This window comes from Neoarius graeffei, chromosome 5, assembly GCF_027579695.1.
Source record: "Neoarius graeffei isolate fNeoGra1 chromosome 5, fNeoGra1.pri, whole genome shotgun sequence".
Lineage (NCBI taxonomy): Eukaryota > Metazoa > Chordata > Actinopteri > Siluriformes > Ariidae > Neoarius > Neoarius graeffei.
Window position 1 is genome coordinate 10449936 of NC_083573.1, and position 118395 is coordinate 10568330.

Consider the following 118395-nt stretch of genomic DNA (forward strand, 5'->3'; position numbering starts at 1 on the left):
GTGCATAATATCATCAAAAGAGTCAGAGAATCTGGAAGAATCTCTGTGCGTAAGGGTCAAGGCCGGAAAACCATACTGGGTTCCCGTGATCTTCGGGCCCTTAGATGGCATTGCATCACATACAGGCATGCTTCTGTATTGGAAATCACAAAATGGGCTCAGGAATATTTCCAGAGAACATTATCTGTGAACACAATTCACCGTGCCATCCGCCGTTGCCAGCTCAAACTCTATAGTTCAAAGAAGAAGCCGTATCTAAACATGATCCAGAAGCGCAGACGTCTTCTCTGGGCCAAGGCTCATTTAAAATGGACTGTGGCAAAGTGGAAAACTGTTCTGTGGTCAGACGAATCACGTATTTTCAGAGAGCTATAACTTGAAAACGGTCGATGGTAGACAGATGTTTACCATTATCAACTTCCAGGAAGTGCCATATGGGCTTTCATTTGCCACCATGACCTATGACCTTGAATGACTTTGAAATGTCAAGGTCAAGGTCATGGATTTTCAAGTTTTCGGATATTTTTGGAATTGCATGTACATGTTTTTTTCTCACATGGATGTGTTAAAATTAGCTGAAGTACTTTCACCATTATGGACTTCACTGTTCTTTCAGCAGATCAAAGCCCCACCTCAGAAATGTCATGACATCATAGCTCAGCTTCTTGTCATGTACTAATACACGCAGTCTTCTTTCACAATCACTTTTGGAGTGAGGAAACGTTGCCATGAATTACTCCAGCAAGCCAACCAGTAGGTGAACCTTTTTCTTTTTACATTATTGTAAAATCCAGCAACTGCTTGGTAACCATTTGTGATCATTGCTCCAATGAGTAAAGTGTGTTTAAAATTTATCGATAATTGTATTAAAACTGACAGTGTGCAGCTGAAGAGTGGCTGTCCTCTTCTTTGATCTGAATTTAATATTGAGTCTCCAAAACTTGCTGACTGCACATTTTCTTTTACTTGCCTTATTTTGCAGTGTAAAAGATGACTGAAAATAGAAACTATCAGTACTTTACAAGAAAACACACAAATATATTAATAATATGAAGTAAAGGAATACTTTAGCACTTGAGTAATGCTTTTGTAATGATGAATGTATACATACTCTCATCCTTTGTACATCAGGGAAATGAAAATCATTAAGTTAACATCTTTTTAACTCTTTCTGTTAATGATTCTGATTTGTAAAATTTCAGGGAAGATTTAATATATGCTTTTGTGAGGAACTTATGGTACAGTAGGGTTGCAGTGGTATGAAATTGTCATGGTATGATAACTGTCTTGGTAAATATCAAGGTTTCAAAGCATCAGATCTTACAGCATTTCACTGTGATTATTATTTTTATTACTGGGGAGGCACAGTGGTGTAGTGGTTAGCACTGTCACCTGACAGCAAGAAGGTTCTGGGTTTGAGCCCAGCAGCCGACGAGGGCCTTTCTGTGTGGAGTTTGCATGTTCTCCTCGTGTCTGCGTGGGTTTCCTCCAGGTGTTCTGGTTTCCCCTCACAGTTCAAAGATATACAGGTTAGGTTAATTGGTGGCTCTAAATTGACCCTAGGTGTAAATGTGAATGGTTGTTTGTCTCTGTGTCAGCCCTGTGATGATCTGGTGACTTGTCCAGGGTGTACCCCGCCTCTCACCCATAGTCCGCTGGGACAGGCTCCAGCTCACCTGCGACCCTGTACAGGATAAGCAGCTACAGATAATGGATGGTTTCATTATTATTATTATTATTATTTTTTTTTTTTATGAACATAATTATCAGAATTCTAAACATTAAAAATAGCATCTAACTTGTCATTGCAAAGAACCAAAACTCCAATTCAAAGAAAATCCCAGGTACAACATGGAAGCAAAATGAATAGATTTATTGATGTTCCAGCAAATCATGCAATAAATGAATTGGTCTTGAGAGCAACTGAGTGACCGAGAGCGTCATTCCCATTTTTATATTCTGTTTGGGGTTTAACTCATAAAAGCACATTACTGTCATCAGTTTGCATACCTTCATTGTTGGACAGTGCAATACCATTGTTTTTGTCCTTCCACCCTTGTCCCAATTTTTAGTTTATGTTTTATTCTCTTATTTTTGTCATCCTTGGGTGCATTCCATCCCACATGAGGATCTTCTTTGGGCACTGTATTTAAATGTACAAACAGCAGTACACGGAGTGAATGAGAAAAGACAGGAGGGGTATATATACACACAACGGAAAGCCATAGTGTCAAAATATGAGCAAAGTGGCACGAATGACTTGAATTAAACGAATAATTATGAAAGTAAAGTTCATCCAATCAAAAATAGCTAAAAAATTTTTACAATAGGAAACTGACCAATAAAGAACAACGAGCCAAAGGCCAATCAGAAAAGGGTTAAGAACGAGTGGCACGTGGGCCTCTAAGCTGACTACAGAACCCGTCATTAACATTTAGACCTGAAGGGTGCACTGGTTTTAGTTTCCAGATCCAATCTCTTACTGCCTCCAGTAGATCCTGAATTTTGGAACACACCTGTACAATGGTGAAGGACAAATTAGATTGAGAATGTACATTTGATGTAAAATGCTCATACAACTGTGTACAATCGTTACCCAAATTTACTCTCGTGTCTCTAATTGCACGTTTATAATTATTCACACGAAGTCTAAATGTTTTTATGATTCTCTTAAAATGAAGTGAGACTCTTACCAAATAAATGCAAACAGACCCAAAATCATTCAACATTTTGTACAATGATCATGAAAGCCAAATTAAAAAGAGATAAGAAGAGGTGCAGGCTTGCTCTCAAACATTAGTGCCAAGTGCCATTCTGTCTTGCGAATACTAACTGTACCTTATAAGCCCTTAGGGCTTTTCTTAACGTAATGACAACAAATCAAGCTAAATCTTCAAATGCGGCCTGATGCAAATATGACCAGCAGCGTGCTTTTTTCTTTTGTTTTGGTTTTATTTCATTTAATTTATCAAAAAGCTTTTCATGTTTAATATGATGAATATAAACGAATTAATAAAAACCTAATTATGATGCCAAAGGCTTGATCTGCAGTTGTTGGGGTAGCTCCCATGACACCAATCCTGAGTGCAGGTGAAATTCTCTGTTGTATTTCATTTCCCCCAAAATAACAGGCATAAGTAAATGTACATGGTATGATAGCAATCAATTTTTAGACCATGATATAGTTTGAAACCCAAGAGAACAGTGTTAAAAGAGTCTGTTTCTGCCGATAGATTGTCTCCCCTCATTATCTGTAGCCGCTTTATCCTTCTACAGGGTCGCAGGCAAGCTGGAGCCTATCCCAGCTGACTATGGGCAAAAGGCGGGGTACACCCTGGATAAGTCTCCAGGTCATCACAGGGCTGACACATAGACACAGACAACCATTCACACTCACACCTACGGTCAATTTAGAGTCACCAGTTTACCTAACCTGCACGTCTTTGGACTGTGGGGGAAACCGGAGCACCCAGAGGAAACCCACGCGGAGAACATGCAAACTCCACACAGAAAGGCCCTCACCTTTCACAGGGCTCAAACCCAGGACCTTCTTGCTGTGAGGCGACAGCGCTAACCACTACACCACCATGCCACCTGCCGATAGATTGTGTTCCAGCATAATCCAAGTGTAAAACTCATTACTGCTCTTTCCTGTTCAACTCTTTAAATGTTCAACAACTGGTTAAGAAGCCAAACTATGGTTTACTATTCCCACTACGTGTTATATACGTCCAGTATGTTAAGGTAGATAAACAGCCAGCCAAACTTGGTTTTCACGAGCCAGGAAGCGAGCACCTTTCTCCTTTATTTACAGTTTCCATGTGTGACAGGTGAAAGACTGAGTAAAACTGTTACAGAAACAAAAGGAGAGAGAAAATCTCTATTAGCATAAAACTGTTACTGAATGACAAAACATAGCAGGGATGAGAGTGGGTCCTGATGAAAAAAGCAGAAAATCTGTAAAATGTCCCGAGGGCACTGAAGGCGCCCGAAGTAATAAAGGGGGTCCGGGGGGACACACCCCCGTGAAATATTTTTAAAAATGAGACCTTACACACCCTATTTCCTGCAATCTGAGCTGTAGTTAATTAAAACACCTGATGCCTATTTTCATACTTATTGAAATAAAAACACGATTATATAGAACAATATGTATCAAAATCAATATGTGTATTGCATTAATTCAAAATAATATGTACATTTTATGGGGACTGGTTATTACTCATTGTCAACATCACTTGTTTTTCTAAAAAATGTCCATTAAAATCCATAGTTATTTACAGTTCCATTAATAATTCAAATTTTCATATATTCAATATATTGAATTAAATAAATAAATAAATAAATAAATAAATAAATATCTTAGAGCCTGACCTTTTCCTAATGTCCACATTACTTGTATATGATTTCTTCACAATGTCTATTTAAACTTTAAAGTTATACAGTTATCAACACTGTCAGCTATAATTCAATTTATCATATATTCAATGTATTGAATCAAACAAATGCATATTTTATGGGGACTGTCTTTATCTTATCGTCCACATCACTTGTATGTTTTCTTCAAAAGGAAGAGCATATGTCTATTCACACTTTTTACAGTTGTTTACAGTTCCCAGTTATTTTTTAAACAAATTTTCATTTGATCATTTAGACTTCTTCAGCTTCTTGGCCAAAGCCAAAAGCTCATCAGTCCTCTCCTTTTTCCTTTTTCTTTCATTAGCCAGCTCCTCCTGTGTATTTACATGCTCTAACCTGGCTCTCTTCTGCGCTCTCTCACACTCCTCTCTTGCTTTCCTTTTGCTTTGCTAAACTTGTTTTTTATACCAGCATCAATTTCACATACCTTCGCTTTATCTCGCTTGTCAATGGTATTCGGCATCTTGAGAAAACACGCCGATTAGAGGAGTGTATTTTTGATATGCAGCTCACAAACGTGTAAGTTTTGATAAAAGAAAGCGGATGTGGGTGTCTTTGTAAAAACTGTTTTGATTGGCTATTATGGTCTCGACATCGATGTTTTGACCAAAAACAATGTAGATAACACAAATTTTACATCACATTCAACGAGATTTAAACGAGACTAAAGATGGTGACTTACAAATAATGTGTAAACATCTTTGGAGTTAATTAGAGTAGAATGGGGGAAAAGCCCCCCTTAAGGAAAATTCAGTTTTTCTCCAAGTTGAAATGAACCATGTGTTTAGTTTTAATCATAGTTTTTGACAACAGTGACATGAACAATAATGCCACCTAAAGTTTGCCTAAAGTTAATACTTAATTTTTTTTTTTTAACAAAAACAAACATTGTGCCAAGGGGGCCTTTTACCCCCCCCAGTGGGGTAAAAGGCCCCCTGAGGTGGAGCAATAGGCCCCCTCACTCAAAAAAAGCTGTTTGGATAGCAAAAGTGTTTACTTAAGCCTTTAATGTGAAAGAAACAAGAAAATATCCTTGAATTAATGAATAGATGCATTATTTTATTATTTTTCGCATTTTAATTTCAATGTTTTTTTAAATTTCAATTATTTTTAATATTAAGTTCAAATTACTTGCTTTACTCAACCAGGTAAGTGAGATGTTATTAAAAACTATGTATCTGCTATTCAGAAATGTATGAAATACAGTAATTATGATAAAAGGAAACGATGCCCCCTGGGGGCCATTTACCCCGCCATTAAGGGGGCATTTTACCCCACAGACTACACTTTTACAAAAAAGGGTAAAATGTGTTTCAACTTTCTATACCTAATGTATTTTTTTAACGTACTGACTTGTCTACTCATACCACATACACAGCTGTGATATCTGACGAAATAGCAGCTATCTAAATACAGTTTTACTGATATCTGAAAATTATATCACTTACCATGAAATTTGATTTCTCTCTGCTGTGTTGCTGATATGCAATCCACAGTGGATATTTGTATATCCCCGTTGTCAAGCCAGTCCACAGCAACAATAGAAATGTAACTTTGCGCCATCTGGTGGTTATTTTGGGTAAAACTGGCCGGGGGCATATTACCCCACGGGGGCGTATTACCCCACTCTACTCTGAGTTTGAACAGCATGAAGGAACATAACCCCAAGCCCCCAAAATTAATAAAAAAAAATTCTCAATGGATTTGGCATAATATAAAAAGGTTGTTTTTTATTCAAAAAGCGGAAATCCGCCAAAAAGCGGAAAACTCTCATCCCTGACATAGGTAGCTTTAAATGCTAATGTTAGCCATTAAAGGTGCCCTTCCACCAAAAACATTTAATACTGGCTCTTTTTGAAATACCATAGTTCACTCCGAGTTGCATATGCATGCTGCATGTGAAAATGTAATTCTACTCCCATTCCCTGTATTAGCTTATGAAAGAAAATAGTCAGAAAAACGAGCGGATCAGAAAAAGCCATACGAAGTTACGTCACTTTGAAAATTAGTATTCATGGCCTCGCCCACCTTGGCTTGCGACCGCCCATGGGAAGAAAGTTCGGATTTAAGCGCGAGGAGAGATAGCAGAGCCCATCTCGTCAGTAGCTCACGAAGAGGACCTAACAGCAAGTTGAAAACATGTCTGAACAAGTTCGTGCCTGTGTTATTTAACAAAGAGGACCTAACAGCAATTTGAAAACATGTCTGAACAAGTTCGTGCCTGTGTTATTTGTGGCAATAACATATCAACGTTGCATTTCTTGCCCAAGATAGAAGAGCTGAACAAGAAATGGTTGGAATTTATCTTTGGAACACCACCAGCGAAGTATAATGTAACATTAGTACTGTGTTCTGATCATTTCAACCACAGTGACTTCTCAAACTTTGGTGCCTTCAGCAGTGGTTTTGCTTCAAGGTTGTTTTTAATCTATACTGTCAAGACGATCGACCACCAGCTCACAAGCTGTAAGTAAAACATGAACTTTTTGTTCGAAGGTTTTTGTTACAAAATAGCATGTTCATATTCTCCATGTTAGCATGCATGACATGGTCACAAGCTAGGCAGGGATGAGAGTTTTCTGCTTTTCGGCGGATTTCTGATTTTTCTGAGTAAAAAACGACCTTTTTATATTATGCCAAATCCGTTGAGAATTTTTTAAATTAATTTCGGGGGGTTGGGGTATGTTCCTTCATGCTATTCAAACTTTATTAACTCCAACGATGTTTACACATTATTTGTAAGTTGCCATCTTTCGTCTCATTTAAATCTCGTTGAATGTGATGTAAAATTCGTGTTATCTACATTGTTATTGGTCAAAACATCGATGTCGAGACCATAATAGCCAATCAAAACAGTTTTTACAAAGACACCCACATCCGCTTGTTCTGACTCACTGGAGGTAGCGTCACAGTGCTGTTAGCCAATCAGAGGTAACACGTTTACATGTCATGAATATTCATGAGTAAGAGCTGAAATCCTGTCGTTCTCCCGCCACCCACTCCTCCACCAAACTAGAACAGCCTGAAACAGGAGAACCACAGCATTTTTTTCACCAAAACCGGCTCACAGGGCATTCATTCATACTAGAGACCACTGCACAATTAATGAAAAAACGATGCAAGGAGACCTTTAAGATAACAACAGACACTAACGTCATATGCAAATATGAAGGGTAAACATAGTTGATATGCTAATGTAGTGACAAAAGGCTTGAAACACTATTAGCATGCTAACACAGTAAAACAATAGGCTAAAATGCTTCTTGATTAGCATTAATACGAGCAAAGTCAGTTAGCTACTATCAAAACCAATATGCAAAAAACGAACTTTTCCTCTATGCAAAAAAAACATCTAACACACTTAAACTTGTGCTTTAAGGTACTAAACAACGAAAACTTACAGCTGTTGCTTTGAAAAGCCAAACTATGAATAGGCTTTCTTCTTTCAGTGTTTCGTCACCGAAAAACATGCATTAGCATTTTGAAATTTTTTTACTATTTTTTTGCATTGTATTATTTTTAGAAACAGATGATTGATGGAAAAATCTACTGAGTAATGTACTGTATGTAAATATTATTTACATTATTTAATGATGCATGATAACAAAGGCATTTTATTTTCTTAAACAGCGGACAACTTCTCTGAATACGACAGCCTAGTTCCAGGTGTTTACGAGCCCCTCATCTGCAACAACAGCAATGTAATGGATTTTAGCCAAGTCTTCCTCCCTACAGTCTACAGCATTGTCTTCATTGTGGGGTTCATTGGCAATGGCCTGGTGTTGTGTGTCCTGGTCAAGTATCACAAACCATTCAACATGTCAGATCTGTGCCTCTTCAACCTGGCCATTTCAGACCTCCTCTTCCTTATCTCATTGCCTTTCTGGGCCGACTACGCTGCCAAATCTTATTGGGCATTCCCAGAGTTCATGTGCCATGCAGTGACAGCACTCTACATGCTGGGCTTCTATGGAAGTATCTTCTTCATGATCCTCATGACGGTGGACCGCTACGCTGTCATTGTCCACACTTATACCTCCCTCATCTCCAAGTTCCGATCTGTCAGAGCTAGCATAGCGCTAGCTTTGTTTGTGTGGACACTGAGCTTGGGAGCCTCTCTGCCAAACATAATTATCTCAAATGTGAGTAATGTATCAAATGTATCAGTATGCAGTGTGACAGATCCAGGGAACATATGGAAGCCATTCCATTACATTGAGCTGAACATCCTTGGTTTTATTATTCCTCTCTCAGTGATGCTGTTCTGCTACTTGCGTATCATCCCCATCTTAATGACCATGAATTCTCAGAAGAAACACAAAGCTGTCAGGCTCATGGTGGTCATAGTCACGGTTTTCTTCCTCTTCTGGACACCCTACAACATCGTCATCTTCCTGAAGCTCCTGCAAGCACTGGGCTACATGACCCATTGCAATCAGGACCTGCACATGGCTGTACAGTGGGTGGAATCCATAGCGTTCTGTCACTGCTGCCTCAACCCCATAATCTATGCCTTTGTGGGGCAGAAATTCAGGAATTTATTTTTAAAGATCCTGAAAGAGTGGTTTCCTCTTTGCTTTGGCCATTGCACAACAGTTGAAAGCAAGTCCTCAGAGAGAACAACCTCCATGTACTCACGCGCCTCAATGATTTCCAGCACAAAGACAAAATTAAAAGTGTAACTGTTATCGCTTGTTATCCCCAAAGCCTATTTCAGTTTGTAAAAAGACCATAATACTTTGAGTTTCCCAATTTTTTTTACAGTAGGTTGGTGATTGTTTTATATGGTTTATACTTGCTTTCTATAATTAGTTCATTTTCATCTAATTGTGCACATATTGCCTACAACAAGGAACAAGCCCATTTGAAGAATAATCGAAGAATGTCACCAATTATATGAGCATTAAATCTTAATTTATAAATAAAATGTTAAACAAACATTTATTGACAGAAAACTTCAGCATATCAATAATTAGACACATTCGTCTTTGTAAAATAACATGAATACCCTGAGATTATGTACATTTTCCTGCAAACAAGTCTATGTATAAATTGTTACAGAAAACCACTTCTGACCAATTAGATTAATTCAGGAGCACTCTGGAATGAATCATGACAAAGGATGATTCCTTTTTTTTTTTTTATTTGGTGGGTGCTTTATTGTCCTGACTTATCATTCTGTGCTGAAAAAAGTCAAGTGAATAAATAAACCCAAGGTGTTCAAAAATTGTATTTCACAAGACATGATTAAAAATGGCTACTTTATTTACGTGTCGTCTTTGTTTTAAACTGTCCTGATTTTAAGCAAATAAGGCTTGATTAAAAGAAAAAAAAAGAGCTGCTGATATTTTTCTATGTTCAGACAGCAATTTGGATACATATTGTTGTAAACCTTTATCTTGGTCATGGACATGTATGGTCAATACAAGATGTTATGAAAAAAAATTGATTGATGCTGATGATTTGTGCATAGTATGACATTTGGTCTTCAAGAACAATACTCTATATCTCATTCTCATCTCATTATCTCAAGCCGCTTCATCCTTCTACAGGGTCGCAGGCAAGCTGGAGCCTATCCCAGCTGACTACGGGCGAAAGGCGGGGTACACCCTGGACAAGTCGCCAGGTCATCACAGGGCTGACACATAGACACAGACAACCATTCACACTCACATTCACACCTACGGTCAATTTAGAGTCACCAGTTAACCTAAGCTGCATGTCTTTGGACTGTGGGGGAAACCGGAGCACCCGGAGGAAACCCACGCGGACACGGGGAGAACATGCAAACTCCACACAGAAAGGCCCTCGCTGGCCCCGGGGCTCGAACCCAGGACCTTCTTGCTGTGAGGCGACAGCGCTAACCACTACACCACCGTGCCACCCTTTACTTTTCACTGTCATGATATAATATCTAGTATGATCACAGCATGCAACTGATGTATGAGAGTGGCTGTGATAACTGTGATAAATTGTCTGCTCATCCCATATAGGCATGGTGTTTTCTGCAAGGGTGACACTATTTTTCCCGAATGTGTTGGACAATGTTATGCACCTTCTCTAAATTATATCGCACCTCTTAATTTGAACTCTCTGAATTTTTTTTTGTTCCGATATGTGGTGTAATCAAAAAGTTCTGAGACTTATAGCAGGAGCAATAACTAACTTCAACATCAGGCCCTGTCAACATCGGAAACCGTGTTACACACAGTTTTGTGACAAGGTGCAGGTGCACATTTTCGGTTTTACTATAGACCTCAAACAGAGACCAGGGAGCAAACATCAAATTGTGTGTCAAACTCAGAAAATTGGCACCGGAGACCCTTGAAATGCTTCATGAGCACAACCCTCAAAAATATCCAAAAAATTGAGTGTATTGTGCCTCAGGATTGCTGGATCACCCCGACATCTCATCAGAAGACTTTTCGGGTCGAGGAGCCATCAGGGCTGCACTGGTGGAGGATGAGGGGCATGTCAGGATGACCTGCAAAACAGCCATTAACTGCGACATTCTGGTGTTAAGTTCATTTATCATTTGCTGATGTTCTAACAATCACCCCTGAGCACTGAGGCCAAGTTTACATTAGACCGTATCTGTCTCGTTTTCTTCGCGGATGCACTGTCCGTTTACATTAAAACGCCTGGAAACGCCGGGAAACGGGAATCCGCCAGGGTCCATGTATTCAATCCAGATCGTGTCTGGTCCAGTGCTGTGTAAACATTGAGAATACGCGGATACGCTGTGCTGAGCTCTAGCTGGCGTCGTCATTGGACAACGTCATTGTGACATCCACCTTCCTGATTCGCTGGCGTTGGTCATGTGACGCGACTGCTGAAAAACGGCGCGGACTTCCGCCTTGTATCACCTTTCATTAAAGAGTATAAAAGTATGAAAATACTGCAAATACTGATGCAAATACTGCCCATTGTGTACTTATGATTGTCTTTAGGCTTGCCATCCTTCCACTTGCAAGTGGTAAGTGATATGCGCTGGGATCACACACACAGCGGCTCAGTCCCGAATTACTGCTTGTGCACTTCACTCGCGCGCTCTGTGAGCTGCGCAGGGCCGGAGTGCGCACCCTCCAGAGGGCACTCGCTGTTCAGGGCAGAGTGATTTGGAGCGCAGGATGCCTGTGGAGCCGAGCGTATCCGTGTATTGGTGTTGCTGTGTGCACGCGAATCATGTATTGGTGTTGCTGTGTGCACACTAATCGTTTTAAAAACATTAATCTGATGATCCGCTGATATGGTCTAATGTAAACCCCACCTCAGAGCAGTTTACTTCACTTCCTCTGCTGCATTCATTGCTGGCGAAGTATCCTGTCAGGGTGCAGGCACTTACGGATGCAAGCGCAGGGGAGAGCGGGTGCATCGCAAACTCATAACCAAATCCAATACAGCAACCTGAAGACATAGTCTGGCATGGGCAAAGGTCGGTCGAGTCACAAACAGAATGGCAAAGGGCAGGCGAGTAAATGAAGTCAGAAATAAACATAACGTCAAAAGCACGAAAAGTCAGGCAGACTGTCAGAAGGCTCAGAACGATCAGGCATGGGGACACAGAACGATACTTTGCGGTGAGCATTTGTGAATGCTGGGCTTACAACCCCGATTCCAATAAAGTTGGGACAAAGTACAAATTGTAAATCAAAACAGAATGCAATAATTTACAAATCTCAAAAACTGATATTGTATTCACAATAGAACATAGACAACATATCCAATGTCGGAAGTGAGACATTTTGAAATTTCATGCCAAATATTGGCTCATTTGAAATTTCATGACAGCAACACATCTCAAAAACATTGGGACAGGGGCAATAAGAGGCTGGAAAAGTGAAAGGTACAAAAAAGGAACATCTGGAGGACCAAATTGCAACTCATTAGGTCAATTGGCAATAGGTCATTAACATGACTGGGTATAAAAAGAGCATCTTGGAGTGGCAGCGGCTCTCAGAAGTAAAGATGGGAACAGGATCACCAATCCCCCTAATTCTGCGCCGACAAATAGTGGAGCAATATCAGAAAGGAGTTCGACAGTGTAAAATTGCAAAGAGTTTGAAGATATCATTATCTACAATGCATAATATCATCAAAAGATTCAGAGAATCCCATCCAGATGACGTCTCTTTCAGGGAAGACCTTGCATTTTCCAACATGACAATGCCAAACCACATACTCCATCAATTACAGCATCATGGCTGCGTAGAAGAAGGGTCCGGGTACTGAACTGGCCAGCCTGCAGTCCAGATCTTTCACCCATAGAAAACATTTGGCGCATCATAAAACGGAAGATACGATAAAAAACACCTAAGACAGTTGAGCAACTAGAATCCTACATTAGACAAGAATGGGTTAACATTCCTATCCCTAAACTTGAGCAACTTGTCTCCTCAGTCCCCAGACGTTTACAGACTGTTGTAAAGAGAAAAGGGGATGTCTCACAGTGGTAAGCATGGCCTTGTCCCAACTTTTTTGAGATGTGTTGTTGTCATGAAATTTAAAATCACCTAATTTTTCTCTTTAAATGATCCATTTTCTCAGTTTAAACATTTGATATGTCATCTATGTTCTATTCTGAATAAAATATGGAATTTTGAAACTTCCACATCATTGCATTCTGTTTTTATTTACAATTTGTACTTTGTCCCAACTTTTTTGGAATCGGGGTTGTAAACAAGCATGGAAAAAATAAGTTTTTCATAATACTTTCAAGCATCTGTCTCAATTTAAAAATCTTTAAATCTTTGTATTGAAGGACTTCAAAGTATCTTTAAAAGAATCCACTTTCAGCATCAACTTTTCATTTCAATAGTTTTATTTCCAAAAAGTTCATCATGTTTTGCACCTTGCTCCTATTATGTGTGAATCATTAAAAGACTGTGACACAACTGCCAAAATTTCTTGCTTGACAGGTTGACTTCAGAGGAGCACGTTGGCAGGTATTTTTATCTTTATTCTCGTCTGGAGGGTACCTGCCACAACATGTAGTATATTCTGGTTCGGAGGAACTTACTCATCTGAAATAACATCTAGATTTACACCCAGTGCACTTGAAGTACATTATAGACAGAATGACAGACCGCACTTGTACTGGCTTGTTCTGTCACAAAAACCCAAAATTGATTTAAGCATTGGATGTTCCTGACAATTGTTCATGACAACTGCATTCTGAAAATGATGATGGCAGTTGTGGTCTTAAGCCATCGTACCGTAGCAAAACTGTAAGTGTCCAGAGGCATCTTCTAAGTGTATTTTTTGACTGTGCATCTGGGGCCATCCTCCACAGGAGCAACATGATGAGAACTTCAGGCATTCAGATGGATCAGGCAGGTCCGAAGAGCATCCATTCATCCCAGTTTATCAAAACACTCTATGCTTGGGAACCCTCCAGATCTGCGCCTTGACCTCATAAAAAGTAATTCACAAAAGGCTTGACTCAACAAATATGTTTTCTTTTTTTCTTTATATTTCTTTTTGGCCTGCTAGAATATGACCAAAGTAGTCTGTTAGGTCTTGTTTCAACTTCTAAATTTTCAACACTTTTAAACACTATTTCGAGGTGCATAAAATGCTATTTTGAAGTGAGTACACACATTTTAAAAGTGTAGGAGTCGCGTAAATGCCATTTACTTGCATTTAACCTCCACTACAACCCTGTTTCCATGTTGATGAACTTTTGAAGATTTGCAAATCATGAAAACCCTATATTTCATTGAAAATAGTACCAAGACAACATATCAAATGTTGAAGCTGAGAAATTTTATTGTTTTTTGAAAAATGTATGCTCATTTTGAATTTGATGTCAGCAACACGTTTCAAAAAAGTTGGGACAGGGGCATGTTTGCCACTGTGTTGCACCACCTCTACTTTTAACGACATTCTCTAAACTTTTGGGAACTGAGGAGACCAAGTACTATAGTTTTGACAGTGAACTGTCCCATTCTTTCCTGATATACAATTTCAGTTGCTCAACAGTTTGGGGTCTCCTTTGTCATATTTTGCGTTTCATAATGGACCAAATGTTTTCAATGGGAGATCGGTCTAGACTATAGACAGGCTAGTTTAGCACCCAGGCTCTCTTATTACAGAGCCATGCAGTTGTAATACATGCAGAATGCTGTTTGTCATTGTCTTGCTGAAATAAACAAGGCCTTCCCTGAAAAACATGTCATCTGGATGGCAGCATGTTGCTCCAAATCCTGTACTGTATATATCATTCAGCATTACTGGAGCCTTCCCAGATGTGCAAGCTACCCATGCAATATGCTTTACCCAGAGGTGGAAAAAGTACTGAAAATTTGTAATTAAGTAAAAGTATCTTTACTTTGCTTAAATTCTACTCAAGTAAAAGTAAAAGTACCCATCTAAAAATCTACTCGAGTAAAAGTAAAAAAAAGTACTCAATTTAAAATGTACTTTGAGTAAAAGTTACTTAGTTACTTTCAATTATTTGATGTAAAAAAAGAAAGGACAAGTCATAAATCAAATTGTTTTTAATGAACTAATTGTCCACATAATAAACTATCAGGCAGTATAATGTATAAAGCTTGTTTGGACTACCCCATAAAACATTTTCAAGTCCAAGTGGCATAACTTGTAAATTCTATCATTCATTTTTTTTCTTTACTGACAAATACTAGCTATTAAAGCCACTAAAGCAGACTTACTAAATGACACATATGAAACGTAAACCAACCAAACTCAAAGTGTCCAGGACTCTCACGATTTAAAGGCAGCTAAGCGATTCCTTAGTAACACTGTGCTCTTCCTTATATAGAAAATATAATTGACAAATTAACTGCATAATGTTTACAACCTGTTGAGAGGTAATGTGCAAACTATTTTGAGACCACCCCATAAAACATTTTTAAGCAAAGTGCCAAATTCTGAATTGTATGGTCCAACTCAAACACCACAATAAAAAAAGAAAATAAAACCAAAATCAAAGTATCCAAGACAGCGAAAATGTTGAGCAATTCCTTATTAACAAATTGTGCTCTCTTTTTCTTTCTATAGCAAACATAAATTATATCAATTGTCTTAATTGAAAAATGAACACACTGACTGCTGATAAAAGACATGAAATAAAGTGCCCTGCCCACTCTGCCCACTGAATACTAAAACATTAAACCGAAAAGCTCTTGTTGAGTTTCAGCAGGAGCTGATTCGCAAAGTTTGTTGCACTAATCCGTGCTCTCTTTGCAGTAAACAATAAACCAGCCGAGCTGAAAAGGCGCTCACAGGCAGCTGAGACCGGAAGGCCTGTGTTGAATTTCAGGGAAAGGTTTTTTATTTTTGGAAAGGAGTTAAGAAGGTCCATACTCTCTGAAACACAGGCAAGGTAGCCCTCTAACTCCCCTCTGACCTTCTGGTCTTCATGGAGGCGAAGAAATCCTCTTCATCAGATGAATGTTGTCCTGGTCCTTGTCCCTGTTTCATCCCTGTCTCAGCCATTGGGTCGAGGTGATGTCTGACATAGAGTAGACCTGTTGAATGACAAACAACATCTGGCAATTAAGCAATGATTTATCGGTCATTAGATAGTACTAGTACAAACAGCTACAACTTCAGATGACAGACTTAGTATTATTCTGTATTGTAATGGTATTACTATGTATTTGCTGGTAGAAGTCAAATGAACAAGACTAAAACTATTGATCAGTATGATATTCTCATCTCATTCTCATTATCTCTAGCCGCTTTATCCTTCTACAGGGTCGCAGGCAAGCTGGAGCCTATCCCAGCTGACTACGGGCGAAAGGCGGGGTACACCCTGGACAAGTCGCCAGGTCATCACAGGGCTGACACATAGACACAGACAACCATTCACACTCACATTCACACCTACGGTCAATTTAGAGTCACCAGTTAACCTAACCTGCATGTCTTTGGACTATGGGGGAAACCGGAGCAAACCCACGCGGACACGGGGAGAACATGCAAACTCCACACAGAAAGGCCCTCGCCGGCCCCGGGGCTCGAACCCAGGACCTTCTTGCTGTGAGGTGTAGTCTCACTACACCACCGTGCCACCCCAGTATGATATTAAACAATTAAATCACACCTTCTTCTATGGTATCAGCTTTCTCAGTCCATCCAGTCTTAAATTTTGGTAGAAGGATTGCTGCAGAGATCAGTTCAGGGTCCTCCATCATCACTCCAAAGCGCTTTTGGACACCTTGCTGAATTGCTCTGATGAGTGGCAGACACATCTTGGTGGACGCTTCCTGCCTTCTCAGTTTTGACTGTAATTCAAAGATCACTGGGAGCAGCCACCCCAAGTGTGTGTTGGTCTCGGACTGAAGAATGTTTAAGGCCTTTACCGCTGGTCTCATCACAGAGCAAAACTCTCTCAGGAAAGTAATTTCTGCTTGACTAAACCTGTGCAAGATAAATAAAACGCATAAAACTGTTAAGTTTCTTACAAGAATGATTTGGATTATTCAGCCATGTAGAACAAAATATACTGTATCAGCACTGTTTTCTATTGATCATGAATTATGACAAATGTTATGTTACAAATGCTAATTAATTACATATCATACTTTTCAAATGCAAAGAAAAACTCACATTTTTAGTTTGAATTCTTCACAAACACTCCTGATGGCATCTTCCCCTTGTTCTTGTATGATTCGAATGATTCTCTCCACAGCCATGTATGTTGAGTTCCATTGTGCCTTGTTGGGTCAGATGAGCTGAAGACTACATTTATCTTCCACAATTTCTGCTGCAGTGTGTGAGCGGCCTGACTTATTCCACATTGGCATTTCCCAAAGGCGGCTCGTGACAACCTCTTGTAGGTGTCGTTCTTCTGTTCTGCAATGTCAGCATCTGTTGTGGCAACTAAGTTCAATAAGTGGCACGCACATCTTTGATGTGTGGGAAGTTGGTACTCAAGGGCGCTATCTTGCTCTAGGATGCTGAATGTGTCTTGGTATTCGACATCAAACTCGTCATCTGGACAGTCTTCGTCTGTATCTGACTCTGCATCCTCAGACTGGCTATGCTCACCAAAAATACTGAATGCTTTCACAGAGTTTGAACCACTATCTGTGGTAGTTCTAACCACTTTCCCCCGTATTCTATAGTGGCAGTGGACATCATCCAGGGCACCTGCAAGCACATCAAAGGTGTGTGACCCTCTTAACCTCTTGCATGCCAACGCAGCAGATCTCCTCTCGAAGGTCTCCTCATCAATTCAGTGGCATGTGACACCTATATAGCTTTTTTGGTGTGCAGACCAACAATCTGTGGTAGTGCTGACATAGTTGACATTACTAAGGTGCGATATTATTTTTGTCTTCATTTGACCGGCAGCCTCTGCAATTCTATTCTTAAGTGTGGGTCTGGAGAGCACTTTGCATTGAGGATTCAGTGCTGCAGTGAAGTCTTTAAATGCTGGTAGTTCAACCAAGGAGAAGGGTTGGTGACCTTCGCAAATAAGACTGATAAGGAGCCTGTCAACTGTCACTTGAGACACACGGACCGCACCACCCACCTCAAATTTGGCTTGCTTGTCTGGTTGCATGTTCTGCTTTCTTATGCCTCCTTGCTCCTGTGCCTTCCGTGCACATGCATTAAAATCAGTAAGTTTTGATGGATGCTTTCTCTGTGAAGGATAAAGGTGCACAATAGTTAGTTAATAGTAGGCACACTCATATTTAAGAAATAACATTTAAGAGCTACATTTCCCATGGGGACGTAGGCCTATTCTAGAGCCAGCTTATTGCTGGACATAAGTCTGCTAGTGAATAGAAAGGGAAACAAACTAGTGTATTCTCTTAAATTAAATGACTCTTGTTGATGCTGTGCACAGTCTAGCATAACAGTGTAGACCAGGGATCTCCAACCTTTTTTTCTCCGAGAGATAGGCTGTACTCGAGTTGAGGGGGGATGGGGGGGATGCCATCCCCCCTGGAATAAAAAATAGTCAAAATCATTCCCCCTCTAAAACAGGCAACCCCCCTCCCTTCCCTTGAGCAATTTTATCAATAAATGTGGACATTACTTCTATTTAACATTGGAATTAGAAATGCCATTCCACGTAGCTTTGCTGAAATTGAGCATACAATAAGCTACCGCGAGAGAGGGCACGCGCAAGCGAAGCGTTTGAGCAGGTGACATTCAGTTGGGGTTCCGTTATTTTTTATTTCATTCAGCGTCAGTGACAGCAGCGGATTGCAGCATCATGGCCAAGCGGAGTGGACAGCAAGACCTAAGCAAGTTCGGATTTAAGATCGCAAGAAAAAACATTTCAGGAGGTAAGTCAAGATTTACTCAGTCACACTTTCTGTGAGCCCACTATCATGCTGTAAAGTTACTGATATGCAGCCTAATTTGTGGGTGATGGATAACAACACAGAATGTTAGTTTGGAGTCTAGCCAGCTATCGATAGCTTACTCAGGTTCATGTTAGCTTTGATTTGAAAAACAAGAAATCCATGATAAACTACAGTATTTTTCCTCATCAATGCGGATAATGAACTATTTAAGGCCAACTAAAAAAGAAGTACTTAACATGTAGCATTATCTAACATAGGCTATGTTACATAATGCTACATGTTAAGTACTTCTTTTTTAGTTGGCCTTAAACAGTTCATTATCAGCATAGATGAGGAAAAATACCAAGTGACTAACCCTAGTCACTGAGGTGGTTTGCAAGCTCCTCGGTGGCAAGGCACCGGGGGTGGATGAGATCCGCCCTGAGTATCTCAAGTCTCTGGATGTTGTGGGGCTGTCTTGGTTGACATGCCTCTGCAACATCGCGTGGCGGTCAGGGACAGTGCCTCTGGAGTGGCAGACTGGGGTGGTGGTCCCTCTTTTTAAGAAATGGGACCGGAGAGTGTGCTCCAATTATAGGGGAATCACACTTCTCAGCCTCCCAGGGAAAGTTTATTCCAGGGTACTGGAGAGGAGAATTCGACCAATAGTCGAACCTCGGATCCAGGAGGAACAATGCGGTTTTTGTCCTGGTCACGGAACACTGGACCAGCTCTATACCCTTCATAGGGTGCTCGAGGGTTCATGGGAGTTTGCCCAACCAGTCCACATGTGCTTTGTGGATCTGGAGAAGGCATTCGACCGTGTCCCCCGTGGTATTCTGTGGGGGGTGCTTCGGGAGTATGGGGTTCGGGGCTCTTTGCTAAGGGCTGTCCGGTCCCTGTACGAACGGAGCAGGAGCCTGGTTCGCATTGCCGGCAGTAAGTCAAACCTGTTCCCAGTGCATGTTGGACTCCGGCAGGGCTGCCCTTTGTCACCGGTTCTGTTCATAATTTTTATGGACAGAATTTCTAGGCGCAGCCAGGGGCCGGAAGGAATCCTGTTTGGGAACCACTGGATTTCATCTCTGCTTTTTGCGGATGATGTTGTCCTGTTGGCTTCTTCAAACCGGGACCTTCAGCATGCACTGGGGCGGTTTGCAGTCGAGTGTGAAGCGGCTGGGATGAGAATCAGCACCTCCAAGTCCGAGGCCATGGTTCTCGACCGGAAAAGGGTGGCTTGCCCTCTCCAGGTTGGTGGAGAAGTCCTGCCTCAAGTGGAGGAGTTTAAGTATCTCGGGATCTTGTTCACGAGTGAGGGAAGGATGGAGCGTGAGATCGACAGGCGGATCGGTGCAGCCTCCGCAGTGATGCGGTCGCTTTACCGGTCCGTCGTGGTGAAGAAGGAGCTGAGCCAAAAGGCGAAGCTCTCAATTTACCGGTCGATCTACGTTCCGACTCTCACCTATGGTCATGAGCTTTGGGTAATGACAGAAAGAACAAGATCGCGGATACAAGCGGCTGAAATGAGTTTCCTTCGCAGGGTGGCTGGGCACTCCCTTAGAGATAGGGTGAGAAGCACAGTCACTCGGGAGGAGCTCGGAGTAGAGCCGCTGCTCCTCCACATCGAGAGGAACCAGCTGAAGTGGCTTGGGCATCTTTTTCGGATGCCTCCTGGACGCCTCCCTGGGGAGGTGTTCCAGGCATGTCCCCCCGGGAGGAGGCCCCGGGGAAGACCCAGGACACGCTGGAGGGACTATGTCTCTCGGCTGGCCTGGGAACGCCTCGGTGTTCTTCCCGAGGAGCTGGCCGAGGTGTCTGGGGAAAGGGAAGTTTGGGCTTCCATGCTTAGACTGCTGCCTCCGCGACCCGGTCCCGGATAAGCGGAAGAAGACGAGACGAGACGAGGCTATGTTACATAATGCTACATGTTAAGTACTTCTTTTTTAGTTGGCCTTAAACAGTTCATTATCAGCATAGATGAGGAAAAATACTGTAGTTTATCATGGATTTCTTGTTTTTATAGTGGAAGGAGGAAGAGAGGAGGAAGCAGAAGCAGGGCAAGACAGTGATGCAGATGAGAGCCCAAGTTGTCAGGAAGATGAGCAAGATATCCCTGATTGCTGGACATCCGATCTTTTCAGGCAGAAGAAACAACAATATCCATGGTTAATATGCCAAAGCAAAAAACTTGGCTGCCCAACCTGTCAGAAAGTTAAATCAGTTGGGCCAAATGCAGGTGGGAGCCAGACGCATGTTGTTAATGAGTGGTCCAAAGTTAAAGTTACAGTCTATGGTGCAACGAGAACAGCACAGCTTTATCAGCACAAAATACTGTATGTCTGGTAAATGAACAAGGTACACAGACCTACGTTGTGTGCAAACCCTCCTAAAAGCAAACCAGTTTCCCACCGACGGACCGACCGATGGGTCGACACGCGACTAAAAATTTCACCATCCCCCCTGGTTTGATTTTACAACTCAACCACTGGAGATAGGCCTACTTTGACAAAAGAGCTACTCTCAGCTATTATACATTGGCGTTACTGATAGGCCTGGAGAAATTCTGTAAGTTAGCATCCTTTACATTTTATACACTTACAGCACAGTGCAAACACAGAAACACTCATCGAAAGTGTCATCTAAATTTGTAGTGCCTCTATTTTCCATAGTTATTGCCAAATCTGGTGTGCACTACCAACATCAATTCTCATAAGAGAGCAGCAAAGGTGGGATCATTTACCAGACAGGGCAGGATGTTTGAATTTGATTACATACACTACTGTTCAAAAGTTTGGGGTCACCCAGACAATTTTGTGTTTTCCATGAAAAGTCACACTTTTATTTACCACCATAAGTTGTAAAATCTGGGAGGAGTTCGGGGAGGCCATGGAGAAGGACTATCGGTCGGCCTCAAAGAAATTCTGGCAAACCATCCGGCGCCTCAGGAGGGGGAAGCAGTACTCTGCCAACACTGTTTACAGTGCGGGTGGGGAGCTGTTGACCTCGACTGGGGACATTGTCGGGCGGTGGAAGGAATACTTTGAGGATCTCCTCAATCCCACCGTCATATCTTCCACTGAGGAGACTGAGGCTGATGACTCAGAGGTGGACTCGTCCATTACCCAAGCCAAAGTCACTGAGGTGGTTTGCAAGCTCCTCGGTGGCAAGGCACCGGGGGTGGATGAGATCCGCCCTGAGTATCTCAAGTCTCTGGATGTTGTGGGGCTGTCTTGGTTGACACGCCTCTGCAACATCGCGTGGCGGTCGGGGACAGTGCCTCTGGAGTGGCAGACTGGGGTGGTGGTCCCTCTTTTTAAGAAAGGGGACTGGAGAGTGTGCTCCAATTATAGGGGAATCACACTTCTCAGCCTCCCAGGGAAAGTTTATTCCAGGGTACTGGAGAGGAGAATTCGACCAATAGTCGAACCTCAGATCCAGGAGGAACAATGCGGTTTTTGTCCTGGTCGCGGAACACTGGACCAGCTCTATACCCTTCATAGGGTGCTCGAGGGTTCATGGGAGTTTGCCCAACCAGTCCACATGTGCTTTGTGGATCTGGAGAAGGCATTCGACCGTGTCCCCCGTGGTATTCTGTGGGGGGTGCTTCGGGAGTATGGGGTTCGGGGCTCTTTGCTAAGGGCTGTCCGGTCCCTGTACGAACGGAGCAGGAGCCTGGTTCGCATTGCCGGCAGTAAGTCAAACCTGTTCCCAGTGCATGTTGGACTCCGGCAGGGCTGCCCTTTGTCACCGGTTCTGTTCATAATTTTTATGGACAGAATTTCTAGGTGCAGCCAGGGGCTGGAAGGAATCCTGTTTGGGAACCACAGGATTTCATCTCTGCTTTTTGCGGACGATGTTGTCCTGTTGGCTTCTCTCAAACCGGGACCTTCAGCATGCACTGGGGCGGTTTGCAGTCAAGTGTGAAGCAGCTGGGATGAGAATCAGCACCTCCAAGTCCGAGGCCATGGTTCTTGACCGGAAAAGGGTGGCTTGCCCTTTCCAGGTTGGTGGAGAAGTCCTGCCTCAAGTGGAGGAGTTTAAGTATCTCGGGATCTTGTTCACGAGTGAGGGAAGGATGGAGCGTGAGATCGACAGGCGGATCGGTGCAGCCTCCGCAGTGATGCGGTCGCTTTACCGGTCCGTCGTGGTGAAGAAGGAGCTGAGCCAAAAGGCGAAGCTCTCAATTTACCGGTCGATCTACGTTCCGACTCTCACCTATGGTCATGAGCTTTGGGTAATGACAGAAAGAACAAGATCGCGGATACAAGTGGCTGAAATGAGTTTCCTTCGCAGGGTGGCTGGGCGCTCCCTTAGAGATAGGGTGAGAAGCACAGTCACTCGGGAGGAGCTCGGAGTAGAGCCGCTGCTCCTCCACATCGAGAGGAACCAGCTGAAGTGGCTCGGGCATCTTTTTCGGATGCCTCCTGGACGCCTCCCTGGGGAGGTGTTCCAGGCATGTCCCCCCGGGAGGAGGCCCCAGGGAAGACCCAGGACACGCTGGAGGGACTATGTCTCTCGGCTGGCCTGGGAACGCCTCGGTGTTCTTCCCGAGGAGCTGGCCGAGGTGTCTGGGGAAAGGGAAATTTGGGCTTCCATGCTTAGACTGCTGCCTCCGCGACCCGGTCCCGGATAAGCGGAAGAAGACGAGACGAGATGAGACGAGGCTATGTTACATAATGCTACATGTTAAGTACTTCTTTTTTAGTTGGCCTTAAACAGTTCATTATCAGCATAGATGAGGAAAAATACTGTAGTTTATCATGGATTTCTTGTTTTTATAGTGGAAGGAGGAAGAGAGGAGGAAGCAGAAGCAGGGCAAGACAGTGATGCAGATGAGGGCCCAAGTTGTCAGGAAGATGAGCAAGATATCCCTGATTGCTGGACATCCGATATTTTCAGGCAGAAGAAACAACAATATCCATGGTTAATATGCCAAAGCAAAAAACTTGGCTGCCTAACCTGTCAGAAAGTTAAATCAGTTGGGCCAAATGCAGGTGGGAGCCAGACGCATGTTGTTAATGAGTGGTCCAAAGTTAAAGTTACAGTCTATGGTGCAACGAGAACAGCACAGCTTTATCAGCACAAAATACTGTATGTCTGGTAAATGAACAAGGTACACAGAACTACGTTGTGTGCAAACCCTCCTAAAAGCAAACCAGTTTCCCACCGACGGACCGACCGATGGGTCGACACGCGACTAAAAATTTCACCATTCCCCCTGGTTTGATTTTACAACTCAACCACTGGAGATAGGCCTACTTTGACAAAAGAGCTACTCTCAGCTATTATACATTGGCATTACTGATAGGACTGGAGAAATTCTGTAAGTTAGCATCCTTTACATTTTATACACTTACAGCACAGTGCAAACACAGAAACACTCATCTAAAGTGTCATCTAAATTTGTAGTGCCTTTATTTTCCATAGTTATTGCCAAATCTGGTGTGCACTACCAACATCAATTCTCATAAGAGAGCAGCAAAGGTGGGATCATTTACCAGACAGGGCAGGATGTTTGAATTTGATTACATACACTACTGTTCAAAAGTTTGGGGTCACCCAGACAATTTTGTGTTTTCCATGAAAAGTCACACTTTTATTTACCACCATAAGTTGTAAAATGAATAGAAAATATAGTCAAGACATTTTTCTGGCCATTTTGAGCATTTAATCGACCCCACAAATGTGATGCTCCAGAAACTCAATCTGCTCAAAGGAAGGTCAGTTTTATAGCTTCTCTAAAGAGCTAAACTGTTTTCAGCTGTGCTAACATGATTGTACAAGGGTTTTTTAATCATCCATTAGCTTTCTGAGGCAATGAGCAAACACATTGTACCATTAGAACACTGGAGTGATAGTTGCTAGAAATGGGCCTCTATACACCTATGTAGATATTGCACCAAAAACCAGACATTTGCAGCTAGAATAGTCATTTACCACATTAGCAATGTATAGAGTGTATTTCTGTTTAGTTTAAAGTGATCTTCATTGAAAAGAACAGTGCTTTTCTTTCAAAAATAAGGAAATTTCAAAGTGACCCCAAACTTTTGAACGGTAGTGTAGATATTTTAACAGGTTTAATACCTTTTGTGACTATGTTATGAGATTTACTTTTCATTTCCTTTCACCCTTTGGAGAGCTACTCTTAAGCAGGTGGAGAGCTACTGGGAGCTCCCGAGCTAGATGAAGACCCCTGGTGTAGACTACAGTAGCCTACTTGCTTCTGGAGCCTACTTCATGCACTCCACTCTGTGACAGCTAACTGAGAATGTTGGATGCTGTTTAGCTAGGCTACAATATGAAGTGCCTCCCTCTCCATAAAACCATAGCACCCTTTTATCATTTTAACATCACATTTAGTGAACATTCTCAAAGGCCTGCATTCCCAATCTAGCTGTTATTTTGATGGCCTATCAGTGACCTCTAGTCTAGGCTACAGCTAACAACCCAGGAGCTAGTCTATACATGAATTCGGATTTTTTCATAAGAGACCAATTGCAACTAAAACCATGCACTCGTATTATTTCTGACTGTCGTTCTGATAAAACAAATTTGTAAACGTGAGGTGATTCATTTCATTTAGGCTACTGCACTTGAAACATTAGTGATCAGTATGGATGCTAGGCGGCCAAAATAATTGATAATAAAGGCACATTTTACTCAACAGTGGAAGGTTTTAACCAAACAATAAATATAACGTTTGGGATACACAGGTAAATGCACATATCTACTTACCACCACATGCTTCCGCAGATTTGATGTGGAAGTTTTGTAAACTGATAGCTGTGTATGGCGGGGCAGGCACATTTTGCATTGCATTATTATTGCCTTGTTTGCATTTGAATGCAAAGTACTGGCTGAGATACGGCCAAGGATTTCCCTCGCTGTCCGGCGCATCTGTTCCACGGGAATTCTCTTCTTGGCAATCCTCAACCTTCTCCATGACCTCGTCTATCTCTTGCTCGGCTACCTCAGCACCAGCCATCATCCAACGACACATGTAGGCTAATAGGGATATTCCGCGCACCTGTGCCAGTTTCCTTTCAGTTCAGGCCAATTGTTTTTTTTCCCTGCATTTAATTTTTTTACTCAGTAACGGGCGGTTTTTGAATGTAGTGAAGTAAAATACTTGGTTCAAAATGTACTTGAGTAAAAGTAAAACTACCCATTTCAAAAACTACTTAAAAAATTACAAATTACACAAAAAATCTACTTAATTACAGTAACGTGAGTAAATATAATTCATTACTTTCCACCTCTGGCTTTACCTAATAAAAAGTAATTAACAAAAGGCTTGATTCAACAAATATGTTTTCTTTCTTCTTTATATTTCTTTTTGGTCCTTCCAAAAAGTAAGCAAATTACTGTTATCAGATTGAACTCTTCTTCATTTTTGGACACTGCTTACCATTGTTTTTGGCTTCCTGAGAAGCCTTCAACGGCTTCTATGGAAGTATCTTCTTCATAAATGGTCGCTAACTAGTAAAATTAGCCTGTAAGAATATGGAGGAAATAGTTTAAGTTAGGTCTTGTTTCAGCTTCCAAGCATACAAGTGTGAGGAGCACCTTCATCTTGTCTCTGAGGTTTGTTAAAAAAAACTATGTTCCATCTTGTACATATGACAAAAAAAGGCTGAAATCTCATCTCATTATCTCTAGCCGCTTTATCCTTCTACAGGGTCGCAGGCAAGCTGGAGCCTATCCCAGCTGACTATGGGCGAAAGGCGGGGTACACCCTGGACAAGTCGCCAGGTCATCACAGGGCTGACACATAGACACAGACAACCATTCACACTCACATTCACACCTACGGTCAATTTAGAGTCACCAGTTAACCTAACCTGCATGTCTTTGGACTGTGGGGGAAACCGGAGCACCCGGAGGAAACCCACACGGACAACATGCAAACTCCACACAGAAAGGCCCTCACCGGCCCCGGGGCTCAAACCCAGGACCTTCTTGCTGTGAGGCGACAGCGCTAACCACTACACCACCGTGCCGCCCCAAAGGCTGAAATAAATCCCCAAATTAGTTTCTAAAATGCTGCCATCATCCAATACCCCAAGATACCCATGGATGGCAGTGCAGCACAGTGGTAAAATTTCCCACAAGAAAAGAGGAAAGATTGAGAACTTTTGTTATTTATTCCCTGACGAAGAGGTCAAATAATTTATTTTAGGTTCAGTTATATTTTAAGTGCATAGAAAAATAAAGTATTCCATAAGAAATTGAGAAGACACTTGTCAAAAGTGGATGTTGTTAATGTGGGTAATGTTGTAGTTGCCGTGATGTTTTAAAGGGATCCTCCAGTGGATTTACTCTTAAACTCATCTCATCTCATTATCTCTAGCCGCTTTATCCTTCTACAGGGTCGCAGGCAAGCTGGAGCCTATCCCAACTGACTACGGGCGAAAGGCGGGGTACACCCTGGACAAGTCGCCAGGTCATCACAGGGCTGACACTTATGGCCCTTTTCCACTACCCTTTTTCAGCTCACTTCAGCTTGCTTCAGCTCACTTCAGCCCAACATGGCTCACGTTTCGACTACCTCAGAGCAGCACGACTCAGCTCACTTCAGCCCTGCTTAGCACCCAGAACTCGCACGGTTTTGGAGTAGGGCTGAAGCGAGCCAAACCGAGCCAAGTGGGGCTAGGGGCATGAGGAGACACTCCCCTGTGCACTGATTGGTGAGGAGGAGTGTCCTCACATGCCCACACACGCCCCGCGAGCACGCTGGGATCTGTAAACACCGTAAACCCGGAAGAAGAAGAATTACGAGAATTTCTGAAGCCTTATGCACCTCGCCTCATCTATACGCTCTTGCCAGTATCTGTTGGCGTTGTCGGTGACAACAAGCCACTGCATCAAGACCAGCAACACTAACGACTCCATGTTTATTGTTTACTATCCGGGTCGTGAGACTACCGCTTAAAAGGTCACTGATGTCACTGTTTGCGCTGCCTAACGACATCACGTGACGTCCACTCACTTTCGCTAACTCCACCCAATGTGTCCACCCACTTCCAGCCAGCATGGTTGTAGTCGAAATGCAACTCCAACAGCCTCACTCAGCTCGACTCAGCCCAACTCAGCATGGCATGGCTCAGCCCAACTCAGCCACGTTGGTAGTGGAAAAGCGGCAATAGACACAGACAACCATTCATGCTCACATTCACACCTATGGTCAATTTAGAGTCACCAGTTAACCTAACCTGCATGTCTTTGGGGGAAACCGGAGCACCTGGAGGAAACCCACACAGACAACATGCAAACTCCACACAGAAAGGCCCTCGCCGGCCACGGGGCTCGAACCTTCTTTCTGTGAGGCTACAGCGCTAACCACTACACCACCGTGCCGCCCACTCTTAAACTCATGTTAAGTAAAAGTATTCATAGATTTCAACAGTCAAACATTCATTTTTGGAGATCAAATAGTGTTCTAGAAAAATACATTTTTATTAAAATACCAGATGGGTGGCTGACGAGGGCCTTTCTGTGTGGAGTTTGCATGTTATCCCCGTGTCTGCATGGGTTTCCACTGGGTGCTCCGGTTTCCCCCACAGTCTAAAGACATGCAGGTTAGGCTAATTGGTGGCTTGAATTGATTGTAGGTGTGATTGTGAATGGTTGTTTGTCTCTATGTGTCAGCCCTGCAATGATTTGGCCTGAGGTGCCCTACTTATGCTCCGAACATTTTGAATCATTCTGTTTCTATGAATCAACAGAATTAAATGCAAGATTAATGGGGGCTTCCAGAATAAAAAGAAAGATAGAAGACGATACCATGCCAACAATATTTGCCCATATTTCAGCTCCAAATGTCTGTTGATGCAGTGCTGAGCAGGACAGCAATACTGGGAGGTTAATTTCGACTTTGTTCTATCATGATTGATTGTAGTATACAGGGACGGATCCAGCCCAAGAATCTGACAGACGCACATTTGCAGAAATCTTTTCGCTAGTTTTACCAGATTGTTATGGATTTTCACAGGGGTGTAGAGCATGCTGAGCCCTTTCCGAAGAGGGCATCAACAGCCTGCTATTTGACCCAAAGCCTTGGGTGAGCACAACTCGATGAAAACTTTAATATAAGCCCTGGCTCCAGCTGTGCATGCGTGTGGGGATTTATAAATTCATATAACGCGGCCACCCAGAGTCATAGCCCCACCTAACTTTACAAGCACCTCCCTCTCTCCTACACCTTTTGCTATCATCCAGGCATGGCCCACTACCACCGCAGCTCAGCCCATTATTCATGGCAAATTTCGAATTTCGACCTCTTTCTGGAGCATTTTACTGGTTTGACCTAGATTCTTTATCTCAGGTCACATCAAAGCATCATGAGAATACAGGTAATTAGCTCAGGTAAGCATCACCATTTGCCACAGGTGGTTGGACCCTGAACCACTGGTGTGTTGATTGAGCGTGGCTATAGCCCATGTAGCTGGCTAGCGGTAAAGTAAACAAACACTCCGTGACTGATGCCAAGTGGTGCACATATATTTCTGACCAATGCACGTACATCGGTTGCATTGGACTGGATCCATCCCTGGTATATTATTGGTGTCTTACCTGGTGAACTGTAATCAGTACTCTGATGCCTTGTAGGTTCTTCAGTGTATACTGGAAGAAAATACAGTTAAACAAAGAAAACACCAGTGTTAAAGAACAATCACCAATGAATCAAGAGATGGAGCATTCAATTGATCTTCAAATACGCTCAACTACACTCCAGATAAGAGAATTACTCAGAACATTTTGCATGAAACTCACTCATTTGAAATTTCTGAAAGTTTTATTTCATGGTAGTTTCTGTTTCATTTTCATTTATGTGCTAGGAATGTGAATTGACCAGAAAGAGGGATATTGCTGTGCAAACAGATGAACCAGTCAGTGTTAAACTCCAGACAGAGACAATTGTCTTCAAAGACAAGATTATCCAGCGTTCTTTGTTGGGAGATGAAAACGTCTCATTAGGTGTTTCATTTGACCTCTATGAGCAAAACCATGATGTAAGCAGAGGATGTAAACAAACAGCTGAGTTGTTCCATGCTTCCACTATGTCACGTCATTGCACCCGTCACTTCCATGGGTATACCCATCTGGTATTTTAATAAAAATTAATTTTTATAGAACACTATTTGGTTTCCGAAAATGAATGTTTGACTGTTGAAATCTAAGAATACTTTTAAGTAACATAAGTTTAAGAGTAAATCCACTGGAGGATCCCATACAATTTTGTACAATATACCCAGTACTTGGAACTAATTAAGAAAAAAACGTTAAACAAGTGATTCATGGCACACTAAATCTTTATATTTATGGACTTCATCATCCATGCTCAGATTCTAATGGGACTCTGTATGAGTGCTCACTTAAAGGTGAGTCTCAAGTTTGGTAGAGCAGTTACTCTCATACTAATTACTGTAAATTGATTAAAAATGGGGCAGCAAGGTAATGTAGTGGTTAGCACTGTCGCCTCACAGCAAGAAGGTTCTGGGTTCGAGCCCAGTGGCTGATGGGGGCCTTTCTGTGCGGAGTTTGCATGTTCTCCCCATGTCTGCGTGGGTTTCCTCTGGGTGCTCTGGTTTCCCCCACAGTCCAAAGACATGCAGGTTAGGTAAATTGGTGGCTGTAAATTGACCGTAGGTGTGAACGTGAGTGTGAATGGTTGTTTGTCTCTGTGTGTCAGCCCTGTGATGATCTGGCAACTTGTCCAGGGTGTACCCCGTGTCTCACCCATAGTCACCTGGGATAGGCTCCAGCTTGCCTGCGACCCTGAAGAACAGCATAAGCGGCTACAGATAATGGATGGATGTTTAAAAATAATGAAAGTCTTGAACCCATTTCCTGTACTTTAACCAAAATATTAATACACAGTCTTCAAAAACTCCTAACTGATAGTGCTTCTCAGTTGAAGAAATAGCTACTATGAATGTACACTGTAAAAAATGTCCGTAGAATTAACAGGGAATTTATGTAAAATCATGACATAAAAAAACTGTAAATACAAAAACAATGAAGCAGTGTGTAATTTACATCAATATACTGTAAAACTCCTCACCAAATACCACTGTTAATTTAACAGTAAGAATATGTTGAATTGATCATATTTTTTTGTAGAATTTACAAATTGTTGTAGTTTAAACACAGACAAACTGTAATACTAAAACAGAATGTGATAGTTAAAATTACATAATTGCCCTGTTAAAAAAAATACAAACACGGCCACTGTCGTGGCTCAGTCGACTAAGGCGCCATACCATGAATCTGGGGACCCGGGTTCGATTCTGACCCAAGGTCATTTCCCAGTCTCTCTCTAGCTCATTTCCTGTCTCTACACTGTCCTATTCAATAAAGGTGAAAAAAGCCCCCCCAAAAAAATATCTGTCTAGTAGATCATTGAAACCAGCATACAAAAATCCCGTTGTTCTTACGGAAAAAAACTGGCAGCTGGAGTCACCAGAAAAAAACCGTAAAATATACAGCAAAACGGTAATTGCTTTTACGGTACAGCTTGTACATTTTACAGTTAAATCCAGCATATAAAACACTGGACTTCTGTTATATTTGCTACTTTAAACTGTAAAATGTACATGCTGTGCTGTAAAAGCAATTACCGTTTTGCTGTATATTTTACGGATTTTTTCTGGTGACTCCAGCTGCCAGTTTTTTTCCGTAAAAACAACGGGATTTTTTTTACAGTGTAACAAAACAACCACCTGAGGTGCCGGATAAAGCGGAAGAAGATGAGATGAGACGAGACTCACACTTGCATAGTTTCTGTGCAATAAAAGCATTTAAGGCAACGTCTTTCATGTTAATATAATTTTTGGCTACTTGTGAGGTACAGACTGACTGACACATACTGAGTCAATATTATGTGTCAGTCAGTAAAAGACTGTGAAACAACAAGAAACCTGTTGCTCACAGGTATATTATCTTAATTCTTTTTTGGATGGTAGGGGAGAATGCAGAGACTTGGGACAACTTTTCACCTTTTGTTGATGGTGTGAAATTCTTTGCAGGTATTGTCATTCACGTTGTAGTAGAGAGTATTTACTATACTCTCTTGCCACAACATTAGTTTCTCAGCTTGTCACATATACTGGCCTTCAGGCTTCACTTTTTCTGTCATTATTTTGTGCAGGGAGACATGAGACATTGAGGGCAGAAATGGGACAGTATGTTGGGGGACTTGGGACAAAGTGGGGAGACATGAAACAAAAATGAAACACCTAGGCCTACAACGTACAGCCCTGCACTCCCGCAGGACTCGCGGGACCCGCCGCAAAGCAGTGCAACGCGGGACAAATTTTGAAAGCTCATTGCGGGCGCGGGCGGGACCGGAAGTGCACATATGCGCGCGCGGGTGGGAGCAGTGATAAGCTGCAGTCCCGCTAACTAAAAATGTGCTTGAAATAAAATTTATAAATTATTAATTTATGTTTATCATATATAACTTGTGCTAGATATTTTATTCAGCATTAATAAAAACATTTTAAGTTGCCTAAATTTGCAGAGAAAGTCAGATTGCCAGATTGAGTGAAAAATGGCATCTTAAACTTGCCATTGATCACTCTAATGACTCGCAATTCACACCCAGCTAGCAAGAGAACCATAAGTGAATTGATTTACTTGTTGCGTTAGTCTACAACTTTAATCAGAGAGACAGGTTACACAGTGACGGTAGGCTTGACTCAATGCTATCCCAGAAATCCTTCCTGTAATATGCAAATTTGGCTGTCCAATCAGAGGCGGTCAAATTTGCATATTACAGGAAGGATTTCTGGGATAGCATTGAGTCAAGCCTACCATCACTGTGTAACATGTCTCTCTGATTAAAGTTGTAGACTAAAGCAAGCAGTAAATCAATTCACTTCTTTTACTAGCTCTACTTTGCAATAAAAAAAAAAAATATTGGTACAAAGCAAGCCCATTTACTTTTTTATGCTGATCTGAGAATTACACTGGTTTCTAATGTGATAAAAATTTGCAATTAAATATTTTAACCGTTTGACAGCACTAATTATTATTATTAGAGATACTACATGCTGAATTCAGAAACAAGGTAAACAATAACAAACGTGAGCTGTAGATATTTATGCTCAAATCCATTCAAAGTAGGGGGCGGGGCACCATCACACTGTGTCAAGACAAGAACTTTCCTGAGAAATAACGCAAACATCTGCTTCATGCGGGATTTGCGGGCGGGAGCGGGACAAAATATGGCAGGCGCGGGCGGGACTGAAAATCATAATTTTTTTGTGGGCGCGGGCAGGAGCGGGACTGAAAATCATAATTCTTTGCGGGCACGGGCGGGAGTGGGACTGCACAATGCGGGCGCGAGCGGGACTGAAAAATCTGACCCGCGCAGACCTCTACTACAACGTACATGTTTAATTTTTATTTATTATCAAAACTTGTAACATCTAAAATGTATGAACACAGTGCTGGTACAGCGATAGAAAAATGTCAGTTTACCAAACCCTGACAATACAAAAGAGTTCTGTTCTCAAGAAAGAATGAAATAAGCTTAATCTTCATCCAGGTTCACTCCCATATTTTTAACACAACATGTTTAAGCTATTTTGTTTGTAAACCACAAGAAAAAAAAAAAACTGTAACATGAATTCTCTGGACTTGCCCCATCTGGCCATTTAAAAAATAAATAAATAAATATATAAATAAATCCTTCAATGTTTTCCCCAGAATTTCAGTTTAATAAATGATACTATATATGGTAACTCTAGATTCACCAGCATAAATTATAACATAGGCTGGAGGTGAATTGTGACAGAGAAAATACAAGTTTTGGTTGAAACAAATATTTCACGGCAAATACATTGCTGCAGTGTCCGGCTTCATGGCTGCAAAGGATGTAGGTTACTCTAAGGGGCAACACTTCACTTCTGATGAAATCTAAAACCCAACTGTTTGAAAATACTTTTTGGGAATACAAACTGTTCCAAATCTCCATGCTCTCTGCTACCTGCCCCAACATGTACAGACCAGTGAGGTGGAAATTATTAATCTGAATGACCCTGTGGCAGCGGTGGCGTGGCCAAGCGTCGGTCTGTGAATGGAGGGCGGAGTCAGGGAAGGTAAGTGGTGGAATCATTGCACCTGATGGGGATTAACCTGTGTTTGTGTGTCTTCCCCAGTGACCGCACCCTTTAAAAGGAGAGGAGAGCAGAGAAAGGGGGCTCTTCCCAACCAGAACATGTGTGTGTGTGTGTGTGCGCGCGCACATGTGGCTGGGAAATGAGTGAATGAGCTGAAAAGCCACACATATTGTTAAAAATAAATAGCTCATTGAGAACTCAGTTCTGGCCTGCCGTGCTTCTGTGCTCCACCCAACTGGTCCATTACCACAGTGGTGCCGAAACCCAGGAAAGTGCAGAAGGGAATGGCCACATGGAGTCCTCCACCTTCCAGGACCTGGTCCATGCCCTCGCCACGGCCCAACAGAGCCAGCACCAGGCGCTGATCGCCCTCCGGAAGGAGCAAGAATAACGCTTCGAAGCCCTGGTGCTTGCGCAACAGGAAGATCGCCAGGCATTCCGGCACCTGCTCATGTCGGCGGGGGCCCTGATCACTACCGCCGCGGACCCTCCCCACCTCACCCTAACGAAGATGGGTCCACAGGATGACCCCGAAGCCTTCCTTGCTCTTTTCGAGCAGGCAGCCGAGGCGTGGGGTTGGCCGGTGGAACAGCGCGTGGAGCGCCTCCTCCCCCTGCTAATGGGCAAGGCGCAGCTGGCTGCACTACAGCTCCCCATCGACAGCCGGCTGGTCTACGTGGACCTCTGCAGGGCCGTCCTCCAGCGCGTGGGTCACACCCTGGAGCAGCAGCGGCAGCGCTTCCGTGCGCTGCGCCTGGAAGAGGTTGGCCGGCCGTTCGCGTTTGGCCAGCAACTCTGGGCCGCCTGCCAGTGGCGGCTGAGGGCCGACAACCACGACGCCAAGGGAATCATCGATCTGGTGGCGCTGGAGCAATTCGTCGCCCGACTTCCGGAAGAAACCATGGAGTGGGTCCAGTGCCATCGCCCGGCGTCACTGGATCAGGCCATCGAGCTGGTGGAGGACCATATGGTGGCCGTTCCGATGGCAGGACAGCATGTCTCCCCTTCTCCCCTCTCCTCTCTCTCTCTCTCTCTCCCCCCTTCTGTTCCTCGCCCTCCGCCCATTCCCCCACCACGGAGGCGGGGGCCAGCTCCACCCCAGCCGGCCCGCCACACCCGAGGTGTCCTACCGTTTCCTACTTCCATGTCTGTGTCTTCCCCCCTCAGGTGAGTGATCTCCGGAACACCAGTGCAGAGAGACAGCCTGGGCCGGTATGGGGTCATTTCACTGAGAAATCTTCCTGGAAGACCGAGCTGCGATCTCAGAGCATGGCTTGGTTGCTGCAGGTCGTGCACAGTCAACAGTTGACCGAGGGTTGGTCACGCCTTGGTCTTCTGTGGTTGCATGTGGTCGAGGATTGGTCTCCCCGACAAAGAGATTGCAGCTCGGTTTTTTGACATGTCAAAAAACTGAGCCTTGACCTAAAAGTCGCACAGAGAGCATCGAAAGAGTGAACAAGGTTGAGGAAAGGATGCATTGGTCGAGAGACAATCAAAGCTAGAACGGGGATGAGCGATGCTCAGTCTTCTCGAGCGAAAACTGATTGCACGCATGGTTGTGCTGCTCGGCCCGTCCTCGACACTCACTCAATCTGTGCGATCTTGCTTCACTCTTTTGCGATCAAGCCTAGCTCCACGCAACCTGTCCCAGACCTTCCCTAGACCTGTACGCTCCCTATTCTTCCCATGGGCACGATTGGATTCTAAAGAGGATTAAGGTGTGACCGACTTCAACCAATAAAGATCGACCATCGCTTAAGTTGTGACCTATCTTTGCCTAATCTGATTAAGCTACGCCTACTGAACGTCATATAAATAGGGCACAATAGCATGATGCAGAGCGATTGGGTCCATGTTGTCCCTTCGGAGGCTGGTCAAAAACTGATGGTCCGCTACCGATCACCGGGCCTTTTTATACGGTCACAGTGGGTCGCATGCAAATCCGGGCGACCGTGACAAATTTGCGCGTAGCTCAGGCAAGAATCTGTCTCGAAAAGAACGAGAATTGAGCATACAGAGCAAGGCTAGAACGTTTATATCGCAGGCTAAATCGTATTGATCGAGGGTATGTTGCAACTCGTACGTAGCTAGATTGGCCAAGATTGAGCCTTGATCGGCCGAGGTCGTGCACTTGCGAGGATAGATCACTGAGAGATAGACACTATGTCACAGACTGGTCGAACAGAACGAGCCTTGGTCGTGTTAAGATTGCATCAGTTCGAGTGGATAGACGCAAGTAGAGCGTATGTAAAGCATCTACAGAGCATATAGGATGCAGGTAGAGCATACACATTGAAGGTTGAACGAGATAACATCGAACATAGAGCATACACAGAAAATAATGGGTTTAGGTTGCACGGATTTTGATCGCGACTATGGGAAAAAATAGCTGCGATCATAGTCGCACGTGGTCACATGCAATTTTTCCAGATCGTACTCAGTGAAATGAGGGGCTATGCTGGCAGTGTGGGGAACTGGAGCACCTCCAGCATCAATGCTCGGCGATGGAGGTGGACGCGGTGGTCTGGATCCCCAACGCGCCGGAGACCGCCCTCGATCGGGCCGGAGCGTATCACATACCGGTGAGAGTATCGAAGGGGATACGCATCAGGCTTTGGTGGACTCCAGCTGTAATCAGACCTCAATCCACCAAAGCCTGGTGCAAGACGAGGCACTGGGAAGAGCGCAGTTGGTGAAGGTGTTGTGTGTGCACGGGGATGTTCACAACTACCCTTTAGTGTTGGTCCACATTCTGTTTCAAGGGGAGAAATTTAGAGTACAGGCGGTGGTTAATCCTCGCCTTACCCACTCGATCATTTTGGGGACTGATTGGCCGGGATTTCAGGAATTAATGATGCACTTAGTGAAGAGTGGGGCTTGCCATAGTTCAGCAGGGGGAGGTCCCGGAGTGGCATTGGTGGGAGCAGCTGTCACAGAGCCATCTACGTCATCACCGCGTCAGAGTGAGGAGCAACAGGCTCCTCCTCCCTCTCTCGGGGATCCCCTCATGGATTTTCCATTAGAGCAGTCGCGAGACGAGACTCTGTGGCATGCATTTGACCAAGTGAGAGTAATCGATGGTCAAACGCTCCAGCCAAACGCCACCCCGTCCTTCCCCTATTTTTCCATTCTTAAGGATAGATTATACCAAGTGACACAGGACACTCAGACTAAGGAACAAATAACCCAACTTTTAATCCCAAAGAGCCGCCGGGAATTTATATTCCAGGTGGCTCACTTTAATCCCATGGCTGGACACTTAGGGCAGGAAAAGACACTAGCCCGAATAATGGCCCGGTTCTATTGGCCAGGGATTCGCGGTGATGTCCGTAGGTGGTGTACGGCATGCCGCGAATGCCAGTTAGTAAATCCCACAGCCATTCCAAAAGCGCCTTTGCACCCTCTGCCCTTAATCGAGACCCCGTTCGAAAGAATTGGGATGGATCTCGTCGGGCCATTAGATCGGTCAACATGAGGATATCGCTTTATTTTAGTTCTGGTAGACTATGCAACGTGATATCCAGAAGCAGTGCCTCTTTGCAATATCTCAGCACGTATTATTGATGAAGCACTCTTCTGTGTCATCTCCCGGGTCAGAATCCCCAAAGAGATTCTGACTGATCAAGGCACTACGTTTATGTCACGTACACTGCGCAAACTGTATGGGTTACTGGGAATTAAACTTATCCGCACCAGCGTTTATCACCCACAAACAGATGGCTTAGTTGAACAGTTTAATTGCACCCTCAAAAACATAAATAGAAAATTCGTAAGCGAGGACACACGCAACTGGGATAAATGGCTCGAGCCCCTGTTATTCACAGTGCGAGAGGTGCCACAAGCCTCCACGAGGTTCTCACCCGTTCGAATTACTATACGGGCGTAAGCCGCGTGGCATTCTGGATGTGCTACGGGAAAATTGGGAGGAGGGACCTTCAACCAGTAAAAACGAAATTCAATACATTATTGACCTGCGTGCCAAACTCCACACACTCATGCACCTAACCCTGGAGAATTTGCGGCAGGCCCAAGAACATCAAGTCCGGCTGTACGACAGGGGTATGCACCTTAGGGAATTCAACCCAGGAGATAAAGTATTCGTGTTGCTGCCCATGTCGGGCTCCAAATTGATCGCCAGGTGGCAAGGACCCTTTGAGGTCAAACAGTGAGTCGGGGACGTGGACTATGAGGTGAGGCGAACGGACAGGGGTGGGGCATTACAGATATACCACCTCAACCTACTAAAACTTTGGAATGAGGAGGTCCCCGTGGCATTGGTGTCGGTGGTTCCAGAGAAGGCGGAGCTGGGGCTGGAGGTTCAAAAAGGGAAATTGACATCGCCCACCGCTCCGGTCCCCTGTGGAGACCACCTCTCCCCAACCCAGCTCATGGAGGTCGCCCAGTTGAAAACAGAATTTTCTGACATGTTCTCACCCGGCCGCACCCACCTCATAGAACACCACATTGAGATGCCCCCGGGGTTAGTAGTGCACAGCCACCCTTACAGACTGCCCGAACACAAAAAAAAGGTGGTTCGGGAAGAGCTCGAGGCCATGCTCGAAATGGGCATTGTCGAGGAGTCCCACAGTGACTGGAGCAGCCCGGTGGTCTTGGTTCCCAAGGCCGACGGGTCGGTCCGGTTCTGCGTGGACTATAGGAAAGTCAACATGGTGTCTAAGTTTGATGCGTACCCAATGCCTCGTATTGACGAGTTGCTCGATCAACGAGGCACGGCTCGTTTTTATTCGACACTGGATTTGACAAAGGGATACGGGCAGATCCCCTTGACTCCACTATCCCGAGAGAAAACGGCTTTTTCCACACCGTTTGGCGAACACCAGTTTGTCACACTTCCTTTTGGGCTGTTTGGGGTGCCCGCTACGTTCCAGCGGCTTATGGATAGGGTCCTCTGCCCCCATGCCGCCTACGTGGCCGCCTACTTGGACGACATTATTATTTATAGTAATGATTGGTCAGGCCACGGCATGTGGAACACCTAAAGCCTAGGTCACAACTGGATGTACAATTTTTTGGCCATGCGATAGTTGGCGTTTTCCAAATTGCTGCGTTTTTTTTTGTTCATGGAAAAAGACGCACGTTGGCCGTAAGTTTGTCTTGCAACCTGAAAAAAACATAAGCGCCCGTAGACTTTGTTTGACATGACAAAGAACCTCTGCGGCCAGTCTGCGGCCAGTCTACGGCTCGAAAATCAGCACATCACACGCGCGCCCTCCGTGCGTTTCTTGATTTTTGTGCACGTAGACCGGCCATAGGAGCACGTACGGCCGGTTGTGACCGAGGCTTAAGGGCAGTCCTTAGGTTGCTGGTCTCACAGCCAACCTGAAGAAGTGTGCGATTGGGCGGGTGGAAGTACAGTTTCTGGGTTTCCACTTGGGCAATGGGCAGGTGCGTCCCCAAATTAATAAGACAGCAGTGATTGCGGCCTGCCTGAGGTCCAAGACCAAAAAGGGGGTGAGACAGTTCCTGGGGCTGGCTGGCTACTATTGTAGGTTTATACCTAATTATTCAGACGTCACCAGCCTGCTGACTGATCTCACTAAAAAGGGAGCACCAGATCCGGTCCAGTGGATGGAGCAATGCCAGCAGGCTTTCTTGGAGGTAAAGGCTGCACTGTGTGGGGGGCCACTGTTACACTCCCCTGACTTTTCTCTCCCCTTTATTTTGCAGACGGACGCGTCGGACAGGGGGCTGGGGGCTGTTTTGTCCCAAGAAGTGGGGGGGGAGGACCACCCAGTGCTGTACATCAGCCGGAAGCTGTTGGTCCGTGAGGGCAGGTACAGCACGATTGAAAAGGAGTGCCTTGCCATCAAATGGGCGGTCCTTGCCCTCTGCTACTACCTGCTGGGGCACCCTTTCACCCTCTGTTCAGACCACGCGCCCCTGCAGTGGCTCCACCACATGAAGGATGCCAATGCGCAGATGTGGCACTCCAGCTGTTTAAGTTCAAGGTGGTCCACAGGCCGGGGGCACAGATGGTCGTGGCGGATTTCCTCTCCTGTCGGGGGGGGGAGTCGGCTACAGGCCGGACGGCACCCCGGCCTGAGTCGGGCACTGGGGGTATGTGGCAGCGGGGGCATGGCCAAGCGTTGGTCTGTGAATGGAGGGCGGAGTAAGGGAAGGTAAGTGGTGGAATCATTGCACCTGATGGGGATTAACCTGTGTTTGTATGTCTTCCCCAGTGACTGTGCCCTTTAAAAGGAGAGGAGAGCAGAGAAAGGGGGCTCTCCCCAACCAGAACACTTGTGTGTGTGTGTGCGCATGGCTGGGAAATGAGTGAATGAGCTGAAAAGCCACACATATTGTTAAAAATAAATAGTTCATTGAGAACTCAGTTCTGGCCTGCCATGCTCTACCCACCTGGTTCATTACCACAGGCCCTCACCCATAACTCCATCATTGGTTGTTTACTGAAATACATTATGGGTGATATTTGGAGTCAGCTCTGCGATATTGTTTATTATCACCTTTGTTAAACACCTCTTTGCTCTGTCAAACTGGTTTTAACCATGCCTAAAGTGAATTGCTGCGTGCCTAACTACAACCCCGATTCCAAAAAAGTTGGGACAAAGTACAAATTGTAAATAAAAACGGAATGTAATGATGTGGAAGTTTCAAAATTCCATATTTTATTCAGAATAGACCATAGGTGACATATCAAATGTTTAAACTGAGAAAATGGATAATTTAAAGAGAAAAATTAGGTAATTTTAAATTTCATGACAACAGCACTTCTCAAAAAAGTTGGGACAAGGCCATGTTTACCACTGTGAGACATCCCCTTTTCTCTTTACAACAGTCTGTAAACGTCTGGGGACTGAGGAGACAAGTTGCTCAAGTTTAGGGATAGGAATGTTAACCCATTCTTGTCTAATGTAGGATTCTAGTTGCTCAACTGTCTTAGGTCTTTTTTGTCATATCTTCCGTTTTATGATGTGCCAAATGTTTTCTATGGGTGAAAGATCTGGACTGCAGGCTGGCCAGTTCAGTACCCGAACCCTTCTTCTATGCAGCCATGATGCTGTAATTGATGCAGTATGTGGTTTGGCATTGTCATATTGGAAAATGCAAGGTCTTCCCTGAAAGAGACGTCGTCTGGACGGGAGCATATGTTGCTCTAGAACCTGGATATACCTTTCAGCATTGATGGTGTCTTTCCAGATGTGTAAGCTGCCCATGCCACACGCACTAATGCAACCCCATACCATCAGAGATGCAGGCTTCTGAACTGAGTGCTGATAACAACTTGGGTCGTCCTTCTCCTCTTTAGTCCGAATGACACGGCGTCCCTGATTTCCAAAAAGAACTTTAAATTTTGATTCGTCTAACCACAGAACAGTTTTCCACTTTGCCACAGTCCATTTTAAATGAGCCTTGGCCCAGAGAAGTCGTCTGCACTTCTGGATCATGCTTAGATACGGCTTCTTCTTTGAACTATAGAGTTTTAGCTGGCAACGGCGGATGGCACGGTGAATTGTGTTCACAGATAATGTTCTTTGGAAATATTACTAAACCCATTTTGTGATTTCCAATACAGAAGCATGCCTGTATGTGATGCAGTGCCGTCTAAGGGCCCGAAGATCACGGGCACCCGGTATGGTTTTCCGGCCTTGACCCTTATGCACAGAGATTCTTCCAGATTCTCTGAATCTTTTGATGATATTATGCACTGTAGGTGATATGTTCAAACTCTTTGCAATTTGACATTGTCGAACTCCTTTCTGATATTGCTCCACTATTTGTCGGCGCAGAATTAGGGGGATTGGTGATCCTCTTCCCATCTTTACTTCTGAGAGTTGCTGCCACTCCAAGATGCTCTTTTTATACCCAGTCATGTTAATGACCTATTGCCAATTGACCTAATGAGTTGCAATTTGGTCCTCCAGCTGCCTCAAAAATATCCTAAAAATTTAGTGTATTGTTCATCAGGATTGCTGGATCACCCTGACATCTCATCAGAATACTTTTCGTGTCGAGGAACCATCAGGGCTGCACCGGCAGAGGATGAGGGGCATGTCAGGATGACCTGCAAAACAGCCATTAACTGCGACATTCTGGGGTTATGTTCCTTTATCATTTGCTGATGTTCTTCTAACAGTCGCCCCTGAGCATTGAGAGCAGTTTACTTCACTTCCTCTGCTGCATTCATTGCTGGCAAAGTATCCTGTCAGGGTGCAGGCACTTACGGATGCAAGCACAGGGGAGAGTGGGTGCAAACTCATAACCAAACCCAATACAGCAACCTGAAGACATAATCTGGCATGGGCAAGGGTCAGTCGATTCACAAACGGAATGGCAAAGGGCAGGCCATTTGAATGGCAACAGAATGGCAAATGAAGTCAGAAATAAACAACGTCGAAAGCATGAGAAGTCAGGCAGACTGTCAGAAGGCTCAGTATGATCAGGCATGGGGACACAGAACGATACTTTGCGGTGAGCGTTTGTGAATGCTGGGCTTATATAGGGAAGTAATTCTAGGGAAATGGGAAACAGGTGTACTTCCTAGAATTCTGGAGAATAAGGGTGCTGTGGTGCTTGGGAATTGTAGTGCGGAGTGGCCATGTTTGGAGGCTACTCTGAACTCAGGTTTTCAGTGCTATTACTGACTGTCAGATAAATACAAACAGGGTTTTGCTGACAGGTAAATTTCAACAGTTTGTTGAAACACGTTTTCTGAAATAAGCAGCCCAAAATAATCTGACTTGAGTTGTATTATTTCAGAGTTTGTGGGTTGGTAGGCACTCCAGATACAAAATTGTTGTAAACAAGCATGGAAAAAGTAAGTTTTTCATAATACTTTCAAGCATCTATCTCAATTTAAAAATCTTTAAATCTTTATGTTGAAGGACTTCAAAGTATCTTTAAATAATCCACTTTCAGCATCAAATTTTCATATCAATAGTTTTATTTCCAAAAAGTTCATCATGTTTTGCACCTTGTTCCTATTATATGTTCAGGTTCAGGTTTATTATAAAGCCCTTTAAAAACAACAACAGTTGACCGAAGTGCTGAACAGTCCAACTAAATAAAGAGTCATACATGTGGCCTAAAAGCAGATCAAGGACATAAAAAGGGATACACACTACACAGAACAACACAACAAAACACCACTTATACAGCGTCAAAAGCCAGGGAGAAAAAATGTGTCTTCAGGAGGGATTTGAAAATAGGCACTGAAGGGGCAAACCTTACATGTAAGGGGAGTTCATTCCACAGTTTAGGACCAATGACTGCAAAGGCACGATCCCCCCTACTCTTTAATCTTGAGGGAGGGATGGTTAACAGTAGTTGATCAGAAGACCTCAGTAATCTCGTGGATGTGTGCGGATGTAAGAGATCTGCTATGTAGGGTGGAGCCAGTCCTTTCAGAGATTTAAAAACAAATAACAGAATTTTAAAATGTATCCTAAAGTGCACAGGGAGCCAATGAAGAGACTTAAGAACAGGAGTGATGTGCTCTCGCTTGCATGTTCTGGTCAGGAACCGTGCCACAGCATTTTGAACTAGTCTGTGTGCTCTCAATTAACAATCCTAATTGAGGCCAGGTCATGTGACTGCATTTAAGCCTCACCTGTGACTAATAAACAGATTCTGCTCTTTTTCACCCAAACTTGTGTTGGTGCCTGTTCATTTTCCTTTTTGTTGCCAGCTAGTAGTTCAGTTTGCAACAGGGACCCTGGTCACTGACAATGTCCTCTGGGATTCCTGAATAATGGAAAATATGGTTGAACAGTAGTCCGGTGGTTTCTAATGCTGTAGGGAAAACTGGTAGTGGGATGAGTTTGAAGGTTTTGGAGAACCTGTCAATTATGACCAAGATGACCATGTGACCTTGGAACTGAGGGAGGTCGGTGAGAAAGTCCAGGGCAATGTGTGACCAGGGTTGTTGAGGTACTGGGAGAGGACATAGTTTCCCAGCCGGAGGAACTCTGGGGATCTTGGCTTGGGCACAGGCTGAGCAAGATGAGACATACTGGTTAAGATCTGATGTCATATTCTCTCACTAGTACCTGTGTTGGAGGAGTTGGTAGGTGCATTGGCTGCTGGGATGTCTGGTGGCAGGAGAGGAGTGTGGCCAGGTGATCAGTTTGCCTCCAAGTTTGGATGGAACGTGCAAACGACCCGGAGGGCAGTTTTCAGGTGGGCTCGTGGGTTGAGCTTGTCTGATCGCTCTGTCAACATCCCAAGTGATGGCTTGCAGAAAACATTCGGGGCAGAAGATCATTAGTTGGTTTAAACAGGTTGGGTGAGGATGTGCGAATTCTGGAGAGTGCGTCAGCCTTGAGGTTACTGGAACCTGGACGATAGGAAATGGTGAATTGAAACCTGGTGAAGAATAGGGCCCATCTGGCCTGACAGGTGTTTAGCTTGCTCAGATATTCCAGGTTTTTATGGTCTGTCAGGATTGTGAATGGGTGTGCTACGCCCTCCAACCAGTGTCTCCACTCCTCCAGGGCCAGCTTGACAGCCAGGAGCTCTTGATTCCCAATATCAGTTTCGCTTGGCAAGTGTGACTTTCTTTGAGTAGAAAGTGATTGGATGCAACTTGGGCCATTCTCCAAGGCACTGTGATAGAACCCCTCCAAATCCTGTTTCAGATGTATCCACCTCCACTACAAGTGGCTGAGAAGGATCAGGGTGTTGAAGGATAGGGGCTGTGGTGAAAGCATCCTTCAGCTGGCTGAAAGCCTGATCAGCCACTTGACTCCAGTGGAGGTGACGGGGTCCCTTCTTCAAAAGACTAATGAGAGGAACTGCGACAGAGCTGAATGGATGAAGTGGTGGTAGAAGTTGGTGAACCCTAGAAAGCATTGAAGCTCCTTGATGGAGGTGGGAGTGGGCCATGATGTTACTGCAGCGATCTTGGTTTGATCCATACTCACTCACTCCAAGCTGATGACGTATCCTAGGAATGAGATTTGGTGGACATGGAACTTGCATTTCTCAGCTTTAACATATAGATGGTGTTGGAGCAGGTGAGAGAGGATGAACCTGACATGCTCATGGTGGGTGCTTTCGTCTGGGGAGTAGATCAGGAGGTCATTGGTGTAGCTGATTACAAACCTCCCGATCATGTCCCTGAGCACGTCATTGATGAGACACTGAAAGACACTGGGCATGCAAGAGAGGCCATAAGGCATGACCAAATATTCGAAGTGACCCACCATGGTGCTAAAAGCAGTCTTCCACTCATCACCCTCACAGATCCTGACCAGATTGTAAGCACTGTGAAGGTTGAGCTTGGAGAATATTTTAGCTGATCAGAGTTGTTCTAGAGCTGAAGGTACGAAAGGAAGAAGATAGGGATACTTTACTGTGATCTGGTCCAGGCCGTGATAGTCTATACATGGCTGGAGACCCCCTCCTTTCTTCTAGATGAAGAAAAACCCTGCTGAGGCTGGAGATGTTGAACATTGGATGTACCCCTGCTGCAGAGCTTCTTGCATGTACTCCATCGCTGCTTGTTCCACTAATGACAAAGGGTAGGTGCGGTTTTGTGGACGAGTCATGCCTGGGAGGAGGTCGATAGCACAGTCACAGGAGCAGTGAGGAAGCAGACTACAGGCTTTCCCTTTGCTGAACACCTTCTTTAAATCCAGGTAACAGGCTGGGACATTGTCAAGGGAATCAGGCTGTGGGCTCTTTACTGAGGTGGAGGAAAGTGTGATCTGGGGAAGTTTCAGGCAGTTTTGCTGACAGGAGGCTGACCACTGAAGGACATCCTGTTGTTGGCATGAGATCAGAGGGTCGTGTAGTTGTCACCATGGATATCCTCGTATTATGTCATGATTGGAAGTTCAGGTGACAAGGAGAGTTACTGTATGTGGTCTGTATGGATCGCTCCTGCTTGAATCTCGAGGGGAGTTGTTTGTGTTGAGACTAGTCCTTCCCCCATGGGTCTCCCATCAATGGCTTTTAGCTTGATAGGTTGTAGGGGAGGGTGAGTGGAGAGTTGATTCCTCTGTACAAGCACACTGTTTATGAAGTTTCTCTCAGTCCCTGAGTCAATGAAGGCAGAAAGTACATGGGTCGAGTCTGGTAGCTTTAATAACACTGGTATTTGGAAAGATTGTGAGCTGCAAGACATTTCTGGACTCACCAGGTTAACAGAGCTTGCTTGGCTGACGATCCCGTGGGGGCCAAGTAGGGCACCTTGAGATCTGATGACCTGTCTCTTCACAGTAGTAGCAGAGGCCCTCTTTTCTTCTTCTTCTTCTTCTTCTTCTTCTCTCCCTCTCTGGCTTCTGTAGTCATGTGCAGGAGATCTACATGGGAGTTCCCAAGTTTGTGCTGGGAGAGGAGGTTGGAGGCAGTTGGAATGAGGGTTGTTTGCAGAGGAGGCAATCCAAATGGATGGCCAGATCAATGAGAGAGTCTAGTGAGAGTCATGGCAGTCTAGTCATGGCAGGCTAGCTCACTGAGCACTTCTGGATGCAACCCTTGTTGAAACGTGGCTTTTAAGGCAGGCTCGTCCCACCCGCTACCGGTGGCTAGGGTGTGGAAATCCAGTGTATATTTGGCAAAGCTCCTTTCTCCCTGTCAGTTTGTCAGTAGGCTCTCTCTGACATCTATACCCTCAGGTTGATGATCAAACCCTCTCGTGAACAACTCCAGAAAATGGTCATAGGATGTAGTGTGTTCACCCCTGTGCATCCATACAGTGTTTGCCCACTGAAGAGCCTTACCGGTGAGAAGACTGATGAACTGGGAGATCTTGTGCTCATCAGCGACTCCAGTGAGTGCAGAGACACACAGGGCATGTGAGGACGGCCTGCGACATCACAGCAGTGAGTTGCGACATCCTGGTGTTGAGATCGCTGATCATCTGCTGGTGCTCTCCTCACAGATGGCCCTGCGTGTGAATTGCAGTCTGCTTTGCTTCCTCTGCTGCATCCATGACGGTGAAGTATCCTGTCAGATCGCAGACACTTACAGATGCAAATGCAAGGGAGAGCAGGTGCGGCGCAAATTGCAGACAAAATGTGAATCAGGAATCGTAGTCAGGAAACAGGCGTGGGTTGATTGATCAGCCAACAGCGCAGTGCAGGGCAGAAGAGAAGACAATGTTGGGAGAAAACAGGAACAGAGGTCTTAACAGGAAGTCGGTCAGATAAACAGAAGGCTTGGTAAAGTCAGGTATGAGACATAGAACAATACCTCACGAGAAGTGCTTGTGACTGCTGAGCTTATATGGAATTGGTGATTGTGGAGTAATTGGCTACAGGTGAAGTGATTAGAATTCCAGTGATGGGGGGGTGCTGTTGCTCTTGGGAAGTGTAGTCCAGAGCAGCCATGTTTGGGGGCTGCTCTGAGCTCTGGTTTTCAGCACTGTTACTGACAGGTTGTTTATATCCTCTGCTTACATTGTGGTTTTGCTAGTAGAGTTCGAACGAATCATCTAATGAGACGCTTTCATCTCCCAACAAAGAACAATGGATAATCTTGTTTTCGAAGACAAACTGCCTCTGTTTGGATTTCAACACTAACTGGTTCATCTGATTGCACAGCAATATCCCTCTTTCCAGTCAATTCTTGTTCCTAGCACATAAATAAAAATGAAAATGAAACTACCATGAAATAAAACTGAGGAAATTTTGAATGAGTGAGTTTCATGGAAAATGTTTGTGGAAGAAAAGTGAATAAATTGACACCTGCAGACCAGAAGAAAGCAGACAGAAATCTGACTTTATTATACTTTTGTGACAGCAGGCTTCTAAGCAGTGAATACCAGCATTTTACCCACGAAAGAAGTGCTTCCTGTTTACACGTGCACACTTTTAATACAGTCTCGGCATGCCAGATGTTTTTCCTTCTTCCCTTCATGGATGGTGGTCGGAGCATTTTGCTCTGCGGTTGTTGTCCTGCAGCTGCTTCTTTGGGGGTGTGTCAATAATAACAAGACTATCTCTACACACACGTACTTGTAATAACATTCCTTACCTTATATAGACTGTGTTTTCCTAAAACTTGCTTCTCTAAAAATCATTACTTTGCAAATTTCCTCTACATGTTCTGAGGAATTCTCTTAATTGGAGTATTAAGAGAATACTCCAATACCTGACCATACCTGAAGCTCAATCAAATGTGCCATCTCTTGATCCGTCAGGAATTATTCTTTAACATCAGTGATTTCTTTTTTCCCATATTTTCTTCCAGTATATGCTAAAGAGTCTGCAACGAATCAGAATACCAATTCCAATTCACCAGGTAAGACACCAATAATATACCAGGGATGGATCCAGACCGATGCAATCAATACACATGCATTGGTCAGAAATATATGTGCACCACTTAGCATTGGTCACGGGGCATTTGTTTACTGCTAGCCAGCTACATGGGCTATAGCCATGCTCAACCAACACACCAATGGTTCAGGATCTGACCACCTTTGGCAAGCAGTGATGCTTACCTGATGTAATTACCTGTATTCTCACAATGCTTTGTATAGCGTGACCTGAGACAAAGAATCTAAGTCAAACCAATAAAATGCTCCAGAAAGAGGTCAAAATTCAAAATTTGCCATGAAGAATGGGCAGAGCCACAGTCATAGCGGGCCGTGCCTGGGCTATTTCGAAAGGTCTCGGGGAGAGGGAGGTGCTTGTAAAGTTTGGCAGGGCTGGGACTTTCGGTGGCCAAGTTATGGATTTTTAAACCCCCTGTGCAAGAGTGGCTGGAACCAGGGCTCATATTAAAGTTTTCGGCAAGTCGCACTTGCGCGGGGGTTTCAGGGGCAAATAATGGGCCAGGCTGCCCTCTTTGTAAAGGGCACAGCATGCGCCTGTGAAAATCCATGTTGATCTGGTAAAATGAATGAAAATATTTCTGCAAATGTGCATTTGTCAGATTCTTGGGCTGGATCTGTCCCTGTGTACTACAAACAATCATGGTAGAACAAAGTCGAAACTAACTTTGTTTGTGTTGTTGTCTCTGTTGCTGCTCAACACTGCATCAGTGGACTTTTGGAGTGGAACGATGGGCAAATATTGTTGGCATGGTGTCGTCTTTTATCTTTCTTTTTTATTCTGGAAGCACCCATTAATCTTGCTTTTAATTCTGTCGATTCATCGAAACAGGATGATTCAAAATGTTCGGAGCATAAGTAGGGCCCCGCAGGCAGATTGTTTTGAGGTCTTCCGAAGGCGTGAATCAATTTCTTGTGAATCGTCAGATGATTCCGGCCAGGCAAATGGTGAAAAGATATCTTCTCGTCCTTCTTTTTAGCATCATTTTGGCATTTATATGCTGCGCAATGAGGCACAACTTTACTTATTTAAAAACCTATAAATTCAGTAAAAATACTTGTAAAACTAGCAAAATCATATTGTAAGCAGAGGATATAAACAGCCGAGTTGCTACAAGCTTCCACTATGCCACCTCATCACACACGTCACTTCCGCGGGAGGCCCATCTGGCATTTTATTAAAAATTAATTTTTCTGGAAGACTATTTGGTCACCAAAAATGAATGTTTGACTGTTGAAATCTACAAATACTTTTACTTAACATGAGCTTAAGAGTAAATCCGCTGGAGGATCCCATTAAAACAACACAGCAACGACAACATCACCAACAGTAACAACCTCCACTTTTGACTCATGTCTTCTCAATTTCTTATTGAATAATTTTTTTTTTCTGTTCACTTAAAATAGAACTGAACCTAAAAGAAATTATTTGACTCCTTAGTCTGGGAATAGCCCTCGAAGACTTCTCAGGAAGTCAAAAACAATGGTAAGCAGTGTCCAGAAATGAAGAAGAGTGCAATCTGATAACAGTAACTTGCTTACTTTTTGGAATGACCAAAAATAAATATAAAGAAGAAAGAAAACATAATTGTTGACTCAAGCCTTTTGTTAATTACTTTTTATTAGGTCAAGCACATTACACAGGTAGCTTGCACATCTGGGAAGGCTCCAGTAATGATGAATGATATATACGGTACAGGTCTTGGAGCAACATGCTGCCATCCAGATGATGCGTTTTTCAGGGAAGGCAAGGCAAGGCAAGGCAAGGCAAGTTTATTTATATAGCACATTTCATACACAATGGCAGTTCAATGTGCTTTACAGAAGTAAAAACAAAAGCAGTAAACAATAGAGAAATAAAATTACATAAAATAATTTTATCTTTATTCTAAAATAATTAATTAAAAGAATTAAAAGAATTAAAAGAAAATAATAAGAATTAAACAATAGTAGAAATAAAATATTAAAATGCCAAAAAGAAAAAGGAGAAAAAGAAAGAGAAAGGGAAAAAAAAACTAGCAGAATAAAATAGAATAAAGTTAAAATAAATTTAAAACATGCAGAGAAAATAAAGATTATAAAAAATGTAAAAATATTAATTATTTAACAGAAAGCATCTGAAAACAGCTTGGTCTTTAACCTAGATTTGAAGCTGCCAACAGCAGGAGCATTTTTAATGTCCTCTGGCAGTTGGTTCCATAGCTGTACTGCATAGTAGCTAAAAGCTGCTTCACCACACTTTGTTTTAACAACTGGTTTTAATAGTAAATTTTTCTGTTGCGATCTGGTAGATCTGATTGGGTTAGGCCGCTGCAACATATCAGAGAGGTAATTGGGCCCTGTACCATTTAGAGATTTGTACACCAGCAGCAATGCTTTAAAGTCAATTCTGTAGCTTACTGGAAGCCAGTGAAGGGACCTTAGAATTGGAGTAATGTGCTCTGTTCTTTTTGTTCGTGTGAGAACCCTAGCTGCTGCATTTTGAACCAGCTGAAGTCGTTTGATGGTCTTTTTTGGCAGGCCTGTGAAAAGGCCATTGCAGTAATCAACCCTACTAGAGATGAAGGCATGTATTAGTTTTTCCAGATCATGTTTTGACATAAGTCCTCTTAGTTTGGAAATGTTTTTAGGTGATAAAATGCCGTTTTAGTGATTGCTTTCATGTGACTGTCAAAGTTTAGCTCGCTGTCAATGAAAACACCAAGATTTTTAACCATTTCTTTAGTTTTAATCCCTTTTGTGTCAAGAATAGTGGTAATCCTGAGTCTTTCATCTTTTTTTCCAAATAGAATTATTTCTGTTTTATCTGTGTTCAGCTGAAGAAAATTTTGTGACATCCAGCTATTGATTTGATCGATACACTGGTAGAGACATTCAAGGGGGGCATAATCATTTGGTGATAGAGCAAAATAAATTTGGGTATCATCTGCATAGCAGTGATACAAAATTGAATTTTTATTGATAATTTGCCCAAGTGGGAGCATATAAAGGTTGAAAAGTAATGGTCCAAGAATCGACCCCTGGGGGACACCACAGGTCAAGGGCATTGACGTTGAGGAACAATTTCCCAGGGTAACAAAGAAGCTTCTATCTTTTAAGTATGATTTTAACCAATTGATAACTTTACCAGTCAATCCAACCCAGTGTTCAAGTCGATATAGCAGTATGTTGTGATCAACAGTATCAAAAGCTGCACTGAGGTCCAGTAATACCAGGACCGATGTTTTGCCTGCATCAGTATTAAGACGTATGTCATTTATAACTTTAATCAGCACTGTTTCAGTGCTATGATTGGCACGAAATCCTGACTGAAAATTATCAAAACGGCTGTTTGATATTAAGAAGGCAGTTAATTGATTGAAGACAATTTTTTCCAGGATTTTCCCGATAAATGGTAGATTTGATATTGGCCTGTAATTATTTAACACTGAAGGATCCAGATTATTTTTTTTAAGAAGGGGCTTTACAACAGCTTTTTTTAGGGACACAGGAACAACACCAGTCTCCAAGGATGTATTTATAATTTGAAGCACATCTGTAATTATAAGATGAAGAACAGACTTAAAAAAGTTGGTGGGCAGAATGTCCAGTTCAGATGTTGAAGAACTGAGATTTTGTACAGTTTTTTCAAGAGTCTCATAATCAATTAAACAAAATTCTGACATTGTGTTAAAGTTATCTATCTGTGTCATTGGTGATTGCAGTTTTTCAATTTTTTGCAACTGAGATATATTATGAGAAATATTCTGCCGTATTTTATCAATTTTACCTTTGAAGAAGGATGCAAACTCATTGCATTTATTAACTGAGAGAAGTTCAGGTGCTAATTGTGGTGGGGGATTAGTTAGCTTCTCTACTGTTGAAAATAGCACACGGGCATTGTTCATATTCCTGCTGATGATATTGGAGAAGAAAGACTGTCTTGCTTTACGAATTTCATAATTATAATTACAAAGCATCTCTTTATGGATTTGATAATGGATGTGAAGTTTAGATTTGCGCCATTTTCTTTCAGTCTTTCTACATTCTCTCTTTAGCAGTTTAACAGCCGGGTACTGCTTCCATGGTGCTTTCTGCTTATCATTGACTCTTTTTATTTTGAATGGAGCAATATCATCCATAATTTGGGTCATATTTAAATTAAAAAATTCCAGTAAATCATCTACAGAGTCTGACATTTTGGTTGAGTTCTGAGAGAGAGCTTGCTTAAAAAGAGCACATGTGTTGTCTTTTATGACTCTCCTGCCTATAGTCGTTGAGCTATTCTGAATGTGAGGAGACATAGAAACTTCAAAGAAAACACAGAAATGATCAGATAAGGCCAGGTCAACAACAGTATAAGAAACAGTAAGACCCTTTGTGATGACGAGGTCAAGAGTATGACCACGAGAGTGGGTCGGTCCCTGTACATGTTGTACTAGGTTAAAGTTATCAATAATTGCAAATAGTTCTTTGGCATAAATGTTATCAGTATTATCTACATGCAAGTTAAAATCCCCAGATATAATAAGACAATCAAACTCTAAGCAAATGACTGATAACAATTCACCAAACTCTTCAAGAAAGACTTTGGCTGAATGTCTCGGAGGCCTGTAAATAGTTAATAATAATATGTTAGGAGAGCATGTAACAAGTGCACATAAGTGTTCAAAGGACATAAAATCACCAAGTGAGGATTGTTTACATTGAAAAGAGACTTTGAATATATTTGCGATCCCTCCACCTTTCCCTTGTCGGGTAACATTCAAAAAATTAAAATTTGGGGGAGCTGCTTCGATAAGGGTGGTAGCACTATTTGCTTGATCCAGCCAGGTTTCAGTTAGAAGCAAAAAATCAAGATTGTGTTTACAAATAAGATCATTAATTAAAAATGACTTGTTTAAAAGTGATCTAATGTTCAGAAGGGCTAGTTTTACAGTAATATTTGGTTGTGCACTCTGATGCTGTTTTAAAACAGGAAGGAGATTAGATTGGTTCACCCCCAGGGTTAAATGTGCTCTATGTTTTCTGTTTCTTATCAACACAGGAATAGTGTCAACATCGGATCCCTGCTTTTTTCTACATCCATTTGCAGGGACCCAGAGTACATCAAACAAGACTTTCTAAATGTTCCATTTGGTTTGAGGGTGAAAGGACTGGAGATGACATGTATCTTTTGGATGGTGAAAAAGATTTGTAGCCAGCTGAAAGTCCTGGACGAACACAATTTTGATGAACTGGGTACACTGCTTGTCGCGACAAATTTGGACTGGAAAAAGAGAGTGTAGCCATAGGAAGCAATTTTTTCATGCTATTTGGGAAATCCATCCGAGGAGAAGTGGAGTCGTCTGACCTTGAATGTTGGGAGGCCTGCAAGTCAGATGTTTGTGTGTCCTTGATGACGACTTGCAAAGATGATTGTTTAGGCTTTGTAACTATGTCAGTCTGCGACATCTTATCAACTGTTTTCCTCAGTGCTGGCTGAGAAAAGATTGCAAGTTTGTAGTGGTCTGCTAAGACTTTGGCTCCAATCCAGCTGAGTTCAGTGCTATTTGGCTTGTAGAATTCTTTGCGATTCCAAAAAAGATTAAAATTGTCTATGAAATTCATACCAAATGAAGAACAAGTTTTTCCAAGCCAGGTGTTAAGACTGAAGAGTCGAGAAAAAGCAAAACTTCCTCTCGCTGGGAGTGGGCCACTGATAAAAGATTGAATTCCAGTCTTATAGAGCTCAGAAAAAAGTTTTCTGAAATCATCTTGGACAAACAGCTGTTCTCTGAAAACATCGTTTGCTCCCACATGTACAACGATACGCTTAATCGTTTTATGCTCGGACATGAGTTTCAAAATGCTGTCTTTGGTGTCAGAGATGGATGCATTTGGAAGACAACAAATAATCATCTCATAACCTTTTAATTGTCTTACAGTGGAATCACCAAGAACAAGGGTTGTGGGATCAGGTGGTGTTACGAGCTGCTTTTTGCCTCTTCTCACAGCTCTTGGATCTTGGTGCGATCTCTTTTTACTATGTGTTTGTCCACTTGACAAATCCTCTTCCACATCCCTGAGGCATTCAAATTTGTTCTGAAGCTTTATGGGCTGTGGATTTTCCATAGGATTGTAGATCCTATTGTAATTTGTAGAACGAGCTGGTGTTGAAGTAATTACTCTTCTGTTTTTGTTTTTGGGCTTAGCACCCATTATTTGCCAGTTTTCAGTACTCACATTTTGTACAGCTTGAGTTATGAATTCTTCCACTTGGTCTGCAATGTCCTCAGTCTGTCGGAGCGCAATCTCTGCATTCTCAGCCACTGTTTCTGTACTCCTTTCCTGAGATATCGCTTTTAATTCGTCCGTCTTTGGCAGAGCATTAATCTTTGATTCCAGAATAGAAATCCTCTGTTCTAATTCCATGCATTTTCTGCAGGATTTTTTGCTTCCTGGCATTTAAAAAAAAAAAGTGGAAATTAAAATTAAATTTAAAAGCTTATAAAGATGAAGAAAAGAGAAGAAAAAAAAGTGGAAATTCAATGAGAAAGTAAAGTATAGAAATAAAGATTAAGAAAGCAGGAGCAAAGCAAAGAAGCATCCTACTCGCTTGTTTAAGGCCTTTTTTATTTCAGCAAGACAATGACGAACAGCATTCTGCACGTAGCACAACTGCATTGCTCCATAATAAGAGAGCCTGGGTGCTAAACTGGCCTGCCTATAGTCCAGACCTATCTCCCATTGAAAATATTTGGTCCATTATGAAACGCAAAATATGACAAAGGAGACCCCAAACTGTTGAGCAACTGAAACTGTATATCAGGAAAGAATGGGACATTTCACTCTCAAAACGATAGTACTTGGTCTCCTCAGTTCCCACTTTAGTGTGTTGTTAAAAGTCGAGGTGGTGCAACACAGTGGTAAACATGCCCCTGTCCCAACTTTTTTTTTGAAACGTGTTGCTGAGATCAAATTCAAAATAAGCATATATTTTTCAAAAAACAATAAAATTTCTCAGTTACAATATTTGATATGTTGTCTTTGTATTATTTTCAATTAAATATAGGGTTTCCATGATTTGCAAATCTTCACATTCTATTTTTATTTACAACCCCGATTCCAAAAAAGTTGGGACAAAGTACAAATTGTAAATAAAAACGGAATGCAATGATGTGGAAGTTTCAAAATTCCATATTTTATTCAGAATAGAACATGGATGACATATCAAATGTTTAAACTGAGAAAATGTATCATTTAAAGAGAAAAAATAGGTGATTTTAAATTTCATGACAACACCACATCTCAAAAAAGTTGGGACAAGGCCATGTTTACCACTGTGAGACATCCCCTTTTCTATTTAAAACAGTCTGTCTCCTGGGGACTGAGGAGACAGACTTTACAACAGTCAGTCTCCTGGGGACTGAGGAGACAAGGTGCTCAAGTTTAGGGATAGGAATGTTAACCTAGTCTTGTCTAATGTAGGATTCTAGTTGCTCAACTGTCTTAGGTCTTTTTTGTCGTATCTTCCGTTTTATGATGCGCCAAATGTTTTCTATGGGTGAAAGATCTGGACTGCAGGCTGGCCAGTTCAGTACCCAGACCCTTCTTCTACACAGCCATCATGCTGTAATTGATGCAGTACGTGGTTTGGCATTGTCACGTTGGAAAATGCAAGGTCTTCTCTGAAAGAGATGTCATCTGGATGGGAGCATATGTTGCTCTAGAACCTGGATATACCTTTCAGCATTGATGGTGTCTTTCCAGATGTGCAAGCTGCCCATGCCACACACACTAATGCAACCCCATACCATCAGAGATACAGGCTTCTGAACTGAGCACTGATAACAACTTGGGTCGTCCTTCTCCTCTTTAGTCTGAATGACACGGCGTCCCTGATTTCCATAAAGAACTTCAAATTTTGATTCGTCTGACCACAGAACAGTTTTCCACTTTTCCACAGTCCATTTTAAATGAGCCTTGGCCCAGAGAAGATGTCTGCGCTTCTGGATCATGTTTAGTTACGGCTTCTTCTTTGAACTATAGAGTTTTATCTGGCAACGGCGGATGGCACGGTGAATTGTGTTCACAGATAATGTTCTCTGGAAATATTCCTGAGCCCATTTTGTGATTTCCAATGCAGAAGCATGCCTGTATGTGATGCAGTGCCGTCTAAGGGCCCAAAGATCACGGGCACCCAGTATGGTTTTCCGGCCTTGACCCTTACGCACAGAGATTCTTCCAGATTCCAGGTTAGGTTAACTGGTGACTCTAAATTGACTGTAGGTGTGAATGGTTGTCTGTGTCTATGTGTCAGCCCTGTGATGACCTGGTGACTTGTCCAGCATGTACCCCACCTTTCGCCTGTAGTCAGCAGGGATAGGCTCCAGCTTGCCTGCGACCCTGTAGAAGGATAAAGCGGCTAGAGATAATGAGATGAGATGAGATGAGAAGTTTTACCTTTCAGACAATGTATTTCTGAGTCAGTTCAGCAACATGAAAACAGGGCTGTCGTGGAGGCTAAATGCAGGTAAATGGCATTTACCCAAATCACATTTTTAAAATAGCGTGTACTCGCTTATAAATAACATTTTACACACCTTTAAATAGTGTTTAAAATTTAGAAGTCGAAACAAGACCTAACTTAGACTACTTTTGCCATATTCTAGCAGGCCAGAAAGAAATATAAAGAAAAAAAAGAAAATATATTTGTTGAGTCAATGGACTCCTGAGTCAAGGGACACCCCAGCTGAGCTAAAGAAGGGTGGAAGATGGCCTCATATGCACAGTCGAAAAATTCACTTCGAAGATGCCTCTGGACATTTATCGTTTTGCTACGATGGCTTCAGACTACAATTGCCATGATAATTTTCAGACTGCAGTTGTCATGAACAGTCTTGCACTCATGTCTCCATCAATGAACAGCTGATAACTTCAACAAAACAGACTTAATGTTAAAACTGTAATAAATTTCCTGGTTACACAATTGCACTTTTTGACCATATGAACACCCACAGAAGTGAGTTATTTATTATCACATTATCTGTTGTCACCCAAATGAGGCTGGGTTCCCTTTTGATTCTGGCTCCTCTCAAGGTTTCTTCCTCATGACGTCTCAGGGAGTTTTTCTTTTCCACCGTCACCTCAGGCTTGCTCATTCGGAATAAATATATTCAGGATAAATTTATTAATTCAAATGTTTAAATATTTATTTTTCTGTCAAGCTTCTTTGTGACAATGTTTCTTGTTAAAAACACTATACAAATAAATTTACTTCATATGTTTCCCCCCAGATGGCACGGTGGTGTAGTGGTTAGCACTGTTGCCTCACAGCAAGAAGGTTCTGGGTTCGAACCCAGCGGCTTACGGGGGACTTTCTGTGTGGAGTTTGCATGTTCTCCCCGTGTCTGCATGGATTTGCTCTGGGTGCTCCGGTTTCCCCCACAGTCCAAAGAACTGCAAGTTATGTTAATTGGTGGCTCAAAATTGACCGTGGGTGTGAATGGTTGTTTGTCTCTATGTGTCAGCCCTGCGATGATCTGGTGACTTGTCCAGGGTGTACCCTCCTCTTGCCCATAGTCAGCTGGGATAGGCTCCAGCTTGCCCATGACCCTGTGCAAGATAACCATGTCTTTGGATATGGGAAGAACCTGGAGCACCTGGAAGAAACCCACATAGGAACGGGGAAAACATGTAAACTCCACACATTGAGGCCCCAGTCAGCCAGGAGTTTTGAACCCAGAACTTTCGTCCTGTGAGACAACAGTGCTAACCACTGCATCACAACCCATCCTTCATGACAATTAGTTCGGTAATATGAAAAGACCATGTGACTGGACCTGCATTCCCTCCCACTGTCAAAGCTTGTTCCATAAAACACAAAACAAATAAGATAGACATGCAAATAAAGAAATCAAAGCATTGTGACAGTGTGACAAGTAATAATCTAAAAAGAACACTGAAATAGCACAATCTGATCCCAGCTTTTACGAATAAGTCTTTATCGCAGCTGGACACTGAGACTTGTTGTTTTGACATTTTAGTTGGATCAACTGATTCATTTCCTTTGCACATGTTCCTCCTTTCCTAGACTACCTTCTTCCTCTTCCCATAGCCAATAAGGACTGTACGGGCCTCACTGATGACATTTAACAGTCCATCATCTGTGTCTCTTGGGCATTTAAACTTGGTGGAGCCCATCCCTCTCCAAGCTTGATGAATGGACAGTTTAGAGTAGCCATTTAGCCTAACTGCATGTCTTTGGACTGTGGAGAAACCGGAGCACCTGGAGGAAACCCACAGCGACACAAGGAGAACATGCCAACTCCATGCAGAAAGGCCCCTCTTCAGCCATGAGGTTTGAACCCAAAAACCTCTTGTTGTGATTCAACAGTGCTACCTACTGCACCACCATGCGGCCCCACCTATAGGACTATTAGTTTTATGTGAGCAAAGTGATTTGTGCAATATTACTCCAAAATAAACAGTGTCATTGATTTTTTTTTTTCCTGGCAAGATTTGATTCCAGACTCATGATTCTAAAAGCCTTCACCGTGGCAGGTTTGGAGAACATCCAATGCTTAAATCAGTTTTGGGTTTTTGTGAGAGAACAAGCCTGTACAAGTGCTGTCTGTTATTCTGTCTATAACATACTTCAAGTGTACTGGGTGTGAAATCTAGATGGTATTTCAGATTAGTAAGTTCCTCCGAACTCTAATGTACTCCATGTTGGAGCAGGTACACGCCAAACAAGAATAAATATAATAATACCTGCCAACATTGTCCTTTGAGGTGAACCTGTCAAGCAATAATTTTTTTCCGTTGTGTCAGTCTTTCTTCCGTTGTGTCACATATATGAATCATACGACAAAAAAATGCAGCCAAAGAATAAAACTGAGCCATGGTTGAATGATGTCACTCGAGCATATACGTAGGCGTGAATGCAGAAGTGCTGAATGCAAGTGGAAGAAAGATAAACTGCAAATTTCTGTTGATATCTTAAAAGACTGCTGGGTCAAATATCAAAAAATGTTAAAAATGAAAAAAACTAAATATTTTCTAATGTTGTCCAACAGAACTGCAACAATCCACACATATTATTTAACACCATTGATACTGCCCTAAATGCACCCCAGTCTACCTGGAGTGATGCTACTCCCTCTAGCTGTGAAAATTTTTTACTGTTTTTTGTGGATACAATTTCAAGCATTAGAGCTCTTATATCTCCCCCTTGGATGATCCATCCATCTCTGTTATGTGCCCCACAGTGTTGAGCAACTTTGAGCCTGTGTCCCTGTCTCTCCTCTTGGAAACCATTGGGCAGCTGAAACCTTCAACTGGGCTTACAGACACCATCCCTCCTCATCTCATTCAAGACAATATTCATGCCATTGGAGCCAGTATTTTAGCCATCATAAACAGCAGTCTTACATCAGACATTGTGCCCAGGCATTTTAAGCATGCTATTGTCCAGCCTTTAATTAAGAAGCTTAACCTGGACACTTCAGTCTACTCTAATCATTGGCCTATATCCAAACTCCCATTTTTGTCTAAATTGTTGGAGAAAATTGTATTTAAACAGCTTCAGTCTTATTTAGACACAAATAATCTCCTTGAGCCATTTCAATCTGGTTTTAAAGCTAGTCATAGTACCGAGTCGGCACTCCTTAAAGTTTTTAATGACATGCTTCAAATCACTGATAGTGGTGACTGTGTGATCCTGGTTCTTCTTGACCTTACAGCAGCATTTGACACAGTAGATCAAAACATCTTTATATACCGCCTAGAACAGTGGGTTGGCATCAAGGGAATGGCTCTTGAGTGGTTCAAGTCTTAAATTGCTGACAGAAGTTTTTCTGTCAGCATTGGAGAATACACCTCCTCCTCAGCACCCCTCCCCTATGGGGTCCCCCAGGGGTCAATTCTTGGCCCTATCCTGTTTTCCCTTTACCTTCTGCCATTGGGTTCCAGACGATACCCAGATCTACATGCCACTGAAGCTCACAGACTCCCAGTCAGTTATAAAGCTCTTAGACTGTCTTGAGGACATTAAAGCCTGGATGTCTTTAAATTTTTTAAATCGAAATGAAAATAAAACAGAGGTTTTACTCTGCAAACCTAGTAAGGCATGTAAAAATAGTTTGGACCTGGGCCCTCTGAGTTCTTTTGTTAAAGACTCTGTAAGAAATCTAGGTGTGATTTTTGACTCAGATTTCAAACTGGAGAAACAAATAAATAATGTAGTCAAATCTAGTTTTTTCCATTTAAGACTCTTATCAAGGGTCAAACCTTTTTTATCACCAGGTAATCTAGAGACTGCCATACATGCTTTTATTACATCTCGCCTTGATTTATTGCAATGCACTTTATGCTGGTCTTAGCTGCTCCTCTTTGTCAAGGCTTCAACTAGTTCAAAACGCTGCAGCACAGTTCCTGACCAGAACATGCAAGTGAGAGCACATCACTCCCGTTCTTAAGTCTCTTCATTGGCTCACTGTGCACTTTAGGATAAATTTTAAAATTCTGTTATTTGTTTTTAAATCTCTGAAAGGACTGGCTCCACCCTACATAGCAGATCTCTTACATCTGCACACATCCACGAGATTACTGAGGTCTTCTGATCAGCTACTGTTTACCATCCCTCCCTCAAGATTAAAGAGTAGGGGGGATCATGCCTTTGCAGTCATTGGTCCTAAACTGTGGAATGAACTCCCCTTACATGTAAGGTTTGCCCCTTCAGTGCCTATTTTCAAATCCCTCCTGAAAACACATTTTTTCTCCCTGGCTTTTGATGCTGTATTTTGATCCATCAGCGGCTGATGGATAGGGTCCGCCGCCCCCATGCCACCTATGTGGCCGCATACCTCAACGACATCATTATTTATAGTAATGACTGGCCGCGGCACCCCTTAGGTTGCTGAGGCGGGCGGGTCTCACAGCTAACCTGAAGAAGTGTGCGATTGGGTGGGTGGAAGTATGGTATCTGGGTTTCCACTTGGGCAATGGGCAGGTGCGTCCCCAAATTAACAATTTGCAATTGCGGCCTGCCCAAGGCCCAAGACCAAAAAGGGGGTGAGACCGTTCCTGGGGCTGGCTGGCTACTATCGTAGGTTTATACATAATTATTCGGACGTCACCAGCCCGCTGACTGATCTCACTAAAAAGGGAGCACCAGATCCGGTCCAGTGGATGGAGCAATGCCAGCGGGCTTTCTCTGAGGTCAAGGCTGCACTGTGCATGGGGCCACTTTTACACTCCCCCGACTTTTCTCTCCCCTTTACGTTGCAGACGGATGCGTCGGACAGAGGGCTGGGGGCCGTTCTGTCCCAGGAGGTGGAGGGGGAGGACCGCCCCATGCTGTACATAAGTAGGAAGCTGTCAGTGCGTGAGGGGCACGACAGCACCATTGAAAAGGAGTACCTGGCGACCAAGTGGGCTGTCCTCACCCTCCGCTACTACCTCCTGGGATGCCCTTTCACTCTCTGTTCGGACCACGCGCCCCTCCAGTGGCTCCACTGCATGAAGGATGCCAATGCGCAGATCACCTGTGGGTATCTGGCACTCCAGCCCTTTAATTTCAAGGTGGTCCACAGGCCGGGGGCACAGATGGTCGTGGCGGACTTCTTCTCCCATCAAGGGGGGGGGGGGGGAGTCGGCTGCAGGCCGGACGGCTGCCCGACCTGAGTTGGGCGGTGGTGGTATGTTGCAGCGGGGGCATGGTCAAGCGTCGGTCTGTGACCGGAGGGTGGAGTCAGGGAAGGTAAGTGGCAGAATCACTACAACTGATGTCAATTAACCTGTGTTTGTGTGTCTTCCCAGCGACCACGCCCTATATAAGGAGAGAGAGAGAGCAGAGGTAGTGAGCTCCTTCCCCAACCAGACGACTTGTGTGTGTGTGTGTGTGTGCGTGTGCGCGCGCGTGTGTGCGTGCATGGCTGGGAGAGTGGATATTTGCATCTGAAAAGAACAAAATAAAAACAGTTTGGAACTTTATTCTGGCCTGCCGTCTTTCTGTGCTCCTCCCCGTCCTATGAATGGCTACACAAATCTTCATGTGGCAGCGGGGGCGTGGTCAAGCGCCGGTCTGTGACAGGAGGGCGGAGTCAGGGAAGGTAAGTGGCAGAATCACTACACCTGACTGCAATTAAACTGTTTGTGTGTGTCTTCCCAGTGACCGTGCCCTATTTAGGGAGGGAGAGCAGAGAGCAGGGGAGCTCTTCCTGAACCAGACGCTGAGTGTGTGTGTGTGTCTGAAAAGTGCATACCTAATTGTTATGCTGAAAAGTGTGGCAATAAAACGTTCTGTCAAACCTGATCTCTGTCCTGCCATCCTCTGTGCTCCACTCACAAACACAGAACCGTTACAGTGGTGCCAAAACCCGGGACCTGGAGCACAGCAGCCTAACAGCCCCATGGAGTCCTCCCTGTTTGCTGAACTGGTCCACACCCTCGCCACGGCCCAGCAAAGCCAGCACCAGGCGCTACTCACCCTCCGAAAGGAGCAAGAACAGCGGTTTGAGGCCCTGGTGTTGGCCCAACAAGAAGATCGAGAGGCGTTCCGGCACCTCCTCGCGTCGGCGGGGTCCACCAGCGCTCCTACCGCGGGCCCGTCTCCCCTCACCATCACCAAGATGAGCCCACAGGATGACCCCGAGGCGTTCATCACACTCTTTGAGCAAGTTGCCAAAGCCTCGGGGTGGCTGATGGAGCAGTGCGTGGCATGCCTCCTCCCCCTGCTAACGGGAGAGGCACAGCTGGCCACGCTACAGCTCCACACCGACCGCCAGCTGGCCTACGCAGACCTCCGCCGGGCCGTCCTCCAGCGCGTGGGGCGCACCCCAGAACGCTTCCGCGCATTGCGCTTGGAGGAAGTCGGCCGGCCGTTCGCGTTTGGCCAGCAGCTCCGGGACGCCTGCTGGCGGTGGCTGAGGGCCGACAACCGCGACGCCGAGGGAATCATCGACCAGGTGGTGCTGGAACAGTTCATCGCTCACTTGCCAGCAGGAACTGCGGAGTGGGTCCAGTGCCACCGCCCGGCGTCACTGGATCAGGCAGTCGAGCTGGTGGAGGACCATTTGGCGGCTGTCCTGGCGGCAGGACAGCAGATGGCATCTTCTCTTCTCTCCTCTTCTCTCTCTCTCTCTCTCCCCCTCCTCCTGTGTCCTGTCCTCGCCCCATTCCCCCACCGCGGAGGCGGGGGCCGGCACCACCCCAGCCAGCCCGCCGCACCCGCGGTGCCCTCCCGTTTCTCCCTTCTGTGTCTGTCTCTCCCCCCCTCAGGTAAGTGAGCCCCAGATCACCGGTGCAGAGGGAAAGCCCGGGCTGGTTTGCTGGCGCTGCGGGGACCCAGGCCACTTTCAACAGTAGTGCACGGCGATGGAGGTGGGCGCGGTGGTTCAGATTCCCGATGTGCCAGAGGCCGCCCTCGATCGGGCTGGAGCGTATCGCATACCGGTGAGTATCCAAGGGGATACATATCAGGCGTTGGTGGATTCTGGCTGTAATCAGACCTCAATTCACCAAAGTCTGGTGCAGAACGAGGCATTGGGGGGAGCACAGGGGGTGAAGGTGTTGTGTATGCACGGGGATGTTCACAGCTACCCTTTGGTGTCAGTCCACATTTTTTCCGAGGGGAAAAATTTATAATGAAGGCGGCGGTTAATCCTCGCCTTACCCACTCTCTGATTTTGGGGACAGATTGGCCAGGATTTTGGGGTTTGTTGACGCACTTAGTTTGAGAGTGGGTCCTGCCATTTAGCAGGGGGAGGTCCTGGTGTCGCTTTGGCGGGAGCAGCTGTCACAGAGCCGTCTACGTCATCTCCGCGTCAGAGTGAGGAGACCCAGGCTCCTCCTCACTCTCTCGGGGAATCCCTCGTGGATTTCCCGTTAGAACAATCGCGAGATGAGATTCTGTGACATGCGTTTGACCAAGTGAGAGTAATCGATGGTCAAACGCTCCCGCCAAACGCCACACCGTCCTTCCCCTATTTCTCTATTATGAGGGATAGATTATACTGAGTGACGCAGGACACTCAGACAAAAGAGCAAATCAAGCAGCTTTTAATTCTGAAGAGCCGCCAGGAATTGGTATTCCAGGCGGCTCACTTTAATCCCATGGCTGGACACCAAGAGCAGGATAAGACACTAGCCCGAATAATGGCCCAATTATATTGGCCGGGGATTCACGGCGATGTCCGTAGGTGGTGTACGGCGTGCCGCGAATGCCAGTTAGTAAATCCAGCGGCCATTCCAAAAGCGCCTTTCGCCCTCTTCCATTGATCGAGACCCTGTTTGAGAGAATTGGGATGGATCTCGGCGGGCCATTAGATCGGTCAGCACGAGGGTACCGCTTTATATTAGTTCTGGTGGACTATGCAACGCGATACCCGGAAGCAGTGCCTCTGTGCAATATCTCAGCACGCAGTATTGCAGAGACACTCTTCCGCGTCATCTCCCGAGTCGGAATCCCGAAAGAGATTCTGACTGATCAAGGCACTACATTTATGTCACGGACACTGCGCGAACTGTATGGGTTATTGGGGATTAAACCGATCCGCACCAGTGTGTATCACCCACAAATGGACGGTTTAGTGGAACGGTTCAATCGCACCCTCAAAAATATCATTAAAAAATTCGTAAGTGAGGGCGCACGTAATTGGGATAAGTGGCTCGAACCCTTGTTGTTCTCAGTGCGAGAGGTTCCCCAAGCCTCCACGGGGTTCTCCCCATTCGAATTATTATATAGGCGTAAGCCGCGTGGCATCCTAGACATGCTGCAGGAAAATTGGGAGGAGGGACCTTCACAAAGCAAGAATGAAATTCAATACGTTATGGACCTGCGCGCAAAACTCCATACGCTCACCCACCTAACCCAGGAGATTTTGCGGTACGCCCAGGAACGGCAAGCCCGCCTGTACAACAAGGGCCTTAGGGAGTTCATCCAGGGAGATAAAGTACTCGTACTGTTGCCCACTTCGAGCTCCAAATTGATCGCCAAGTGGCAAGGTCCCTTTGAGGTCACACGGTGAGTCGGGGACGTCGACTATGAGGTGAGGCGAACGGACAGGGGTGGGGCGCTACAAATTTACCACCTCAATCTCCTTAAACTCTGGAAGGAGGAGGTCCCCGTGGCATTGGTGTCGGTGGTTCCGGAGAAGGCGGAGCTGGGGCGGGAGGTTCAAAAAGGGGCATTGACATCACGTACCCCCCTGGTCCCCTGTGGAGACCACCTCTCCCCGACCCAGCTCACGGAGGTCGCCCAGTTGCAGGCCGAGTTTTCGGATGTGTTCTCGCCCCTGCCCGGTCGCACTAACCTCATAGAGCACCACATAGAGTAGTGCGTAGCCACCCTTACAGACTACCCGAACACAAAAAAAAGGTGGTTCGGGAAGAACTTGAGACCATGCTCGAAATGGGCATCGTCAAGGAGTCCCACAGTGACTGGAGCAGCCCGGTGGTCTTGGTACCCAAGGCCGACGGGTCAGTCCGGTTCTGTGTGGACTACAGAAAAGTCAACGCGGTGTCTAAATTCAACGCGTACCCAATGCCTCGTATTGATGAGCTGCTCGATCGACTCGGCACTGCTCGCTTTTATTCGACGCTGGATTTGACGAAGGGATATTGGCAGATCCCCTTGACTCCACTATCCCGAGAAAAAACGGCCTTTTCCACACTGTTTGGTTTACAACAATTCGTCACCCTTCCGTTTGGGCTGTTTGGGGCGCCCGCTACGTTTCAGCGGCTGATGGACAGAGTCCTCTGCCCTCATGCCACTTATGCGGCCGCTTATCTAGATGATATCACCATCTATAGTAATGACTGGCAGCGGCACCTCGAACATCTGAGGGCTGTCCTTAGGTCGCTGAGGCGAGCGGGGCTCACAGCCAACCCAAAGAAGTGTGCGATTGGGTGGGTGGAAGTACGGTATCTGGGCTTCCACTTGGGCAACGGGCAGGTGCGTCCCCAAATTAATAAGATGGCAGCAACTGCGGCCTGCCCGAGGCCCAAGACCAAAAAGGGGGTGAGACAGTTCCTGGGGCTGGCTGGCTATTACCGTAGGTTTATACCTAATTATTCGGACGTCACCAGCCCGCTGACTGATCTCACTAAAAAGGGGGCACCAGATCCAGTCCAGTGGACAGAGCAATGCCAGCGGGCTTTTTCGGAGGTAAAGGCTGCACTGTGAGGGGGGCCACTTTTACACTCCCTTGACTTTTCTCTCCCCTTTGTGTTGCAGACTGATGCGTCGGACAGAGGGCTGGGGGCGGTTTTGTCCCAGGAGGTGGATGGGGAGGACCGCCCTGTGCTGTACATCAGCAGGAAGCTGTCAGTGCGTGAGGGGCGCTACAGCACGATAGAGAAAGAGTGTCTGGCGATCAGGTGGGCGGTCCTCGCCCTCCGTTACTACCTGCTGGGGCACACTTTCACCCTCTGTTTGGACCACGCGCCCCTCCAGTGGCTCCACCGCATGAAAGATGCCAACGCGCGGATCACCCGTTGGTATCTGGCACTCCAACCCTTCAATTTTAAGGTGGTCCAAAGGCCGGGGATGCAGATGGTCGTGGCGGACTTCCTCTCCCATCGGGGGGGGGGAGTCGGCTGCAGGCCGGACGGCCGCCCGGCCTGAGTCGGGCGGTGGGGGTATGTGGCAGCGGGGGCGTGGTCAAGCGCCAGTCTGTGACAGGAGGGCAGAGTCAGGGAAGGTAAATGGCAGAATCATTACACCTGACTGCAATTAACCTGTTTGTGTGTGTCTTCCCAGTGACCGCGCCCTATTTAGGGAGGGACAGCAGGGGAGCTCTTCCTGAACCAGACGCTGAGTGTGTGTGTGTCTGAAAAGTGCATACCTAATTGTTATGCTGAAAAGTGTGGCAATAAAATGTTCTGTCAAACCTGATCTCTGTCCTGCCATCCTCTGTGCTCCACCCACGAACACAGAACCGTTACAGTCATCAGCTTGGAGTGAGTGCGTATGGATCAAACCAAGGTCACTGCAGTAACATCACGGCCCACTCCCGCCTCCATCAAGGAGCTTCAACGCTTTCTAGGGTTCACCAACTTCTACCACCACTTCATCCGTTCAGCTCTGTCGCAGTTCCTCTCATTAGTCTTTTGAAGAAGGGACCACGTCACCTCCACTGGAGTCAAGTGGCTGATCAGGCTTTCAGCCAGCTGAAGGATGCTTTCACCACAGCCCCTATCCTTCAACACCCTGATCCTTCTCAGCCGCTTGTAGTGGAGGTGGATACATCTGAAACAGGATTCAGAGGGGTTCTATCACAGTGCCTTGGAGAATGTTATAACTGTAATAAATTTCCTGGTTACACAATTGCACTTTTTGACCATAGGAACACCCACACAAGTGAGTTATTTATAATCACATTATCTGTTGTCACCCAAATGAGGATGGGTTCCCTTTTGATTCTGGCTCCTCTCAAGGAATCTTCCTCATGACATCTCAGGGAGTTTTTCTTTTCCACCGTCGTCTCAGGCTTGCTCATTTGGAATAAATATATTCAGGATAAATTTATTAATTCAGATGTTTAAACATTTATTTTTCTGTCAAGCTGCTTTGTGACAATGTTTCTTGTTAAAAACACTATACAAATAAATTTACTTCATATGTTTTCCCCCAGATGGCACGGTGATGTAGTGGTTAGCACTGTTGCCTCACAGCAAGAAGGTTCTGGGTTCGAGCCCAGCGGCTTACGGGGGACCTCCTGTGTGGAGTTTGCATGTTCTCCCTGTGTCTGCATGGATTTCCTCTGGGTGCTCCGGTTTCCCCCACAGTCCAAAGAACTGCAAGTTATGTTAATTGGTGGCTCAAAATTGACCGTGGGTGTGAATGGATGTTTGTCTCTATGTGTCAGCCCTGCGATGATCTGGCGACTTGTCCAGGGTGTACCCTGCCTCTTGCCCATAGTCAGCTGGGATAGGCTCCAGCTTGCCCATGACCCTGTGCAAGATAACCATGTCTTTGGACATGGGAAGAAGCTGGAGCACCTGGAAGAAACCCACATAGGAATGGGGAAAACATGTAAACTCCACATATTGAGGCCCCAGTCAGCCAGGAGTTTTGAACCCAGAACTTTCTTCCTGTGAGACAACAGTGCTAACCACTGCATCACAACCCATCCTTCATGACAATTAGTTCGGTAATATGACAAGACCATGTGACTGGACCTGCATTCCCTCCCACTGTCAAAGCTTGTTCCTTAAAACACAAAACAAATAAGATAGACATGCAAATAAAGAAATCAAAGCATTGTGACAGTGTGACAAGTAATAATCTAAAAAGAACACTGAAATAGCACAATCTGATCCCAGCTTTTAGAAATAAGTCTTTATCGCAGCTGGACACTGAGACTTGTTGTTTTGACATTTTAGTTGGATCAACTAATTCATTTCCTTTGCACATGTTCCTCCTTTCCTAGACTATCTTCTTCCTCTTCCCATAGCCAATAAGGACTGTACGGGCCCCACTGATGACATGTAACAGTCCATCATCTGTGTCTCTTGGTCATTTAAACTTGGCGGAGCCCATCCCTCTCCAAGCTTGATGAATGGACAGTTTAGAGTAGCCATTTAGCCTAACTGCATGTCTTTGAGTAGGAGGATCCTGCTCCTCCTACTCAAGCGAGTAGGACGCTTCTTTGCTTTGCTCCTGCTTTCTTGATCTTTATTTCTATACTTTCCTTTCTCATTGAATTTTCACTATTTTTTTCTCTTTTTCTCATTTTATTTTTCATCTTTATAAGCTTTTAATTTAATTTTAATTTAATTTCCACTTTTTTTTCTTCATTTTTATAAGATAAGTTAGTTTTTAATACAAAATGCCAAGAAGCAAAAAATCCTGCAGAAAATGCATGGAACTAGAACAGAGAATTTCTATTCTGGAATCAAAGATTAATGCTCTGCCAAAGACAGACGAATTAAAAGCGATATCTCAGGAAAGGAGTACAGAAACAGTGGCTGAGAATGCAGAGATTGCACTCCGACAGACCGAGGACATTGTGGATGAATTCACCAATCAAGCTGGGCAAAATGTGAGTACAGAAAACTGGCAAATGATGGGTGGTAAGCCCAAAAATAAAAACAGAAGAGTGATTACTTCAACACCAGCTCGTTCTACAAATTACAATAGGATCTACAATCCTATGGAAAATCCACAGCCCATAAGGATTCAGAACAAATTTGAATGCCTCAGGGATGTTGAAGAGGATTTTTCAAGTGGACAAACACATAGTAAAAAGAGATCGCACCAAGATCCAAGAGCTGTGAGAAGAGGCAAAAAGCAGCTCGTAATACCACCTGATCCCACAACCCTTGTTATTGGTGATTCCACTGTAAGACAATTAAAAGGTTATGGGATGATTATTTGTTGTCTTCCAAATGCATCCATCTCTGACACCAAAGACAGCATTTTGAAGCTCATGTCCGAGCATAAAACTATTAAATGTATTGTTGTGCATGTGGGAGCAAATGATGTTTTCAGAGAACAGCTGTTTGTCCAAGATGATTTCAGAAAACTTTTTTCTGAGCTCTATAAGACTGGAATTCAATCTTTTATCAGTGGCCCACTCCCAGCGAGAGGAAGTTTTGCTTTTTCTCGACTCTTCAGTCTTAACACCTGGCTTGGAAAAACTTGTTCTTCATTTGGTATGAACTTCATAGACAATTTTAACCTTTTCTGTAATCGCAGAGAATTTTACAAGCCAAATAGCACTGAACTCAGCTGGATTGGAGCCAAAGTCTTAGTAGACCATTACAAACTTGCAATCTTTTCTCAGCCAGCACTGAGGAAAACAGTTGATAAGATGTCGCAGACTGACATAGCCCATGTTTACATTAGACCGTATCAGTGGATCATCAGATTAACATTTTTAAAACGATTTGCATGCACACAGCAACACCAATACACGGATACGCTCGGCTCCGCAGGCATCCTGCGCTCCAAATCACTCCGCCCTGAACAGCGAGTGCCCTCTGGAGGGTGCGCACTCCGGCCCTGCGCAGCTCACACAGCGCGCGAGTGAAGTGCACAAGCCGTGATTCGGGACTGAGCCGCTGTGTGTGTGATCCCAGCGCATATCACTTACCACTTGCAAGTGGAAGGATGGCAAGCCTAAAGACAATCATAAGTACACAATGGGCAGTATTTGCATCAGTATTTGCAGTATTTTCATACTTTTATACTCTTTAATGAAAGGTGATACAAGGCGGAAGTCCGCGCCGTTTTTCAGCAGTCGCGTCACATGACCAACGCCAGCGAATCAGGAAGGTGGATGTCACAGTGACGTTGTCCAATGACGACGCCAGCTAGAGCTCAGCACAGCGTATCTGCGTATCTCAATGTTTACACAGCACTGGAGCTGACACGATCTGGATTGAATACGTGGACCCTGGCGGATTCCCGTTTCCCGGCGTTTCCAGGCGGTTTAATGTAAACGGACAGTGCATCCGTGAAGAAAACGAGACAGATACGGTCTAATGTAAACTTGGCCATAGTTACAAAGCCTAAACAATCATCTTTGCAGGTCGTCATCAAGGACACACAAACATCTGACTTGCAAGACTCCCAACATTCAAGGACAGATGACTCCACTTCCCCTCGGATGGATTTCCCAAATAGCATGAAAAAAATTCTCCCAATGGCTACACTCTCTTTTTCCAGCCCAAATCTGTCGCAACAAGCAGTGCACCCAGTTCGCCCAGGACTTTCAGCTGGCTACAAATCTTTTTCACCATCCAAAAGATACATGTCATCTCCAATCCTTTCACCCTCAAACCAAATGGAACATTTAGAAAGTCTTGTTTGATGTACTCTGGGTCCCTGCAAATGGGTGTAGTATTGAAAACCAGCTGGGACCCAATGTGCCTATGCCATCCAGCTCTATTCCTGTGTTGATAAGAAACAGAACACATAGAGCACATTTAACCCTGGGGGTGAACCAATCTAATCTCCTTCCTGTTTTAAAACAACATCAGAGTGCAAAAGCAGATACTACTTCTAGACTTTCTGTAAAGCTAGCTCTTCTGAATGTTAGATCACTTTTAAACAAGTCATTTTTAATTAATGATCATATTTGCAAACACAATCTTGATTTTTTGCTTCTAACTGAAACCTGGCTGGATCAAGCAAATAGTGCTTCCACCCTTATTGAAGCAGCTCCCCCAAATTTTAATTTTTTGAATGTTACCCGACAAGGGAAAGGTGGAGGGATCGCAAATATATTCAAAGTCTCTTTTCAATGTAAACAATCCTCACTTGGTGATTTTATGTCCTTTGAACACTTATGTGCACTTGTTACATGCTCTCCTAACATATTATTATTAACTATTTATAGGCCTCTGAGACATTCAGCCAAAGTCTTTCTTGAAGAGTTTGGTGAACTGTTATCAGTCATTTGCTTAGAGTTTGATTGTCTTATTATATCTGGGAATTTTAACTTGCATGTAGATAATACTGATAACATTTATGCCAAAGAACTACTTGCAATTATTGACAACTTCAACCTAGTACAACATGTACAGGGGCCGACCCACTCTCGTGGTCATACTCTTGACCTCGTCATCACAAAGGGTCTTACTGTTTCTAATACTGTTGTTGACCTGGCCTTATCCGATCATTTCTGTGTTTTCTTTGATGTTTCTATGTCTCCTCACATTCAGAATAGCTCAACGACTATAGGTAGGAGAGTCATAAAAGACAACACATGTGCTCTCTTTGAGCAAGCTCTCTCGCAGAAATCAACCAAAATGTCAGACTCTGTAGATGATTTACTGGAATTTTTTAATTTAAATATGACCCAAATTATGGATGATATTGCTCCATTCAAAATAAAAAGAGTCAATGATAAGCAGAAAGCACCATGGAAGCAGTACCCGGCTGTTAAACTGCTAAAGAGAGAATGTAGAAAGACTGAAAGAAAATGGCGCAAATCTAAACTTCACATTCATTATCAAATCCATAAGGAGATGCTTTGTAATTATAATTATGAAATTCGTAAAGCAAGACAGTCTTTCTTCTCCAATATCATCAGCAGGAATATGAACAATGCCCGTGTGCTATTTTCAACAGTAGAGAAGCTAACTAATCCCCCACCACAATTAGCACCTGAACTTCTCTCAGTTAATAAATGCAATGAGTTTGCATCCTTTTTCAAAGGTAAAATTGATAAAATACGGCAGAATATTCCTCATAATATATCTCAGTTGCAAAAAATTGAAAAATTGCAATCACACAGATAGATAACTTCAACACAATGTCAGAATTTTGTTTAATTGATTATAAGACTCTTGAAAAAACTGTACAAAATCTCAGTTCCTCAACATCTGAAATGGACATTCTGCCCACCAACTTTTTTAAGTCTGTTCTTCATCTTATAATTACAGATGTGCTTCAAATTATAAATACATCCCTGGAGACTGGTGTTGTTCCTGTGTCCCTAAAAAAAGCCGTTGTAAAGCCCCTTCTTAAAAAAAATAATCTGGATCCTTCAATATTAAATAACTACAGGCCAATATCAAATTTACCATTCATTGGGAAAATCCTTGAAAAAATTGTCTTCAATCAATTAACTGCCTTCTTGATAGCAAACAGACGTTTTGATAATTTTCAGTCAGGATTTCGTGCCAATCATAGCACTGAAACAGCGCTGATTAAAGTTATAAATGACATACGTCTTAATACTGATGCAGGCAAAACATCGGTCCTGGTATTACTGGACCTCAGTGCAGCTTTTGATACTATTGATCACAACATACTGCTATATCGACTTGAACACTGGGTTGGATTGACTGGTAAAGTTATCAATTGGTTAAATTCATACTTAAAAGATAGAAGCTTCTCTGTTACCCTGGGAAATTGTTCCTAAACGTCAATGTCCTTGACCTGTGGTGTCCCCCAGGGGTCGATTCTTGGACCATTACTTTTCAACCTTTATATGTTCCCACTTGGGCAAATTATCAATAACAATTTAATTTTTATCACTGCTATGCAGATGATACCCAAATTTGTTTTGCTCTATCACCTAATGATTATGCCCCCCTTGAATGTCTCTACCAGTGTATCGATCAAATCAATAGCTGGATGTCACAAAATTTTCTTCAGTTGAACACAGATAAAACAGAAGTAATTCTATTTGGAAAAAAAGATGAAAGACTCAGGATTACCACTATTCTTGACACAAAAGGGATGAAAACTAAAGAAATGGTTAAAAATCTTGGTGTTTTCATTGACAGCGAGCTAAACTTTGACAGTCACATGAAAGCAATCACTAAAACGGCATTTTATCACCTAAAAAACATTTCCAAAGTAAGAGGACTTATGTCAAAAAATGATCTGGAAAAACTAATACATGCCTTCATCTCTAGTAGGGTTGATTACTGCAATGGCCTTTTCACAGGCCTGACAAAAAAGACCATTAAACGACTTCAGCTGGTTCAAAATGCAGCGGCTAGGGTTCTCACATGAACAAAAAGAACAGAGCACATTACTCCAATTCTAAGGTCCCTTCACTGGCTTCCAGTAAGCTACAGAATTGACTTTAAAGTATTGCTGCTGGTATACAAATCTCTAAATGGTACAGGGCCCAATTACCTCTCTGATATGTTGCAGCGGCCTAACCCAATCAGATCTACCAGATCAAAACAGAAAAATTTACTATTAAAACCAGTTGTTAAAACAAAGTATGGTGAAGCAGCTTTTAGCTACTATGCAGTACAGCTATGGAACCAACTGCCAGAGGACATTAAAAATGCTCCTGCTCTTGGCAGTTTTAAATCTAGGTTAAAGACCAAGCTATTTTCAGATGCTTTCTGTTAAATAATTAATATTGTCTTCTTTTTTTATAATTTTTACTTTCTCTGCATGTTTTAAATTTACTTTAATTTTAACTTTATTCTATTTTATTCTTTATTCTATTCTGCTGGTTTCTTTTTTTCTCCTCCTATTTCTACTTCATTTTATTATTTTATTTCTACTATTGTTTAATTCTTATTATTTTCTTTTAATTCTTTTAATTAATTGTTTTAGAATAAAAATAAAATTATTTTATGTAATTTTATTTCTCTATTGTTTACTGTTTTTGCTTTTACTTCTGTAAAGCACATTGAACTGCCATTGTGTATGAAATGTGCTATATAAATAAACTTGCCTTGCCTTTGGGGAAACCAGAGCACCTGGAGGAAACCCACAGCGACACAAGGAGAACATGCCAACTCCATGCAGAAAGGCCCCTCTTCAGCCATGAGGTTCGAACCCAAAAACGTCTTGTTGTGAGGCAACAGTGCTACCCACTGCACCACCGTGTGGCCCCAACCTATAGAACTATTAGTTTTATGTGAGCAAAGTGTATGGGGCGCCGTTTGTAAAGCATGTCCGTGCTGAAAACAGGGCTTTGAACCGGTTCAAGGAACGAAAACAAAAACCGGGAACTTTTTCTATTTCACATGGAACAGAAACGAAACCAGAAACTTTATTATTTTTTATGTTCCGGAACAGAAACGCTTATTCAAAATAATGGTAACCGGTTAATACTGGTTTTTATTTCGTTCCTCAAAGTTTCTGTAGCCTACAAATAGTCATTCTTCTCCTGCGTAAGTTTCTATGACCCGCTGGGGTTCTCTTCCTGTGTGACGTTCGCTGATTGAATGGAGAGAGCGGGAAGGTGGACTACTAGTGAGTAAGTGCATTACTGAGTGTCTGAGCAAAGAAGAGCCTGAACGATGTAACCTCCCTATTGGCTGTTTATTGGCTGTTTGTAAAAATGTATCAGTTGTTGCCCTTCCCATGGGAATCATCGCGGGCTCGAGAGCCGAGACCTGACGAGTTAGTTCGTTGGTAGCAGAACAAAATGTCTGGACACAAATCGGGTTTTCAGAAAAGGAAAGAAAATAAACAGAGGGTTGAAAATACAAAAAAGGAGGCAGAAAATGCAAAACAAGTTTTAAGGTAGGACAAATGGTTACTTTTCTGAGGCAGCCCGCCGTGGCTGCAGGCTTTCAGTTGCGTCATTGAATGGTTACTTTTCTGAGGCAGCCTGCCGTGGCTGCCTGCAGGCTTATTTATTATAGTGCATTTAGTTAAAATAGTTGATATAAAATGTTTATAGTTATAGTTATGTGATGGTTGTCCTGATTTAGACTGTTTTTTTTTTTTTGGGGGGGGGGGGGGGGGGGGGGGTTGCGCGATGTTGCACCCGGGTCCAGATTAGGGCAGAACCAGCCCTGGCTACATTTCAGGTGTAGTTTGTTTTATGTATGTATGTACTTGCATAGATGTGTACTTGGTCTTCCAATATGGCGCCTAACAAAATCTCGCGGCGCGGTGACGTCATGCGGTAGCCCTCTATAGGGCCTGACTAGCCTTTGGTAACACACTAAACGAATTATCTTTCATTTTTGGCACTTTTTCTGTTTGTGTAGATGGGAAGACATACTGAGAATCCAAATCGCCAACATTTGAAATAATAATTGTTTTGAATTATTTCTTGTCTTATTTAATGAAGGTTGTAATAGAATTAGCCTACATTTGGCTTAAGCTGCATGAGACAGAGACATAATTTTATAGCCATTTGTTAAACAGCTGACAGGGAACGTAATTAACCGTTCCGGGAACGAAATTTTTTTGTTCTAACCGGTTCGGGAACGTCTATTTAATGGTGGAACCCAAAACCGGAAACGTTAAAATTCCGTTTCTGTTCGGAATGAACCAATAGGAAAAAAATTCCGGTTCAAAGCCCTGGCTGAAAATTTCATGTCCGTGCTGAAAATTTCAGCAACATTTTGTCACATTTAGCTTAAAACAGTGTTTTAAAAACGGTGTGAATTTTTCAGACTCCCCTTTTTGCACATTTATCACAATATTTGTCATCTTAGAGATATTTTAAATAGTTATATCTAAATGTTACAAATAAATGTTAAATGTTAAACCTAAATGTAAAAATATATGTTAAATTTAAATATAAATATAAAAATTAAATCTAAATGTTAAAAGTAAATGTTAAATCTAAATGTTAAATCTAAATCTAAATGTTAAATCTAAATGTTAACTCTAAATCTAAATGTTAAATCTAAATTTTAAATCTAAATGTTAAATCTAAATGTTAAATCTAAATGTTAAATCTAAATCTATATTTAAATATTAAATCTAAATGTTAAATCTAAATCTAAATGTTATATCTAAATGTTAAATCTAAATGTTGAATCTAAATGTTTCTGCTGAAACTAAATATTTAGCTAATATGCAAATAATTTAATATGCATAATAACTAATGTGCAAATTCCAGATGACCACAACAACCAGCCACAAGGGGGCACACTATTACCGACTTTGACACAAGAGTTCTTCTCTCTCTCCAGTCTGCTGGTCTGGAAACAGAATCTAGCAACTCAACTGTTCATGTGCACATGGACATGGTCAAGTGTGGTCGGTTGCGGGGGCGTGTCTACGGGGGTACGGGGGTGCAGGGGTGGGCAGTGCCCACCCTGAGATAAGCCTTGCCCACCCTGATAAATTGGTTGCCCATCCTATAAAAAACGCCTGTGAATATCATCACAATATGCGCGATTTTGCTCGGAGGTGGCGTCTTGTGTTCTCCTTTAAATCCATTTTGCACTCTACTGCTTTCTCATTGGCCATTTTGAAAGGGAAGGGGAGGGGGGGTGCCCTGCCCACCCTATATATAAAAAAGCTGCGTGCGTGCTTGCTCTACACACATGCGGTAGTAGCAAAGTCAGTGTGTACGGCAGTACTGTAGATTCCGAGTTAATAGTTAATAGTAATACATTGCTTACTTTCCCTTCTGATAGTCATGCATAGGTTTCTCATTAAAAAGCAGACACCCTCACCCCCCGTGCCCAGCACTTCCTCCGATACTGAGGACGTTTCTCAGCCCAGCACCTCTGCCCTCAACCAAAGTTGCCTCAACACCGTGCTAAGCGCTGCATCTTTGTCGGCGGATGCTAACATCGTACATGTCTCTGTTCCCGTTGACGCTAGCACCTCTGCTACAACAAATATTATCGATAAAGATGCATTGCTCTGCACAAACGTTACAGGCATACAGTCTTCCGTTCCCCTTGATTTAAACACGGATAGCCCATCTCAGCCCATTCTAAAAATTTATCCAAAACGCCTTTTTGGCCAAACCTACCGGTCATTTAGTGCAGGCTGGTTTCAGTCACGGCCATGGTTGGAATATTCAGTCTTGCAAGATGCCAGCTTTTGCTTTGCCTGTCGCAAATTTAGTTTAAATTCGGACAACATATTCACCAAACGTGGGTACACTAATTGGAAAAAGGCTCTGGAAAAAGACGGTGGCTTTAACAAGCACGCTTCCAGCCTTGTGCACATTAGGGCGATGTCCGCCTGGCAGGAGTGTCAACGCCGTGGAGAGACAGGAGAAAGTATCGTTCACCTTCTCGGTCAAACTCAGATTGAAAAGAACAGATACTATGTGAAAAGTGTAGGTGAAGTCATACAATTCCTCGCAGTAAATGAACTGGCTTTTCGGGGGCACACTCACGGGGCTGAGAATGAGGAAGGGCTTTTAATCCGGCTGTTCGAGTATACACTCCTCAAAGATCAAAAACTGAAGGATATCGCAAAATGCATCCCCGAAAATGCTAAATACACGTCTAACACCATCCAAAACGAGATAATTGAAACTCTGGCAAAAATGGTTCTAAAAGAAATCAAAAGGAAATATGATGAGGCTGACACCCCTGGCATGAGCATCAAGTGTGATGGCACCAGGGACCGCTGTAACATTGAGAACCTGTCAATAATAATTCGATTTGTCCGGAATTCCATTCCAGAGGAACATTTAATTGGCTTAGTTGAATTGGACCAGCTTAATGCTGAATATATGTGCAATCAAATCCTTTCACATTTGTCTGATCGGGGTTACAGTGCAAATAATTTGGTCTCCCAATGCTATGATGGTGCTTCTGTTATGTCAGGAGTGAGGGGTGGTGTCCAGGCCTTGCTACAGAGCAAAGTTGGCAAAGACATCCCTTATGTCCACTGTTACAATCACCAACTACATCTGGCAGTGGTACATGCAATGCAGTCTGAGCCTCTAGCAAAGAAGTTCTTTGACTGGTCTGGTGCAATGAACACATTTTGTCACAGACATTATGTTGTACATAGATATGACACCCCCACACTGAAAGACTCCTTGAAATCTGATGGACCAGTCATCATGATGTCACAAAATCAATTGTTGACAATGAGGATGCCATCAGGCAGCTTCTGTCTGAGGCAGCAGATGATAACACTGCTCCTTTTGACCTCTGTACAGAAGCGTGTGGTCTTCTGACCCAGCTGAACTGCCTGAACTTCTTTGACACTGGTAGATTTCTCCTTCATGTGCTTGGTGCGCTGAAGCCAGCCAATTCAATTCTCCAGTCACCAACAGTAGATTTATGCACTGCAGGAGAGGTGGTGGCAGCCTCAGGCTACGTTTACATTACGTCGAATCAGCGGATCATCAGATTAATGTTCTTAAAACGATTCGCGTTTACACTAAAACCGTTAGCCGTGCACATAGCAACGCCAATACGCGGATACGCTCGGCTCCGCAGGCATCCTGCGCTCCAAATCACTCCGCCCTGAACAGCGAGTGCCCTCTGGAGGGTACGCACTCCGGCCCTGCGCAGCTCACACAGCGCGCGAGTGAAGTGCACAAGCCACGATTCGGGACTGAGCCACTGTGTGTGTGATCCCAGCGCATATCACTTACTACTTGCAAGTGGAAGGATGGCAAGCCTAAAGACAATCATAAGTACACAATGGGCAGTATTTGCATCAGTATTTGCAGTATTTTCATACTTTTATACTCTTTAATGAAAGGTGATACAAGGCGGAAGTCCGCGCCGTTTTTCAGCAGTCACGTCACATGACCAACGCCAGTGAATCAGGAAGGTAGATTTCACAGTGACGTTGTCCAATGAGATGCCAGCTAGAGCTCAGCTCAGCGTATTTGCGTATTCTGAATGTTTACACAGCACCGGATCAGACACGATCTGGATTGAATACGTGGACGCTGGCGGATTCCCGTTTCCTGGCTTTTCCAGGGGGTTTAATGTAAACGGACAGTGCATCCGCAAAGAAAACGAGACAGATACGGTCTAATGTAAACGTAGCCTCACTGAGTACACTGAAGGAGTTACGTTGCGACTCCTTCTGGGAGGAGCATTTCTCTCACTGTGGAAGCACTCCTAATCCACCTAAAAGGAGACGGACAGTTAACTCCCAGCTTGATGGTAGCATTATTTTGTCAAGTATAGGGCATGGTGACTCCAACAACCTAGCAAGTGCTCCTAATCAGGCATTTAAAAGGGCCATGTACAACATTCTTGACAGAGCTATTGTGGAAATGGAGACAAGGTTCTGTCAAAAAAATGTTGACTTAATGAAGGCGACATCATTCCTCCTGCCCAAATCTGTGTCTTTTCTTGACCCCTCTCTCCTACAGCCACTTCAAGTGCTTGCAGGCCAGGAACTTAATGATGTGGGCTTACAAAATGAAATTGCTGTGGCAAAAACACTGTTAGTCAATAATCTAAGCACAGATGCTAACCTCTCTGAAGTGTGCAAATGCATCCAGCAGTACAAGGAGGCCTTCCCCATGCTGCATAAACTGTATGTCACCGCACTCATCATTGGTGTGTCATCAGCTGCATGTGAAAGCTCTTTTTCTACTCTGACTCGCATTCTCACACCTCTCCGAAGAACAATGCTGCATTCAAGGAAGACACATTTAGTCATTCTGGCACATGAAAAACAAATAACAAAGAATTTGGATATGAATTAATTTGTTTTAGAATTTTCCAAATCTAACCACAGACTAATACTGTAGATATTCCAGGTTATACACTAGAAACTGATCACTTATCTAACTAGACTGAGAGCAATTTTCCACTATTCTTGTTCTCTAGTAGGTATAGTTCTTTAATACACCTATATTGCAGCCTATAAGTTCTGTTTGTATTCATAAAAAAGGGAAAAAAATATTGATATAAAAATGTTCCATTGCTTCTATTAATCACACAAGTCCATGTAATGACAGGTCCTTTCCTTTTATCACTAGATGCAGATATGGTGCATAATGAAGCCCAACCTTTTTTTCATGTGTCTGTTTTTTTCATGTTTGACCCTCTGAATGTTTATGTGTGAGTATGGATCTCAACTTACACTACATTCCAAATTATTATGCAAATGACTTTTTTCACTGATTTTCTTGAAGAGTCAATAGAAATGACAATCGTCCTAATTTTCAAGTCATCAACCGTCAGTGTACAAATCAACTGTTTTTGAACGAACCTTCCAATGCTAACTGTATTTTTTTAAATTAAAAAAAAACTAAAAATGGACTGTTCCAAATTATTACGCAAAATAGAGTTTCAAAAGATTTTTGTTCTTGTAAAGAACTAAAAATGGCCATTTGTGAAATTGGAAGCATTAGTAGGTGATAATTACTGGAATCAAAACCTAGTTCAATCAAAACATCTTATAGTTCAAATTGCATTACTGGATTTGTAGCAGATTCAGAGCCCAGTGGGGCTACCCAACTCCCTGGGGTCAAGCAGATGATGATGGTGAGGACGATGATGATAAAAAGTAGCAAATGTCACAAGAGCAATAAACAAAACCTCTTCCAAGCAGTGCAGATTTCCCACCATTATGTTATTTTATCCACTTTGCTTCAACCAATCACCAGCAACTATCATTTAGGAAATCTTTGTCCTATTAATTTGCTCATACCCGTCTGAATGCGCTATTAATCATGGGAAACACGTCTGATCACGAAAATGGGGGACTTATACACACATACATACACATACACTACAATAAGAAATGTAATTTGTTGCCCCCCAAATAAACCAAATGCCCACCCAAGCATGACATCCTGGCAACGCCTCTGGTCGGTTGTCTTCGTGTCCACTGTTCCACGGTTATAATAACTGGCAAACATGTTGGACTCATTGGCAGAAAGCATCGGCAGAGCAGTTCTGGCGGCTATTCAAAACTTCTCTGCAGGGACGACAGCGACAGCAAACCCCACAGGGCTACCACAGGCCAGCTTGGTAAGTGTCTAGCTGCTACTGTGTATGTGTTTTCCAAATCACACAGGATGATTCTTGTAAGACTAACTAAACTAAACCAGCGACCGGCAGCTGGTAGAAAATAGAGATTTGCGTTAGGGTTGCAGCTAAGGAGGCTAGGTGCTACTCATGGCTTGGAATTAACTGTGTAATAATTATGTTATTGGAGACAAAAGTTCACAAGGTTGTCGTTTGATCATAACGGTGCCATGCTAACATTACACAGAGAGCCTTCTCGTGTTAAATAAAACATTCACGGCTAGGTCGTAACTCTAAAGTTTGAGTGCTCCTTAGGGTCTTAAATCGCCCATTTGCCCGACAAACTTCTGCTATGACGGTAATATATCATTATGTGGTTATATAGATATGAATATTGGTTTGTAGACGTTTTAGTATTGCGTGCTGTGCATGTACTGTATTTAGCATCTGTTAATTGCTTATCTGGTGGCGCACTCTATTTGCAAGTCGACATTAGCTATTATTTTCACGGCGCTTGGTTTAGAAATGACAAAAACCTTACACATAAACAGACGCTTTTTCTGGGGACAGGGGAACCTTCGGACTAGAGCATGACACGGGAGTGGATTTTCACTCCCATCCCATCCCGCTCCCAGAGAAAAAAATCCCATCCCGTCCCAATCCCGTGGCGGAGTAAAAAGACAAATCCCATCCCGTCCCACTCCTGTAGAACGATTCCCAATCCCATCCCGCTCCCACTCAAAATGACTCCCACTCCCATCCCACTCCCGTTTTTTTTTTTAAATAAGTTAAGTCATTCAGACGGTTAATGGTTTTTGTTTTTAGATTTAGATGTTTTTCATCCAGTTTCATCAGTTTATCATGGGTGTAATCCATGGTTACATATCCAAACAAAAATAGGCAGCCATGGGCTAGGGAGTTGGTCTTTAGATCAGAGGATTGCTGGTTCAAATCCTGCCCTTATCATGGCTTAAGTGCCCTTGAGCAAAGCACTTAACCCCACATTGCTCCAGGTTGTAATCAATACCCTGTAGTAACTAAGTTGCTTTACAGTAGATAAAAAAAAAGCATCAGCTTAGTGTAATGTAATAATGCAATGTAAATACCTGTAGTCGTTTGAGATGGAGGCCAGTTAAACCAACACAGTACATTGGTCACACCGTATCTATTTATGTCCATCTTAATTAAATTAATCCCAACATGTTGCAAAAATGTAGCATTTTTATTTGGTTCCCTTAAAGCATTAACATTGAAGTACCAATCTTAGATTGGTGTAATAAAAAAGTGCAAAGTGACAACTTTTTGCCCAATGAATTCTAACATGTGTGAACCTAAAGAATCACATCACTTAACTTTGATCAGGTTTGCAAAATGTGTATTTTTTTATTTCTTTCAGTCAATTTCAAATAGATTTTTAACCATTTTTAAGACACTGGTTGTTACACCTAGGATAGGTCACAAACAAAAAATAAGCGCCCATCACTATTGATATGTTGTCCTGCCCTTTAATGTCTGTCTACGCATAGGATAACTGAGAAACTTCCTTTTTATGAACAGGGCATGCGAAGAAATTGACAAAACTGAATTTGACTTTGCCCCTGAAAACATCAAATGGGGCAACCACAACAAAAGTAAAAAAAAAAAAATTATATATATATATATATATATATATATATATATATATATATATATATATATATATATATATATATATATATATATATCACATTATGTACAGGGTGTCCCAAAAAATGTATACACACTTTAAATCATTGTAAAGTAGGTGTTTAGAATGTACAGACCTTAATTTAGTATTTTGTCATCACTTATTCTCAAAAACTGACATTCAGTCTGGTCAAGGCACTGCTGAGTACGTGAAATCACAATTCTCTTGGAATTACTGCACTGACCTTCAGTGACTCTTGCAGGTCTCATAACAAACTTTAAACATCAGTTTGAGAATAGGTGGTGACAAAACAATAAAATGATGTCTGTATATTAAACTTTGAATATTATGTACATTTTATTAAAGACCAACATTACAGTGATTTAAAGTGTGTATGCATTTTTTCGGAACACCCTGTATTTATTATACAGTGTGCAAGTGTATGTGTGAAAAACTGTTACTTAATGCCATTACATGTTGCTGTGAAGAAACAGAAGTGCATTAACATTCTTTGGGTGAAGGGAGGTACGCCTTGTACCTACGAGTTGTACTGAGGTGTCTTTGTTTTTCACCTTACTTTGCAGGTCACTCTTCATTTTTTCTCCGTTGCATCAGAGACCGACTTTGGTTGCATCTCGTGTTCTTCATTTGATTTTGTGCCGCCTTTACAGCATGCAAGTTCCGGTAGCGGAAGTCAAAGCATTGTTGGAAGTGTAGTTCTTTAGACTGTTTTTGGTTCATTGAAAGAGGACTGTAAAAACGACGTTCCCACTCCCGTCTGCTGTAAAAACGACGTTCCCGCTCCCGTCCGCTCCCGTTGATTTTTATTCCCGTCCCATCCCAATCACGGGATGAATAAAATTTTGATTCCCATCCCGTGGGAATCCCACGGGATTCACGTGACCCGCGGGAATTCCCGACAAATGTCATGCTCTACTTCGGACTGTTCGTGTACCCAGACCAATACAGATTAGAATTGCTGTTCAGTGTGACTGACTGGTGGTACTACTGGGCTACTTCTCACCGTTGTGCACGGCAAAGATGGGGCCAGTAGCCTGGGAAATCCCATACTGCTTTGACTAGTATGTGATATGGTCTGGCGATAGCCAGGCTAGGGGACCGGAGCATTATGACACAATCTATAGGGCAGAGGCAGCCACGCTGGTAACCTTTAATGTAATATGAATAAGGCACTTCGAAGTTAGCTATTGTTTTCATGGCACTTGGTTTGGAAATGACAAAAACCTGACACATGAACAGACGCATTTTCTGGGGACCGGAGAACGTTCGGTTTACTGTTTGTGCATCCTGGGCAATTCAGACTAGAATTTGGGACCATTGCTGTACAATGTGACTGCTGCTACGAGGCATGCAGGTTACTTACAGTATCACCGCCCTGCGAGGCAATGGGGATGGGGCATAGGCTGCCACGCTGGTAACAACTTTTAATTTAATATGAAGAAGGTACTAGGAGGCATTACAAACATGAACAGTGTCTCTTTTCCCCTAGATTTTCCTATATTTGCTTTTTTGTCCATTGCCAAACACATACTCGTGTTTTTAACTGCTTTGTGTATAAACCCATGAAAGATAATGTTCCTAATATTTTGTTAATGTCTCTTCAGGCTTCCACCAGCGACAGTTACACACCTGGGCCAGCGACAGTTACACACCCACCACCTCCACTGCAACATCACACCACTCGGTATAATATACTTTCTAACCTAGCTGGCTGCTGGTTTTTTTATCTGTGTGGTGTCATTTTCTGCATGGTGGGATATTTTACAAAACACTAACATGTGACAAGCTAACGTCTTTTATGTTTTGTTTATATTTTAAAATTCCCCAGGGCCCCAGCACCGGTGCTACCATACTTTCAGCAACAGGCCTTGCCCCAATGACCTGTGTCTCGGTACTTATTAATATTCATATTCAAATTGGTTTGATTTACTTCTCATGTATCTCTCATCTCTTGATAGTCCATTCTATTTTGTTTAACATTACTTAAATAAGCCTATGATCTGTGAGTCATTGTATAATTTTAAGAGAAAGATGGTGGGAGTGCTGCCGTCTATAAATTTTCCCCTTCAATTACCCTTTTAACCAATTTCACTGCATGTCCTACTCTACCCACTACAGTTGTGCTCATAAGTTTACATACCCTGGCAGAATTTTTGCTTTCTTGGCCTTTTTTCAGAGAATATGAATGATAACACAACAACTTTTTCCCCCACTCATGGTTAGTGGTTGGGTGAAGCCATTTATTGATAAACAACTGTGTTTTCTATTTTTAAATCACAATGACAACAAAAAACATCCAAATGACCCTGATCAAAAGTTTACATACCCCAGTTCTTAATACCGTGTATTGCCCCCTCTAACATCAATGACTGCCTGAAGTCTTTTGTGGTAGTTGTGGATGAGGCTCTTTATTTTCTCAGATGGTAAAGCTGCCCATTCTTCTTGGCAAAAAGCCTCCAGTTCCTGTAAATTCCTGGGCTGTCTTGCATGAACTGCGCGCTTTAGATCTCCCCAGAGTGGCTCAATGATATTGAGGTCAGGAGACTGAGTTGGCCACTCCAGAACCTTCGCTTTGTTCTGCTGTAGCCAATGACAGGTCGACTTGGCCTTGTGTTTTGGATCGTTGTCATGTTGGAACATCCAAGTACGTCCCATGCGCAGGTTCCGGGCTGATGAGTGCAAATTTGCCTGCAGTATTTGCTGATAACGTGCTGCATTCATCTTTCCTTCAACTTTGACCAAGTTTCCTGTGCCTTTGTAGCTCACACATCCCCAAAACATCAGCGATCCACCTCCGTGCTTTACAGTAGGAATGGTGTTCCTTTCATCATAGGCCTTGCTGACACCTCTCCAAATGTAAACGTTTATGGTTGTGGCCAAAAAGTTCAATTTTGGTCTCATCACTCCAAATTACCTTGTTCCAGAAGTTTTGAGGCTTGTCTCTGTGCTGTTTGGCGTATTGTAGGCGAGATACTTTGTGACATTCGCTTGGTTTTAACAGAGCCCCTGATTTTCCATTTGTTAATCACAGTTTGAACACTGCTGACTGGCATTATCAATTCCTTGGATATCTTTTTGTATCCCTTTCCTGTTTTATACAGTTCAACTACCTTTTCCCGTAGATCTGTTGACAATTCTTTTGCTTTCCCCATAACTCAGAATCCAGAACCGTCAGTGGCTGGATGAAAGATGCAAGAGTCTGTCTGGATCCCAGAAACTCACTCAGCTTTTATGCACACACACTGATTACAAGCAAACTGATCACAGGTGAGGACGTTACCTTTAGCAGCCATTCAAACCCAGTTGTGTCAACTTCTGTGCATGTTATCAGGCCAAAATCACCAGGGTATGTGAACTTTTGATCAGAGTCATTTGGGTAGTTTCTGTTGTCATTATGATTTAAAAAGAGAAAACACAGCTGTTTGACAATAAATGGCTTCACCCAACCACTAAGCATGAGTGGAAAAGATGTTTTTGTGTTATCATTCATATTCTCTGAAAAATGGCCAAAGAATCATAGATTCTGCCAGGGTATGTAAACTTATGAGCACAACTGTATGTCTATGCATGTGACAATAAACCATCCTTGTCCTTCTTTGTTATAGAACCATGCCAAATACCTTATTCTTTGCTTTGTTCTAGAATGACTTCCAAGGAAGACATCAGATTTCCCAAGAGGAGCTTGAAAATATTCTTTCACTAAGAACAACCTTCACAGAAGCAGCATCTATTCTTTCAATCTCAAGGCCAACTTTCTACAAGTTACTGCAAGACTTTAATATCCCGACTTCAAAATTTAATAACATCACTGATCAACAACTGGATCTTGAAGTGTCACAAATAAGAACGGAACACCCAAATGTTGGAGAAGTAATGCTTATGGGGCATCTTCGCTCTAAAAACATTGTGGTACAAAGACACCGTCTAAGAGATTCATTGCGAAGGATAGACCCAATTGGTGTCCTGGCCAGGAGAAGACCAGCAATAGCTCGCCGAGTATACTCTGTCCCACATCCAAATTTCATATGGCATGTGGATGGAAATCATAAGTTGATTAGGTGGAAATTGGTTGTTCATGGTGCCATAGCCGGCTACAGTAGGATGTTGATATTTCTTCGCTGCTCCAACAATAAACGTTCTGAAACTGTGAAAGAGCTCTTTCATGCAGCTGTTGGACAGTTTGGCAGACCACTACACATCAGGACTGATCACGGAGTAGAGAACATTAAGATTTGGGAGGACATGCATGCGAGCAGGGGTGAAGGCTCTGTCTTAACAGGAAGCTCTGTACACAACCAGCAGATAGAGCGTTTTAACCAAGATTTGAACAAAAACTGCAGCCAGATTTATGCACCCATTTTTTATGAACTGGAATCCCTGGGTATCCTAGACATAGACAATGCAACAGACCTATTTTGTCTCCATTATGTCTTTGTACCCAGAATCAACCGCACTTTAGATGAATTCAGAGCTGGGTATAACAATCACTCAGTGTCATCTGAAGGAAATAGAACACCAGTACAGCTTTTTACTCTGGAAAGTGATTTGCAGTATCTTCAAAACACAGAACTTCCAGCAGCAGGGGTAGTTTTTTGTTCCCCACCTCCAAACTCTCAAAGAGGATTTTCCCCACTGAATGACAGGGATTTGCAAGAACTGAGTGCTGCTATTAACCCTCTTGAAAATGACAACACCAGTGGCAAAACATTGTTTCAGAGAGCCCAACAGTTTATTTTTGATAAACTTGTAAATGTGTGATCTCAAACTGGACAACCACTAAATGATTTTTTTATGTGTAGCATGATAAAGAATGTAACGCGAGAATAGTGCTACAAGAAAGTGAAAAAAGATTGATACATTGCAATACTCTTTTCCTGAAGTGTACCCTGAGTAACAAGTTTTAAAGTATGATAAGAAACATGCACCGTAATATGCACAGTAACACTACTTCGTAAAAAAAAGTATATTTTATACATTACATATTGCTGACAGTGAGATGAAGAATGAAGAACGCAATAAAAGTGCTACAATAAAGTGGAAAAAAAGATGGACAACTACATTGCAGTACTCTTTTCCTGAATTTTACCCTGAGTAACAAATTTTAATGTATTATAAGAAACATGTACCTTAATATGCATAGTAACACTACTTAGTAAAAAAAAAGTGAGATCACAAACGTTTGATATTGAGATTTAACAACTGTTTTCAGAGTACCAGTATAAAAAGGTAAGACCCTGACATTTGTTTAAATGGTACTGAATACAGAGCCATTCATTAGTGCTACGAGGAAGTAGTAGTTGAATTCATCATCATCAGCCATTGTTTTTGTGTTCACAAAAAGGAGTAGCTCATTCGCACAAGTGTGTGCAATGGGAAGATGTTTGTTGTCATCATGAATGAATATTAATTTAGGAGATGGATGAAAACCAATGGCTGGGACTTTGCTGCTCCCTGTAGCAAACGCCAGGATGTGACCAGGGCTCAGAGTCTTCAGGAAGTCCTCCTCATCCTTTGTTAGAGTTCTGTCCCCAAATGTGTCTCTCAGCTCTTTGTCTGAAAGCAAAGGGACAATAATGTTGACTCAGAGGAAGATAGATAAATACTAATGTTTAAGAAACATGATTGGCTGACTGAATGGATTACTGTATACGGTATGTATTTTGATGAAAAGGGAATTATATTCCTAGAAGCAAACTATAATTTTGTTTGTGGGCCATACACGTTAGATGGGCTCAGCTTCATGACTTGTAAAGGATTACGTTTCCTGGAATGCCTTATCGTATGATATATAGTGCTCTGCATTAAGGTTTGTTAAGTAACATTGTGAACGATATTTCAATAAACACAAAATACAGTATATCTCCCACATTATGCAGAGACTAAGTTTAGTACAATATCTGTTGAACTTACAACATAAAGGTAAGGTTCATAATATGGCCAACCTGTATTACATATTTTTTCAGTTTTAGGCAAATTAGGGTGGTGCAGAAATGAGTACACCCCAATGAAAGTTTCAGAGAAAAGATTCATTTTAATAATTGAACAAGCATTCAGTATAAGTTGAGTTTAAGGAGTCATCACACAGTTTTCCATCAGACAATTGGCTATAAAAGAGTTGTTATATAGAGCAAACCTCTTCCCATTTCTTGCTATAAGCAATGGCACCACATGGAAGAGAAAGGATAAAACAAACGGAGAAAGAAAATCATTCGTTTTACACCAGAAAGGTCAATGATATTAGGAGACCATCAAAGCTTTACTTATCAGTCAAAACACTATGTAAATTGGTCCAAAACTTTAGGACAGATGGATCTGCAGTGGTCTCACAGAGACGTCCAGGTGGGCCACAGACTTAAACACCTCGTCAGGAGCATCTTTTGATGAGAATGGTTGAAGAAAAGTCGGTATGCAAGTTCACTGCAATTATCTAAGGAAGTAGAAATCTAAACTGGGGTGATTATTTCCCATGACACAATACACCGCACATTGAAAAGGAATGGTGTGTGTGTGTGCGTGACGTCCACTAAAGAAGCCTCTCCTAAAGCCCAGTCACAAAAAAAAAAAAAAAAAACCTGCCTAGAGTTTGCCAGGTCCAATTCTGACAAAAATGAAGGCTACTGGGACTCATAATCTGGAGCGATGAGCCCAAAATCGATCTTTTTAGAACTGATGTCATAAAAACTGTATGGAATTGGAAAGATGAAGGATATGAAAAAATGCATGGTGCTTACAGTGAAAGGTAGGGACTGTGCCCTTCTGTGGGGTTGCATGAGTGCTGCTGGTGTTTGAGAGCTGTTTTCATTGATGGGATCATGAATACATAGATGTATTTCTCAATGAATAGCAAAGATGTCACCATCACTCCATGCCCTTGGTCATTGTGGGGTTTTTTTTTTTTTCAACATGACAAAACACACACCTATGGCCACTGCTGATTTTCTGAAGAGGTCAGAGTGATTCAGTGACTAAGAATGACACCTGATTTGGAAAACACATACACAGTAGCAGCTAGACACTTACCAAGCTGGCCTGTGGTAGCCCTGTGGGGTTTGCTGTCGCTGTCGTCCCTGCAGAGAAGTTTTGAATAGCCGCCAGAACTGCTCTGCCGATGCTTTCTGCCAATGAGTCCGACATGTTTGCCAGTTATTATAACCGTGGAACAGTGCACACGAAGACAACCGACCACACTTGACCATGTCCATGTGCACACGAACAGTTGAGTTGCTAGATTCTGTTTCCAGACCAGCGGACTGGAGAGAGAGAGAAGAACTCTTGTGTCAAAGTCGGTAATAGTGTGCCCCCTTGTGGCTGGTTGTTGTGGTGTCATCTGGAATTTGCACATTAGTTATTATGCATATTAAATTATTTGCATATTAGCTAAATATTTAGTTTCAGCAGAAACATTTAGATTTAACATTTAGATTTAATATTTAGATTTAACATTTATATTTAACATTTAGATTTAGATTTAACATTTACTTTTAATATTTACTTTTAGCATTTAGATTTAATTTTTATATTTATATTTAACAGATATTTTTACATTTAGGTTTAACATTTAACATTTATTTGTAACATTTAACATTTAGATATAACTATTTAAAATATCTCTAAGATGACAAATATTGTTATAAATGTGCAAAAAGGGGAGTCTGAAAAATTCACACCGTTTTAAAAACTGTTTTAAGCTAAATGTGACAAAATGTTGCTGAAATTTTCAGCACGGACATGCTTTACAAACAGCGCCCCATAAAAGTGATTTGTGCAATATTACTCCAAAATAAGCAGTGTCATTGATTTTTTTTTTTGCTGGCAAGATTTGAATCCAGACTCATGATTCTAAAAGCCTTCACCGTGGCAGGTTTGGAGAACATCCAATGCTTAAATCAGTTTAGGGTTTTTGTGAGAGAACAAGCCAGTACAAGTGCTGTCTGTTATTCTGTCTATAACATACTTCAAGTGTACTGGGTGTGAAATCTAGATGGTATTTCAGATTAGTAAGTTCCTCTGAACTCTAATGTACTCCATGTTGGAGCAGGTACACGCCAGACAAGAATAAATATAATTAAAGCCGCAAGCGGCCTCGACGGGCCCTCGCGCCAGCGGCCAAGGGGGGCGGGGGCATGCGTCCCTGCGAAATACCTTCCACAGCTTCTGCGGCAAGAGACATTACTCCCACAATGGCGACAAAGCACAGAATTGGACACATGGCAACAATAGGGTCTCGCACTTCGTGCGTTGTCGACCATGGCAAGCGCCTCAATAAGGGTCTTGAAAAGAGTTTGCTTGCCAAGATTGACAAATCAGAAGCTGCAATATCATTTTTGCCATAATCAGCACCCCCAGGGGCGAAAGTGCACAAAATTTGGCGTATATGTCAGGTGAGCTATGAAGAGTTTGCGTATGAAGTTTGATGACAATTGAGTAAATAGAAGATGAGATATAGATTTTTGAAGAATAATTTTTTTGGTTTTTCCCATGTCAGTAGGTGGCGCTATGCTGTACATGAGCGATTATGAGTTGGAAAAATAAGTGTCTACAACAGCAACGTACTATCACAAGGTAGTGGTGTGAAGGAAAAGCATTATGGAATTATTTACCAAAAACCCATTTTGGAGCAATTGCGTGGGCCAAAAACAGCGCCCCCCATGGATGAAAATTCCCAAAATGTGGTATACATGACATGGGAGGTAGTAAGAGGGTGGCCGTGAAGTTTGACCAAATTTGAGGAAAGATTGGATTTTTTGCCCAAAAATAGCGCCCCCAGTGGCGAAACATCACAGAAATTGGGTCACATGTCAGAAGCCCAATGAGTGATTTGCGTGTGAAGTATGAGCAGTGTTGAGCAATTAGAAGATTTGTTATGAATTTTTAAGCATGTAAAATTCTGCATTGAAAAATGATTGACGTATAACTTCCGAACGGTTTACCCTACGTGAAACGTATTTAGCAACTTTTGTCAGCCATGTCTGTAGATGATGTGTATCAATTTTGGTGACGTTCCTATGAACGGTCTAGGAGGAGTTGCGCCGTCTTCGTGGCCATGCATTTCGCACAAAAGTGAAATTACCTCACTTCCTGTAGGGCGTGGCTAATGCATTGGCATTACATTTTTGTCCGGCTTGGTGAGATACATATGCGTACCAAATGGCATGCCACTACTACAAACTACATGGCAACCAGGCACCTTAATGCGAGAGGCAAAAATCACAACACGTTAGGGGGCGCTATAGAGGCCCTGAGGCCCGCCTGGATCTGGGCTTCTGGTTCTCAGAAGCGGTGGCAGTCTAAGAAAAAGGAGCCAAATTTCGAGCGTTGTCGACCATGGCAAGCGCCCCAATAAGGGTCTTGTAAAGAGTTTGCTTGCCAAGGTTGACAAATCAGAAGCTGCAATATCATTTCTGCCATAACCAGCACCCCCAGGGGTGAAAGTGCACAAAATTTGGCGTATATGTCAGGTGAGCTATGAAGAGTTTGCGTATGAAGTGTGATGAAAATTGAGTAAATAGAAGATGAGATATAGATTTTTGAAGAATAAATTTTTTGGTTTTTCCCATGTCAGTAGGTGGCGCTATGCTGTACATGAGCGATTATGAGTTGGAAAAATAAGCGTCTACAACAGCAATGTACTATCACAAGGTAGTGGTGTGAAGGAAAACCATTATGGAATTATTAACCAAAAACCCATTTTGGAGAAATAGCGTCGGCCAAAAACAGCGCCCCCCATGGACGAAAATTCCCAAAAAGTAGTATACATGACATGGGAGGTAGTAAGAGGGTGGCCGTGAAGTTTGACCAAATTTGAGGAAAGATTGGATTTTTTGCCCAAAAATAGCGCCCCCAGTGGCGAAATATCACAGAAATTGGGTACCATGTCAGAAGCCCAATGAGTGATTAGCGTGTGAAGTATGAGCAGTTTTGAGCAATTAGAAGATTTGTTATGAATTTTTAAGCATGTAAAATTTTGAAGTGAAAATTGATTGACGTATAACTTCTGAACGGTTTATCCTACGTGAAACATATTTAGTAACTTTTGTCCGCCATGTCGGTAGATGATGTGTATCAATTTTGGTGACTTTCCTATGAACGGTCTAGGAGGAGTTGCGCCGTCTTCGTGGCCATGCATTTCGCACAAAAGTGAAATTACCTCACTTCCTGTTGGGCATGGCTAATGCACTGGCATTACATTTTTGTCCGGCTTAGTGAGATATATATGTGTACCAAATGGCATGCCAGTACTACAAACTATATGGCAACCAGGCACCTTAATGCGGGAGGCCAAAATCACAACGACTTAGGGGGCGCTATAGAGGCCCTGAGCCCCGGCCAAGTTTGGGCTTTTGGTTCTGAGTAGCGGTGGCAATTCTCGGAAGTGGTGCCAAATTTCGTGCGTTTTCGCCCATGGCAAGCGCCCCGAAAATGGCCCAACAGCGGAGAAAAATAAAGAAGAAGAAGAAGAAGAAGAAGAAGACGGAAGAATAATAATTAAAGCCGCAAGCGGCCTCGACGGGCCCTCGCGCCAGCGGCCAAGGGGGGTGGGGGCATGCGTCCCCGCGAAATACCTTCCACAGCTTCTTCGGCAAGAGACATTACTCCCACAATGGCGACAAAGCACAGAATCGGACACAGAGTACACGGTGCGCTGAGATGTTGTCATGGACAGAAAATTTTATGCCATGGTTTCCCAACCAAATTAATGTATTTACCTCATCAGTCACCAAGCTATAGCTACATAGGATTGTCTTCTGTTAGACATCTATTAGTCTGTATGTAATGCTACAACACTTGCTCCCGACTGCCTACCCATTCCCCACAAGTCATGTGTGTTTAAGGCAACCAAAACAACATACACCTGGTGCCTCATGATTGTAAACACCTCTCCTGCAACTGATACAGCGCAATGAGCGCCCCCAGTGGTGAAAGTTCACCAAATTTGGTATACATGTCAAGGGACCTATGAAGAGTTGTTGTGTCAAGTTTGATCAAGTTTGACCAATCAGAAGCCGAGATATAAAATGTTGCCTGAAAACAGCGCCCCCAGTGGCAAAAGTTTACAAAATTTGGGAGATATGTCAGGTGACCTGTTAAGAGTGTGCGTATCAAGTTTGATCAAGATTGAGAAAATAGAAGATGAGATATTGATTTTTGAAGAAAAAATGTTTTGGTTTTTCCCATGTCAGTAGGTGGCGCTATGCTGTACATGAGCGATTATGAGTTGGAAAAATAAGTGTCTACAACAGCAACGTACGATCACAAGGTAGTGGTGTGAAGGAAAAGCATTAAGGAATTATTTACCAAAAACCCGTTTTGGAGCAATTGCGTCGGCCAAAAACAGCGCCCCCCATGGACGAAAATTCCCAAAATGGGGTATACATGACATGGGAGGTAGTAAGAGGGTGGCCGTGAAGTTTGACCAAATTTGAGGAAAGATTGGATTTTTTGCCTAAAAATAGCGCCCCCTGTGGCGAAATATCACAGAATTTGGGTAGCATGTCAGAAGCCCAATGAGTGATTTGCCTGTGAAGTATGAGCAGTTTTGAGCAATTAGAAGATTTGTTATGAATTTTTAAGCATGTAAAATTTTGCATTGAAAATTGATTGACGTATAACTTCTGAACGGCTTATCCTACGTGAAACGTATTTAGGAACTTTTGTCAGCCATGGCTGTAGATGATGTCTATCAATTTTGGTGACATTCCTATGAACGGCCTAGGAGGAGTTGCGCCGTCTTCGTGGCCATGCATTTCGCACAAAAGTGAAATTATCTCACTTCCTGTTGGGCGTGGCTAATGCATTGGCATTACATTTTTGTCCGGCTTAGTGAGATACATATGCGTACCAAATGGCATGCCACTACTACAAACTACATGGCAACCAGGCACCTTTATGCGGGAGGCCAAAATCACAATGACTTAGGGGGCGCTAAAGAGGCCCTGAGGCCCGCCTGGAGCTGGGCTTCTGGTTCTCAGTAGCGGTGTCAGTCTAAGAAAAAGGAGCCAAATTTCGTGCGTTGTCGACCATGGCAAGTGCCCCAATAAGGGTCTTGTAAAGAGTTTGCTTGCCAAGTTTGACAAATCAGAAGCTGCAATATCATTTTTGCCATAACCAGCACCCCCAGGGGCGAAAGTGCACAAAATTTGGCGTATATGTCAGGCGAGCTATGAAGAGTTTGCGTATGAAGTTTGATGACAATTGAGTAAATAGAAGATGAGATATAGATTTTTGAAGAATAAATTTTTTGGTTTTTCCCATGTCAGTAGGTGGCGCTATGCTGTACATGAGTGATTATGAGTTGGAAAAATAAGTGTCTACAACAGCAACGTACTATCACAAGGTAGTGGTGTGAAGGAAAAGCATTATGGAATTATTTACCAAAAACCCGTTTTGGAGCAATTGCGTTGGCCAAAAACAGCGCCCCCCATGGACGAAAATTCCCAAAATGTGGTATACATGACATGGGAGGTAGTAAGAGGGTGGCCGTGAAGTTTGACCAAATTTGAGGAAAGATTGGATTTTTTGCCCAAAAATAGCGCCCCCAGTGGCGAAATATCACAGAAATTGGGTAACATGTCAGCAGCCCAATGAGTGATGTGTCTGTGAAGTATGAGCAGTTTTGAGCAACTAGAAGATTTGTTATGAATTTTTAAGCATGTAAAATATTGCATCGAAAATTGATTGACGTATAACTTCTGAACGGTTTATGCTACGTGAAACGTATTTAGTAACTTTTGTCAGCCATGTCTGTAGATGATGTGTATCAATTTTGGTGACATTCCTATGAACGGTCTAGGAGGAGTTGCGCCGTCTTCGTGGCCATGCATTTCGCACAAAAGTGAAATTACCTCACTTCCTGTTGGGCGTGGCTAATGCATTGGCATTACATTTTTGTCCGGCTTAGTGAGATACATATGCGTACCAAATGGCATGCCACTACTACAAACTACATGGCAACCAGGCACCTTTATGCGGGAGGCCAAAATCACAATGACTTAGGGGGCGCTATAGAGGCCCTGAGCCCCGGCCAAGTTTGGGCTTTTGGTTCTGAGTAGCGGTGGCAATTCTCGGAACTGGCGCCAAATTTCGTGCGTTTTCGCCCATGGCAAGTGCCCCGAAAATGGCCCAACAGCGGAGAAAAATAAAGAAGAAGAAGAAGAAGAAGACGGAAGAATAATTAAAGCCGCAAGCGGCCTCGACGGGCCCTCGCGCCAGCGGCCAAGGGGGGCGGGGGCATGCGTCCCCGCGAAATACCTTCCACAGCTTCTTCGGCAAGAGACATTACTCCCACAATGGCGACAAAGCACAGAATTGGACACATGGCAACAATAGGGTCTCGCACTGTACGGTGCTTGGGGGGCGCTATAGAAGCCCTGAGGCCCGCCTGGATCTGGGCTTCTGGTTCTCAGTAGCGGTGGCAGTCTAAGAAAAAGGAGCCAAATTTCGTGCGTTGTCGACCATGGCAAGCGCCCCAATAAGGGTCTTGTAAAGAGTTTGCTTGCCAAGTTTGACAAATCAGAAGCTGCAATATCATTTCTGCCATAACCAGCAACCCCAGGGGCGAAAGTGCACAAAATTTGGCGTACATGTCAGGTGAGCTATGAAGAGTTTGCGTATGAAGTTTGATGACAATTGAGTAAATAGAAGATGAGATATAGATTTTTGAAGAATAAAATTTTTGGTTTTTCCCATGTCAGTAGGTGGCGCTATGCTGTACATGAGCGATTATGAGTAGGAGAAATAAGAGTCAACAACAGCAACGCACTAGCACAAGGTAGTGGTGTGAAGGAAAAGCATTATGGAATTATTTACCATAAGCCCGTTTTGGAGCAACTGCGTCGGCCAAAAACAGCGCCCCCCATGGACGAAAATTCCCAAAAGGTGTTATACATGACATGGGAGGTAGTAAGAGGGTGGCCGTGAAGTTTGACCAAATTTGAGGAAAGATTGGAATTTTTTGCCCAAAAATAGCGCCCCCAGTGGCGAAATATCACAGAAAGTGGGTAACATGTCAGAAGCCCAATGAGTGATCTGCGTGTGAAGTATGAGCAGTTTTGAGCAAGTAGAAGATTTGTTATGAATTTTTAAGCATGTAAAATGTCGCATTGAAAATTGATTGACGTATAACTTCTGAACGGTTTATGCAACGTGAAACCCATTTAGTAACTTTTGTCAGCCATGTCTGTAGATGATGTGTATCAATTTTGGTGACATTCCTATGAACGGTCTAGGAGGAGTTGCGCCGTCTTCGTGGCCAAGCACTTCGCACAAAAGTGAAATTACCTCACTTCCTGTTGGGCGTGGCTAATGCAGTGGCATTACATTTTTGTCCGGCTTAGTGAGATACATATGCGTACCAAAAGGCATGCCAGTACTACAAACTACATGGCAACCAGGCACCTTAATGCGGGAGGCCAAAATCACAACGAGTTAGGGGGCGCTATAGAGGCCCTGAGGCCCGCCTGGATCTGGGCTTCTGGTTCTCAGTAGCGGTGGCAGTCTAAGAAAACGGAGCCAAATTTCGTGCGTTGTCGACCATGGCAAGCGCCCCAATAAGGGTCTTGTAAAGAGTTTGCTTGCCAAGTTTGACAAATCAGAAGCTGCAATATCATTTTTGCCATAACCAGCACCCCCAGGGGCGAAAGTGCACAAAATTTGGCATAGACGTCAGGTGAGCTATGAAGAGTTTGCGTATGAAGTTTGATGATAATTGAGTAAATAGAAGATGAGATATAGATTTTTGAAGAATAAATTTTTTGGTTTTTCCCATGTCAGTAGGTGGCGCTATGCTGTACATGAGCGATTATGAGTTGGAAAAATAAGTGTCTACAACAGCAATGTACTATCACAAGGTAGTGGTGAGAAGGAAAAGCATTATGGAATTATTTACCAAAAACCCGTTTTGGAGCAATTGCGTCGGCCAAAAACAGCGCCCCCCATGGACGAAAATTTCCAAAACGTGGTATACATGACATGGGAGGTAGTAAGAGGGTGGCCGTGAAGTTTGACCAAATTTGAGGAAAGACTGGAATTTTTGCCCAAAAATAGCGCCCCCAGTGGCGAAATATAACAGAAATTGGGTAACATGTCAGAAGCCCAATGAGTGATTTGCGTGTGAAGTATGAGCAGTTTTGAGCAATCAGATGATTTGTTATGAATTTTTAAGCATGTAAAATTTTGCATCGAAAATTGATTGACGTATAACTTCTGAACGGTTAATCCTACGTGAAACGTATTTAGTAACTTTTGTCAGCCATATCTGTAGATGATGTGTATCAATTTTGGTGACATTCCGATGAACGGTCTAGGAGGAGTTGCGCCGTCTTCATGGCCATGCATTTCGCACAAAAGTGAAATTACCTCACTTCCTGTTGGGCGTGGCTAATGCATTGGCATTACATTTTTGTCCGGCTTAGTGAGATACATATGCGTACCAAATGGCATGCCACTACTACAAACTACATGGCACCCAGGCACCTTAATGCGGGAGGCCAAAATCACAACGACTTAGGGGGCGCTATAGAGGCCCTGAGCCCCGGCCAAGTTTGGGCTTCTGGTTCTCAGTAGCGGTGGCAATTCTCGGAACTGGTGCCAAATTTCGTGCGTTTTCGCCCATGGCAAGCGCCCCGAAAATGGCCCAACAGCGGAGAAAAATAAAGAAGAAGAAGAAGACGGAAGAAGAATAATTAAAGCCGCAAGCGGCCTCGACGGGCCCTCGCGCCAGCGGCCAAGGGGGGCGGGGGCATGCGTCCCCGCGAAAGACCTTCCACAGCTTCTTCGGCAAGAGACATTACTCCCACAATGGCGACAAAGCACAGAAACGGACACAGAGTAAACGGTGCGCTGAGATGTTGTCATGGACAGAACATTTTATGCCATGGCTTCCCAACCAAATTAATGTATTTACCTCATCAGTCACCAAGCTATAGCTACATAGGATTGTCTTCTGTTAGACATCTATTAGTCTGTATGTAACGCTACAACACTTGCTCCCGACTGCCTACCCATTCCCCACAAGTCAAGTGTGTTTAAGGCAACCAAAACAACATACTCCTGGTGCCTCATGATTGTAAACACCTGTCCTGCAACTGCTACAGCGCAATGAGCGCCCCCAGTGGTGAAAGTTCACCAAATGTGGTATACATGTCAAGGGGCCTATGAAGAGTTGTTGTGTCACGTTTGATCAAGTTTGACCAATCAGAAGCCGAGATATAAATTGTTGCCTGAAAACAGCGCCCCCAGTGGCAAAAGTTCACAAAATTTGGCACATATGTCAGTTGACCTGTTAAGAGTGTGCGTCTCAAGTTTGATCAAGATTGAGTAAATCGAAGATGAGATATTGATTTTTGAAGAATAAATTTTTTGGTTTTTCCCATGTCAGTAGGTGGCGCTATGCTGTACATGAGCGATTATGAGTTGGAAAAATAAGTGTCTACAACAGCAACGTACTTTCACAAGGTAGTGGTGTGAAGGAAAAGCATAATGGAATTATTTACCAAAAACCCGTTCTGGAGCAATTGCGTCGGCCAAAAAAAGCGCCCCCCATGGACGAAAATTCCCAAAATGTGGTATACATGACATGGGAGGTGGGAAGAGGGTGGCCGTGAAGTTTGACCAAATTTGAGGAAAGATTGGATCTTTTGCCCCAAAATAGCGCCCCCAGTGGCGAAAGTGCACAAAATTTGGCGTATATGTCAGGTGAGCTATGAAGAGTTTGCATATGAAGTTTGATGACAATTGAGTAAATAGAAGATGAGATATAGATTTTTGAAAAATAAATTTTTTGGTTTTTCCCATGTCAGAAGGTGGCGCTATGCTGTACATGAGCGATGATGAGTTGGAAAAATAAGTGTCTATAACAGCAACGTACTTTCACAAGGTAGTGGTGTGAAGGAAAAGCATTATGGAATTATTTACCAAAAACCCGTTTTGGAGCAATTGCGTCGGCCAAAAACAGCGCCCCCCATGGACGAAAATTTCCAAAACGTGGTATACATGACATGGGAGGTAGTAAGAGGGTGGCCGTGAAGTTTGACCAAATTTGAGGAAAGATTGGAATTTTTGCCCAGAAATAGCGCCCCCAGTGGCGAAATATCACAGAAATTGGGTAACATGTCAGAAGCCCAATGAGTGATTTGCGTGTGAAGTATGAGCAGTTTTGAGCAATCAGAAGATTTGTTATGAATTTTTGAGCATGAAAAATTTTGCATCGAAAATTGATTGACGTGTAACTTCTGAACGGTTTATGCTACGTGAAACGTATTTAGGAACTTTTGTCAGCCATGTCTCTAGATGATGTGTATCAATTTTGGTGACATTCCTATGAACGGTCTAGGAGGAGTTGCGCCGTCTTCGTGGCCATGCATTTCGCACAAAAGTGAAATTACCTCACTTCCTGTTGGGCGTGGCTAATGCATTGGCATGACATTTTTGTCCGGCTTAGTGAGATACATATGCCTACCAAGTGGCATACCACTACTACAAACTACATGGCAACCAGGCACCTTAATGCGGGAGGCCAAAATCACAACGAGTTAGGGGGCGCTGTAGAGGCCCTGAGGCCCGCCTGGATCTGGGCTTCTGGTTCTCAGTATCGGTGGCAGGCTAAGAAAAAGGAGCCAAATTTCGTGCGTTGTCGACCATGGCAAGCGCCCCAATAAGGGTCTTGTAAAGCGTTTGCTTGGCAAGTTTGACAAATCAGAAGCTGCAATATCATTTTCGCCATAACCAGCACCCCCAGGGGCGAAAGTGCACAAAATTTGGCGTAGACGTCAGGTGAGCTATGAAGAGTTTGCCTATGAAGTTTGATGACAATTGAGTAAATAGAAGATGAGATATAGATTTTTGAAGAATAAAGTTTTTGGTTTTTCCCATGTCAGTAGGTGGCGCTATGCTGTACATGAGCGATTATGAGTTGGAAAAATGAGTGTCTACAACAGCAACGTACTATCACAAGGTAGTGGTGTGAAGGAAAAGCATTATGGAATTATTTACCAAAAACCCGTTTTGGAGCAATTGCGTCGGCCAAAAACAGCGCCCCCCATGGACGAAAATTCCCAAAACGTGGTATACATGACATGGGAGGTAGTAAGAGGGTGGCCGTGAAGTTTGACCAAATTTGAGGAAAGATTGGATTTTTTGCCCAAAAATAGCGCCCCCAGTGGCGAAATATCACAGAAATTGGGTAACTTGTCCGAAGCCCAATGAGTGATTTGCGTGTGAAGTATGAGCCGTTTTGAGCAATCAGAAGATTTGTTATGAATTTTTAAGCATGTAAAATTTTGCATCGAAAATTGATTGACGTATAACTTCCGAACGGTTTATCCTACGTGAAACGTATTTAGTAACTTTTGTCAGCCATGTCTGTAGATGATGTGTAACAATTTTGGTGACATTCCTATGAACGGTCTAGGAGGAGTTGCGCCGTCTTCGTGGCCATGCATTTCGCACAAAAGTGAAATTACCTCACTTCCTGTTGGGCGTGGCTAATGCATTGGCATTACATTTTTGTCCGGCTTAGTGAGATACATATGCGTACCAAATGGCATGCCACTACTACAAACTACATGGCACCCAGGCACCTTAATGCGGGAGGCCAAAATCACAACGACTTAGGGGGCGCTATAGAGGCCCTGAGCCCCGGCCAAGTTTGGGCTTTTGGTTCTGAGTAGCGGTGGCAATTCTCGGCACTGGTGCCAAATTTCGTGCGTTTTCGCCCATGGCAAGTGCCCCGAAAATGGCCCAACAGCGGAGAAAAATAAAGAAGACGGAAGAATAATAATAGTGAACTCTTACAAGAACAATAGGGCCTTCGCCCATAGGGCTCGGGCCCTAATAATAGTGAACTCTTACAAGAACAATAGGGCCTTCGCCCATAGGGCTCGGGCCCTAATTAAAGCCGCAAGCGGCCTTGACGGGCCCTCGCGCCAGCGGCCAAGGGGGGCGGGGGCATGCGTCCCCGCGAAATACCTTCCACAGCTTCTTCGGCAAGAGACATCACTCCCACAATGGCGACAAAGCACAGAATTGGACACATGGCAACAATAGGGTCGCGCACTGTACGGTGCTCGGGGCCTAATAATAATAATAATAATAATAATAGTCCTTCAAAAACAATAGGGTCCCGCACTGAACGGTGCTCGGGCCCTAATAATAATAATAATAATTAAAGCCGCAAGCGGCCTCGACGGGCCCTCGCGCCAGCGGCCAAGGGGGGCGGGGGCATGCGTCCCCGCGACATACCTTCCACAGCTTCTTTGGCAAGAGACATTACTCCCACAATGGCGACAAAGCACAGAATTGGACACATGGCAACAATAGGGTCTCGCACTGTACGGTGCTCGGGCGGCGCTATAGAGGCCCTGAGGCCCGCCTGGATCTGGGCTTCTGGTTCTCAGTAGCGGTGGCAGTCTAAGAAAAAGGAGCCAAATTTCGTGCGTTGTCGACCATGGCAAGCGCCCCAATAAGGGTCGTGTAAAGAGTTTGCTTGCCAAGTTTGACAAATCAGAAGCTGCAATATCATTTTTGCCATAACCAGCACTCCCAGGGGCGAAAGTGCACAAAATTTGGCGTAGACGTCAGGTGAGCTATGAAGAGTTTGCGTATGAAGTTTGATGACAATTTAGTAAATAGAAGATGAGATATAGATTTTTGAAGAATAAATTTTTTGGTTTTTCCCATGTCAGTAGGTGGCGCTATGCTGTACATGAGCGATTATGAGTTGGAAAAAAAAGTGTATACAACAGCAACGTACTATCACAAGGTAGTGGTGTGAAGGAAAAGCATTATGGAATTATGTACCAAAAACCCGTTTTGGAGCAATTGCGTCGGCCAAAAACAGCGCCCCCCATGGACGAAAATTTCCAAAACGTGGTATACATGACATGGGAGGTAGTAAGAGGGTGGCCGTGAAGTTTGACCAAATTTGAGGAAAGATTGGAATTTTTGCCCAAAAATAGCGCCCCCAGTGGCGAAATATCACAGAAATTGGGTAACATGTCAGAAGCCCAATGAGTGATTTGCGTGTGAAGTATGAGCCGTTTTGAGCAATCAGAAGATTTGTTATGAATTTTTAAGCATGTAAAATTTTGCATCGAAAATTGATTGACGTACAACTTCTGAACGGTTGATCCTACGTGAAACGTATTTAGTAACTTTTGTCAGCCATGTCTGTAGATGATGTGTATCAATTTTGGTGACATTCCTATGAACGGTCTAGGAGGAGTTGTGCCGTCTTCGTGGCCATGCATTTCGCACAAAAGTGAAATTACCTCACTTCCTGTTGGGCGTGGCTAATGCATTGGCATTACATTTTTGTCCGGCTTAGTGAGATACATATGCGTACCAAATGGCATGCCAGTACTACAAACTACATGGCACCCAGGCACCTTAATGCGGGAGGCCAAAATCACAACGACTTAGGGGGCGCTATAGAGGCCCTGAGCCCCGGCCAAGTTTGGGCTTCTGGTTCTGAGTAGCGGTGGCAATTCTCGGAACTGGTGCCAAATTTCGTGCGTTTTCGCCCATGGCAAGCGCCCCGAAAATGGCCCAACAGCGGAGAAAAATAAAGAAGAAGAAGAAGACGGAAGAAGAAGAAGAAGAAGAAGAAGAAGACGGAAGAATAATAATAGTGAACTCTTACAAGAACAATAGGGCCTTCGCCCTATAGGGCTCGGGCCCTAATTAAAGCCGCAAGCGGCCTCGACGGGCCCTCGCGCCAGCGGCCAAGGGGGGCGGGGGCATGCGTCCCCGCGAAATACCTTCCACAGCTTCTTTGGCAAGAGACATTACTCCCACAATGGTGACAAAGCACAGAATTGGACACAGAGTACACGGTGCGCTGAGATGTTGTCATGGACAGAACATTTTATGCCATGGCTTCCCAACCAAATTAATGTATTTACCTCATCAGTCACCAAGCTATAGCTACATAGGATTGTCTTCTGTTAGACATCTATTAGTCTGTATGTAACGCTACAACACTTGCTCCCGACTGCCTACCCATTCCCCACAAGTCATGTGTGTTTAAGGCAACCAAAACAACATACTCCTGGTGCCTCATGATTGTAAACACCTCTCCTGGAACTGCTACAGCGCAATGAGCGCCCCCAGTGGTCCACAAGTCATGTGTGTTTAAGGCAACCAAAACAACATACTCCTGGTGCCTCATGATTGTAAACACCTCTCCTGCAACTGCTACAGCGCAATGAGCGCCCCCAGTGGTGAAAGTTCACCAAATTTGGTATACATGTCAAGGGACCTATGAAGAGTTGTTTTGTAAAGTTTGATCAAGTTTGACCAATCAGAAGCCGAGATATAAATTGTTGCCTGAAAACAGCGCCCCCAGTGGCAAAAGTTCACAAAATTTGGCACATATGTCAGGTGACCTGTTAAGAGTGCGCGTATCAAGTTTGATCAAGATTGAGAAAATAGAAGATGAGATATTGATTTTTGAAGAATAACTTTTTTGGTTTCTCCCATGTCAGTAGGTGGCGCTATGCTGCACATGAGCGATTATGAGTTGGAAAAATAAGTGTCTACAACAGCAACGTACTATCACAAGGTAGTGGTGTGAAGGAGAAGCGTTATGGAATTATTTACCAAAAACCTGTTTCGGAGCAATTGCGTTGGCCAAAAACAGCGCCCCCCATGGACGAAAATTCCCAAAATGTGGTGTCCATGACATGGGAGGTAGTAAGAGGGTGGCCGTGAAGTTTGACCAAATTTGAGGAAAGATTGGATCTTTTGCCCAAAAATAGCGCCCCCAGTGGCGAAAGTGCACAAAATTTGGCGTATATGTCAGGTGAGCTATGAAGAGTTTGCATATGAAGTTTGATGACAATTGAGTAAATAGAAGATGAGATATAGATTTTTGAAAAATAAATTTTTTGGTTTTTCCCATGTCAGAAGGTGGCGCTATGCTGTACATGAGCGATGATGAGTTGGAAAAATAAGTGTCTATAACAGCAACGTACTATCACAAGGTAGTGGTGTGAAGGAAAAGCATTATGGAATTATTTACCAAAAACCCGTTTTGGAGCAATTGCGTCGGCCAAAAACAGCGCCCCCCATGGACGAAAATTTCCAAAACGTGGTATACATGACATGGGAGGTAGTAAGAGGGTGGCCGTGAAGTTTGACCAAATTTGAGGAAAGATTGGAATTTTTGCCCAGAAATAGCGCCCCCAGTGGCGAAATATCACAGAAATTGGGTAACATGTCAGAAGCCCAATGAGTGATTTGCGTGTGAAGTATGAGCAGTTTTGAGCAATCAGAAGATTTGTTATGAATTTTTGAGCATGAAAAATTTTGCATCGAAAATTGATTGACGTGTAACTTCTGAACGGTTTATGCTACGTGAAACGTATTTAGGAACTTTTGTCAGCCATGTCTCTAGATGATGTGTATCAATTTTGGTGACATTCCTATGAACGGTCTAGGAGGAGTTGCGCCGTCTTCGTGGCCATGCATTTCGCACAAAAGTGAAATTACCTCACTTCCTGTTGGGCGTGGCTAATGCATTGGCATGACATTTTTGTCCGGCTTAGTGAGATACATATGCCTACCAAGTGGCATACCACTACTACAAACTACATGGCAACCAGGCACCTTAATGCGGGAGGCCAAAATCACAACGAGTTAGGGGGCGCTGTAGAGGCCCTGAGGCCCGCCTGGATCTGGGCTTCTGGTTCTCAGTATCGGTGGCAGGCTAAGAAAAAGGAGCCAAATTTCGTGCGTTGTCGACCATGGCAAGCGCCCCAATAAGGGTCTTGTAAAGCGTTTGCTTGGCAAGTTTGACAAATCAGAAGCTGCAATATCATTTTCGCCATAACCAGCACCCCCAGGGGCGAAAGTGCACAAAATTTGGCGTAGACGTCAGGTGAGCTATGAAGAGTTTGCCTATGAAGTTTGATGACAATTGAGTAAATAGAAGATGAGATATAGATTTTTGAAGAATAAAGTTTTTGGTTTTTCCCATGTCAGTAGGTGGCGCTATGCTGTACATGAGCGATTATGAGTTGGAAAAATGAGTGTCTACAACAGCAACGTACTATCACAAGGTAGTGGTGTGAAGGAAAAGCATTATGGAATTATTTACCAAAAACCCGTTTTGGAGCAATTGCGTCGGCCAAAAACAGCGCCCCCCATGGACGAAAATTCCCAAAACGTGGTATACATGACATGGGAGGTAGTAAGAGGGTGGCCGTGAAGTTTGACCAAATTTGAGGAAAGATTGGATTTTTTGCCCAAAAATAGCGCCCCCAGTGGCGAAATATCACAGAAATTGGGTAACTTGTCCGAAGCCCAATGAGTGATTTGCGTGTGAAGTATGAGCCGTTTTGAGCAATCAGAAGATTTGTTATGAATTTTTAAGCATGTAAAATTTTGCATCGAAAATTTATTGACGTATAACTTCCGAACGGTTTATCCTACGTGAAACGTATTTAGTAACTTTTGTCAGCCATGTCTGTAGATGATGTGTATCAATTTTGGTGACATTCCTATGAACGGTCTAGGAGGAGTTGCGCCGTCTTCGTGGCCATGCATTTCGCACAAAAGTGAAATTACCTCACTTCCTGTTGGGCGTGGCTAATGCATTGGCATTACATTTTTGTCCGGCTTAGTGAGATACATATGCGTACCAAATGGCATGCCACTACTACAAACTACATGGCACCCAGGCACCTTAATGCGGGAGGCCAAAATCACAACGACTTAGGGGGCGCTATAGAGGCCCTGAGCCCCGGCCAAGTTTGGGCTTTTGGTTCTGAGTAGCGGTGGCAATTCTCGGCACTGGTGCCAAATTTCGTGCGTTTTCGCCCATGGCAAGTGCCCCGAAAATGGCCCAACAGCGGAGAAAAATAAAGAAGACGGAAGAATAATAATAGTGAACTCTTACAAGAACAATAGGGCCTTCGCCCATAGGGCTCGGGCCCTAATAATAGTGAACTCTTACAAGAACAATAGGGCCTTCGCCCATAGGGCTCGGGCCCTAATTAAAGCCGCAAGCGGCCTTGACGGGCCCTCGCGCCAGCGGCCAAGGGGGGCGGGGGCATGCGTCCCCGCGAAATACCTTCCACAGCTTCTTCGGCAAGAGACATCACTCCCACAATGGCGACAAAGCACAGAATTGGACACATGGCAACAATAGGGTCGCGCACTGTACGGTGCTCGGGGCCTAATAATAATAATAATAATAATAATAGTCCTTCAAAAACAATAGGGTCCCGCACTGAACGGTGCTCGGGCCCTAATAATAATAATAATAATTAAAGCCGCAAGCGGCCTCGACGGGCCCTCGCGCCAGCGGCCAAGGGGGGCGGGGGCATGCGTCCCCGCGACATACCTTCCACAGCTTCTTTGGCAAGAGACATTACTCCCACAATGGCGACAAAGCACAGAATTGGACACATGGCAACAATAGGGTCTCGCACTGTACGGTGCTCGGGCGGCGCTATAGAGGCCCTGAGGCCCGCCTGGATCTGGGCTTCTGGTTCTCAGTAGCGGTGGCAGTCTAAGAAAAAGGAGCCAAATTTCGTGCGTTGTCGACCATGGCAAGCGCCCCAATAAGGGTCGTGTAAAGAGTTTGCTTGCCAAGTTTGACAAATCAGAAGCTGCAATATCATTTTTGCCATAACCAGCACTCCCAGGGGTGAAAGTGCACAAAATTTGGCGTAGACGTCAGGTGAGCTATGAAGAGTTTGCGTATGAAGTTTGATGACAATTTAGTAAATAGAAGATGAGATATAGATTTTTGAAGAATAAATTTTTTGGTTTTTCCCATGTCAGTAGGTGGCGCTATGCTGTACATGAGCGATTATGAGTTGGAAAAAAAAGTGTATACAACAGTAACGTACTATCACAAGGTAGTGGTGTGAAGAAAAAGCATTATGGAATTATGTACCAAAAACCCGTTTTGGAGCAATTGCGTCGGCCAAAAACAGCGCCCCCCATGGACGAAAATTTCCAAAACGTGGTATACATGACATGGGAGGTAGTAAGAGGGTGGCCGTGAAGTTTGACCAAATTTGAGGAAAGATTGGAATTTTTGCCCAAAAATAGCGCCCCCAGTGGCGAAATATCACAGAAATTGGGTAACATGTCAGAAGCCCAATGAGTGATTTGCGTGTGAAGTATGAGCCGTTTTGAGCAATCAGAAGATTTGTTATGAATTTTTAAGCATGTAAAATTTTGCATCGAAAATTGATTGACGTACAACTTCTGAACGGTTGATCCTACATGAAACGTATTTAGTAACTTTTGTCAGCCATGTCTGTAGATGATGTGTATCAATTTTGGTGACATTCCTATGAACGGTCTAGGAGGAGTTGTGCCGTCTTCGTGGCCATGCATTTCGCACAAAAGTGAAATTACCTCACTTCCTGTTGGGCGTGGCTAATGCATTGGCATTACATTTTTGTCCGGCTTAGTGAGATACATATGCGTACCAAATGGCATGCCAGTACTACAAACTACATGGCACCCAGGCACCTTAATGCGGGAGGCCAAAATCACAACGACTTAGGGGGCGCTATAGAGGCCCTGAGCCCCGGCCAAGTTTGGGCTTCTGGTTCTGAGTAGCGGTGGCAATTCTCGGAACTGGTGCCAAATTTCGTGCGTTTTCGCCCATGGCAAGCGCCCCGAAAATGGCCCAACAGCGGAGAAAAATAAAGAAGAAGAAGAAGACGGAAGAAGAAGAAGAAGAAGAAGAAGACGGAAGAATAATAATAGTGAACTCTTACAAGAACAATAGGGCCTTCGCCCTATAGGGCTCGGGCCCTAATTAAAGCCGCAAGCGGCCTCGACGGGCCCTCGCGCCAGCGGCCAAGGGGGGCGGGGGCATGCGTCCCCGCGAAATACCTTCCACAGCTTCTTTGGCAAGAGACATTACTCCCACAATGGTGACAAAGCACAGAATTGGACACAGAGTACACGGTGCGCTGAGATGTTGTCATGGACAGAACATTTTATGCCATGGCTTCCCAACCAAATTAATGTATTTACCTCATCAGTCACCAAGCTATAGCTACATAGGATTGTCTTCTGTTAGACATCTATTAGTCTGTATGTAACGCTACAACACTTGCTCCCGACTGCCTACCCATTCCCCACAAGTCATGTGTGTTTAAGGCAACCAAAACAACATACTCCTGGTGCCTCATGATTGTAAACACCTCTCCTGGAACTGCTACAGCGCAATGAGCGCCCCCAGTGGTCCACAAGTCATGTGTGTTTAAGGCAACCAAAACAACATACTCCTGGTGCCTCATGATTGTAAACACCTCTCCTGCAACTGCTACAGCGCAATGAGCGCCCCCAGTGGTGAAAGTTCACCAAATTTGGTATACATGTCAAGGGACCTATGAAGAGTTGTTTTGTAAAGTTTGATCAAGTTTGACCAATCAGAAGCCGAGATATAAATTGTTGCCTGAAAACAGCGCCCCCAGTGGCAAAAGTTCACAAAATTTGGCACATATGTCAGGTGACCTGTTAAGAGTGCGCGTATCAAGTTTGATCAAGATTGAGAAAATAGAAGATGAGATATTGATTTTTGAAGAATAAATTTTTTGGTTTCTCCCATGTCAGTAGGTGGCGCTATGCTGCACATGAGCGATTATGAGTTGGAAAAATAAGTGTCTACAACAGCAACGTACTATCACAAGGTAGTGGTGTGAAGGAGAAGCGTTATGGAATTATTTACCAAAAACCTGTTTCGGAGCAATTGCGTTGGCCAAAAACAGCGCCCCCCATGGACGAAAATTCCCAAAATGTGGTGTCCATGACATGGGAGGTAGTAAGAGGGTGGCCGTGAAGTTTGACCAAATTTGAGGAAAGATTGGATTTTTTGCCCAAAAATAGCGCCCCCAGTGGCGAAAAATCACAGAAATTGGGTAACATGTCAGATGCCCAATGAGTGATTTGCGTGTGAAGTATGAGCAGTTTTGAGCAATTTGAAGATATGTTATGAATTTTTAAGCATGTAAAATTTTGCATTGAAAATTGATTGACGTATAACTTCTGAACGGTTTATTCTACGTGAAACGTATTTAGGAACTTTTGTCAGCCGTGTCTGTAGATGATGTGTATCAATTTTGGTGACATTCCTATGAACGGTCTAGGAGGAGTTGTGCCGTCTTCGTGGCCATGCATTTCGCACAAAAGTGAAATTACCTCACTTCCTGTAGGGCGTGGCTAATGCATAGGCATTACATTTTTGTCCGGCTTAGTGAGATACATATGCGTACCAAATGGCATGCCACTACTACAAACTACATGGCAACCAGGCACCTTAATGCGGGAGGCCAAAATCACAATGAGTTAGGGGGCGCTAAAGAGGCCCTGAGGCCCGCCTGGATCTGGGCTTCTGGTTCTCAGTAGCGGTGGGAGTCTAAGAAAAAGGAGCCAAATTTCGTGCGATGTCGACCATGGCAAGCGCCCCAAAAAGGGTCTTGTAAAGAGTTTGCTTGCCAAGTTTGACAAATCAGAAGCTGCAATATCATTTCTGCCATAACCAGCACCCCCAGGGGCGAAAGTGCACAAAATTTGGCGTACATGTCAGGTGAGCTATGAAGAGTTTGTGTTTGAAGTTTGATGACAATTGAGTAAACAGAAGATGAGATATAGATTTTTGAAGAATAAATTTTTTGGTTTTTCCCATGTCAGTAGGTGGCGCTATGCTGTACATGAGTGATTATGAGATGGAAAAATAAGGGTCCCCAACAGCAACGCACTATCACAAGGTAGTGGTGTGAAGGAAAAGCATTATGGAATTATTGACCAAAAACCCGTTTTGGAGAAATTGCGTCGGCCAAAAACAGCGCCCCCCATGGACGAAAATTCCCAAAATGTGGTATACATGACATGGGAGGTAGTAAGAGGCTGGCCGTGAAGTTTGACCAAATTTGAGGAAAGATTGGATTTTTTGCCCAAAAATAGCGCCCCCAGTGGCGAAATATCACAGAAATTGGGTAACATGTCAGAAGCCCAATGAGTGATTAGCGTGTGAAGTATGAGCAGTGTTGAGCAATTAGAAGATTTGTTATGAATTTTTTAGCATGTAAAATTTTGAAGTGAAAATTGATTGACGTATAACTTCTGAACGGTTTATCCTACGTGAAATGTATTTAGTAACTTTTGTCAGCCATGTCTGTAGATGATGTGTATCAATTTTGGTGACATTCCTATGAACGGTCTAGGAGGAGTTGCGCCATCTTCGTGGCCATGCATTTCACACAAAAGTGAAATTACCTCACTTCCTGTTGGGCGTGGCTAATGCATTGGCATTACATTTTTGTCCGGCTTAGTGAGATACATATGCATACCAAATGGCATGCCACTACTACAAACTAAATGGCAACCAGGCACCTTAATGCGGGATGCCAAAATCACAGCGACTTAGGGGGCGCTATAGAGGCCCTGAGCCCCGGCCAAGTGTGGGCTTTTGGTTCTGAGTAGCGGTGGCAATTCTCGGAAGTGGCGCCAAATTTCGCGCGTTTTCGCCCATGGCAAGCGCCCCAAAAATGGCCCAACAGCGGAGAAAAATAAAGAAGAATAATAATAGTGAACTCTTACAAGAACAATAGGGCCTTCGCCCTATAGGGCTCGGGCCCTAACTAGAAACTATATGCCAAGCAGGCACCTTAATGTGAGAGGCAAAAATCACAACACGTTAGGGGGCGCTATAGAGGCCCTGAGGCCCGCCTGGATCTGGGCCTCTGGTTCTCAGTAGCGGTGGCAGTCTAAGAAAAAGGAGCCAAATTTCGTGCGTTGTCGACCATGGCAAGCGCCCCAATAAGGGTCTTGTGAAGAGTTTGCTTGCCAAGTTTGACAAATCAGAAGCTGCAATATCATTTTTGCCATAACCAGCACCCCCAGGGGCGAAAGTGCACAAAATTTGGCGTATATGTCAGGAGAGCTAAGAAGAGTTTGCGTATGAAGTTTGATGACAATTGAGTAAATAGAAGATGAGATATAGATTTTTGAAGAATAAATTTGTTGGTTTTTCCCATGTCAGTAGGTGGCGCTATGCTGTACATGAGCGATTATGAGTTGGAAAAATAAGTGTCTACAACAGCAACGTACTATCACAAGGTAGTGGTGTGAAGGAAAAGCATTATGGAATTATTTACCAAAAACCCGTTTTGGAGCAATTGCGTCGGCCAAAAACAGCGCCCCCCATGGACTAAAATCCCCAAAATGTGGTATACATGACATGGGAGGTAGTAAGAGGGTGGCTGTGAAGTTTGACCAAATTTGAGGAAAGATTGGATGTTTTGCCCAAAAATAGCGCCCCCAGTGGCGAAATATCACAGAAATTGGGTAACATGTCAGAAACCCAATGAGTGATTTGTGTGTGAAGTATGAGCAGTTTTGAGCAAACAGAAGATTTGTTATGAATTTTTAAGCATGTAAAATTTTGCATTGAAAATTGATTGACGTATAACTTCTGAACGGTTTAACCTACGTGAAACGTATTTAGTACCTTTTGTCAGCCATGTCTGTAGATGATGTGTATCAATTTTGGTGACATTCCTATGAACGGTCTAGGAGGAGTTGCGCCGTCTTCGTGGCCATGCATTTCGCACAAAAGTGAAATTACCTCACTTCCTGTTGGGCGTGGCTAATGCATTGGCATTACATTTTTGTCCGGCTTAGTGAGATACATATGCGTACCAAATGGCATGCCACTACAACAAACTACATGGCACCCAGGCACCTTAATGCGGGAGGCCAAAATCACAACGACTTAGGGGGCGCTATAGAGGCCCTGAGCCCCGGCCAAGTTTGGGCTTTTGGTTTTGAATAGCGGTGGCAATTCTCGGAACTGGTGCCAAATTTCGTGCGTTTTCGCCCATGGCAAGCGCCCCGAAAATGGCCCAACAGCGGAGAAAAATAAAGAAGAAGAAGAAGAAGAGGAAGAAGAATAGTGAACTCTTACAAGAACAATAGGGCCTTCGCCCATTCGGGCTCGGGCCCTAATAATAGTGAACTCTTACAAGAACAATAGGGCCTTCGCCCTGGCTAATGCACTGGCATTACATTTTTGTCCGGCTTAGTGAGATACATATGCGTACCAAATGGCATGCCAGTACTACAAACTATATGGCAACCAGGCACCTTAATGCGGGAGGCCAAAATCACAACGACTTAGGGGGCGCTATAGAGGCCCTGAGCCCCGGCCAAGTTTGGGCTTTTGGTTCTGAGTAGCGGTGGCAATTCTCGGAAGTGGTGCCAAATTTCGTGCGTTTTCGCCCATGGCAAGCGCCCCGAAAATGGCCCAACAGCGGAGAAAAATAAAGAAGAAGAAGAAGAAGACGGAAGAATAATAAGAGTGAACTCTTACAAGAACAATAGGGCCTTCGCCCATAGGGCTCGGGCCCTAATAATACCTGCCAGCATTGTCCTTTGAGGTGAACCTGTCAAGCAATAATTTGTTTTTCCGTTGTGTCAGTCTTTTTTCCGTTGTGTCACATATGTGAATCATATGACAAAAAATGCGGCCAAAGAATAAAACCCACTTAGGAATGGGGAAAACATGTAAACTCCACATATTGAGGCCCCAGTCAGCCAGGAGTTTTGAACCCAGAACTTTCTTCCTGTGAGACAACAGTGCTAACCACTGCATCACAACCCATCCTTCATGACAATTAGTTCGGTAATATGAAAAGACCATGTGACTGGACCTGCATTCCCTCCCACTGTCAAAGCTTGTTCCATAAAACACAAAACAAATGAGATAGACATGCAAATAAAGAAATCAAAGCATTGTGACAGTGTGACAAGTAATAATCTAAAAAGAACACTGAAATAGCACAATCTGATCCCAGCTTTTAGAAATAAGTCTTTATCGCAGCTGGACACTGAGACTTGTTGCTTTGACATTTTAGTTGGATCAACTAATTCATTTCCTTTGCACATGTTCCTCCTTTCCTAGACTATCTTCTCCCTCTTCTCATAGCCAATAAGGACTGTACGGGCCCCACTGATGACATTTAACAGTCCATCATCGGTGTCTCTTGGGCATTTAAACTTGGCGGAGCCCGTCCCTCTCCAAGCTTGATGAATGGACAGTTTAGAGTAGCCATTTAGCCTAACTGCATGTCTTTGGACTGTGGGGAAACCAGAGCACCTGGAGGAAACCCACAGCGACACAAGGAGAACATGCCAACTCCATGCAGAAAGGCCCCTCTTCAGCCATGAGGTTTGAACCCAAAAACTTCTTATTGTGAGGCAACAGTGCTACCCACTGCACCACCGTGCAGCCCCTGGTAATCTAGAGACTGCCATACATGCTTTTATTACATCTCGCCTTGATTTATTGCAATGCACTTTATGCTGGTCTTAGCTGCTCCTCTTTGTCAAGGCTTCTAGTTCAAAACGCTGCAGCACGGTTCCTGACCAGAACATGCAAGCGAGAGCACATCACTCCTGTTCTTAAGTCTCTTCATTGGCTCCCTGTGCACTTTAGGATAAATTTTAAAATTCTGTTATTTGTTTTTAAATCTCTGAAAGGACTGGCTCCACCCTACATAGCAGATCTCTTACATCTGCACACATCCACGAGATTACTGAGGTCTCCTGATCAACTACTGTTAACCATCCCTCCCTCAAGATTAAAGAGTAGGGGGGATCGTGCCTTTGCAGTCATTGGTCCTAAACTGTGGAATGAACTTCCCTTACATGTAAGGTTTGCCCCTTCAGTGCCTATTTTCAAATCCCTCCTGAAAACACATTTTTTCTCCCTGGCTTTTGATGCTGTATTTTGATCCATCAGCAGCTGATGGATAGGGTCCTCCGCCCCATGCCACCTATGCGGCTGCGTACCTCGACGACATTATTATTTATAGTAATGACTGGCCACGGCACCTACAACACCTGAGGGCCATCCTTAGGTTGCTGAGGCGGGCGGGTCTCACAGCTAACCTGAAGAAGTGTGCGATTGGGCAGGTGGAAGTATGTTATCTGGGCTTCCACTTGGGCAATGGGCAGGTGCGTCCCCAAATTAATAAGACAGCAGCAATTGCGGCCTGCCCAAGACCTAAAAGGGGGTGAGACAGTTCCTGGGGCTGGCTCGCTACTATTGTAGGTTTATACCTAATTATTCGGACGTTACCAGCCCGCTGACTGATCTCACTAAAAAGGGAGCACCAGATCCGGTCCAGTGGACGGAGCAATGCCAGCGGGCTTTCTCTGAGGTCAAGGCTGCACTGTGCAGGGGGCCACTGTTACACTCCCCTGACTTTTCTCTCCCCTTTACGTTGCAGACGGACAGAGGGCTGGGGGCCGTTCTGTCCCAGAAGGTGGAGGGGGAGGACCGCCCCGTGCTGTACATAAGTAGGAAGCTGTCGGTGCATGAGGGGCGCTACAGCACCATTGAAAAGGATTGCCTGGCGATCAAGTGGGCGGTCCTCGCCCTCCGCTACTACCAAATCATTAGTTTTCTTTTGTTTCAGACATGTAAAAGTTTTTACCTTTACCTGACATGTTTCGACAGTGTAACTTCCATCTTCATCAGAGGGTCACCCGGATGTTGGTGTGTGACGTGCCTTTATAATCAGCTGATGTTACAGAGGTGTGACCCTCTGATGAAGACGGATGTTACACCGTCGAAACATGTCAGGTAAAGGTAAAAACTTTTACATGTCTGAAACAAAAGAAAACTAATGATTTGATTTAAGAAGAAGACATAATGAACGTAATATATTTATTTATTTATTACTCCACTACTACCTCCTGGGACGCCCTTTTACTCTCTGTTCGGACCACATGCCCCTCCAGTGGCTCCACCGCATGAAGGATGCCAATTCGCGGATCACCCGTTGGTATCTGGCACTCCAGCCTGTTAATTTCAAGGTGGTCCACAGGCCGGGGGCGCAGATGGTCGTGGCGGACTTCTTCTCCCATCGGGGGGGGGGAGTCGGCTGCAGGCCGGACGGCTGCTCGACCTGAGTCGGGTGGTGGGGGTATGTGACAGCGGGGGCTTGGTCAAGCGTCGGTCTGTGACCGGAGGGAGGAGTCAGGGAAGGTACAGTAAGTGGCAGAATCACTGCACCTGATGTTGGTTAATCTGTGTTTGTGTGTCTTCCCCAGGGACCGTGCCCTATATAAGGAGAGAGACAGCAGAGGAAGAGAGCTCTCTCCCCTACCAGGCAACTGATGTGTGTGAGCGTGTCTATGTGACTGGGAGTATTATTGGAAGCTGAAAAGCTGAATAAAGAGCTTTTGCAAAATCAATTCTGGCCTGCCGTACTTCTGTGCTCCACCCACCTGCTCAACATACTACAGTGGTGCCAAAACCCGGGACGGGAGCACAGAGGAGAACAGCCCCATGGAGTCCTCCCCCTTCGCAGACCTGATCCACGCCCTCACCACGGCCCAACAAAGCCAGCACCAGGCGCTGGTTGCCCTCCGAAAGGAGCAAGCGCAACAGTTCGAGGCCCTGTTGCTGGCGCAGCAGGAAGATCGTCAGGCGTTCCGGCACCTGCTCGCGTCGTCGGGGTCCACCACCTCCACCACCGCGGGCCCTCCCCGCTTCACCTGAACGAAGATGAGCCCGCACGACGACCCCGAGGCCTTCCTAGTGCTCATTGAGCAAGCAGCAGAGGCCTGGGGCTGGCCGGTGGAACAGCGTGCAGCACGCCTCCTCCCCCTGCTAACGGGCGAGGTGCAGCTGGCCGCGCTACAGCTCCCCGCCGACAGCTGCTGGTCTACGCGGACCTGCGCCGGGCCATCCTCCAGCATGTGGGGTGCACCTCTGAACAACACCGCCAGCGCTTCCGCGCTCTACGCCTAGAGGAGGTCGGCCGGCTGTTCTCGTTTGGCCAGCAACTCCGGGATGCCTGCCAGCGGTGGCTGAGGGCTGACAACTGCGACGTAGAGGGAATCGTCGATCGGGTGGTACTGGAACAGTTCATCGCATGACTCCCCAATGGAACTGCGGAGTGGGTCCAGTGCCATCGCGCGGCAGGCAGGAAATAGTGTCAACACAGGCTTTATTTTAAGTTTTTCCTACTGCTTTTCAGCTTGGTTAAACCAGTGTTTCCCAACCTTTCTTGAGCCACAGCACATATTTTACATTTGAAAAATCCCACGGCACACCACCAGACAAAAGTATCACGAAAATGTATATAAAATGACAATATAGTCTCAATTTACTCACAATTTCCTTAGTGGGAAACCTGGGCCTGTTTAGTTGAACACAAAGCTGATATACTCATAGGAATTGAAGAAAGACACACACAAAGATCTTCAACAGCTCTGAGTCACTCTCCTTTTTTAGTTTTTATAGCAGTCATGCTTGAAAAGCCCAGCTCGTGTAGATAGGTTATGGAAAATCACCTTTTTTGCTTTCTTCTGACCTCTACTCATACTAGGGCCTTCATCTGGGTCAGAATTTTCTCCAGGGCCCAGTTTGGATTGTGTACTTTTTCTTTTGAAATATTTATCTATCGCTATCACCGCTGTGACACCTGAAGCATTACTAATTCTATTGTTTGAATGGCAACAGGTAGATACACAGGTTAATTAGCTACCTGCTGCCATCAATTGGAAGAGTATTTAATTGTTCTGCCGGTCACTATACATTGCTGGCATAGATGAACGAAGACAAAATTATTTGCAGTAAATAAATAATTTTCGGAACAATTAAGTGAAATTGGATAAATGTCCCACGGTACACCTGATGATCTCTCATGGCACACTAATGTGCCGCGGCACAGTGGTTGGGAATCACTGGGTTAAACTCATTCTCACGCATACGTTTTCTGGTCGGGAGAGGCCCCTCTCATCACGCTCTCCCTCCTTTTCTACCTTCCTTCTTCACTGCAACACACACAGACACAAGGTTCACATTCACAAACCGGTACTTGGCCATGCCCCCGCTGCCAAAACAGTGTCCCAACATTTTTGGAATTAGGGTTGTCAAAGGAATATTTTAGTTAATAGGTGATTATATGTCTGTCAACATATAATAATAGGATATTATATTTTACTCTAAACTTTACAAATGTGGATGAATAATTACTGCAGTTTATTAAGAAAAGGAAACTATATTTTTCATGTAAATTTAGCAAAAGAAATATTTAAGTTGATCAAGAGTCAGAAAATAAATGTTGCTTTTCTTGTAATAACGTTTTCTCTATTTAATTATTATAAATATTGGGAGAAAATTAAATTGTGAATTAAATTAAATCTCAGGGGCTTAGTGGTTTTCAGCTTTTGTTGATGGTGTAGTAGTTAGCGCTGTCGCCTCACAGCAAGAAGGTCCGGGTTCAAGCCCCGCGGCCGACGAGGGCCTTTCTGTGCGGAGTTTGCATGTTCTCCCTGTGTCCACGTGGGTTTTCTCCAGGTGCTCTGGTTTCCCCCACAGTCCAAAGACATGCAGGTTAGGTTAACTGGTGACTCTAAATTGACCGTAGGTGTGAATGTGAATGGTTGTCTGTGTCTATGTGTCAGCCCTGTGATGACCTGGTGACTTGTCCAGGGTGTACCCTGCCTTTCGCTTGTAGTCAGCTGGGATAGGCTCCAGCTTGTCTGCGACCCTGTAGAACAGGATAAAGCAGCTAGAGATAATGAGATGAGATGTTTTAG

The 118395-nt window shown here is 43.7% G+C and overlaps 3 protein-coding genes across 5 annotated transcripts; 2 read left to right on the forward strand and 1 right to left on the reverse strand.

Annotated features, from left to right (window-relative positions):
• Nucleotides 1–674: 674 nt before the first annotated feature.
• LOC132885872 (C-C chemokine receptor type 5-like) lies at nucleotides 675–9684 on the forward strand. Of its 2 annotated transcripts, none has more exons than XM_060920394.1 (2): nucleotides 675–753; nucleotides 8050–9684. In XM_060920394.1, the coding sequence occupies exons 1-2, from the start codon at nucleotides 729–731 to the stop codon at nucleotides 9099–9101; spliced, it is 1077 nt and encodes a 358-aa protein (XP_060776377.1). In that variant the 5' UTR covers nucleotides 675–728; the 3' UTR covers nucleotides 9102–9684. The 2 variants fall into 2 exon arrangements, with proteins under 2 accessions (XP_060776377.1, XP_060776378.1); XM_060920395.1 differs by having other exon boundaries at nucleotides 723–757.
• Nucleotides 9685–17359: 7675 nt separating this feature from the next.
• LOC132885873 (uncharacterized) lies at nucleotides 17360–87858 on the forward strand. Of its 2 annotated transcripts, XM_060920396.1 has the most exons (6): nucleotides 17360–17555; nucleotides 18591–18686; nucleotides 81034–81128; nucleotides 84417–84496; nucleotides 84641–84703; nucleotides 86455–87858. In XM_060920396.1, the coding sequence occupies exons 5-6, from the start codon at nucleotides 84689–84691 to the stop codon at nucleotides 87568–87570; spliced, it is 1131 nt and encodes a 376-aa protein (XP_060776379.1). In that variant the 5' UTR covers nucleotides 17360–17555; nucleotides 18591–18686; nucleotides 81034–81128; nucleotides 84417–84496; nucleotides 84641–84688; the 3' UTR covers nucleotides 87571–87858. The 2 variants fall into 2 exon arrangements, 1 of the variants encoding a protein (XP_060776379.1); XR_009654631.1 differs by lacking the exons at nucleotides 17360–17555; nucleotides 18591–18686; nucleotides 86455–87858 and adding an exon at nucleotides 85972–86073 and having other exon boundaries at nucleotides 80420–81128.
• Nucleotides 87832–90139, reverse strand: LOC132885827 (uncharacterized). The gene is made up of 2 exons (XM_060920343.1): nucleotides 89833–90139; nucleotides 87832–88365 (listed from the first exon to the last, which is right to left on the reverse strand). Exons 1-2 carry the CDS (start codon nucleotides 90137–90139, stop codon nucleotides 88058–88060), a joined length of 615 nt encoding a protein of 204 aa, XP_060776326.1. The 3' UTR covers nucleotides 87832–88057.
• Nucleotides 90140–118395: the final 28256 nt, after the last annotated feature.

Bases quoted from the DNA above. Each gene is read 5' to 3' on its own strand.
- LOC132885872 (XM_060920394.1), top strand. From the start codon at position 729: ATGAATTACTCCAGCAAGCCAACCA. The intron at 754-8,049 runs GTAGGTGAACCT...TTTCTTAAACAG, and splicing joins TTACTCCAGCAAGCCAACCA to CGGACAACTTCTCTGAATAC.
- LOC132885827 (XM_060920343.1), bottom strand. From the start codon at position 90,139: ATGACACCACAACAACCAGCCACAAGGGGGCACACTATTACCGACTTT. The intron at 88,366-89,832 runs GTAAGTGTCTAG...CTTTGCTTTCAG, and splicing joins GGCTACCACAGGCCAGCTTG to ACAAAGAGCTGAGAGACACA.